The sequence below is a fragment of the Platalea leucorodia genome, assembly GCF_965183815.1.
Source record: "Platalea leucorodia genome assembly, chromosome: 3".
NCBI classification, from domain to species: Eukaryota; Metazoa; Chordata; class Aves; order Pelecaniformes; family Threskiornithidae; genus Platalea; species Platalea leucorodia.
In genome coordinates this window covers 26,602,478-26,719,745 of record NC_138825.1, presented here as the reverse complement: position 1 = coordinate 26,719,745, position 117,268 = coordinate 26,602,478, and the positions used below count along the sequence as shown (strand labels likewise).

Below are 117,268 nucleotides of genomic sequence, written 5' to 3'. Positions count from 1 at the left end.
CCTACAAACCATCCTGCGTGCAGGTATAAAGAAGTAACGTACTCGTAGCTCCTCAGGAAAAGACGTCTTCCCCCCCCAGTAAAAATAACAATAAGTTATCTCCTTTCCTGAAATACGTATGTCTATTGAACAGATACCGATAGGAAATTGGAAGGTCTTAACGGAGACTTTTTTAATATTGAGAAGTGTTTAAAAAACTCAAGCTAATTTAAAATAATAGAAACTTGTTCTGGAAGATTGTCCTTTAAAACCAATGAGGAAAATTCCTCTCGGTTCTTCAAGAAATTATTCATTAAAAACTCCGAAAGTCATGGCAGCTTTACTGTTACACCATGTATGAACACCTGTGTTATACCATACACTAACACTTTTTGAAAATAAACCAAATAATGTAATGTCTTAAAATGTAAATTTGAAAACAGGAATGTGTGGGCCCATATCCAAAAGTTGAAGCAGTATGTTACATTAAATGACACTAAGTAACACTACAATACACTAAATAACATTACAGAAAGTTTAAGAAGCATGTAGTGTATTTATTTTCTAGCATCATTTAGGATAATTCTGGAGTGATACCAGAGTGCAGTTCAATTTAATCTCTCTCCATGTGGAAGTGGCTATGACTGAAACAAGAACTCCTAGTTCTTCAGCAAAGAATTGTAACAGGCTTGTATAATGCCGGAATCAGGTGCAAAAGGGAACAGTTGTATTTGTTGACCTAGAAATTCAGCAATAGGATAGAGTAGTTTCTCATATTGCATCTCCACATGATCTCATTAATCATTTCCCCGTCTTGTTTCAGGCTTTGAAAAAGGTTTGAGGGGGATAGGTGTCATGCTACTACTGAATATTTATGAAATATTCTTATACTAGTCTTTAGAAAAATCTAAGCCTTTACTTTCATCATCAGGAGGCACAAAAGCTCCTGTTATCCATTATAAAAATCCTATAGCTTTCTATCTGTAGATAATGTCTATTCATTACAGGAAAAAAAGAGCAAATTAATTATACAGTGTAAAGACATTTTAGTTTTATTAATAAGTAACAGGGTGTTTTAAATGGTTCATTTTTATCACTGATTTTAATTACCTTGAAAGAAAATCCTCACATATACCATTAGCATGGTAAATAAATTATGGCATTATGCAATAAAAATGACAAAAAGTACAGTATGTATTATTCAGGCTGTAAGCTTCATTTCTGGTTTCAAAAATCTCCGTTTCAAACTTCTGTACTTTCAGATTAGCAAAAGGTCATCACGCATTCCCACTGTTATCAATGGGAACCTTTCTACTTGTATTTCAAAAGAAATAGAGTACGTTTTCAATACTGTGTTTTGTCTAGGGACTATCTTGAAAGTTTCTTTAGAAATGTTGGTTTGAATCCGAGAAATGTCAAAATGTCATGCTCCAAAAACCAGTAGCACAGTTATTTTACTTCTGATTATACTTATTTTTTAAGAGCTGGGTAATTTTGAGAAATATGCAGTTCTAAAAGTGGTCATTAAAATTTCAGTAGGCACTCCGTTTTCTTTCTTTCTGATTTTCACACTGGCCATGTAAGAGAACCCAGAGTCCAATGATTCCAAATATATATATCAGTTTTGAAATGGGGGCCCCTTTTGTCAGGTATTGTATTTTCAGCTCTGATTTCTAGTTCAGGAGCAACTCTTAGATTTCGTCTTGAAAGTACATGTGCTGACTTCAGGTCATTGAAAGCTACCAAATAGTTTTCAATAATCTATTTATAATGTTGCTTCTAATATTTTATTCTGCTTTTTTTACATCAAATTTCACTAATCGTTTCCCAAAACTTAACACACAAACACACACACACACACACACACACACACACACACACACAAATTATTCTGTAGTTCTCCGCCAAAGTTTGTCAATTTTTGTGACATCTGTCATTTGTGCTGTAACGAGTACCTTTTCCCTTCTTCCAGGGCCTAGTTATCTGACAAAATATTAATTGCTGAAGATAACTAATACGGTAGGTAATTTGATACTTCTCTTAGATATTTTCTTTTTTGCGCATGGCAATAAGTAAAAATAAATGGCTAACACTTTGCTGTGGGAATCCAACCCAGTATAATTATAAAATTAATAGCAAAAAAGTATTGCAAAGTACTGTAGCAAAGTAAATTGCGGTTCTGGCAACTTTTTTTGTTAGCCAATCAGAGAGAATTGCATGGAAGTACAGGTTCAGAAACAGAAAAGAAGCTCAATAGGAAAAGTACTGAAAATAAACACAGAAGGAGGATGTATAATGAAAAATAAATGCACTTTATAAAAATAATTAGAAAAATATCTGAGAAAAACCTTGTCTTTTCTCTTTGAAGAAGTGAAAGACATGTAAAATCATATTCCAGGATCTCAGAAATGTGCCACGGTCTTCCAGCAAAACAGGAGGAATTGAGTATCTAATATTAGCAAGGTAAGAGATCTTAGGAATGCTTTTAAATAACAACAAGAGGAATTATAAATATTGGAGTGACTGAGACATGAGTGTTTTTTTTTAGTTCATTTTCACCACATAAGTACTTTGGGTTTTTTAATATTCAGTTGCATTTGTCCTTACATGTCTTTATGCACAAAGTTTTTTTTTCTCACCTTCTCTCATTTGGTCCATGCACAGAAATTTTACATTTACCCAGGATTATTGTACCCAGATGACACCATTTTTTTCTAATTTTCTAGTTGCTGACTTTAATGTTAAAATTCATATCTAGGATTAACAAAAACATATAAAACGCTGGGATATAATACAGAAGCACTGTCTAAAAAAGTACCAGAGGGTAAAATTTCCTAGTATTTTTCCTCTGCTGGTTTGGGAGGGAAACAAAGAACATGTTCATTGAAGAAATTCTGCACAACACAGCTGTGGACAGGACAGCAAAGGAACAAAATTTAGAAGCATTAATTATAGTGCTTAAGACCATGCTACTTTTCATTTTTTGTAATGTTAGGATTCAAAGCCAAGTTAGACTCCAAAAGCAATGCGTGCAGCAGGCAAGCTTCAATAGGGGTTTGTTGCAGCAGCTGTACCTTTATGGTTTTGCCATCATTTTTAAAATGAGGAAAACATAAGCCCACATGAAATAAATTCAGCAGCAGGTTAAGTTTTTACATGAAGCACTGAAAAAACCAAAAAGCTGACAGCATGGGAATTAATGAGAAGGAGACTGAGCAGAGTAGAAAAGACATGGTTTTGCATTCAGAGAAGGGAGCATATTAATTCTGCTAACTCCAGATTTGCTTTATCCTTTCCTTATATTCCGTAAAGGAATATTTAAATACAACACATGGCTGGACATTTTGAAAGTATATAATTACTTAGCTCTGTTTCTTGAAATGAAACTAACAGCCCTATCTATTATATATGTCTTCATATATATGCTAATTTTCAAAATAGTATTCCTTTAACTTAAGAACAGAAAGTGCTTGAACTGATCTTTAAGACCACTATTTAAACTTATTAAGAGACTGATTTATTGAGGTGCATAGAACTTCAGAAGTGAAATTCCTGAGTAACCCTGAATCCTAAATTCATGAAAATCTGAAGAATTGGAATTGTCTCTAAGCAAGAACTCTAGTATGACAGTCTGTGATTTCTGCTCTGGGCTCGCTTACTAACTCATTCCTAGGAAAGCAGACTAGGATCTATGCCTCAATTTCTCCTCTTTTGAAAGGTAAGTAGTATGCTTACCTTCCAAATTAAAGTTTATAGCTGGTACCTCCCAAAATATTTGACAAAAAATGCTTTAAGTGATACAATAAGCAAATATTTTGCTGACTTGAGCTGCCTAATTTTTTAACAAGCAACAATTTTAGGGTTTCTTATTGTGGAACAGTCAGTCTCAAATGTTTTTCTGTGAATTTATTTGTACTTACAGTCCCTTCAGGTATATTGGGAGAAACGTTTTCAAGTACAACCATCACCAGATCTACATGCACCATTATTGTCACAGATATTTTTATTACCAGCCCAGTCATTATTTCTTTAATCCGCCATGCCTATAGACCCATATAAGAATAATATGTTTTCTTCTGCCTTGTTTCTCCTGTAGGAGAAAAATGCACAGAAATCACATTAAACATTAAAGTAAAATCACTAATAATGATTGCAAAATCTCTTCCACGTTCTCTCCCAGGTCATCACACCTGCAAAATGTCATGCAGCTCAGGCTTACTCTGAATCCAGTACCTTTCTGTACACTCAGAAGGTAGTAAGGCAGTAAGACAGCATGCAGTTGCTACCAAATACCTCCTGCCTTACAAGCCACCATGCCTGGAAAGACAGGCAGCAGAGCCTTCAAATGGAAGGCTTCAATATACTTTGGGGCACTCTTTAATGACACAACAGCTTCTGCAAAGTCTTGATAACTCAGCTGTTAAGCTTGGAGGACAGCCAAGCCCTCTCCAGCTTCATTCACACCACACTTCCTTTGGCTGAAGCATGCACTCACTGACCAAATTTTTGAAACCGTCTGCCGGCAGAGACACAGTGCCACCCCTGTTCCTATTTTATTTAGACAAAGACAGAGTTTAGTCCTCATCAGTCCTACATTTTGCTTATTTAGTAGCAAATGGAGAAGAGGAAACTTTAGTTATCTATTACAAGTAGAATACCTGCTTCAGGTATTTTTTTGTAGCAGGTACCGAAGGAATCAGTTTGCGTACCATACTGATCTCAGATTACAATGCCTAGTCTTATTTGGGTACCGCCCATAATACGCATTCAGATTTTGTAATGTTAAAGGTTACAAGTGCATTAGATAGATGGGTTAGAGGCAGTATTTTCCATGAAGTAAGATCCATAAACAGTTGTAGCAGCGTTTTAACAGGTGGCACCTGTCACTGTTGGGACTCTTGACAGTACAAGTACATGACATACTGTAGCCCCATGTAGAAACACGCAGAAACCTCATAACAATCCTTTGCTTTGAGGAGATGAATAAATTCCTGTGCCAAAAATATCAGTTATATCTGATGTAATTGACTGTTAAGGAAAAAAGGCCATGTGGTTGGAGCAGAGGATGGGGAGACAGAAATTTTTGGCAGAAGACAAATATTCTGGTACCATATGGTACAGAACTCCCTGGTGTCCCTAAGCTCAAATTACAAGAAACTGGCTGCCTGATTTTCAACAGGAAAGATCTGAATTTTGGAGCAACTGTAACACCCATTGCCTTAGTGGGGATCCTGCTATGTGGGTTTCCCAATGACAATACCATAAAAAGATTTAAAAAACAGGACAGTTCAGATGCAACCATCTGGAGTGGCATTTTCCCCTGCAAAGGTTTAAAAGCCAGTGTTTACTTTGCATAGAACTGATTTTTTGTCTGGTTCCCTATGGAAATGGAACTTAACCGATCCTATCACCTATGTATTTCTATCAGTCTCTGTATCCCTTCCCCTCTTACAAGTTCCAAGAACAGCAGAGAGGGAAGAAACATCCTGAAGTGCTCAACTACATTATTAGACCAGAGAATCCACATGGATGCTGATGCTGATGGATGGGTTCACTGCTGGGAAAACCTTTGACTAATGTGTGCTCTTGAGACACCAGAGAATCTAACTATGACATACAAATCCACAGGAAAACAAACTTCGTTAGCTCCCCTGCCTACTGAATGACATGTTTTTTTAATGTCATGTATTATTTTGAAACCAAACTGAAATCCGGTCCTACTTATATTACAGTAAGGTGATTATAGTGAATAAATGCTTTCATGTGGAGAAAATGCCTGGTACTTACAAGCTCCTTAGACTAATGGAGAAAGGCATAACATGAACTGATTTTCAGAAGATGAAGTCAGACAAATTAGAGGAAAAGGCACAGATTTTTAGCTGAGAGAGCAAGCAACCTTAGGAGCAGACAGCTAAGGTGAGTGGAGATTCTCTGATTTTTTATGTTTACAAATCAGTGTTTCTTTTTGAAAGATAAACTTTAACCATATACAGATTGTTAAGTTCTATCTGTAATAGCAAGGTGAAATCTTCTAGTCAGAGAGTTAGACCAGACGAGAGCATGTTTCCTTCTGGCTTAAACTTCATGAGCAAGCAAGAGGTGGGCAGTGAGGCTTGTAGAGGAGGCCCACTGTCATCAGTGGAAATAACAGAAGGGAAATAATGTGTCTGAATATAACTCTTTAAAGAACTCACTGCCTCAGCGTATCCTTTGGGTAAGGCAGGGCCCATCTATTTTAGATGCCCGTAGAACATTTGGCACCTGACACATACAGTTTAACAGATTTTGCTTTCATGCTCAAATATGTTTAAATATTTTCAGCTGTCCTCATTTGAAACAATCAACAAATATAGTGGTTAGACATAAGTCTTTAAAGAGCAAGGTGGCCACCTTACTTTTTTCCTCACAATTTTTAAGCCTTATTACTGTAGGAGGCTTCCAGGAAGAGGCTTAATGACATTAATATAGCGTCTTGCCTAGGGAGCACCAAGTTCTGAGTGGAACTCATTATGGAAAAGACAGACATAATACATTCAGGTTAATTGGAGAAAACAGGAAGCCAGCTATTGCAGGACTGATACAGCCAATATGGCTATGAAATCTTGTCCCATTCTTCAGATTTTATTCATATAGAAATATCTTGAGAAGGAGCACTTCAAAACAAAAGTATATATGTTTCTTGTGCAACCAAAAATTTAGTTGCCTTCAGTGGGAGTCAGTCGGGCTGTTTCTTAAAACCAACACAGTCCTTTAATGTGGGATTCTCCAACACTCACAGCGTAGTTGACTTTTCTGTACTTCACCCATGATCCTGAATGCCATCCTGTAGCAACAGCCTGATTTACCCTCTCAGAGCCCACACTGATGTGTTGCCTAGACACACATTAAGTTCACTGCAGAGAAGAGGCGTGAGGCTGGGGCTGGGAAATCAGGCTCAGAATGCTTCAGTGACCCAGCTAAGGACACCTATGGTCACAGATGGGAGCACTTTTGTGGTTTCTGTATAGCCATAGGCATCAAGCAGGCTCAGCACTAAGGTCACAGCACTGTGACTCATGCTCCCCACCACAACTTGCCAAACAGTGAGACTTAGCTGCTGGTAGCAGGCATCAGAAGTTCAAGGTTAATCTTCCAAGTGGAAGAGAAGAAACAGGTCATGGTTTTTCAGGTCAATGAGGCTGTTCCTGTCGTGTTCAGAGGAGAGTTATCTTGGCACTCAGCAAATCCAACAATAGAAAATGTCAAAAGCTACCTGGAAATATCTGGGACCAGAGGGAGAACCTGCTGCATGAAAGATCTCTACTCACTTTCTGGGGGATTACCTGTTCAGTAGGATTATTTGCCCTCAGCCCTGTGACAGACCACAGGGGAAAAAAAAAAGGCACTGCAGCACAGGGTAATTTTATAGCCAAATAAAAATATCTATTGTCAGGCTTTCCTGGAAAGGCTGGACTACACCATCAGAAATTAAGAGGCTCCTCAGAGTGCTTAAGTAAAACAGCTACTAGGGACATATTCAATACTGTTGGCAGATGGCTATGCTTCAATTGTCTGTGCATGGAGTGGGCCCTCAAACAGAGCAAGGGCACCTATAAAAAGAGCAGAACTGTCTAAAGAAGCTAAATGCATCAGGAATGACTGTGTGAAATTTGGAGCTAGGAGCAGCTCCTAAGACGGCATCCTAAACCAACTCCAGTCCTTGTCACTCATTGCTTAATGTTTGAAAGCACTATCTCAGAATCCAGTTGTCATATCCCACTGCTAAGGATGACTGGGAAACATGAAAAGTGGTTTGCTAGCACTCCACTCTCACTCTTGAGCCCATCACTCTTGAGCCCATCACTCGGTAAAGGCCTTAAGGTTGTCTTGGAGTTCAGAGATTGTTTTTGGGGAGGAACTGCTCCATCTCCTCCCAAGACAGATGAAAGTTGGCAGAATCACTTGCCTACCTGAAAGACCCCAAGGCCCGTCATGAAAGCCTTCAAGCTGGTGAAACATCTTCTGTGTAGAAGATGCTGGCTGCCTAGATATCTTCTAGTGGGTGGCACCCCCCAGGCTGCTGAAAGGCCCAATTGCCTTAAAAACCTCTGCGGGTAGAGCAACGGTGCGCCTTTCATTCTTTAAGGATGCCTTTGTGTTCAGAAACCTCTTGTCCTTCGAATCTGACGGTCACCTTGTCAACCTGCTGCTGGGCTTATGGGGAAGGCCATGGTCTTGGATATGTCAAGGTCCAAGAGAATGTCTCCCCGTCTGCTGCTAATCAAGCCTTGGGTTCTCGTGTTGAAGTTATACAAACTTCATTTTTTTGACACGTACCCAAGACTGAAACCATGCTCATCTTTCATGACAACTGTCTAATCATACAGCCAATAATTTGGGATAGTCTGGCTGGTTAGCGTGTCCAGGCAGTACATAGCCTGCCTCCTGCTGCTGTTGACATGCATCGCAGCAGTAAATGGGCGGGTTGTGTGGCTGAGCTTTTATACGTGGTAGCGTAGCAAAGAGGTGCAATCTGCAGGCTCAGACCTGTAACACTCTTCCCGGAGGACTTCGGGTAGCCACAGGCTCCTGAGCTCCTGCCGCGCACGTCACCACGCCTCGGGCACCATTCTCAGCTGCCGGGCACGCTGACGTCCTGCAGTCCCAGACTGACTGACCGGGCCTGGGCCCAGAGCACTCCAGCTCAGCTCAACAGAGTCACCAGCTGATGGATTTGGCCTCATGGTGCCTATCAAGGCTTTTCTTAAAGGACCCTGAAGATCTACCTGCTGTGTCAAACAGTCTCCACAGAAAGCCTCTTCTGCACTTTGGGGTGATATATGACTGGTACTCTGTCAAAAGTCAACTTGATAGGAACCGTGGTTATTGTTACAACCCGAGCTCTTTCCTACAAGACACTACGCATACCACGTTGTAACAGAAGGTAATTCTGTAATTGTTCAGGGCAGCACACAGCAAATAGCTTGTGCAAGACACTTAAGAGATTTCTATTCCCAGGGTCACATTTCCTGAAAGCTACTGCACAGCATGGTTTTAAATTGTCTTTAAAAAAAAAAAAAAAAAAAGGAGAAAGAGATGTCCCTGTCTTTGGGGGAATTTTTTCCCATTTAAGAAATCTCAGTGCTGGAAAAGTTTCTGAAGCATTGCTTTCATCAGGATTATTTTGTGGCCTGGCAGAGTCCCTTTAAATGCTGGCGGTAATTCTTTGCCCTTGCTGTCTGTCACCTCCAAAATACTCATTAAGAACTGCAGCTACCTATCAGCTGTTACAGAACCATCTGTGCAGCCTTTGATCATGTTTTTTTCTTCCAGATTGCTATCATCCTTCTGGAAACTGAGAATGGGACAAAATGTTGCAGTGATATTACACAGTAGGGCAATATATTGTTAGTGGATATATTGTTAGTGTTAGTATAAAAGAAACAGTTTAGAGTAGTGGCTGCTGACACCTCAGGCAGTCCACAGTCCCCAGGTCTGCAAAATTAAGAGGATAACAATTATTGTGGTATGCAACAAAGAAATACTTAAGGCCACTGAGACTTTCTCTGAATGTGAAATCTGATTTCTATGATACCTCATTCAGTTTTGGAGGGGCTGAAGCTCAGAATCGGAGACCTTTTTATTTGTTTCCATTTTGGTGATTTCAGTGTCATCTCAAGCTTAGTCTGAAGCCTGGAAAACTGTCATAAAAATCCAAATTGGAATGTAATTTTGTGGATCACATTGATCTGTAATTGTCCCCTCTTTTTCTACTTGAAAACAGAAAGAAAACTTTACTTGTACCTGTATTGTTGGTTACAACTTGTTTCAAAGAACGTGATTACTTCTGTCTGTCTTTCTGTTAGAAGCTTATCTCATCATTAAAACGGATGAAGAGACATGACAGGCTCTGAGGATCAAAATTCAAGAACAGCCACACAGGTTACCCATGATTTAAATCAGAAAAATAGGGGAATTTTGTAGAAAACAGATGCAGAGTTCAGTGAGAAAAAGAAGCAACCCTGACGTAGGTTTGCAATGTTAGCTAAAAATAACATAACATTTTTGTGGTCAAATGCGTGTTTAGTTAATTAGATCATTTGATTCACAGAATATTGGTTTGAATAAATACAGGGCTGCGGAGCGCTCCGGAGCACATTCCCTTCTTGTCCTCAGGGAAGTACCCACATGGTGTAATCCCAGAGAAGACAGCAGCTTTGCCTGGGTCCCCGGGGGCACGGAGCTCATCCCTTACCACACATGAGTGCATGAAGTCCCTGACTGGCTGCCATCCTGAGAATCTGTTAATTCAATTTCTCAGTGTCTTCCAACTTGTTCTCTCTGATATTCTAAGTCCTGAGAGTTCAGGCAGTTAATGTGTTCTCTGCTAGAGGTGATTATTATATTAATTAGTCATGCTCCAAAGCTTTATATGGAATAGACTGAAGCATTTAACAGCCAGAAGTTACAATGCCACCTCCTAGAATTATGTCAAAGTGACCCCACAAATAAAATCTTCACCGGAGTTGCTCACCACAGAAAAAGTGATTCTCCCTCTGGCCACAGGGAGCCACACAGCCACCATTATGAGCCCAGGGAAGAAAGCAAGGGAGAAGGCAAAATCTGTAGTCTCTAAACTCAGTGCCAGGAATTACAGGGGTTGCTCTCTCCTTGAGGTGACCCTACCAGTTGCACCTGGGCTCTCGTTAGCTGTCTTCTCACCAGCTCCTGCTGAGAGTCTTGCATTGTTTTTAGCCAGGCATATAGAATGCGTATGTAGCAAACTACTTGTACCTACTTGCACACAGAGTAATTAGCGCAGACTGTTGTCATAATTTCTAAGTTCCTTTTTGACTGCAATTTTAAGGTCACTTTGCAAGATGGAGGATGACCATTAATCTATGAAGCCTTAAGCAACTATAGCAATTGCTTGACCCCAGAGAATAATCCAAATTTTGTGTAATCACCCCAAGTATACGACTCCGTAACATGACTCTCTTAAACATTTAATTCTCTCACTACAGTAGAGCAGTAGCACCATAGACCAGAAGCCCTAATCATTATCTCACACACCATACGTCTAAGATAGTTCTGGTATTGACGTACAGGTCTGGTAGCACTCAGCTCCATAGTGCTTTCTAGACAAGACCATCACATTAAACTCATTCAGCGTCATTAACTTATTTCTCAAGACCTCTGACTGGCTCTTAAAGACAGAACTTGCGCTGCACTTTCCCATTTTCTCCTTCAATATGTTTCCACCAAATTTCAGTTTGGTCAGCTGGAGGATCCAAGAAGAGCTCATGTAGATCTTCAAGTGAGGGAAGAAAAAACTTGAATGAACCAGCAACTCGATAGAGAGGCATCTAGGGAAAAACTGATTAAGGTCTACAGAGGGATCACTTTCCCTTGTTTTCAGCATATGATCGTCTTTCCCTTTCTGTAGACATAATATGTACTCTACAAAGGTAGAAACAAACCTCTTTGGGGATTTTGATTCTAGCTAGGTGTCTAAATACATCTTCTTTCATTTACTGAGATACTTAACATTCATTGAAATGCAGTCTCATTTACCAGAGTGCCTAACCACATGCCTAGATTTTGTCTAAGATTTTAAATATTGAGATAGTTAGTTTGGACTAGAAGGTCTGCTGCACTGAGATTCTCACTTTGCTGGATTAGAGAAGGAGTGTTGATAGTGCCTAGTGGACTTGCCTAGTGTCACATGACAAGTTAATTACTGAAATTGAGCCTGCTAATACTGAATTTCAGTCTGTTGTCCCACCTACTGCTCATTTCTGCTCTCAAATCGAAGTATAGCTGCTTGAAAGTGCAGATTTTGTCTGTAAAACTCAAGTCTCAGTCCAAATGTAGCCTCAGCTCTCAGTGTCCCCAGCTGTGTCTGAAAGCTGATACTTCCTAAATAAAAAGCTCCTTCTGTTTCTCTGTTCTATGTATGTAGTGGAGATAAAGTGTGTAGAGCAAGGACTGTTCCTCAGAGGACTTCAAAAATACTCTTTGACCAAATGATATTTGACATTTCCTTTGCCACTCTGCAAGGCTCCTCAGAGGGCTGAACTACGCTCATTCCTGCCACGGAAGCAAAGCCACCACTTCACTTCCCTCAAGCTAAACAGTGTATGATGGGCAACAATTCAGAATTAATTTGACAGTAATGGAAATGACAACTATTACTGTGAGGTATTTCTGCTATGGACATTGTCATCCTGTCCTCATTTCACCCCCCCACCCACAATTTTTGGTGTTAGAAGGAATCTCTGAACAGCAGACAACCCCATAGACAGTGCACACTCATACACACTGCTGTCTAGGCAGCCAGAGCAGCAACTTTGGACTTGACAGCCTCTGTGGGTACCAGAGCCCTAAAGTCCCACAAAACTGCAGCTCTAGCATGGAGATAGAAAACACTCAGCATGTGGCTACAAAGTGCATAACACACACAGGTCCACGGGAAGTGGCAATTTCTTCTAAGCAGGAGACCGGTGTAGAATCATAGACTAGTTTTGGTTGGAAGGGATTTTTGGAGCTCCTGTGGCCCAACACCTTGCTCAAATCATAGGACATCTAAGGCTGTTCCTGTCAGGAAACAGGAAATTTTTTTATTTTCTTTCCAGCTAATTTTCCACTATGAATGCCCAAAACAAACTGGAGATGAAAAGATGCGTTCTGTGTACATAGCTAAGAAAAACAGTACGGGTTAAATTTAAAATATGCACAATTCCTTTCTTTGTAACACTGGTATCCATGCAGAATGAATAGTGTTGAGGCCAATGTAGTCATAAGACAAGACATCACCGGCTAAAATCCCTACACAGGATCAGTGGATCCTCTCCCTATCTACAATGATTTGATTTCTTAATGTATACACAGTAATTTAGGTCTTGCAACCCTGAGAATGAGGGCAAAGTCCTGAAATAATGAATGGCCTAAGGTGAAGAAAACCATTTTGCAATTCCTTTCTAAACATCCTCACTTCCCTTTGTCTTCTGTTCCCCTTTCTAAAAAGAAAAAATAAAGTAAAACAAAACAAAACAAAAAACCCAAACTGATTTCAACCTACCTTGTGTGAGCTTGGCTCCTGCCATGCCAGACACTCCTACCCAGCAGAGAGATGCATTCCACCCACTCTTCTACAAACACCCACAGAAAGCATAGCCCAGAGCTGCTCTAGGCTCACTGCCAGTCTCTCAGACATGGCTTCTCCTTGATCCCAGCCTGCCGTATGTAATGACTTTCTGACCTGCCGGTGGAGAGCCAAGCTAAAAGCTGACCACTGAAGAAACCCAAACATGGCAAGAATGCCCAGATGTGCGAGGACAGGCATTACAAGCACGGGAGAGGCAGGCAAGAGGGCTGGGGAGAACAGGGCTCAGTCCAGTTTGCTCCTAGCGCATTGCTTTGATAGCCTCCTGTTAGCTCAGCCAACATTTTAGGGCTATTAATATTTTTACACGCAGCATGGGCAAGTTCCTGTCCAGCTGATGAAAGACGTTTCCTTAACTTTTTACATCTTAACAGCTGAATTTGTAAAATCAGAACTTAATGCTGTACTAAGGTATTAACTTGAAGTCTCAGCTCTATTCAAGTCAACAGGTGCCTCATCTCTGACTTCACTCTGAATAGCTAGCGTAGGCTTATTTTAGTAACTAGCCCTGTATCACAGTAGCTATAATAAAAAGACATCATCTATAAAAATCAGTTTAAGTATGATACTTGAAAAGCTTCAGGAAACCAGATGATTTCAGGGGGCTTTTATAAGTGTAGCTTCTACAAGAATAACAGAATCACCTACTTGGTCTAACAAGCAACATACTTGCCACTTCCAGGTAGCAATTATTTCAGCAGGGTGCAACCAGAATGCACTCATCTAGCTCCAGTTTTGAATAAGTCCTTCCTTTCCTTTAAACAAGGACAACAGGAACATCAGTTATCCACACGCTGCTGTTAAAAATGGTGACGCTTGTTTTTACTGAAACCCTCCCTGTTGGTTTTCCTGCACAGCCATGAGCAAGTCAGACACAGTGGCTCTGCATCACTTCTGTTTTTCTAGAACGAAATGAGCACAGCTGCCAACTTCACAGGAGACAGGTAGTGATCAAGATTTTGATCTTTTGATGGGTTGCAGCATAGAAGAGCAAGATGCTTTCATTATTAATATTCTCATACATTTATCCTGTAGTAATTTATTGCACAAGCCAGGCATTATTCCTCAAAGAAATATAGAAGATAAATCCTCTCAAGCTGTTCTGTGAGGAACAGAGCCAACGAATGTTGGATCCCTACAGATTTGAGTTCTTTGTCTCCTAAATTCTCCTGCCCGCCCCGTAACAGTAGCTCTGCTGCATGTTCCCCTGAAACGCCCGCTGGGCATAGACAGCACACGCTGCAGTTCCTGTGCAGCCATCCACAGATTGGCCAGCTGACCAGGTTATATAAAATGCCTGTATTCTGCCTACTTTTTTCTCATGGGGGTCATTACGCTGGGGAGTCTGCCCTCCATGTAGCTATCAATTTTTCAGTAAAAAACCCTCTTAGGATCACATTTGAGACTTATTTCTACATGATTTAAATGCAGCTGAGTATGGCCAATAGGCCCGAAAGCTATGGGGCAGGGTAACAACAGATGGATCAACCACAAAAATCATCTCTCCTTAGGAAACTGGGGATGTTTTTCCCATCCCTAATGTGTGGGATGGAAATGCAACATCAAGGCTCCCAGACAACCTTCTGGTTTATGGCAATAAAATGCAATATAATACTCTAAATGCATTTTCATGTTTTAGAGATAATTTCCCTATGTTGTCGTGACAGGGCTGAATCCTTTTTCATGTCCTAGATAAGCATTTAATAATCTCATATCTTAATGTAATCATTCTAGATTTTAAAACCTTTTGGCTTTGAGATAATCCAACATTCCTACAGCATATTTTATTGCAAATTGCCAATATGATGGAGTGGATGGAGAACATAATTTTGTCTATAAATTTCATATTGAAAAATGTCATATATGGATAAACTACATTTCTAATGCCTTGAATATATAAAGTATTGAGCCTAATTTCAGAGCTGTCCTTTGTTACAACTGAATCTAGCCTTTCGGTCTTAAGATCAGGTTTCCATTAAGCCACAGGCTGATAAAAAAAGTGTAGGTAAAAGTACAAGAAGCAGCCTGTTCTTTGGCCTGGCTAACTGCAGACAGTCCAAATAGTTCTTTTAATACATTTTACTCTTTAGGAGAATTATAGTGTAGTGCATTTGTGCTTACAATGTTAGCATTTACAGGAAGGTCGTGGGTAAGTTCAGGTTTTTTTCTGAGTATGCTTTTACCTAAGCTAACAGGGAGACCCAGGAAGGCCTACAGCTCTATGTACGCCAAAAGGGAGCAGTGTTACTGTGAAAGTGCCATAGCAGTAAAGACTTTCGTTATCTCAATTAATGTCAGTCAATGTACAAATGTTGTTTATGGAGGTTGTGATATGTTAGTGTGTTCAGTTGGATGTCACCAGAGACACCTCAGAAACAAAGGAACAAGGGTACAATTTAAATGGATGTTAGACTTTTATCGTGAACTTTTGGGGGTACAAACCACTATAATTTCTTATATTCTTACATTAGTGTGTCTATTAGTAATTGCCTTTCAGTCACTTCCTTACATGTTCAGCTTAGACATACCCTGCAGCACACTTCCTGGAAGCTTCATGCTTGCTTTGCTGCTATATATTGTGTCAAAGAATCTAAAAACGGATTCTTAACTTTCTATAGATCGTTGCAACTACACGGATATGACTCAAGCAAGATTGTAGGAAGAGACAGTATCTTTTATTAGTTAGTCTAGTAAAATACATTTCCCAATAGGCCTTTCCTAATGTCTTTAATGGAAAAACATACCATATAGTTATTATGTGACTCCTAATTAATGAGAATTGGCTCCCAGTTCTTCTGCTTCAGATGTGCTGGCCTGCACTGCTCTAAACTGACAGCTTTAATTCAGTAACTTCAGTAACAGCATGACCATTTGCTCTGTGCTTCTCAGTGGTACAGATCACTAAATTCTGCACAGTCCCTGTGAAATCAATCAATCCTGTCGCCTGTTGGCTCACACAGACAGCTTAGTCAGCTCCATGAAAGGTTTCATTTTTTAAATGAAAAATTCAGATGAAGATTGCTGCTTTAGCTGTCTGTGATTCAACTACTTGTAAAAAATAGCAATGTCCTCTAATATTCATTGATTGAATAGTACTGGTGTACTGGAGTGATAATCAAAGTAAGATAACCCGTAATTTTGAGTGAAAATAAGGTATCAGTGTCTAGAAGATCTGAGGACACAGTTTGTGGTTGCATGGAACATGCAACAAGGAAAGAGGAAGCCTAGAAGACATACCACAAGGTGCAGGACCCCAGTTGAAACCTCACGTGAAATGGAGTTGTTAGTCCCGTGTTTCTGAGGTGAACGTCGTATTGGTCACATCCAATGGGAAACCCTGACCTGTTACCTGGCCTCTGTAGTTTCACTTTAGACAGAATCACAGAATCTGGTGTTTGTTTGATCCCTCCACAAGCTAATTCAGCATATCGTGCTGGCAGAAAACAGCTAGTTTTGGCCTGGGTGGGCATAAGGTTCTTGTCCGTGTTATTCAGTGCAGAACACAAAAGCACGGGGAGGCAGCGTCACTTGGTAGGCCAGAGGGGCATGGCTTCCAAGCCTCTCCCAATGCCAGTCCAGTGGACTGACCACAAGGCTTCATGTGTTGTTTAAAATATTGAAATGGCCTCCAACATTTCAGCATCAAAATTGATAGTATTCTGATGAATTGGGCCCTTCATTTTCTTCTCCCTCCCCCCTTCCCACATTTTTAATCTCTTTCTCTCTTCTGGTATACTAAATAAGTTTTGAGGTTTCAGACAGATTTGGAACATTTTCATTCTTAATTTTAATTAGTAGACATCAGAGGACCTGACCCCTTTTATAATAACCAGAAGGGTTGAATAATTGAGGACAAGGTCAAAATATGTTGCTTAATGTACATCTTACAATTACCTAATACTGACTTTATAACACCACAGATGTTAAACTACAAAATTTTCAGAACCCGAAGATCTGTTTTTTCTCTGTGAACATATTAAACAATATATGTTTTTTAAATTGAAAATTCTTAATGGCAGAGTGGCATAACATTGCATGTAGCAGCAGTGCATCTGCTCATGTTTAGGTCTGTTCACATCAGCAATAATACTTAGGATAAAGCTGCTTCTGTCTTTAATACAGGATCTGTTATGTCATGGGAGGTTCAACGTCTGCAACACAAGCACAATTACATAACGATGCTTCACCCACAGTTTCTATTAGTGTGCATTAGTCAACAAAGATGGGGGCATACGCTGAGAGGGATCAGTGTTCCTGTCAACACAGTGCATCAGAGATACGACCAGACACCCCCATGAAAACGGGTCCAAGGAGCAGGTGACCTGGTTTTCTTACGACACTGTTCTTGTTCCCCCGACAAGTAAGAACCAGATCATCTCTGTTTGGTTATGCTAATCTGTTTTCAAAGCTTGATACAATTTGCAAGAGCAGGCTATTTTACCGTTATAATAATTCTTAACTCAGGGTGTTACTTCTGCAGTAATACATGTAGGAGAGAAAAGGGAGAAATTGGCCTACATGCAGAGCTGCACAGCAGCACCAGTTCAAGGTACTGCTTACAACAACACAACCAGGGCATTTGGAGACTTACGAGAAACGGTGGAAGCTATGTCTGAGAGCAAAATAAGTGTGCTTGCACATGCTTGAGCCAGTTTAACTAAACCACTGTAAACTTGTACATCATTATTTCTACAAAGCTGCTTCCTATCTCTTACATTCAAATTAGCTGCTTCAGTCAAGTAATTATTTTTCTTCAGATTTTTGGAAAGAACAAGCTAGAAGTAAGGTGCTTATATCAGAAGAGAGTAAAAGGCAGGAAGAGACACATGGTAATACAAGTACTATGGGTCCCCTAGCAAGGAACAGTTCAAAAGAGGGCAGGGTAGAGCATTTCATTGCTGCTGAATGGGCAGCCAACCCCCATAAAGGTGAATACTAAGTACTTGTCCCATAACCTCATCTTCAGTGGTGAGCTCACCAGACCCTTGTCCTAAAGTCTGTTTTTTTTTTCTTCCTTCAACCTTTCTTTTCCTCCTCTAGCTCTGTGTTTGGTAACCTCTTGGACCAGTCCAGTGAGATCTGACAAGCATTATTAGTCAGCCCTCTGCTGCCTCAGTTCTTGGCCTGGCATGTTAATACAAACTGAAATGAGGGCCCATTCAAATCAATATGCCACACTCTGAATGTAACATCTGAAGGCATACTGCCCATCTACAACTTTTTCATGTCGCGGTCACCACTAGCAGGGAAACCGAGAGGTGCAGTAGTAAGCTCTTCATCTGCCACAGACGAATCAGGTAAGGACCATGAATCAAGACCTCAGTGCTCCCATCCATTGGGGAACCTGGGGGGAACCAGTACTGCAGGCAGGAGAGGCACTGCTATGAACAGGCAGCTTCAGAGGCTGCTTTTCACTGACTGCACTGATTGTGTTTTAAACATTACCCAGTGATGTAGACTTGACATGGTCTAAGAGACTGTGTTTGAGCAGTACTCTTCCACAGGGCATCTCACCCTAGGCAACCAGGTGTCCCAACTTCAGCCTCTGGCATTTACTTTGAAATTCATTCCCTCCCTGACACATCTTCTATTGAGAAAAAGCCATTACACAATATAAAACAGGAATTAAGCCTCAACGCATTTGCTAGCCCTAACATTTGCTCTATACATAACTGATGCTGGTCCTAGATTCCTAATGCCTTAAAATAAAAACATGTTTTATAAAGCTGGAAGAGACGACTTTCCAGTACAGTGCAAAAATGTAATGCATCCCTCACATCATGTTTAGTCATCACTTTAAGCAGCTGTAAATGCCACTCTTCTTTTTAATTTTGCCACACATGCACTTACTGCCTTTTGTTTCCACTTTTATGCAAACGTTAAAGCAAATTGCAGTCTCTAAATATCTTTCTAAGTCTTTCTTGTAGGTATGTGACATGGCTGAATAGAAGTACCTTCCCACCTCTTTACTTTCTGTGCAGTCCTGAGATAAGTGAGCTTTCTCCTCACATGAGGCTTAAGTACGAGCCATTACTTAGCTAAAAGTCCAGAGAGAACGTTGTCAGCAGGGTTCTTCCCCAGCCCTGGGATGGCACAGGGGCAAGGAGAAAGTAAGGCTAGCAAGAGAGCAGGAAGACAGCAGCTCCTCGTTGGCTGTTTAGCTGAAACGTTTACTGTAAAATCTCTCAGTTACTGCTTGAGCACAAGCTCAAGATCCCACAGCTATTGGTCTGAGAAATTCCTATTTGGGCCAGCACAGAATGCGGTACAGATGCTAAGCCAATGCCACGGAAGCCCGGGCCTCCCTAGTAAATCTAGTTGATAGTCAGTTTAGCAAATACTTGATATCTGCCACAGATCAGGTGGATGTAACATAATTAGTAACCTGCTACATCACCAGAGAAACCTAATGACAACAACGAGTTTGGAAGATCTTTTAAAATAACAAACATGTCCAGCCCAAAAATCTCAGCACAGATGTAATAATCCTCTTATTTATACATCTCCTTTTGGAGGGGATGAAGGACTCTGACATTTCAGTACTGGAAACTTCCACTGATGATGGAAGTTGGAAGACAGATATTCAGTGTCCTGAAGGACTGAGGTAGCAGAGCCTCTGCAGAACCGCAGCAGGCAAGGCAATACTGTCATTCTGCACTACTCAGATAGTAAGGCAATCCAGGTGCAGCTGCTGGCTACAAGCTGTTCTTTTAGAAACGTTCTCCAACCTTCAAATGAAAATAGCAGGTTTCTCTCTAGCTGCGACAGATAATTTCTGGAAGGATTTTACATTTGGGAAGCGTTTAGTGGAGACGATTACCATCTTAAAGGTAACTGTGGACTTCGCCGAAAGTCCAGACTCTCTTACAGGCTGGCCTGTGAAATTATGTTTGTGGCAACTCTTTGGACTACAAACAATAGCCAGCAAGCAGCCCACAGCCTTGTGCACAGCTGAAACCATCATTTTATCCTTCACACTAAACTTTAGTTTCTCCATGTGCTCTTAAGCTTCTAGTTTTCAACCTAAAACAGCACCCTGGGCATGAAATAGCAATCCAAATGTTACATCACCCAGTTTTTAGTACCATGGGGATTTGCTTGACTGAGGAAAAAGCAGCAGAATTCAAATCAGACCCAGTTTAACTTTTGCTGACATTAATGCCGCATTCTGATATAGGAAAAATCCTGGTCTACGTAATACCTAAAAAAGACTAAATTAACAACTGTTATTATAAATCCCTATAGGATACCAGGATTCACCCTACTTTCCCAAGTAAGATTAATCACCAGAAAATATTCTTTCCACACCCATCCTCGTATTGCAAGTGATTCAACCAGCTCATGTAGCATAGTGGGGATGCACTTCGTTATCTTTTCAAGCACCTGGAAAAATGTGCTGGAATACAAGGACCTACCTGAGTGCTCCAGTTTTCAGAATCTCAAGGAGATGGTGCCCTCGTGAGATCCAGTCATCCTAAAAACACGTGTAACTTTGGTCAGGTAGGGATAAAAGCAAATTAAGTGTGAAAAGTGAAAAGTTTTATAATGGTTTATAAGGACAGGAGAGTCACACTTTACTTTTCCGAACCCAATTCCGAATTCAATTCAAGGGCAGGTAGTAAGCTGACAGACTGTGGATGCTGGGCCTACCCGCTTAACCTAGCGTATATTTTCCAGGCTAGGTTGTGTTTGTAGGGAGACCTCAGGTGGAAGAAGCAAGCTAGCTTTCTATCCCCATCCTTTTCTGAATGAGACTTAATGAACCTTTAAAAGCTACGAGTCCCCTTTTCCATCTCCCAAGATGTAGAAAGTTGTTTCGACTTTCCCACCGATTTGAATTTGCCTGCCTCCAGCTTTTCAAAAATGCAAATGTCTTCCTAGCAAAAAGGAGATACCATCTTCGATGTTTGATTTAATTACTAGCAGTCAGCGCACAAGGCAGGAAAGAGAGTAAGCAAATCTCAGTGTGTAGCCTTTCCGCACAGAGAACATATATTTTGCATGAACATGTAAGTCGGCTCCTGCTCCTTATGGAAACACATACTCAAGGCACCTGCATGCACCTTACTGCTTGCTCATTAATTTCGTCTTAAGTAACAGCTACCATCACAGTAACAGGTCTGGAGTAACTGACACCCACCTGTCTTCGAGGCGTATATTGACAGCAGTGATCTAAGAGCATAGGCTCCCATTTCAAAGCAATGTGGGGTGGGGCTTTTTTCTTTTTTTTTTTTTTTCCCTTTCTTTTAATTGAAATACCACTGTCTTTCTAGGGAGAAAGTCTATGTACTAACTTGCATCCTGATTCTGGAATATATGGGTGTTAAATCATTTTGGATTAACAACATGTAGTCCCTTCACAAAAGCACGATGCTTTAAAATTATTTAATAATTTATTTTTCATTATTTTTATAAGAATCATAATTAAAAATCAATGCAACCCCAAGCATGATAGGACACATTACAAAGAGCCAGAAATGGATTCTCAGTTGTAGCTTATTCAGTTGTCAGGTTTAGGCACAGGAGCCTCGTTGTTTGAGTTTGCTCTGGTTTACTTTCAGCCTGTAGCCCATGAAACCGCTACGTGGTGCCTGACACCTTGGGGCATTTTCTAATTGAGTGCCCTATACAGTAATGACGACAGTCATGCCCAACAGACTGGGCATCTCCTGTTCCTCGCAACCATCCACTGTCTTTAAAGAATCCCTGGCGAAGTTAAAACATTAAGCTTGTACCCCTTTTGCCAGATTATGACATAGAGCACTGATCAGTTGAAAAGCCACAGCTTTCTACAGCTCCTTTTTTATTGTTGCTTTTTTTTTTCCTTTTAACAGTTTTAGCCTTCTTAACCTTCAATAGCAGATGATGCAGCAATTAGAAGAAGTATAATTAACTGTTAGCAAAATGTATTTTCTTTCCCTCCTGACTTGCGAACACCGACGTATTAAAAAAAAAAATATCTTGTCATACTAAATTTCCTAGGTGGGTGCCAGACTTGTACATTACCTTGTCGCTGTAGCACCTACTTTCAATATAAAGTAAGGGTTATTGCCATAACCTGGAGACTTCCATGCAGTGCTGCGAAGCAAGGAACTTCTTGTTCCTGCACTTCTGTTCATTTAGCCATGGCTCGGGCCTTTCTTACTATGCACCTTATTCCTGACTCATCTTCTGAGCTTACAAAATACGAGATAAAAATAGATTATTGTTCTACCTAAATTCCCATAATCCTTGTGCTCATTAAAAATAAAGTCATGTAACTGTTCTTACTCAGGATTGCACTAATTAGCGCAATTGGCACTTCTGACCTTGTGATACCTACCCTTCACGCACCCAGGTTTGCTGTGCTGCCTGCACTACCACGCACAGCACACATAATACCTCCTGACACAACAAAGTGCTGGAGAGATACACGCAAACCAGAAAATAAAGGTCAGGAGCTTTTTGCATGGTAATGTGTATTTTTTCCACATCCTCACCCTTTGGCTTAACTGAATCTTTTGGATTTATTTTCATATAATAAAGGGCCACAAATAAAAATCAGAGGCCAACTTTTCATAGATCCTTTAGGGAGACAGAGCTGTTCCCCGGAGAGCTCTCGACCAGCGGCTCTGGTTCAGGGTAGCAGCACGTTGGTTTCTATGAACAACTGCTTGGCTCTCAAAGATTTCAGGGAGACACCAACAGAAGTTTACTAAACTTAACCTCATTTGAGTGTTTTTCATTTTGTTTTTTAAAGAAAGACAGACTAGGATGAAGAAAGTAAATTCCCTGTTTGCTCTCTTTACCTTATGGAACAGCTTTATCTTTTTAGTCTTCTTCACTATGCAATAAAATTACATGTGTGTATTTTTGTGCAGAAAATTGAAAACTATTGGCAGTAGATTTTTTGCTGTAGCTGCTAACATATTTACTGTTTGATTTATATATGTTTCACTGGAGTCAGGAATCACTAATGGTAAATCCATTAATAAATCTAATCCTCTCACCATCACCTCTCACCAGTATTTAAATAAGTATTTAAATAAATTACACTGAGAGGAAAATCAGTTCTCTGAATGTTGTAATAAAAAGCAGAAGGAACTTAACTCTGCAGGTGATGGATCTACCAGAATGAGAACAGAAATTTAAATAATTCAGAGAAATCTTCAGTCACGGTAGACTGACAGAGGTATATAAAACTAAGAAAAGTAGAGAAAAAAAAGCTGCATCAGGGTTTTTTTTTGTTTAAACCTCTCATAACACGGGGGAAGGAACAACCAGTGCAAAGACAGATCATTTATAACGAACGAAGCTTTTTCTGAAACAAAGTGGACTTTTGAAAGAGCTTGTAAGTGGCCTGCGGGACTCATTAACCTCCCCAGGCTCAAAAACGTAGCAGGACAACAAAACAAAACCGACACTGAGGAGGCAAACTAAAAGGAAAACAAAACAGGGATATAAATTTCAGTAGGCCGGCCATTAAGCCAGCTTCTAATGGAAGGGTTAGGAAGAAAATCCCTATATATAGCAAGGTTATTCGATGCTTGTCCACTCCAGGGATCCTTACAACTTTCCCTGAGGCACTTGTCCTGGCTCTTCTGGGTGTGAGGATAACGGCTCAGACGTATCTGGGGCCTGATTCCCTGTGCAGCTCCTATCATCTCTGTTGGCATAATGAAGGCAGGCATTTTAATAGTTAACTCCAAACATGAAAGTTATTAGGTAGTCTGAAAAATTAGTATTTTATTTGTTGCTATTTATTGCAGAATCGGGGTCTTTGTAAGCCTGGAGCAGAAAACAGAAACATTGGGTTGAGAAGTTAAAAGCCTAAAAAAAGAATTGGCCATCTAGCTACTAATAAAATTATAAGTTTCCCAGGCTTTCAGGCCAAAACCCGTCATGACAATTGCCTAGTCTAGTTACCTGCATAATATAGGTCACAACCTCCCACTGTAATGAGGCTAAACAGTACCTACTTCTATTTCAGCTCTGTAATAAAATATTTAAGACAACAGTTTTGATTTCAAGACTTGAGGGATGGGGAACCGAACACATACCCAAGCTGGGGCTTTCCTTCCCCCTCCTCATCCTGAACGCGGCTACATTCTACGCTGAACTGCTGCATCTTAAACCTTTTCCTCCATACTGGACTCCGGGACTGGCAGTACCTGCCCAGTACTTGTACAGAATAGAATTGTATTTTCCTTACTCATGGATAAACTAAGCAGACTTGACTTTATTCTTTCACTAAAATAAGTTTTTCCGGATTACCTTGGTAGCTTTAATTGGCTCTGTCTGGGATCTTTTAGGGGTTGGACTGGTATAGCTTCATTTTGTGGGTGTGGGGGGGGAAGGTTTATTCAACGACTAATGCTGAAAATCGATCTTGATCTGGATCCTTCCGAGAGACTTGTGTAAGGGGCACACGGTGGTAGGTGTCACAGGCAGCCTTTGGAGACTGTCCTCCCATAAGCGTTCTTCTGTCTGCTTAGCCAACACTTAGCTGTCTGCAACACACACTACTGTTCTAAATGTTACATAAAAAATATAGTGCAAACATAAACCGCATACCGTATCTTATTAGTATTACCGTAGGGCAATGGCTGGAGTAACAGAACCCATCAGCTACAACTTTAAGTGACACAGGAATCAATACTCAATACTGGAATAAACAGAAGTGGGAGAAAATCTATTTGCCAGAAATTAACCCAGCACTGGTTAACTGACATTGTTTCAGCAAATATTACTGCAGGCTTGTGGGCAATTAACAAAGCTTAGTTTGAAGACTCTACTGGTCTATTAAAATAATATTTATACTTATTTTTGTCATCAGTTTTGGCTAAGAAACTTCCTGGAAAAACAATGCCACCCTAATTATAGCCTATGAGGTTCAGCTCTGAAGGCTCTTAAAATTGTGCTTGTCAAGCATAGGCCCCGTAAGTCATCGGCTGTGGCGTGGTGTAGCAGAGCAGAGCACTGCACATAAAATGCTCCGCTACTTCTACCAGCTGCGAGCAAGTATTTAGTCAAAGAAGTGGCAAAAAAAACCCAAACAAAAACCAAGCCATCAATTCTGTTCTACAGATTTTAAGTTTGGCATTTTCAATGCAGGAAAATTAATGTCTTGTCCAGTGGAGGAAGGCAGTCTTTTTCAGAAGGATGCATACCATCCTGGGCACTTGAAGCTGCAGGAGCAGAAGGACAGCCCCTATCTACTAGGTCCGGGTTTCTCCCCTTCAAATACTTGCTGATGAGGAAGACCCAGCGCGTCAGCCTAAGAGAAACACAGAAATAAGGGAACACAACAACAACAACAACAACAACAAAAGCATCTTCAGTGTTTTCAAAAGTGTGGAGGGAAAAGAAAACCCAGCAGCTTCACCGTGGAGGAAAGCACCGGCAGGCTGGCCCATCACCTCCCCTCAGGGAAGGAGACAAGCGCAAGGAGGAGGGCACAGGCGTGCTGACTGGACGCGCCGCTGGTAGGGGAGGCAGCGCTGCTGAACGTCGCTGCATCGGAACCTGAAGCTTCAGCTTTTCACCTCTTGTGTGACGGAGCCTGCTGCTTCCGAGGGGAGAGCCGGTGGATGAAGGGGAACGATTCTTCCCTAAAAAACAACTAAGACTGTGGGGCAAGGGAAAAAAAAAGAACGTCCAGGGTGTAACAAGCAGATGAGTTCGAGAGCCATAGCTCAGAGCTGGGAGGGTGCAGCTTCGCCAAAGACAAGTCAGCCAGAAGGAGCAGTGAGCAGCCAGCCACCCCTCCGCGGTGAAGAAAACCTCACCAAGGGACTGGGCAGCATTTATTTCAACTCAAAGTCGGCCAGCCAGCCATGCCTCACCTAGAAGCAAGGACACCGTCGGGAGGGAAAGCCTGGTTTAGAAATTTTATTTCTTCCATCTTGTCCAGCCATTTTGTGTCAATATTCAACATACGGTCTCACTAATGCTGCGGACAGAAATCCTTCTGTCCTCTGCTCCAACTTGGCATATCTGCTCAAAGGGTCAAACCCGCCATTTTATTTATACATATATATGTATTTATTTATGAGGGAAACTCATATGCAGCCATCAGTTGCCAGAGTCTCTCAATTCTTGTCTTCTGGGACAATTTCTCTTCCTGGACAGACTCTTCATCTAATCCTTGTGGCTTGATGACCTTCCTTTTCCCTCTGTTATGCTTAATGTCAAACGCTCTTTGCGAAGTGATGTGGACTACTCCGTGACTTGTCCTCATAAATAACAAAGTGGTAGAATAAAAAAAACTGTATTTTATTTCCTATCATTTATGAAAATATTGTATATCATTGAACAGATCTGCAGAGAATTATACTAGTTAACTGCGAATGGAAAATTTTCTCTTCAAAAGCAATTTACTATAAATTGACCTTTTATAGTTTTTCTCCTTCAGATTCTCCAGTGAGATTACAGAGCCTCACCTATATTCTGTCACACAATCATCAGCCACATTTGCCACCTCATCAAGTTTAGTGTTGTAGTTTTGTTTAGCAAAGCCATTGTTGCTTCTTCCCCAAGCCACGCTGACTGGCCTTACTGAGGTTAGCTTATTATTTACTCACTGCACGGACCTGGAGTTTGATCTTATTTATCACTGTCACAACATCCATTTTCCCAATTTTCCAAAAAATCCGTACATCACAATCCAGTGAGCTCCTTGACACCTTTAATACGCACGGATCAACCTAACCATTCTTGTCAGCCTTTAGTACTTGTAGAATTTGTTGTAAATGATACTATTGCACAAGTTTGTTTTTTTTTAAGTAGTAAAAATATAAGCACCTTTATTCAGCTGCACCAGATGCTAGCACTAGCTGCTCTGAGGTTCCTGGTGTATCACTTCTCCAACCTCACGGAGAAGTCTTAAACCAACAGGCTAACTCAGGACAAAACCAGACTGACACTGGAAAGGACAACCAACCGAAGAAAGCTCTTCCTTATTCCACAGAGAACCTAAGGACGTATGGGAAATTTAAGTCCTAGTGGATTCTATCTATATAAAGATACCAACAAGACAGACTTTTTGCAGAAGGAGATACTGTGACCTCAAAAGTAAAAGTAACGACAGCCCGTAACATGTCTGACCATCTCAGGCGCCCGTTTTCGCCCACGCTTCAGACTCCCTCTCCATTGCAAGCCCCCTTCTTACAGCTCTGCCCATTACTCTGCAACTGCTTTTGAGGGAAGCCGCCCATTCACAACCAGCTAGAAAGTCACGTACTCGCTCTGCGTGCCCTACGGGCTAAGCGCGCTGTTTTATAGTATTTTCACAGCTCCCAGCAGCTCTCAGAGGCAGGGAGGGACAGAGGGAGAGAAACACCCGGCACTGGAACCCAACTGCAGCAATTCCCCCGTGCCCTGAGCTAACCTGCAGCAAGCCTTTCAGTGCATTTCACAGGGCGCCTTTTTTTTTTTTTTAAAGCGCCAAGAAATGTTTTTTTGTAAACCAGAGTGTGCACCCATGACATTCACATACCTCATTGGCTGCCTCAGCTGAAATTGGTGATATTTAAAAACGCAGAGCATCCTTTCAGAAAACCTGTGACAGTTACCAGAAGAGTAAAAATACAAGATAAGAGTCCTGAGAGATAAAAATTTATTTATATCCCATCAGCATGTCATGATATGGTCACAACTCATACAGCTGACATTCTCATAGCCAAAAGAGGGATTTTTTTTCTTTTTAAAAATACATTTTTCTTTCCGTCAGGAAGGATTTTTTAAAACAAACATTTCATACTAGGCAGGAATTAAAAACAATGGCTTTTTCAATATGACAACACGGCTGGTAAGCACTGGATCCCCCACCAGTGTCTTATATTCAGATTTCAAGTTTTCCCTCCCACTGTCTCCCTCCCCGCTCCCCGATTCCCCCCACCCCCCCCCAGAAAAACACCACACAGAAAAACAAGACAAAACCCAGAAGGGAAACAAAGAGGTAGACGTAACTACAACCATGGCGCTGTTTTGGAAATTGTGCAAGATGTCTTACTATGCTCCAAGGAGTTCCTTTTTTCGTTGTTGTACGTTGCAGCAGTACGCACCAGCAGTTAACACGAAAGGCGACACGGAGCTAAGAGCTATCGTTAGCGAGAGACGCCAGGGCCGCAGAACGAACGGCGCTGTTCCACTCGACACTGCTTTGCCTAGCTGAAGTTGTTTAAGAACAGATCACTGTTAAAAACCATACGTATCTACAAAACGATTACAGCCTTGCTCGCAAAAAGGTTGGATTCGCACCCTTCTGGGGTGGTGGCGATCCAGGGTCGATGGAGGCCCAGGTTCTGCTCTTGGCGTGCCCTCAACTCTCAGCAACCTCAAGGGGAATCATTGCTGCGCAGCGACCCGCGGAGAAACTCTGCGGCCTCAGCGCCGGCGAAGCTTCCAGCGGGTACGGGAGTGAGCGAGGGCTGCAGAAGCTGCTTTCCCCCCTCCTCCCTACCGCTCCACTCCTCCTCCCCGCACCACGTCTGGCATAGAAACATTTGTCTCCGTGTCCTTCCCGATGAGAGCGCTAATAAGCAACGTTATCTATCACAAATTAATACTGCACCTGTATAGTGAACCAAAGTGTTATTTCGCTATTTGTTGTGTTTATGGTAAGCACAACAGACTGTGTATCTACCGAGTATAAGCACAATAAATACAACCAAAGAAAATCATCTCATCTAGTAAGGATTAGAAGCACATGAAATAATCTTGAAAAAAATCAACTTTATTTTTGCCACACACACAAAAAAAAAATGGGACACCTAATCATCTCTGTAGAGAAATGCTGCTTCTGGTATCTGTCTACATTTCTGAAAGACATCTTGGCTGCTGGAAAGATTTGATAAAAAATCCAATGAAATAAATTCAATAAAATAATTCCAAACACGACCAGCCCTTTGCAAAATCACTGAGAGTCACTACAGGCTTCTGCATCCATTTTACCACACAAAACAAAAATGCAGGTAACACAGGAGGGCACAAGAAAATTGGAGGTGAAAAGAACTGGTGTCAAGAAAACTGAGTTTTATCATACCAAATGAACACCATTGTAGAGTAATTTTAAGGAACTAACTCACTTTAATAGGACATTTGTTCACTGTATAATTACTTCGTTATCCAATGATAAAATGAAAGGTGTAAGGTTTAAAATGCATAGAATCCTTTTAAAGACTTCTTTTGTATCACAGCCAGGTAGTCTACAGTTTTTACAGAAAAAATAAAGCTGCTCGGAAGTGTTCATAATGCGTACAGACATTTTAAACCAGCGCGTGGTTTCAATTTTGCTCTTCCAATTGTTCTTTTTTTAAAAAAGTGTAAAAACTATCAAATATGCAATTTTGCAAAATAACTCTTTATTTCATATGGCTCCATTATTTCCAAACAATACAGTACCCCAGATGTATCATTAGTTTGTGTGATTGTATCAGATCACCACAAAATCTCCAGCTGACTATCAAGAGAACGCACCCAACCCCCGTCTCATGATTTGGAAATCCCAGTTTTAAGTACCTTTGGTCCCAAAATTTTATGTCAAGGCAAAGTGGAGCAGTTGAATCCTGTCACACACAGTGATCGGTATCTGTATTATCTTGTACAAACAGGTGAAAAAAGTTAACAGCACTTTATGGCAGTGTCAGACAGAAAAAAACCAGTTACATCATTTGCAAAACAAGTGACTAATGAACAGTACCACAGTGATCGCTGTATTTTTACTGCAATAAGATGCATCTTATTTTTGATGCTGGGGGTGGTGGAGGGAGAAGGAAGCTTTTAATTTTCCAGTGAGCACGGTAAATTGAAATCTTGCTTCTCGAAATCTGATGAGAGCAACTTAAAAAAAAAAAAAAAAAAAAAAGAAAAGAAAATCCCTCCCGCAAGAGACATCGTTGTTGAAAAGCTTGATAGAACCGTACATAAAATACTAGAGAACCTGTAAGGAAGGCGCACGCACCAAAGGGCACTGAAGAAAACACTGCTCGTGGTGAATGGGCAGATACTCCTCACGTAGTGGGATTCGAAGAGCAGTAATGCTAAACTGTTAGGATTTTAGGATCGTCTCAATTGTAACAACTTGTTTAGGAACAATTAAACATGGAAACGTACGGATGTTTTGTGTGCAACCCTTGCAGAGGACCATCTTTATTCGCAATACACTTGAATCGCTGTGTTCTCGCTTCTGTGCGCAACAGCTTTCACTTAGCGTTTTTTCTGTAATTTTTTCATTCTGTATCATTTTATACATTCTTCCATTATATCTCTCCGAATAGAAATTCAAAGTTATACTAATTAACCCTTCTGTGATCAACTGTACGGTTCATTAACATCATTTTCTATCAAAGGCATTTTGAACTCTTCAGAAGAGGAAGCCCACGGATGGCACAGCAAAACGCCCACTCCAACTGTAACGCCGGCCCACTGCCAGAAGGTAGAACCGAACTGCAACCGACAGGAATTTAGGTTTCACAAACTAGCCTGCTAAGCTCCAGTCTTGACCAGCATGGTATTTTTAGCACAGAATTTCCTATGTATTGTATACTTTTTATGTTTTTCCCTTCGTAGAAAAACTTCTTTTATCCAATTTATTCTCCTTCATGAAGCAGCATCCGAGTTCATGCTGGGAGGGTACTTCAGAGTTTCTTAACAACAGTTTCATTCCACTGTCATCTACAGCAACTCCGCCGTGTGGAGACACGGCCTCAGGCGCTCCTCACATTTTTCAGTGCAGGCAGGAAAGAAGCCTAAGACCTAATGCTATTTACTCACCCTACCAAAACAACAATCAGTGCTTGAAAACAAATGTCTCGCAATAGTAAGAACTACGAAGGAACACACTGAAAATGAACAGGACCAGATAAATCTAATGATTATCTGAAACATTATTGCGCATTACTAATTTCTTAGGCAGCATGTGAACACTCACTATTGACTGCAATCCACTGGAAAGAAAAAAAAAATACTGCACTTGAAAAAACAGGATGCTCTAAGATGGAGTTCACAGGGTCTATAAAGAACAACCTCCTGATGCGAGTTACTGCTGTGCAATCTGCTTATATAAACTTCCCTTTTTATATCGCTCCAGTCTGTCCTAGCTCAAAATAAAACCAGCTGTACTATGGGCATCTCTGTGGTTCTGATCAAACCACCTGGCGCAGGACAGAAACGAGTAGCTTGCCATCTGCATTTTGCAGTTTTGAGAGCCCGTTTACGCCCACGTGCAGCGGACAGAACCTCTTAGACGGTTAACGGCGCTGGGCTGCCCCAACGCCCTCCTGTAAAATGGCAGATTAAATACATTCATTCCATCAGCTGTACTTTAGCAAGAGCAACAGGAAAAAAAAAAATACTCCCAAGACTGCCTCCCTTTCAGGGCACACCTCTTTTCAAAATGGATTTTACGTTACACCAGAATTCAGGTGCGTGACTGGACGTAAAGAGATGGGATTTAGAAACAGTACCTCACCTAAACCATCAAGCCGTAGGCAACCACCGCCCCTTGTCTCCCAGCTGCAGTGCTTCTTTTAGGTCAATGCGGGGACTCCCGGTGCAGGGGAACTCGGTACGGTGTATCACTTGGCAGCCACCCCACCGAGCTACCTCAGGATACAAACCGCTGCTTTTGGGGGGACAGGGGTGGCACATGTGACGAGGTGTTTTTCCATTAAGTCAGGGAAATTGGCATTGCCTCATATTTTGGTATGCTCACAGCTCCCCCCACAAAGGAAAGGCTGGCCAGGTTTTGTATTCTGCACACCACCCAACTGTGATTCGTGTAGCAGGAGAGGGAGAGAGAAGGGGGATCGATATTGCTAACTCAGAGCCAAAACTACTGAGGGCTTACTTTGTGCTCGGTAAAATTACTCTGTAAAAGGCAGTATGCCAACATCTGAAGTTCTGGCTATCCTGCTTGTATTTAGAGAGATTAGTTTTATTTTAGGAACAGCTCTCTCAAATCTGCGTATAATCACATAAACGCGATGCCAACTAGACCTGCCAGAAGTAAGACTGTACGTCATAGACATCCTTTCAAAAGTATCCTGTGTTACACATCTAAAAGTGTCTTCTGTCCAGTTTGCCTTTAAATTCAACTCCTCCTTCCTCCAGTAAGATTTTAGCCCAGTGGTGAGCTACTTACTGCCCTCCAGGTAGCTATTCAGAGTATTTACCATACTTTTTTTGTTTGCAGCAGTATCTTCCTATAGATTTACGATAGCAATTATACGTATTTTTTCTTTTTAAGAAACTAGTTCTTCTTCTATTACTCCTTAGCAAAACATTAAGATGGTTGGCATTGAATTATTTAAACTCTCCCACAAGTATATTTAGCGCTGTTGCAACTAGCGGGGAGAAAAAGGCCTCTATAAACCACTCAAAGGTCACCTTGGTTGGACTGCAGCATACAAAATACAAAGGTGGCTAAAAATCACCAGCAGCACCAGCAGACCTTCAGAAATGGCTAGGATTGCTCTGGCTTCCAACGCGCAACAAATAAAGCTTTCCCCCATTCCCTAAGTTTTATGTCTTTCCTTCGCTGTATTTTCACCTTTAAAAGTACATTTTGAAGACTGATAACGATCGTTGAGGTGCATCCTGAACAAAAAGGGAAAATACAGCAAGTGACTTGACATTTTCCAAGCTTCCTCATAATACGGGATACTGGTAGCACACGGAATTTGGAGAGCTGATGGTAAGACCACAGCAGGGATGGGCTGACTGATCAAACGTGGATAGCTTGTCATCACACTACGATGCTGCAATGCTTTTTTGAGGACTGCTTCCTCACAAAACACACCTGACGCTGGATCTTATTTGGGTCTTGGTTTTAGATCAATGTGTCTAATACAACAACTGCTGACTGCGTAGCCGCAAAGATACCGCCACCAGCTCTGGCGAGCATCTTTGACTCCAGCACGATGAGTTGCAATAAAGTACAAGTTTGTGCAAATGAGGAATCGCTACCACACCAATGCTGCACAGACTACTGAAGAGACAAGTTGCTGAATTTTCTGAGCTCTAACTACAATGCCAAGAAATACTTGCGGTGACAGAGCTTTCTTGTCACAGACATTCTTCTACGGTGGTTGTACGATTGCACCTTTTGTCCAAATGCTGAATTTGCTTAAGTGTGGGTGAGAGTATACATTTTTAAAAATACAGACAATTCTTAAAATAATACATCATCAGGTCACTATGTTACTGATCTTCACTTTTAGTGGAGTTTAAAATTTCCCCAAAGAGAGGTAAAGAGTCCGTCCAGTATTTTCCTTTACTCTTCAATATTCACATTTGCACATACAACATGATATCCATTTGCAAGAGCCTGGATTGCCATTGTGTCCTCAGGTCCCATTCCACTTCTAAAATAGGCAATGATAAAAATACTGAAAGATGCAGTACCACATACCGCCTGACAAAAACGCAAGTGATTGTATGCCGACTAGCCACAGGTTACTGAGGGTCATCTCCCGAGAAATAGCTTTTGTTTGACCCTGCGGTGGAGGAAAAGCTCCTAAAAGAGAAAAGAAAACGTATTTAATGCTTCTGCAGCAGGAACGACAGCCTTAATGCACGATTCTTTACCGTCGCTGTTTGTCCCAGCAACAGTGCCCACAAACAATTAAATCGGTTACTTCTGTATTACGCTGTTAAACTTTCAAAAGATTCTCCGGCATTATCAGTTATCTTCAAGAAAATAAAAAACCAAAACCCCTTATCTTCATTATTAGAACGATTTTCATTTCATTTGGATATAAACTTTAAGCATAAACTTCAAAGCATTCCTTAAAAGCAGCCATCCCCATTGTATCCAACCTTCACAGGGAGATCCCGCTGTCAGCTAAGTTTTCTGTGTTATTTTTGAAGTTTTATTAACATCTGTATGATCAAATTGAACGGATTCCACATTAAACTTTACAGCTGCTTGGTAATGATTTTGTATACTGTGAAAAAGCAACACACATACATCCTCAAGGTTCCTCTTGAAAATATTAGTACACACACACTCTTTTTTAAACAACAGTTTCCACACGTTTGAACGTCCACTGGCCAGTCAATCGCATAGGCTCAGGAAGCACTGTCATTCGCCATGCAGTTTTCCAGAAAGATTTTACTGAAATGCCTGTTTAGATGAGGAAGACTGGCAGGAGATACAGCTGACACAATTAAAAAATTCATTTTTCCCTGTTTTGACTTTTTCTGACTTACAACACTAAATTAAATGTGTCTGAATACATCAGAGCTTTATGATCATAAGCAAATTGTTTGCACATGTTTACATCAGCATATTCAATAGCTTGCGTTACATTTTACTGAGATGCACAGAGCCTAGATGATACGAACCACTTTTGTTGTTGTTAATCCTGAACAGCGGATATAAAAACTCTAAATATACCAGAGAAGATGATGTACTGGCTGCAGCGTTATGGAGTCACAACTACCCGTAGAAGAACAAGAGATGAATGATTCAAAGAGTAAAGATATAGCAGGGTGCATTTTTAATCTGAGAAACCACGCAATTTGAGACAATTAGATACCATCAGCAGCTTATCTCTATGCTTCACATTTGCAATCACTGGAGGAATTGCAATCAAGCATTTAAGACAAAGCTTTTCTTCCTGTATGAACGCTCTCAAAATTAAAAAAAAAAAAAAACACAGAACACCCCCAATACGCCCAACCCACAAACCCCCTTGATGAGTCCCATCCTCCTCTCACTGAGATGTATTTTCACGCACGGGCAGATCTGCCACACCATTTATTCCCCAGTAATTCTCACCGCTAAGCTTCTATTTGTCCACTCTACGCGACATTTGTTCTTCCATGGCCCATTGGTTTTCCTGTACCAACACTGACCTTTGGATTAAATAACTTCCCTTTTTCCTCGGTACCGACAGCAACTGTCTCTTCCCCCTCCTCCTCTCCCAAGCCAACCTCCATCTCACCAAGAAAACGATCCTTCACTCTCCCGGCTGAGACAAGCCAAGCACTTTTAGTTGTCCTTCACAGAAATGACTCCTCCTTCCCCCTAATCATCTTAGCACCTATTATCCGTCCCTCTTCCCGGTTAAATTCCTACTTCTTGAACGGGGATGACGGACCCGTATGCAGAATTTCCAGATGAGGTTTCAGAACCGGTACAACGAGGAGTATTTCCGTAGCGCTGGTCAAAACCCTCTCCTCTTGCCCCGGAGGATGACATTGCTTACTTTTTTAGTTACATCAGACCAGTTGGCTTATGATCAGAGCGCATGAGGAGCACGATGACTTCAGTATACAATTACCCATTTCCAACTGATAAGCTCCTAGTTTATAGGTTTTTTTTAATTAGTCTCCAAGTGCTTTTGTCCTGCTAAACATAATCTCATTTGCGTTACTGCAGTGTTCAAGGTTATCTTGCTGAAGACTTCAGAGAAATCATGAACTTGCCAATACAAGCTTTCCACTAGCTGTTAAAATAGGAGTCATCATGCTGCTTAAACCTACAGATACTAACTGTAAACGGTTTTAATTTTATAAATGAAATGTGTAAAATGCACCTGTAAGAAAGGATGGGACAGCTTCATATTCAAATTTGAGGCAGATACTTTTTTTTTTGTTTAATTTTAAGAGGTCTAATATTACAGGTTTTCCCCAGATCCATTAAAGTTCTTAAAACTTAGGAATACAGCAAAAAGAAAAAAGGCGTTTCAGGTTTTGTTTCTTCCTCTTCCCAAATAAAAACATGCCAAAAGAATGTATTCCTACCGATGACATTGTCAATACAAACTTTTAAAGTTTCATGTAGCATTAAGTGTTACTCCTGCTTTATGAAGTAAGCTTTATGAACCGAGACAAGTTCCTAAGCAGTCTGTATTAAAAAAAAAAAAAAAAAAAAGAAAAATCAAAATGCTGAAACAGCCCTAAGTCTTAAAACCACACCAACTTGAGACGACGTACCGCGTCAATACCAAGCTAGCTCTTGAGCAGCCTCAGGGACTCCCCTCGCATTAGGCCTCAAGGCTTCTCCAGGGGGTTCCCAAAAACTGCAATAGCACTTTTGCAGTAAGCCACCAAAAGCAATGCAAGCAAGTTCTCAACTGGCACAAGTGGCAGTAACTTTAAATTATGCTAATTTATGCCTAATAAGGCCCTATGTCATAGCATTTAAATTTAAAACACATCTTATTAATTCATACTGATTACATTGGCAAATTGTAACCAATTATCCTATTTTAGAAGCACATTTCCATGAATAAATCTGATTATATTCATTATACTCTCGGAAATTCTGGTCTAGTTAGATTTTTTTTGAGTATGATTTATTTTAATGGTATTTGTGAAATAATGTCTCAGTAACAAGAATTCCTTACCTGCCACTGACTACGCTTGTAGTTTTAAACAGATTCACAAACTTATTTGCCTAATAAAGTCCAATATATGCATTTGGATGCAATTTATATAGCAGGGCCTGACTTTTGCCATCAATGATGGATGAGTGACAGCAGTATTTCATAAAGCAAAATACAGCTTTGGGTTGTTAAATAATTCAATTAATCTTTTTAAGCACTAGCATTGATAAATTAAACACTCAAAACCAAATTAAAGCAGTCTTTGCAATAAATCATCTAACAGAAGTAGCGTCTTTGTTTAACATAGTCACTCTGGAATATTGAACTCGGTTGATTCAAGAGACTGAACATTTCTCCCCCTCCCACCCCCCCCAACTGTGCTGCTTGCTAACGAAGAGATTATTTTTCTTCAGAGACAAGCTGCATTATTTCCTCTGGAGTCTTTCTACTCAGTCTATGTTTGATAAACTTCCTTTCCAGTATATCTAAATAAAACTCTTTTTCCTCTCTGGATTTTCTTTTTTTTATTTTGATGAATCCCTCTGTTTTGTATTCTGCGCGCGCACACACACATCTACCTGCTGGAGGGCAGACGGCACACTTCAGTATCAGCAGGATGGAAAAAAAAAAAAAAGAGCCTTGAGGAAACACTTCTCCAGCTACAGTTTCAAAGTATTTACCTGATATTTTAAATCACGTGTTTGCCAGTATCCCTTCAGTAATGTTATTACTGCCCTAAGTTTATTTATATTCCTCTGATCCATTAACATTGAAAGTGTATTATGAGAGAAGGGATCCTCGGGACCTCGCAGCAAGGAGGCCAGCACTCACAGCACAGGGCTGCAGATCAAGACTGCAGAGACTTCACGCTCTGTAACTCTTACAGATCCTTCCAGTCACAGCATCTTTCTGCTTAGCTTAACGGGAAAGAGGAGAGGACTACGGTTTTGGATTAGACCTGCAGACTACTTAGATCAGTTTGCTCTAACAGCACAGGTGCCAGAGGAACACGCTGAATAGCCGCACTAAGCAGATAAAATAACCTGCCTCACATAAGACTCTTATTTAATCCTTTGAGTCAAGAACTTGCTCATTTTAAACCCTGACGGTTTTTATATCCTCTCCGAACTTAACATATGCTCTGAATACTTCTACTATGCATGTAAAGGTTCACTACCTCTTTGTATCTTGCTAAATTATTCCAACTCAATGAAATCCCGTGGCAGCAAGTTTCACAGCTGAACTACATGTTATTGCAGAAGAAAGAGGATTTCCCTAGATCCATTTTGAACGTGCCAGCTTCCAAACACTACCCTATTCTAATGTTACCCAGGTATTTTACCTTTCCTAGATCATTTCTCATCCTACTTTTTTGCCACATAAAAAGTATTGATAATTATATCTGTTGTATTCGTGTCAAGAACGTATACGCTTTCTTAAACCATTTTGAGATCCTTGTAAGAAAAGACAAAGCACAATTAATTCTCTTTGCTAGACACCATCCTACCTGTTTCGTAGAAATGTGTCAAGAGATCCTCCTTTTCGATGAATCGTTGATATAGCCAGTGTGTCAGAGCTTCAGGCTCTGCAGGTACATCTTTAACTGGAAAAATCCTACCAAAGAAACAAACATAATTAAACCTAGGAGATGCATTCTGTACGTGAAGAACAAAACTCTTCCCTTCTGCCCCAGCCCACCCCAAGACAGAGAGAACAAGAGTTTGGTACACATCTAACTGCACGGTTCGTTTTCTCTCCGATTCACAGATCACATAGGTATTAAGGATACAAAACTGGAATACTCCAGGTTACCAGCCAGATGCACACAGAAGACACGGGCATTAGTAGCTTCTACCAAATGCTGTGCTACAACATTTGATAGAAGCTACTAAGTTGCTGGGTTTTTTTAAATAGAATGCCACCAGACTGTATTACTATCCTTAAAAAAATACAAACCAAGAAGCTATGAAGTTCATGCACTGAAAATGAAAGAAATAAAAGACTGAGAAGGTTCATCCACAGTTCTGAAGAAACAGTTCTTCGACAGGCAGAAGCTACGTAACAACATCACTAAGTACCGGTAGCTCTTCTGTATCCCAGAAAATGAGTCCTCTGTGCTTTTCAAAGGATGCCAGCATCTTTGTCTGCAGTTTCTAGGGCAGGTTGTAGACTGAAAACCGACCATCTAAGTAAGTGTAGTCAAATATTGCTGCTCTATTTTAAAAACCCCAGTGGAAGAATGACCAATGTTTTGGTACTTCTACGCTGAATACTACATCTACTTAGAAAATCAGATACCCAGGGCAGAATTCACCGAGGTACATACATACAGAGCCCCCCAAATAACCCACCGTGCTTCACTGGATTTTTTTCAAAACAGAATTTCAAGTCTTACAGTAACTGTGAAATCTCCTCAGCAGACCCTAAGCGCCTTTTGATATATACAAGAACTTATATATCTGCTGTGTTTCACTGGGAGGCCAACGCAGAACAGATCTGGCTATCAGGCTAGCCTGAAAAATTCATACTCTGAAATGTAAGACCTTTACTGTTGGTTTCTCTTTTCAGGTGAGCTCTCATTTACCCTGTCATCTATTTTCATTAGTGGATTTTTCATTTCTTTTTCAACACAGCCTTGGTCAATTAGACTGGAAAGAATTTGAAGTAACACCACAATCTTGTGGGAGGTGTCTGAACAGATATGGGAATGTCGGACTACAGAAATGAGACACTTCTGAAGAACGCTTTTGTTGCTGTTACTGTTTTCAACATCTTTGCTTGCTTTGTTGCCAAGTCATTTGTACCTCTTCCTTTTGGTTTGATGCATGGAAAAATAAGCTGTAAGTGAAGGAGAAAAGCGGCAAAGCAGTGCTCTAATGAGCGAATTAAAAATAACGGTGCTTTCAGTATACAGAGATAACTTCAATATAAGGAGATGAACGATTTTATTTTCCAACTATGGCATCAACATGAACTCAGATATTTCTGTAGCTTTTGTAGCCATTCTACTACGTCCTTCTCACACTGCGGAGTTCCCTGTGCCCTAGTAAAGCCAGCCTCAGTAACCAGAAATTAGCAACTGTTATCTCAGCTAAAATACAGTTTGAAGAAAAGTCTTTGGCCAAAGACAAATATTATGAAATAGTTGATGGTCCAGTAAATAGCTCAAGTCCTCAGTGTGCCTATTAAGAACAAAGACAGGTAATGAAGAACTACTTTATCTTGAAGCCCAGGCATTGTACAGCAGATTAAAATTAAACCACAGAGAGGCAAGTAAAAAACACCCACAGAGAAAGGACCATTTTTGTTGAGGGTGTAACACTAAGAAAGACTTACTCTCTGTCCCCAAACACAACCGAGTTGCCAAGCTCTATTTTTACTCTCTTCTGCCTGTCTGCTGTGAAGAGATAAAGGGACTCAGCAACGGAATATTGTGTTTCACAGTATATTTCCGAAGGACAGATGCTCGCTTACACAAGTTTGAAGACAGTTCAGAACTAACAGAACGCGTGTGTAGGCTCAGGACAGGAGTCTTGGATTACCTGGCTTCGTATGCAGCCTCCACCGTAAGCCGCAGATATTCCTCACCTCCACATTCGCTACTCCGTTACCTAAAGGGTAACAACTCTGCAGCTCAATAACCTAGTTAAGCCTGGTATTTTTCCAAGAATGTACTTACTAGTCTGAAAACATTATCACAAGAGCTTACAAGATACTCATTAGAAACGATTTATGAGCTGGCACTTTAATGGAGTAGCAAAGTAGCCTAAGTGATACCAATATTGTGAGACTAATGGAATGCAGCACGCCACTTTCCTGCTTGAATCCATCCCGGCTCCTGTATGAATCAATACAGCACCAGAATACTTGAATCTCTGGATATAAACTCCGCTTCTTAGAAGTTTAAGAAGCAATCACCGTTACACCCATTTTGAATGAATATTTGAATATTAATATAGAGTAGAAAACAACTGGTTTTCCAGTAACGCTACGCTGGCTGTCACAATGTAGCAATGGTAAGCGCTAGTGTATCTAGAAGCACTTTCAAACACATTCTTAGATTATCCAGAGTTATTTTTACAAGCAGAACATTCTTATTAATGACTGAGCTAAATTAGAGATGAAATGTTTAAAAGAATCCTTAAAACTCTGGAACAAGCCCTTCCTGTTCCTGATAAGGTGAAGCTGAACAGCTAAACCCCCCCGCCCCTCGTATTTATACTAAACATACTGCCCCTATCATCATTTTCTGCCCATCAGAGGGGTCCTTTAGCACCTGTGTTTTAAAAGAACACCCTCTTTAAGGAGGCTGGGTTCAGGAAAGGCAACTGAGAAAATCTGATGTTAAAACTCTCTACACAGACGATCCAAAACAACGTGGGAAAGCCACTGCTCTAACTGGAGCAGGGTCATCCCCAGCCATCGGCTGCGAAGTCTACCAGGGCTGCTGCTAAACGACGCGGGAAATAGTTTCTTCTTTTCGAAGAGAAGCTTAAACACTTGTCATTGTGGTCACAGCATAAGCATCATTTTGGCTCTGCCCCACCTTTGGGTATCCAGCATCAGGAATGCCACTAAAAGTGAACAGTTTGCTGACCTCACCAGGAAAATAAAATGTTATCACCACATAGAACTGTCCTGACAAGGAACAAGGTCAACATATAATATCCGAAGCTCCTAGATTCTCTTGGGCACTTGAATCTTTCTAGCTTTTGGACAAAACTAACCTCACATTACCTGAAAAGAAGAGGGTCTTTGTTCCTGGTGGGGCTAACAAGGAATTCAATAGCACTGGGTAAGACAACTTGACCAGAAAATTCAAGCAGAATGGAAATACCTCCTTCTTTCATTTCTCATCAAGGGAACAGCTCCTTTGCTATCATCACGGGGAGGTGAGAGGGGACTAAACTTCAATAAAAGCAGTGCCACCACAGGCTGCACCCTGAGAAGTTAAAGGTGGTGGTGGAAGGAAAGACGTGCTCTGATGGGAGCCTGCAAAGCTGCCTCGGCAATGAAGCGCTATCTTCTAGCTGCAGGTTACCCATCTGCAGCTGCAAGGTGACAACGGCCATGGGACACTCCACGTAGCTGAGGGATGGCAAATTTCTTAAACTGCTACACAAATGTGTTTCTGTCCCAAACCAGAATGTATTAGCATAAATGACAGTCCAGGCAAGAAGGAAGGATTTTAAAAAAAGGAGATGTAACTGCCAAAGACGTGTTGGCATACATAAGAACTTGTGGAGACTTACCTACTGATAAAGGCATTTCTCAAACGATCCCAATTTTCAGAAATACGGCATTTTCAGAAACATTTAAGCTCTTTTAAATGGTCCTTATTGGAGAAACAACCCCTAATTCTGTATTAACATCCTAAAGTTCATAGATACCACCTTTAAGTACTAATTGCCATTCAACATCTGTCCTACCCTGAATTAAAAGTTCTTTATTACCCCTACGCCTTCTAAATCATATTATTTACTGTTTCAGTCCCTCTTTAAATACACTCAGCATGATGAAGGTTGTTGGTAATCTCAGGCATGACCAAAAATAATACTTGCATTAAAAAAGCATATGAGAATATACTGCCAAACTGGGTGCCCTTCATAGACATTTCTGCAAAACTCATTCAGCAACCACAATGTATTCCACCTTATTTATAGCTAGGAGTCTAGTTTATTTCAATAAATCCCTATCAATGTAGACACCAAAAAAGAACTCCCTCAGTAGCTGAGAGCTTGTTTCAACAGCAGCACAGTACAAAAACTGGTACGAGGAAGAAAGGTGACAGAGTACTCATCCGCATTATGGCACAAAGACAGCCGAGTTAGCTGGAAATCGCGTGGTACTTTCACGCAGCGTAAATGCAGCCATCCGCTGCGGCGGAGGCAGCCACGGCCGGCTCCGACTCCGAGGCCTCTGCGCCACAAACACGCAGTGCGAAGGCGGGAGGTGGTCACACAAGGGCATGACCCAGAGGGAAGCTAACACAAAAACACCCAACCCCACGCCATACTTGACTGAGGGGAAGCTAAGCATCCAACAGACTTCGCAGCCAGGGTTTTTTCAATTTTTAACTCCTGGGTTTTGACAGCAGAACCGCAGCACACAGGAAATCTTACTATTAGAGAAACACCAAGTCAGACTAAAGAAGTGACTGGTGGAAGAAGAAAAGAAATAATCCCCAAACTCAACTCACTGTGGGGAAACAGTGGAAGCTGAGGATAGTAGCCAGTATGCGGTCTTGCTACACAGACACCAAACCACTCGGCTTATTTCTGCTGAGTGTAACTGCAGCGAATCTGGATTTGTGATCAATGCACATCACAAAATGACCCAAGCATAAAGCTAAACCATTCTGAGAAGAGAAAACAAACCTTTCCAACAGACTCATGAGAAGACAGGTCTCATGGTGATGCCTCTAGTTAGAGATGCCTTGCACCTTCCAACCCTTTTTTTTTTTTTGGTGCTTACTGCTTTAACAGATGGGTTGAAATTTCCCCCAAAAATCCCAGTGCCGTTTGACCTGGAAAAATTAGGTATTTTCCTTGAGTATTATGTTTCAGAGCACAAACTCAATTTTTCAGCAGTTTCCAATGAGTTTTGAGAGAAGCCTGTCAGGGTAAAAAAATTATTTGATAGTTAAAGGGATAAGTTCTGATACCTTTGTGTTTTGACGAATCTGAAATTTGGCAATTGTCCTTTTTTCTAGAGAAGTGTCTTTCGACACCCTGAGGAAAAGCAGGCCACAGCTTAGCCTAATTATGAACTTCCAAAAAACATGTCATTTGTACAGAAAATTGAAGTTTGAAAAGCAAGCTTCAACTCATTATCAAAACTGAGCTTTCAAACAAACAAACAAACAAGATTACTGGATTAAACTGAACCTTCTCTGCCATTTCCATCAGCTAGAAAAGCATCTAAAAATGAAAACATAAGACTGCTTGCTGTGCCCTCTACACTCCTCTATTGCTCCCTAAGTAGGATGAAAAAGAAATAACCCTGCAGTAAAAGGACAGGCTATGAGAAAAGGAAAACACGAGATGTGAAAGACCGTAAGGTTGTGACCAAGGGGAGCAGCAGAAAGGACTGACTGAGCGACCAGAACAAAAGGGGCTCTGCAGTCTCCTCTGCTCCGGTTTGAGTAGCACAGAAAATGTTGCTTTTTCCCCCACTGCTGTCATACATCAATTCCTCACTCTGGACTAATCTGAAAGGGGAAAAGCACGTTTCAATCCCGATTCTCCCTTCATACAGCAGAGATGGCATCTGGTCAAAACCATGCTTTACTTTTTCCAAAGGGGCTTTTTTTTTTTTGTAATTATTTTTTTTGCCGCAAGTCAGTTAAAAGAAATGATAGCTGAGAAACTAGTGAGCTAGAGCACACAGATTCATGGAGAACCTTCTCTCTTCCCAGTTATTTAAAAATTACCCTTAAAATTTATTTCAAATGTAATCTCCCAAGACATTCCAAATTACAAACAATGAGCAAAATCTTATTGCACTAAATGAAGGAAAAAGGGGGAATAACAATCCAGACATACCTGATATACATTTAATGAAAATTTCAGAGGACATCTATGTCAAACGCAGAAAAACAAATGCCTCTGACATCTTCCATCTTTGGAAGACATTTCCATCTTTTTAAAGACAAAGGCCACTTTACCTTGGATTTTCCTTTGCTAACTGAGTTTGTTTCAAGGAATTAAAGAAAAGCACCAACGTTATAAGGGACATCGCAGGGCTCAACACAGCACAGGCCTTTTCAAATCTCAGTCACTGATTTAATCCTTGCCTACACTGTTAAGGACAAGGAGTAGTTAATACTCAATTGTTTTCAAAATTAAGAATTAACGAGGAACCACCTCAATTTTGTGACCTGCAGAATAAGCACTGGCGTTCCTGGCTGACAGCCCCGGACACTCTAACGGCTCTGTTACGGCCATGTTTTGGTCTCCGCATGGAAGATGAACTTAAAGAAGCAGTTCAGGCTTCCTGGTCAAGCCGTACAGCTACACAGGCCTGGTGTATCATCCTCCACCCCACAGCTTGACCAGAGGAACACCGCACAGAAACCTCCCGGGACACTTTTCAGCACATTAAAAGGTAGCTCTGCCTTTCCAAACAGAAGCGCCAGGGCCGAGAGGAAGGAGGCTGACATGGCAGGGATCAGCTAGCTGGTCACAAAGTACAGCTGCTGCTAGCATGCGCTGTTTAACCAGCATAAACAGTTCTGGTGTTTTTCCAGAACTGCTCCTGATTAACATCTGACACAGAAACAGGCTCGAGACATCACTGTATTTTTCAGACAAGTGAGGACGCTACCAAGGAGGCACACACGCAAAGCTCCTGAGAGACAGTTTTCCACTGACCATACCTATAATTTCAAAAATAAGCTCTAAGAAATTGATGTCAGCCCACTGGGCTTCAATCATCCAGCTTCCCAATCCTGCAGAAAGTTCAATAAAGTGATAGCAGAGCTGTAAGGTTTTCTTTAACACCAGAAGCCCTCCGGGAGAGAAGTTGTTCCCTACTCTTCCCTGTCTGCCACCCCCAGTTTCCCAGGCGCACCCTCTGACTTCACAGGTTCTCAGTGGTACCAACAACTCTGTTCAAATCATCAATACATGATTTAAAGTTGTCAAAACCCTGAAGGTGCCCATCACGATACAGCATTCTGCTAAAAAAAAATAACTCGGAAAGTCAGGTGATCGGGGGGGAGGGGGGGGGAGTCAGTTGCTGTAATGCCCTGAAGGGAATCCAACAGGAAAATTTCTGTATAAGCAATAGAGAAGGATGATGTAACATGAGTAAATTCATGTACACACGCTGTTCAGTCGCTCTCTGCTAATCCTGCCATGGATAAATACATCCTTTACATCCAGTTATAGAAAAATATTTTTAAAGCCACACAAAAATATCTAAAAATAAATTTTGTCGTGAAAAACACTGAAGGTGGAAATTCACTGTATTCATTCCAAACAACAGCTCTAATTCCAGATACATTAAAAGGTCTTAGCATATCACAGGTAGACAATACGCTAAATCTGGAAAAAGGGATACAAAAGTGATATGACTTTTTTGATATAGAATTATTCTGGGTAGTCAAAGCGAAGAGCTGCAGAAGGACCTGACAATAGTTGCAGATGAAATCAAATACCAGTAAATGCAAGGCAATGAGCACTGGCGAAGGAAAAAGCACCAGCAGCTACGCATACGCTGCCACAGCCTCTAAGATTAGCTATTATTACTCTGGTAAGCGATCCTGAAATCGCTGTGGGGAATTCAGGATGTCAGTCACCTCACAACCTAGTTATAGCAGAAGCAGAAAAGGCGCAGACAAAAGTAACAAGATCATCAGGGAAAGGCTTTTGTGTAAGGAGACACCAAACAGATGAAGACTCACGGGGCTGGGAGAGGGACAGGGACAGCTAAGGCAGGATAGGAGAAAGCTCTGTAAAATCACGGGCTATGGAGAACGTCGCCGAGGAATGATTCATCCACTACTGGCAGGACACGGAAAGCAGGGTGCACCCACTGAAGGCCTCAGGCGGAGAACTTAACACAAGCAAAAAGGAAGTGGTCCTGGCTGCCACCCTCAAGAACGGTTCACACGTTGTGTCACGGGAAATTGCAGAAGTCTAAGCATAAGCAGGGTACAAATGGTATCGGACAAGTTCACGAAGGCCCGGTCCATCAGCACCTACCAAAAGAGCGATCCAGATGCGACGACCGCTCAGAACATGTTACAGCCACCGGGTGTTTACACGCGAAGGGATGGCGCGCAGGCTGCCTTCCCCCGCCCTTGCTGCTACCTCCTGCTGGCAGGGCCAGGGTACTTTTTCAAATGCATCTTTAAAGAATTGCTGCCCTGCATCCAACTAAAGCCCTTACGGTCCAGAGGACACGTGCCTCAACTTGACGTGCCAATTTAACAATTACCAGGACTGGAAAGTTAGCCAAAGCTCCAGTTAAAATCAAGACACTCTGTTCTCATTTCAGAGGTATTACATCCAGCGCGCAGCCTTCAGAGACATGCCACTGCGTTAGTTTGCCTTTGGGGCATACTTCAAAGGTTTTCACAAGGTCAGCCATAACACCTAGAGGTTATTAAAAAAATCAATCAATCAATCAGAGAGGCTTGCCCCTGTCTAAACTAGTGATTTAGACCCTCTGGAAGAAAACAACAAACCTACGCCCAATAACAAACAATTTCCAGTATCTTTTCTTAGCATTTTAGTACTACAAGAACTGTAACATTCAAGTTCAATGCAAGGGAGGTCACATCATCTTTATGGCTCGTGCTCAAAAATAGGTTTTGAATATACACATTTTGAAGCAGGAAGTTAATTCAACTTAAGATAACTTTCTCTCTTTTTTAAAGCAAGTATTTTTGGAAATAGTCTTTAGTAAAATTCTAAATATGTTCAAATTGCAATTATCCCAGAGATCTGAGAGAGTACTAAGGTGACCTGAATAAAGCACAATAGATACTATGATATCTTACAGAAATTAGGGTGAAGTATGTTCACCTTCAGAAAAACTTGAAGGCAGATTTCTATAAAAAGCAGGGACAGATTTAAACATGGCTGTGGAAAGGAGCTCCAGTGAGCAGCCTGTACTCTGCATCACACAACACTGACACAGCAGTGATGCTAAAGAAGGTCATTCCCAGTTAAACTGCCACCCAGGGGATCCACACAGAGATATCCGAAAGCTTACTGTGAAAGTCTAAAAGCTCCCCAAATCAGCAAAAGGGAATTAAGACAAAATAACGCAATTTTGGGATAAAATGTGATCAACTTATTTGGTGTAGGAAGAGTGTTAAAATATTTCTGGAGATTTCAGACTTGCAATTAACTGCAAACCAAGAGCAAAATGCAACTTCTCCCTCCATTAGTTTAGGCCTTGAGACAAAGAACTACTAAGGAGAAAAGTTTTAATAGTATCCCATCCCAGGTGTCCATGAGATTTGCTACTATTTCCAGAGTGTCTCTCTGCTCAACTATTAAGAGCATGCTTTGAGTGAAAAAGCTGATACTTCTTTGTCAGAAAGTTAAATACAATATAAAATAATCTCTCAGGAAGCCTGTTATTTAATAACACAGTGATTTTTAATTTGTTGTCATTATTTTAAAGAAAAAAAAAAAATCAAGTTGGGTTTACCAGCACCTTAACATTAAAGTGGAAAAGATGACCTAGCCATCAAATATATTCCCCATAACTATATTCAGCCACAGGACATCAGTCAAAAACTTAAATGTGCTAAGCTATGGAACGGTCACCAAACTTTTCAAAAGAAAACTGTGTTGTGTTTAGACAATGTGAGTTGCCCACCTGTGTCAGAGACACATAAAAATGACATTGCTACTGATTTCCCATATCCTGAAACATGATGTTACTAATTTGTGAATACCTGGCTTTTAATATTTTAGTTCAATGTAAGAGCAGAAAGTTTATTTCCTACCTGTAATGTACATGTGTAACTGTTGGTTGTCGGTAGCCAAGAATCCAAGTTTGGATGTCTATAGGTTCACCTTTGGGATACGCAATGGTTGTATCTATCACCCACTGGAGGCCTTTTGATTTGCTCTCTAGGAACAAAAAGAAATGTGATAGTAAAAGTAATCAGCAAGTGCATGTCACTCAGTTGACATTCCATTTTTATATTGCTTCATGAGGTACGAGGCACAAATACAGTAAGAAAAAAAATCAAATCCAGATTTCATTACAGAGCACAGAAATACTCTTACAAACTTCAGCTAGACCAAGATTTTACTTTCACAGTTATTTCTGTTGTTCTTACATATTGTAGTACACAGAATAGAACAAGTTCACTCACTAGGTATGAGTATAGTCACGTAACGTGTTGGCCCAAATGTTAGGTGCTTTCCCCCGTTCACCAAAAGGAAAACTTTAAAAATAAAAATCCAGCTTTCTTGGTCTGCACTTTAAGCACATTTACAACTGGGCCTTTGTAAGAGCTCACGGTTGCAGATCACTGGTGAAGCAACAGCCATGCAGATCCCTTTGGACAACTAGCCTCACTACTGGGTTAGGGCAGGAGGATAAAGGAGATTTATGTCAGACAATGTAGTTAGATTTTCAAAGACGTTTTTTAAAAAATCCCTCAAAGGTTCTTAAAAATCTGAGTTACGGGATAAAGAGGAAATACACTACTTTGTGCATTAAAGACAAGAAAGCAATGAACAGAAGATGGTCAGTTTTCACAGTGGAAAGGAGATTGCATCCACAAGGTCCCAGAAAGACTGGTACCAGTACATGTTCATATGCTGCTCAACTTATTTAGAAGCTGAAGAAAGGATCAAAGGAGGTGAAAATATGTGCTGTGAACATTATTTGGGAGAGTCAAATTTAAATCTGAACATAGGTTACTACCAGCAATAGTCAAGGTCAGATAGCAACCTAGCCATGACCTCTCTTGGCAGGTCTTCAATTCACAGGTTTGCAAAGAGGGAGAGCAGCAGATCTGGAAAGCAAACCAGGAAGGAGGAGCACATTGCCAAGAGGCACTTTGAGTTTAGCTTGTCAATTTTGTATCTGTTCTGTGGGAACTGGACCTGCCTTGTATCTGAGGTCATGTGCCGGCTAGTATAGCAATATGCTTACTTAATGCTTAATATACTAGTATATTAATATGCTTACATCATACCCAGCAATATCTTAAAGCATTTAAAAAGCTGACTATTAAAAACAGCCACCTGTTGGCAGAAGCATGTAAGAGGTGTTAGGTCTTAGTACAAAGTACAAGACTCTTCAAGCCTGCAGCTGAGATAGCTACGAAAGAAATATGATAGAGGTTGACAAAAACACTGTTGGCATGAAGAACGTGCACGGGGTAGACTGTTCACCATCTTTCGCAATACAAGAATAGACGTATCCAAAATGAAGCCAAGAGGAAAAGTTTTCAAAGCAAACAGAGAGAAATAATTCTTTGTGCAGAGGGGAATAAAACTGCGGGGAACTCCTTGCCAAAGGACGTCAAGGATGCAGCGAGTTGGGTTCAAGAGGAAACTGGACAAGTACGTGGAAGAAATCCGTTGGAGGGTTAACTAAAGAGGCAGAAATCCCCATTTGGCTTGGGAAACCGACCACACTGGAAACAGTCAGAAGCTAGGAGAGTATGTGGGAGAAGTATGATGCATGTTTGCTGTGTTCCCACTCTTCCTCTGATATCCACTTGTAGTCATGGACAAGATGCTGGGCTAGACAGATGGTTGGTCTTGCCCAGAACTGCAACTCAAATTTTACAAAAGAGCTACCACACACAAGAAGAAATCTACAACACACAGCCTGAGATGCACTCTAAAAAGCCACAGAGTTATTAACACCACCTAGAACATACGTGCAAGGACGGACTGGCGAGTTTCTACCTGCATTTCATTTAATTTAATTTGCATTTAAGTGTGAGAAGGCAGTTACAGCAATGCTATCGCATATATCTATCAATTATTTTAACAAGCAGCTAGTGTTTTCATGGTATCTACTCAACAATGGAGTTGTACTGCTTTGCTACAAATGCAAATACACCACTTGAATAAGGCTAGACAGTATTTCGTAATATTTAGCTCATGAATTATTAGTAGCATGCAATGTGCTATTCCAAAATTTGACCAAGTGCAAGCTACACAGGTCAAGCTGAAACATCCAGTGTCACCTTCTGGAAATACAGTATTTTAAAGCCCTGACAGACACTTGAAATGAGAACACGAAGTCCCATTAGAGGCTCCAGGCTTGCCAGCATCATGACAGAGTGCTTGTCAAGTCTCTCTTAAGAAAAGTACTAACTACAGAGTCCTTCATTTTAAAAGTAGCAATGTATCAGAGAAAAGCCAATATGAAATTAATAGTAAATCCACAGAAGTATTCATTTAGAAATGGATTTCGGAACAAAGCCATTCAATTTATTATTTTCCCAGATGTAAAGTAAGAATGGGTAAAGACAAGTAAATTGTCTAAGTGAGTAAGCAACAGAGGTCATTAATTGCAATTAAAAAGGGCACATTATCTTATTATTTACAGGAAAATGTTTTAAATTCATTTATTAAATATTTAGTTAGTATTTCAAACTGTTCTTTCAGTGGATAATGGTTCAAACTTCATTACAGAAAGACTCCTGCAGTCCTCTTCTGTGCTGATTTCCTACCTTCTGCTTTTGTGGAGCGCAGCTGCTGCATGGATTCCTCAGACCAGCTCCAAACTCACCTCCAGCCCCTTCCAGGGCAGGGTGGGGAGAAAAACCTGCCTCTGACAGCCCACCAGGAACCCCAGGTCAGGAGAAAAAAAAAAAAAAAAAAAAAAAATTCTGAAGGTAAAGTCAGCCTCCATAGACCATCCTTCAGAGCAAGCAGGTCTTAGCACAGCTACCTCCACGTGCAAGTACCAAGACGTGCTATCAAATCACAGTCACAGGTGTATTTCGGCATGCTCTGGTTTAAAACAAGCCTTACATAATCATCCAAGGTCTGATGCTGCCAAAAAAACTTAAGTCACCAAGGATTTCAGAAAACTAATTTTGAAATAAATCCTGCTGTCCTTTTTCAGGGGGTTATACTGTGTTGTGCCTTGCTCATGAGCGTATTTATTTTAAAGCCACAAAGCTCTAACAGATCCTGAAACTGAAAAAGAAACATGCAACTGCACACAGCACAAAGGGGCAGGACCTCAGCGTGCCCGAGGATGCTGCTTTCAAGCCTAAGCAGATCTCTGAACAAGAAGAAACCCTATTATTTTTTAAATGGGGCACACTAACAGGAACTCAGGACAGAAAGACTGCTGCATTAGTTATAATATGGTGTGAACCTCAGGTCTGGCATTTGTAGCTGAAAAAAAGGGAGTTGCGTATACCTGTTCAAAAACTCGACTTGCCACAGATGTTTCTGACAGCCAAACCCTTTTGAACTTTCTACCTGCCGTTAAGACACCCTCATCCTTCACGTCTGGTACCTGCTGAAAGATTGAGCAGCCTGGCTGCCAGAGACTTCAGCAAAAGAAACTGCTGCACATTTAAGCAGATCTCTCCAAGGACTAGGGTGTTTTTTTCTGTGGTGTCACATCTGCTCGCCACTTTCAGCACAGGTGGAGGATTTTGATTCCTCAAATCACCTCAAAATGGTAGCAGTCTGATTCTTTTTAAATAGTGCATAAATATTCAAAAGAGGCCTGCAGGCATTTGTCCTACACAGATGCATCCAAACCACATAGTAATAATGTACCTTAGTATGAATGGTACATACTTGCTTTATGAGTGCGAAGACAAGACTAAACAATCCCATGTAACAGTAGCTTTCTGGCCTAGACAAAAAAAAAAAAAAAAAAAAAAAAAAAAAAAAAAATTTAAAGAGTCTCCTAACTTGTTGGTTTTGGTTGTTTTTTGGTGGTTTGTTTTTTAAATCACCAGCAGAGGCAAATCTTCATAACTATTTTTTTTCCTTGTTTTTGCTCTAGCTGTGGATTCAGTGATAGCAAGTTGCTTCATATTTGGTTACAAAGCAACTTACCATCAGTGTTTTCAAGACATTCAGTGTTCTGTCATCCTTTATGGTCCTCTCACAGCAGATACGTGACCATCTACAATCACAAATTTAGTGGGGTTCAGAGCTTCTCTTCGTCCCCTCTATGCCCCCCCGAGTTACTCTCAACCAATGCTAAAAGCCAGATTTTACTATGTGCAGGACTCTTCAAACCCACCGGTCACTGAGAAAAAGAGCAAGTTATAAAGACAGGTTTCAGCAGGAAACCTCACCTCCAGCCAAGCTCTGGATGGTGCGATATCGCTGGACTGCGTCTGGAGTGGAAAAGAATGCACCAGCCAGGCGTGAACTTGAGGACCGCAGCTTCCACTTGAAAAACGGAATATTTACTAGCATTCACTACTATTCAGGCGTGGTTTCCTGAACACTTACATCACTCTAAACGCAGCCAAGAGAGGCTTTTGCCTCCCCCTGCACAGCAATGCATTCTTGTAACTCGCTGCTTGTCCTTTACTTGTCCTTGTGCGATCAACTGGATCACTGACCTTAAAATTAACTCTTTTCCCAAAGATTAGCTCTCAGACTAAACATCTTACTCATTACCCCAAGATCTCTCCATAACAGATCACCTGGAACAAAACAAGAAGCCCCTTTTCCAGGATTAAAAAAAAAAAAAAAAAAAAAAAAAAAAAAAAGAAGCCTTCCCACATGTTATTCAAGTCACATTCCTCATATAACAGTGAATCAAAAAGTTTGATTAAAAAAAAAAAAAAATCAATTACGAAGTCCAGTGTCCAGCTCTGCAGAAGGGAAAATTGAATTTCTCTGAGAAAAAGCATCAGAACTGAATGTACTGTGCTGCATTTGAAAACAGTAAGATAAGATTTCAATATGGCTCTAACCAAGCTCATAGCAACCTCTTATCAGACAAAAAATTGCTGCATGGTAAAATAAAGCAGAATTAAAAAAAAAACATACTAGAGCAAGGTTGATCAAAAATAAGCTCTGGAATGCATCTCTTCAGTGAACAATTGCTGCAAACTCCTTTGAATTGCCAGCTGTTTAGCACTTAGGACATTTTGCTAGTTCTAAAACTTACAAGATCAATTCTTACTAACTGAAGAAACACAGTCTCTGACATAGTTGCAAGTACGAAGTGTTCCATTAAAAAATTAAACAAACGAAAACAAAACCATAAAACATTCCTCCCCCCCCCCCCCGGTTAAGGTGATGAAGGCTATGCATCAGTATTTTTACGCTGCCCATATTTCCACTCCGCACTAAAAGCTTCTCCTGGAACACAGGCGCTGGCAGCAGCACTCCGTTTGGGGGGCACAGCACATCTGCCCAGAGGGATGCTTTCATCGGACACCAGAATTAACTTATACCATCTTTTCAGGGACAGACACCGCTTAACTACATCGTCTATACTTTCTAGCTTCAAGAGCACTCAAGCCATCAAGTGACAGGACTACCTTTCCTATATGTTTTTCCATCCTTCTATTTATTCAGGAATCAAATTGTACAATTTCATTAAAATTAAACAAGTGTTTCTAAAGGCAGCAAAAGCAACAACTGTTTTAGTCATTTAATTTAGTATTTACCAGAAATAAGTTAAATTTCACCGTGATGAAGGTTAGTACTTGGGACTTTAAGTATGAAAAAAGGCTTGGAAAACTGTTAGGAGGAGGAAATTAAGAAAATAGAGGCTGCTTGCCTTGAAAAAGCAACTGATAAAGAACTGAAGAGTTTAAGTACGAGAATAATCAAATAGTATTGATTGTCTAGCTCAGGAACACTTGTTCTTCCTGTCACTTTACACAGGAAGAATCAGGTAACAAACTGTGGGCAATTCATAACTAGCACAAAAATAAACTGAAAAGGGGACTGGAGATTAAAAATACTAATATCATAATTAAGGCTAATTAAATTTTGGGGAGACTACTGAACCTTGCACTTCACAACATAAACCCACCTCTACCAAAGGGATGACAGAAATCAGATTAGAGACCTTATAGAAGAAGGACAGATGATGTAGCATTTAGCTGTTGCACAGTTCTTGAACTATTTGAAGGCTGTAACTCCAGTGACGCTTGATGTACAAAAGCAAGCTAGTGAATGACGAAACAACTGCATGCAACTTGGTTTGTACCGAATCAGGGTGCAGCCTAGCAGTACATTAAGAATGAACCATCCTTTATTATAGCTGCTTTTGTCGTCTTTTCTTCTTTCACCCAGCATTATACACCATGCCAGTTGAGAAAGGAGAATGGTATAAAAGCTGCAAGGAGAAATCTAAATGAATTAAGTACTAATAAAAGGATGGCACTCAAGAACACTGCAACTGTGTATCATGACTCATTGTAACATAGCTACCCAGGAAACTCAACAGGAAGGGGACGTAATTTTTGAAAAGGAGGAGTTACTCTTAACCTATAAACCAATTTAACGAAAATCGGGTGGGGGAGGGAGGTGAGCCCCATCATTATCAGCAAAGCCTGGTGGTAACAAAAAGATTGAGAGAATGATAAATAATGGAGAAGCAAGCTTATTATAGTAAGCTGAATAATTTGGTAACCCAGGACACCAGGAACATCGTTAAATAAGACAGTATAGAGCACAAGAAGTGGTGCAGAGGAAAAATGTTTTCGGTGAACCATGAAGTTCAAGTGGGATGCTACTGACACACGAGCCACCTCCCAAGCAAAGGAGTACAGTTAATAATGTACAAGAAGTTTATACGCAATCTCTATGCAAGACACTGGCAAAACCTTCACTGTATATACTACCTCTAGTTCTAGCACCCACAACTCAACGATGGCAACCCAAAGAGGATACAGGCAAGTTTGATTTCACTGAGCCAGGTTTTTTCATGTGGTTAAAAGAAGGGAAAGATAAAAGAGAGAAAAAATAAAGATGATCACTTAACTTGTTTGGCTTCTAACTTTATAATATAACCATATCAATTTATACAATTATATTTCATTTAACTGAACAAATATTCTTCAAAAATTTAAGTGGCAAGACTACAGTAAAAGCATTTGGAAGGCAGAAGTTTAGAGGAAGAGTCTTTCACACACGATATAGATCAAGAATTAAGCTTTGTACATCTCTGAAAGGGAAGTTTTACCATGCTAGAAACATTTTCGTGAGCTTAAGAGAAGAGAGGACTTAAAATACCTCCGCTTCGTAAGTATCAAATATTACTCCTTCCTAGCATGTGAAATTTACTTTCACTTTTCTTTTTCATTCCTTTTATTATGTTTTCACGTCCATTACTCTGAAAAAGTATGGTGGAGAAAGAGAATGATAGCTAAAACCACACATTTCTGTCCTATTTTTGCCAACTTATCTTTCCTTCTGTCTTTTGAGTAGGATGGACAGATATGGTTCCATTGTATTTCTGAGACAATTCTTTTATTTTAGTACCCACTTAGGTCAACGGCTATCAAACACTCATTTCTCCAGAGTCTGAATCATGCTGCTCAAAAAAAAAAAAAAAGAAGCCAGGTTTGATCTTCAGCTACGTTGATAGCCATCTAAGAGTATGAAAATATAAAATTAATATTTGACGAGTGCTTTTGGTCCCCTTCCAGAACTAGAAGGCCTGAAATTCACATTTGGGGAACTTCTTGCTTTTCATACCCTTTTGCCTTTGAGATGGGAACAAATAGAACAGGAACAGGCCAAACTTTTCTCCGTAAAAAAATAACTTTAAGCAAGGATGAGGGTATTCTGTTTCTCTTTTAAACCTAAAATCTTCTAAGACAACAAGGGCTTTCTTCAGCCTTTCTTTTCTGAATGTAGCCTGAAAGGAAATATTCTGATGCACTCCACAGCTTGATTTTCAGTTCATTTAAAATCTTCCCTCCACTCCTGCAAGAACATCATCTCCATTCATTTCCTATGTTGACAAGATTAACTTCAAAACTAAAAATCTGGAAGCAATTTCTGTATCAGGCTTCCTGCTAACCCTGAAATGTGAACTTCAGCACAGGAAAAAAAAACCCAGTCATCTGCATATGTGGCTTCATTAGGATGGATCTTTGGTTCAAACTGCTAAACGATTATAATTTGGCTATGGAAATACCAGCACCACCCATCAATAAGAAAGCACCACAAACCACCCAATCCATTCTTTCTATAATAAGTAACAGAAATCCACAACTAGGTTAAGTAAGATCTAACCCGGCTCTCTGAACGTGCCAAGAAGTTAATTTTAAAAATTGAGAGACTAAAAGCACCGAGTCCCATAACCACAGGCATTATTTATACCCCAGCTATACTCTCCCCTACAACCCAGGCATCCCAGAATAATGCTGCAGGAATATTCTTATCCCCTCGTAACTCTTCTAACATAAGACAGCCAAAACAATCCTTCAAATCTAGTCATCAGTGACAGTTAACTCCAGCAACAAAGGGGACAGTCATAAAAATCTGTAGAGAATGGAAGAATTTGAACTCAATAGAGAACAGTTCAAGAAGAGAAACGAAGTATACAGTACTGGATGCAAAGAAACTTTTAAAGCCAGGAATAAAAATGTGAGCATAGTTTGCATATTCCAGAAATACTTTTACTATAGTTCCATACTACCATAAACCAACGCAAACCATCCATCGTGCTGGAAGGAGCAGCCCACCTTCTTGCCCACTCCGGGTGCTCATTCCAGTACCTGCTCTACCCATCGTGTGTACCAAGACAAACATTCATGCAGCCACACTGTAGACAAAATAAAATAAAAACTAACGTTTTCTTTTTTTTGTGTGTCTCAACATAAAAAATAAACTTAGTGAAACTAAAAGCAAATATGAAAACATTTATATAAATATGATGGTGAAAAATAGATTTGACATTTGAAGAGACCAAATCAACACAAAATGTTTTGCTTAACTCAAATCTTGGACATTCAATTTGCTTTTTATCCACAAAAGTGAAGTGGTCTTTACCTTTTATCACAGCATCTCCACCTGCTGGAGTTCCATTTTCTTGCGGTGCTACAAGCGTTTTCAGAATTACTTGTGTTGCCCCAAGTCTCGGCAGGGTGACATGTTTAAGAAATGGCAAATTGTTTTTCTTGGCAAATGCCTGGCTTGTTTCTCTCCTTTTCCTAAGAAAGCCACCCTCTGGAAATAAAACAATCCATTTCCGATTACGGCTCCTGTAGTATTTTTCTAGATGCTCCTTGAGTAACACAAGCTGCTGGTCACGGTGTGCTCTTCCCTATAAGGATAAAACATTACCAAAATAAAATGAATGCTTAAAAGAGATAACATTAAGACAGATAATTATTACATTTCTATGACTTCTCTCTCTTTTCAGAGATACAAATAAGCCTCTATGACAACACAAAACAATTTTCCCCGGAGTACCCACTGGGGGCTGAGTTAATGCCACTTTACAGAAAGGCTGAAAAAAAGCCCTTGAAATCGAGGATGAAGCTCCTGATCTGATGACTTCTCCGCAAGAGCGACATCCGGATTGTAAACGGGAACTCCACCTAACAGGAGGATGTATTTGCAGGATTCCCTAGTTGTTACTGGGTCCCAAGTTGAACTTGCTAAACCACTTATCATCAGTAATTTCTGAAAGCCAAACAGTATCTTTGCTTACATCCCTTCTATGCACCTCTCTCCGCATCCCATACTAGAATAGCAGAGGTACCAGAAGACACAGCTGGATCTCCGGACCAGGCTTCAGTTGGGTCACCACAGCAGAACCACAGATTTTTTTCCCAAACCTGTGCTGCTTGAATTCTTAGTCTCAGCTGAAATCAGCACACTGATGGAAACACTTATTGGGGGGCTGAGGGGGGAAGTAATGGGCTGTGATGTTTGCAGGTTTTGTTCCTCTAGAGGAAACTGTTGAGTAAGATGTGATTTTATTTGTGTGAACTTAAAGAAAGCCTACAACAATAAAAATGAGATACCCTAGCCAACAAGATATTGTATGACACCAGCTTCTAGCTTGATAATTAGCCATATATAGGATATAGCCAGGTGATAATTAAACCTGAGGGACCAAAGGGACAAGTAAAAAAAAAACCCAACCCTCATTCATTTCTCCTCTTTGATGTATTAGCACTTTTCACTTTTTCACTTAAGACAGTAAGATTTGTCCTTAATTACTGCAGAAATATCTTCAACAACAATCCTTTCTCTTCCCGCTTCCACACACAGCAAGAGCAAGCTACTCAAATTTTCACAGGAATTAATTTACATCAATTATCATTTTTGAGTAGTGACTTTGCCAAATCACTCAAAAGACACAGGAGTCCCAAATTTAAGCTTCCCTCAGCAGAGGTGATTTTAATTCTCTGAAATGTCAACAAAACTGCCACAAACTTTCCACTCTTTGGTGGTTGGCTTTTTTTTGGCAGGGAAGAGGGAAAGAGTAGGATTGAGAGGAAGACAACAAGAAACAACATTTTATTGAAGACAAGTTTTGTGAAAGTGTTTCTCCTAGATTTTGAAATCTCACAGTTGCAATTACTTCCGACTTACCTCATGAAAGGGAAGGAAAAAGCTCTGCCTGCTCATATTAACGCAATTAGAGAGCAATATAAAAGTTCCCCAGCTAAAACAGTCCTTTCCCACCAGACCACAGGACTCCAGGATAGCACAGTGGTTAAAAAGAAACAGCAGTGAACACTAAACTTTTCATGTTAGATACTAGAACTCTCCAAAACCTGAACAAACCTAACAAATATGACTGGTGGATAAATTGCTGTTTAGCAAATATCGTGAGGTTTAAGATGCTGCTGTGATACAGAAAAATCTATTGGACTAATGGGAAAGAGAGGTGTGTTTAAAAGCAACCATGACTAGTGGAATATTGAAGAGTCCTGGAAGATAAAACGCAATTAACATACTGTCCAGAAAGAAGAGAAAGTAAGTCATACAGAGGCAGCTCCTCAATACAGCCCATTCTTGAAGACCACGGCTAGCTGATCACCATCACAGGGAACGGGCTGAGCCTTCTTTCCTTTAGAGGAAAGAAAACAGGTAGCAGCGGACTGCTGGCAAATTCTTTAGGATGCCATGTACTTTGCACCACCAATATGGCAAGTTACTGACAGTCTCAGTTTCCAGAAAACTTTTCAATGGGAGAAAACACGAGTCAACTTCCAGTAGACCTCAGAAGCATTCCTAAAACTGCCACTGGTGCTGCTCATGAAAATGAGGCTACGTTTTTAACAAACAGGATGTATTGTACCACGATCAAATTGCATTATTTTACAGGGAAAAAAAATATGAAGTATTTGCTTATCCAAATATTACCAGGGCCTTTCTATAGTTAGGCAAAGGATCATTACTCACTCACCTTAAGTGTTTTTGCTACACCCAAAAGCTAATTAACAGCCAAGAAACATTTTATTTTCAATTGGTTTATATTTAGACTCATGATGACATCATTTTATTTGTGATGTTGCATATCTCAGCCACTTTACAAAAATGAGGAAAAGCGTTAGTTTTTGCAGCTCAGTAATGGTTTGGTTTTGTAACTGGAATTGCAACACCACATTCAGAAATTACAATTAACAAGCTGACAGCCATGTGTACCTGAAAAATGTGTATCTTGTGAATTTTAACTACCGAAATAGATTTGTATTTTATGAAGTGTCAAACCCTATTCCTTTCTGTACTCTCACAGTACACAGTTGTATATCTCTAGAGACCTTTATTTTATTACCTAATTTTGCCTGAGGTTTTCTAACCATGCCTCTCCTCTTAGTGAGAAATCTCACTTTAGCTGTGTATAGCTGTGATTAAGTATTTCTTTATTTCATTCTGAGTAAATTAGCTTCTCCTTCTCTGTAAAGTGAAAATTCATTAATTCTCTCTGGCTGCCTATATATTTTAAGTCCAGACAAATAAAAATCAAGAGAGGAAAGAAATGTGTATGCTGGATGTTGTAGTTCACATAACTGGCAGCAGGTTCAGGCTTATTGTTGTACTTCTAAGTTTCTACTCTTAGAGTGCAGTTTGATCAACAGCTACCGAGTAACAACAACAAAAAAAACCCACCCAAAATTGTAAGAAATAATCTGAGGTTTTCACTCCTTAACATTTGAGATGCTGGGCTCAATACACATTCTTTCCCAACGCTCAAATAATAATTAACCTTCAAGAATCAATTAATTACTATTTATGCAGACCCATCACCACCTTAAACTGGTCTACTACCATGTCAGCATCAAAAGGTATGGTCCTTGCCTTTCCTTATCTAAAACTTTGACAGTCAGAACAGTAACCTAACCAGACTCACTTCACAGCTTCAAGGTCACTAAGGAAAGGAGAGGCGCCAACAATGGGCAGCCAGAAGCGGAGAGACAAAAAGGACTGCCCGTGTACTTTGCTTGTACACCTCTCTCATAAAAGGCTCCCATCATAATTGGGTTCCATCAACATTCAGGTCTAGGCAAACAGTAAAATAAGCTTGGAAAAAAAGCAGTTTCAGAACAAAGCTCTACCCAAATACACACATTACAGCATAGTTATTTCATCCTGCAAACCATCCAGGAGGTAACAAGTGAGTCCCATAACAATGCAACATTCCAAATATAAGGATAAGTCAAAGCACTATTACATATTTCCATTTACCTGTCTTATAAAGAAGTCTCCATGGATTAGAGACACAATGCCAAAGTTTGTATACTTAAAAATATGATCCATCAGCCACATCATCTGACGGACAACCTGAAAAGTTAAAAAAAAAAAAAAGTTTAATAAATATCAAGTGCAGAGAATTATGTATATACTGGTCACAGTCTTGTCACCCTCGCAATAGCAATAAAACTAGCAAATATATGGAATAAAGTCCCCTATGTCCCAAAGTATAAAGCAGCACAGCTGCCATACTTCTCCCTCAAGAGCAGGATTAAATAGCTGCCTTTTTGTAATATAATATACAGTTCTACACTATTAGCCATATGCTAGAATAACTTCTACTCCGTCTTTTCACACAGGTAGTGTAATGCTTCTTATTGACATACCACCACAATTTTAAGCCAGTTGGAAACTAAAACCATTTTCAGTGTTTGTTAAAGTACACAGAACAATACAGATCCGTATTTGAAATCTCCAACTGTTTTATGTCTACCACAAACCCATGTTTCCTTATTTTTTTTGTACTTGGCGATTTTGGGGATGAGATCATGTTGTTCTTGTGCTTCTGATGTGCACATGCTCCATAAATGCTCACTCTATCTTTGAACAGCAGCATTCACTGAGACCTATGTACGACCCACATGCCATTACCGATTTCTCTCATGGTACAGCAGCTACATGCATCCCCGAGAACGTCATTAAGTCATGCTCCTTGTCCCGGCTAAGAAGCATGGTAAGAAGGCAAAAATAGAGGTTGAGCTATTAGATTCACTTTGACCATCATTTCTTACAGGACAGTGAAGGCAGATACTATACCCGTTCAGTCCTTTGAGATTTAAAATAGAAGAATTAGTCCAGAAGAGGTAAATAACAGACGGGAAATGCTGCTTCTCTCACAAGGTCTTTCCCTTCTATAGCTCCTACATGTAGATTTTGAGAAGGGTAGGAATTGGCTCTCCGAAACTGGAAAATCCAGCGTCTCTTACATGCTCTCAATCATACACAAGGCTAGCTGCCTTTACTCTTCCCTATGTCAGAAGGCCTCCCTATGTTGGAAGACGGCCATGCCAAGACTGATTCAAATTCAGTGAAACTTAAGGTCACGTAACACAGTGCTCTTCCATTTATCACTATCAAAAAAGCATATGGAGAACCATGACGTTTCTCTGGTAGTCAGAAGATCATTTTTTGAATCTTAAACCGGCACCTTCTGCTTGTCATCTTTCAGTTGTCCAAGATATGTAATTTGAGGCAAAGACACAAAGAAAGCAGTCTAAGAAATAAAGATTTCCTCTAGAAAATACAATGTAGTGTTCATGTATTAATTACATCTACTGCTAAAGTGTACTCTACGCTTCTCTCCAAACACCAGAGGCTTGCACAGTAACTGAAATACTCAGAATCGACATCCATGCCTACAACAATACTTCTAACAAAATAGTTTGATACAGTGAAAGATGGTGGCTTTCACCTGTTTTCCCATCTTGACGTGTCTGTGTGGAATTTGTAGAAAGAAGCAGATCATATTTCATGCAGGAATTCTGTTTTGTAAAAGCAGCTCGATAATTTGCAATTTGTATCTAGAATTGCATGTATCAGTAAGTCTTTCTTCCAAAGAAATCTAATTATCTCTTGGAGTGCTCTGATAACCTATTCTCCCTTTTGACCACAGAAGCTATAAATGAATCCCAGGTTATATATTTGGAGAAAGATAACTGCCACATACACTGTTTCTTTTACTTATCCTTAAAGAACTGCGGCCGGATGCTCAGCAAAGTGAAGTTTTTACAGACTTGCAAGAACATATCTGCCAAGGAACGCTTAAGATACTTTATTGCCTTAGACATAGAGCTGATCTCCCAGCGAAATCTGAATGTCGCATTTAGAAGCTAGCTATCCTTGCCTAAGAGCACATTAAGAACACCTCAACTTCTGCGGTTTTTTAATACTAGCAAACTTGCTATTTGAAGATCTTGGATAATGCAAGAGCACCAATTTCTGGATCCTCTAGCATCACTGGAAGTGGAAAAGGAAACCATGTCTGAGAGAAACAGACAGCTCTCAAAGATATGAAAGGTTTTGCTTTGGAAACAAGCATCCATTTCTTCTCTGTAACATGCTAGTATCCTTTTCTGTCCGCCAGTGGTATTTCTTACTAGATGCTACACATCCAAGGAAACAAAGACACACTATGTATTTTTGAGTGATAAAAGAAAAATTAGTTCCTAGATATAACTCCCCACTTGAGACTAATATTGGTGAAATGGTTTCTCATACAGCTATCTCCTGGCCTGTATTAAAAAAAAAAAAAAAAAAGAGAGGATCTTAAAGCAAAAATTCTTCTCTGCAGAGACTCACATTCTTTCTATTTCAGTAAACTAGAAAGCCTTAGGAAGGGGGAAAAAAAAGGAAAGAAAAGGCGTGCCCTAAGGACAAGAGTTAAAAAAAAAAGCATCACTGAGAGGCATTTTTGTTCTTTAAGGCACTCCAATATCATAAGTTCATGCCCATGCACCAGCCCAAAGACGACAGGCTGGTGTAGAGAAACACATCCTTTGATAAAAACACCAACAAAATTCCACTGATGATGCTTTAGCCTGCAGCAGTTACCCATATGACTGTCAGTGTTCATCTACTACTTTGGCATTTTGACAATTATTGTTCTACTATATCTAACAGAAGTTGAACCAACACAATCTATTTTACTGGAGGAGATAAGCAAGCTCAATAATCTGCTTCCCTGAAAAGAAAAGGTTTGTGTCTTTTGAGGAGTCAGCATTGGTCCCTAGATGTTCTACAGGAGGAGGAACTCTTGCCCAGCAATGCTAGTGCTTCTCTCCTCCCATACTATTTTTAATTGTCTTTTCATTTAGATGACGGTAGGTTTGTCCTGAAAGTTGGTCATTGCTCTTCAGAGTCTGAAGTCCATCTCGCCATGTTTTAGGTGACACAGGACTTCTACCTAGCCCTTGGTCTTTTTGAGAAGGAGTGATGTGACTGTGCCAAAGATCAGCGTGACATAGAAGTTACACCTAAGGCAAAACCTACAGGCAGTTTGCTGCAAGTGGGCTACAGAGGCAAACTCCAGAGCTCAGTGATTACAAATCTGCCTATAAGCCTAGGCAGTGGTACAAAGTACAGAGAGGAAATATTTTTATGTATGAATTAATTAATATCTACACACACACTAACACGTAAAATCAAAAAGGAGGAGTTCAAAGAATAGGACACAATTACCTTGTTTGCAATCAAAAGGCAAACTAGATGAATGGATATTCATTCTGTTCTGCTACCAAGGCAGAACAGAGGACGCTGCAAGATATTGCTGGGGGTTCTTCCATTTAGTATCCGCAGGAACGAAACAATGCTTATCACGAGTCTCTTATCACTTGCATTTCAAGGAGGTTTAAGCAAAGACATTCAGAAGTGTTTTGAGCACAGATTCATAGTTTTTATGAATTGAAAGAATTTTTTTATGCCATTTCAGGTCCTTTTTGCTTCATCCTTCCTGCCTAAATAAGTTCAGAATGTAGAAAACGCTTTTACCAATTTTATAAAAAAAATCTAGGTGCCTCCTATTCACAGGCCCACTTTCATTTCACTCTACATAGATTTCATAACAAAGCAACCTGAATAGACTGACTTTCATCTTTCAAGCAGCTCTAACTTAACAATGAAACCTGGGAATGTGTGTCTTGAAACCTGCACTCAAACAGCTGCAGGCTCTACTATTTTCTCTCCACTGCACCCTTCCTGGCACTGCTTTCTGCTCTAAATCAGAAAAAATAGCCACACTTGTCAGTCCTAATCCAGTCAGAAGGCAGTAATAGCAGCATTTTAACCTAATTCTCTTTGTTAAACACATAAGTTTTAATGTTTATGAGACATCAACTAACTTACTAAGTTTGTTTTAACACTTACTTTCACAAATTGGAACAATTTCTTGAACTGTATCAAAAGTGTAATTAGGTCACTTCTGATTCAGCTGAAACCTTGCTCTGTGTGGCTTGTCTTATGGTAACATGTATTAGTCAAACAATACCAGTCCAGTCCTTCCATTAAAATTATAACTTTTAGCCGAGTTCCACTTCCCTAATAAGAGATCATGTTTTCCTTATTCACATAAGTGAATCTGAAAGACAAGAAACATCTTAACACATGTATTTTAGCTTACTGCTTAGTGAGATTAAATTTGCTTAAAATAGATAGGCTACACGATCATTTGTATATAAGAATTTATAAAATACTAGAAAAAAATACTATCACAGTTCCTGACATGGCCCTTAGGAAACATTGTCAAGTTGCAAGAACGTTTCAGGATTCTACCTCACTACACAGAAAAACACAGAACTTTAATCGAACACTTCTGACGCCTTAAATTAACATTTTTTAAAAAGCAGCATTAGACAGTAAGTGCTTGCAGATTACATCTCGTTTCAGTCTGTATTGGTTGGCAAAAGCAAGCAAAAGAAATTTTGGACTGCCGCAGGAGGAAGGTCTTCTGAGTTCTGCCACTGCCCCATCACCACTGAGAGGCCGCCTTTGGTAAGCTGTTTTACTTCTCTGTACACCCTTCTGCGTGAAAGGGAAGCGAGCCTTTCACCTTCACAAAATACTTTGAGAGCTAAAAAGTGTTGTCTGTGTGGTAAAGTGTTTAGGAATTAGTGCAGCTTAACTGTCGTAAACAAAATAAAAACAATTATTGGAAGTTACTATCTTGCTACTAACAGATGAATATCAAGGTTGTGACGGACTCCATGTTAAGTTTAAACTGTATTTGAAGAAACCTGCCTAATTTAAATAGTTGCCTATTGTATAATGATTTATTTTGGACAGATAGGTTGGTTTGTTTTTTCCTCCAGTGGTTTCATAGTCACTCAAAGTAAAGACAATTCTCTTCTGTTCAGAAATAGGAAGCATGCTATTTTAAAAAAAACTGATTCAGCAAGTTCTATCAAGGATACACCACCCTGATCATTCTCATTATTTTTAGCCACTTGTACTACTCATGCTGTATTTTAAGCATGTGTTGATGCTCGTACTTATTTGGTTTCTTTATTAGCTAAAAAGATTAAAGCCATACTAGGCTCTGGACACATGTATTCCAAGAGCAATGACTGCAATTATTTAAGGGAAAAAAATAGCAACTTTAAGGCTTTTCTGAAAACCTGCAAACCTAATAGTTTCCATGGTGAAGACTATTTGCCTTCTCAATGCCTTCTTCCATTTTTAATATCTCCTACATTCACAGAAACTTACTCTGTCTTGACTGAAACTTTCTTGCTATGGAGTCAAAACAGGATAAATATGGCTTAGATTTATATATACACTAGTATACATACATGAGTCAATGAAGCTCTATGATACCTAAAACACCTGGGACATCAATACTCAAGATTATCTGCAATACATATCCACAGGACTATACCCTCACAGTCATACCTTTATCACAAGATTGTCCTATGCATAGTTTTGATGAAGGGAATTAAAGAGTGTTTACGCTGTCATTCTACTCATTGAGGTACAGTACAGAATACCATATATACCTAACTTCCTCCATTCCAAAAGAAATTAAAGCAATTAAAAGTACCTTTAAAACACAGTCTTCTCTAAGCTACAGGAGAAAGAAAGAAATTAGTCTCTGCTCAATCTCAAGTGGCATTTTCATACTTTCTTTTTTGAGTTTGGTTTGTTTGAGTTTGGTTTTTTTTTTGTTTGTTTGTTTGAATCAGCTCTGCTGTCATAAGTAAGATATGGGAAAATTTCTAAAAAAATGTGAAACCACTGGTAGAGATACAGAGTATACACAATCTATATTAATGTACGCTAAGAAAAACAGCACGAGTTACAAGTTGTGCAGATGCAACAAAAAGCAGTTGTTTTCCTTGTTTCTTCACCATATGGTCACAAGAAAGAAGACAACACTAAGACAGACACAGCTAATGCATTTTTTCAGCTTGCCAGGTATGACTCCCACCCTTTGTAGCGTAATCATACGTACCCCCTTCCTCCTGATTTGCACATAAATTTAATTTCCTGTTTAGATCCCATTCTCTAGTTTCCAGCACTACACTCCCTAGACGTGAATCTTCTGAACAGCAATGCGTGAAACAATTGACATTAGTTGCACTTCTCACCGACATACTCAAGAGTTTGTGAAATAAGAGCTCAAGCAATTTTGACCTTAGCTAGCTAGCTTAGCTTGGAAATGCCCTCATAGCGAAGTCACTTTCACTTTCTGAACTCCTACTAAAATCCCATACACAACTTGCTTCTAACTTTGAGAAAAATTCCATGCTGGAATAAAGTTATAACCAAGAAGCTAGACCTGTGTTGCTTTGAGCAAAGCTGGCCTGAGTTGCACGAGGGCATGAGGTGAGAGGAAAAAGTCAAATACATGATTACCTGCAAAGAGATCTGCTTCCCTCTATGTTAACCTAGACTGGATGCACACTTACTCAGCTTATATTTGACCTTCTCCAGAGGCAACGTTTATGATCTAAAACCTGCTCCAAGCTACTGGCTGTCACATTAAACCAAATCTAAACAAAAAGCCTCCTATTCTGGGCATGGAGGTTATTTGGTGGATTAACACACAACAGTCAGTCATCAGTACCGCACGCAGATGCGAGCACACCCAAGGTAACAGATCACATACCCAGTAGCTATCCCACTCCCCGGTTGTAGCCTACCGTGCCTTTATCCTGAAGGCACATCATCAGAGTGCAGACGTCACCCGTTGCTTGATGGTTCACCAGCACCATGGCTTCATCTTCTGATACTGCTTTAACATCATCACCCCATTCCACTACTATTAAAAAAAGAAATAAATAAAAAGGTAAATTTTACAACGACCACATGGAAATTTTACTGTCAACAAAACAAAAACCCCAAAGACCCCACACCCAGACAATTAAAATAAAGAAACCTACATGCTACATGTCAATCTAAATTGGCACATAGCATAAGATAGGAATATTAGCAAGACCATTTTTCCAAGCAGAGGGTATACAGCTTAGTTTTAAATTGCATGCACAGAATAAGAATAAAACAAAAAATACTCTACCAGAACATATGCACAGAGATTGATCATTTCGTGTCATTACAGCATTCTATATTTAGGGTCTCAAAATTACGTAAGCTTTTGACCCAGCTTTCAAATTCAACTGTCTCACCTCATTAGATTTAAAAAAAAAAAAAAAAAAAAAAAAAATCACGATGTCAAAAATGTTTTGTTGTTTTTTTTTTTTTAAACTTAGCAAGTTTGTTTCATTTCTACACTTACTATTATTAAACCACCCCGGTAAAAGCACAACAAAAAAAATCCATAGTTGGATCATTGGGTTTAAAATGCTACATTAAACAAACTCAGTAATTCAAATCTAAACAAGTTAGCTATAGGCAAGAAAGTGGGTTCAGAAAATGCTGCTCAGATGACAGAAACTATTAGTCACTATTTTGTAGGCCAGAGATAAGATACTCCAGTGGCAAGAATGATGTCAGGAGGAAGCTACAGCTGTTGATCATCCAACATTTATATTGACTAGCAAAAATATGCTGAGGTAAGGAAAAGTAGTTAAAATCACTAGTTCTATCATCACAAAGTAACGAAATAGAGAAAGAGAAGACTGCCTCCCAAGGAACACAGGATGGAAAACTAGAAAAAGTCTGTCGTAAATTAAAGCCCAGAATATTTCTAATGCTGTTATTGGGGCAAAGAGACAAGCGAGTCGAGTCTGGCCCTCTTCAATGAAAGGGATGGTTACTGCAATGCAGGGTAAAGGGAAAGAATGGGCAGGCAGGGCAGCTCTATGAAGTTCAAAAGGAAAAGTAAGATGCATTGCCCTTGCATGCAGGATATGATTATTTTTCTGTGTTCATTCAGTACCTTAAGTGGTTCTTACTGGCTCTTCTTTTCATTTCTGACATCAAAGGAAATATTTCACCTCCTCTACTGAATCTTTAGTACTGTTATTAACAGGTCTCCAGGCAGTGAACAACTCTCATCACAGGACAATTAATTACTTTACTACTATCTGTCTTTTAAGCAGTGATTCAACTGATGCAAAAGCAATAGGCTACACACTGAAGACAAGAAGCAATAATCCACGCATAGCTTCCCTGTCCTTGGAGAAATCCAATTACCATCCCACCTTTGAAAATTGCCACTTCTATTACTTTCTAACAGCTCCCAAATTAGTACTGAATTGAGACTTGAACACAAAGTAAAAAAAATAAAATGCTGCATTTGGTCACAAGTAGATAGAATCAGACTAGAGATACGAAGGTGGGGAGGACCATTCATTCCATAATGTTCAACCTCCTTTTTTTTTCCCCGGGCAAGCTAAGCACAGATCCTTTCTTATTTTTCTCAACACAAACTTGGAAGATCCCCTTTATCCCTCCTCCGCAATTACACGCAAATTCCCTCCGATGTCCTCTCTAACTCCATGAAGTTAGAAAATGCCTGGACGTGGCAGTCATAGCTGACCGTGCGCCCTCCTTATCAAGAATTTCACGTATCTACCTATGGCAGTACCCCACAAAGCAAGAAACTAAGATGAAACGATAATTGTTTTAAAGGGAAATTAATCAACCGTGTACCGATTTTGAAATTATTACTTCAGTGTCTTTTTTAGGCAGCCAATATACAATAGTCTTACTGAACTGTGGCTTTCCAAAAGTAATAAAAACTAAGTACTAAATACATTAAGCATCTGCAAAATAAGGTTTCTCACAAATAGCTAATTAATTCCAAATAAAATTACTTTATTGATAGATCACTCGGAAAAAAAATTGATTACTTTACTACAGATACTTCACTGGAACATATCAATTTCTACTACTAATCATTTCCACTGTAGAGCAGTTTAAAAAGAAACTTTTTAATCTTCAAAAATGTTTCACAGATCTAACTTTCTGAAGGATTAAAATAAAGTTCATGACTGAAAAAAGGTAAGCCATGAGAAGTAGCACACAACTGAAAACAACTAAAGAGGAGAACTTATGAAGCTTAATTTTCTAGGAAAAAAAGCACATTTTTAGCACACTAGGTGAAGACCAATGTCTGACTTTGAAACTTTCAGATAGGCCCCAGTCAAAGAAAAACAGGAAAAAAGCTTCTGCTGTTACCTCCTAGAGTATTTTACCTACTTTTGTTAAATACAATAGAGGGTAAATTAAGCACACAACTAGCTTACGATGCACTAACAAGTTTCAGCTGAGAAGTACTAAAAGGTGGGCTCTGATATCCCACTCCAAATGCAAGGTAAAAAAAAAAGTTTCATTTAATTCTTTAATTGATTTACTCAATTCATTTTATCTGTCAACTGGCCAGGCTAATAGCTCAACTTCTGCAGCTCAGCTGACAGGTAGTAAGTTATTAAATCACAGTGATTCAGCTGGACATCCTCTGGTTTCTTTTCCCTCTGTCATTTCTCCTCAGGCAATCAGGCTGTCTCTTGTGCTTAATAACGCTTTATGGTCAATTGATTGACCTGATTATCAAGGAGAAAAGAATCAAGTTTGTGCAAGTCCTTCACAGAGCATTTCTGGATCGGAAACAGAACAGCGAACCACAAAAGTGTGCAGAAAAACCACTGCCATTACCACAGCTTTTAAAAGAAGAAAAAAAGCCTCAAATATCTAGAAGTTTAAGTTCACAGTGTCCCTTTAAGCTCAGCGGGGGGAATAAATGCTTGTCTTCGATTTTCTCACCACACTGAAATTTTCAAAAGGAGCACCTTTTGCTTTAAGAAATAAATACTTGTGCTATTACATTCCTCCACTGCAGTTGGAAACATTCAAATCAAAACCTCAGCTGCATGGCAGCAGAACCAGGAACAGGCTTTGCTCCACCATAACAAGACAAAAAACAGTTCAAAGACAAATATTTGTCACTCAGGGGCCTGAAAACCAGCAAACATTCCTCCACAGCTTCCTACTATTGCCAGGGCACATTTTATAAGGATACTGGTTCTGTGTCTATAGCCTTGCAATAGTTAGATTTCTGCAAATGCAGGTTAACGTAGTGAAATAACATAAAGGAAGAAAAGAGCAGGATATCAGTTCAACATGGTAATTTGAAATCATGGTAAACTCAGCACCAAGAAAACCTGGTAATCCTGATTAGCAATGACATCTTTTATCCACAAGATTCAGACAGAAGTGGCTTAGCTGTCAGAGATACTTCATTTATGACTTAGTGTTGCAAGCAAAAATCTTCTCCAGGAAAGCATGAAGACAAGTTCACTTGCAATTGCATGCACCGCAAGACAAAGATTTATCCTTCTTTTACAACAAGAAGTCTAAGATGTACACAAGTCTCTAAAACATTAAGAAAGTATTTCATATAACAAGCTGCAAACTGAGCTTTTTATGAGCTAATCCTTGCAGAGCTTAAAGAGGAAAATAAAAGCAATAAAAGAGTTTTTTTTCCATGTTTTTACTGAACTATTACACATCTAAATGTAGCTATTGAGAGTTCTCTGAACACTTGGCTGCTTTGTAATCATGTCCTTAACATAACTGTGTGCATGTAAGCGATGCTATGAATAAATATTCAAGCACTTTAATTGCAGTATATCATTAGGCTGAGCAAATGACTCCTTGGCTAACTAACAATTCAGTAGATTTATTTTATACTTTTGAATATACCTGGCAAGAATGGCAGTCTAGTATTCTGTGCAATTGCCAAGCAATTAATATGAACTACTTCATTTTGCATACTGCATTTTAAAACTTCAAAAATGTTCTGAAATTTTTGACTGTCTCTTCCTTGTGAGTGAATAGTTTCACTACAGCGTGTGCATAAGAATCAGCATAAATTTTACAAGCATCTTAACAACTTAAGTTCTAATGAATACCTGGGGTTATTATTTCAAAATGTATTGACTTTTAACTTCTTATTTCTCCACTGAATTGGGAAAAAAAAAAAAAAAAAGCCCCCTGCCAGAAATTTCAACAGCCATTAGGAAATGGGCAGTGAAGGAACCAGAGGCAATTCTCATACTAGCAGCATCCCAATCTAAAAGCTATCATATTAGTCCCATAAATAAAAAACATGAAAAAGTGATGCTCTATGGCAAGGTCAGGGAAATTCTTTAAGTGTTCCGATCATCATTATTAAAAACCCCAAACCCATAAAATAGCTAGATAAATCACCTGCAAATTGTGACATATGTAAATGTATAATTGATTTGGATATCCACTTTATTTGCCATTTAGATTTGAGTCTACGCACAATATTCACAACTTTCTCTAGAAATTGAAGAAGGTAAGAACTTTTACTCCAGAACTTCCCACCCCTTAGTTTATTTTTCTTCTGATCACTTGTAATCACTTGCATCCACGAGGCAGGACTTCAAGAAAACCTGTTCCAAGAAGCTGCAGGCTGGCAACACGTAGAACTGAGCAGTACCACTTTTTGTCAATCACTTGGAAACCTTCAGTAACAAATAAACGGTATTATTAATGGACAGCCTCCTTTGCTTCCTCAAAAGCCACCCTGCTTTCTAAAAGAAGGAACGTTATTATTAGGTATTCAATAGTGACTGTAACTCATGACAACCAGGTTTCTATGTTTTAAACGTTCCTCCTCAAGCATTTGTGTCTGGCAAGTTGCAACCCCACTTTACTGCTATTCACAAAGGGCTCGTCAAAGCATGTTTCAGCTAGTGTAGCTATGTACAGTTGCTAAACTCATTTATCTCTTCTTTATAGATGGGATTCTTTGATAGCTGGCATTAAGAAATCCCAGAAGCGATGCCAGAGGTTAAATATGACTTAGCATGCCTAGAACATGTTAAAAAAAAAAAAAAAAAAAAAAGGATAAAGACATGCTAAAGGTGGTTTTTTCCCCCTGAACAAAAAGGTTAAAGGCATTTGTCTCTGCGAATCAGTTGCCTACGGGGGGGGGGGGGAACAAACAATGGACTAAGAAAAGCAGCATACAGTTAGTTTTTTGCATTTATTAAGGATGTATTTTAGGGTTAGAAGGTATTTAAAAACACCTGTATAAAATCAGACACATACTACTGGAAAGACAAAAATAGCTCCTCTTATCCCACCCATTCCTTCCAAAATTCATACTGCCAAAGAACCTTCATATATTGTCTCTAAGTACACACAAGACATACAGATGATCAATAAAAGTACACTCTAGAAAAGGAGGGAAAGAACCTGCATACAACATCATATCTCATTAAACACAGCTTCACTTAGTGTTATCTTTCTTTTCCTATTAAAGAATGTACCCTTACTAACACAAGTATTGTGAATTTCAATGCTATTACAATATACACATCTTAAGGTTGCAAAAAATACAGTTTCAAACAAGATTTTGATACCAAAAAAAGCATCTTTTACAGCTAACTTGATTCAGACTTTTATGATGATAATAAACTGACCTGCATTGACAAATTTTTTACTTTTATTTCCATCAAGGAAAATGTTTATCATAGAGAAGTCAGAGAAGAAGCAGCAGCTGGGGAAGACAAGCCTGCAAATAAAGGGAGACTGTTCCTACAGTACATGTTAATAAACCAAGACTGGGTTTAAGATGTCCCAGTCACCATCTTCATTTTTCTGTGACAAACCATTTTGCACACCTCTACACTTCATTGTAGGAAACACCACACATCTCCTTTTGCTTTTAATTCCATTCTTGTTAGCTTCCACCCTCTCTTTCTGCCGTTTACAGACAGATCTGCTTTGTGGAGAAGAGGACTTCAGCAGTCACAGTATTCATGCCCTAAGTCAACCCACACTCTTACTTCAATTAACTGACAGTAAGAGCTGTTAAAAACAGGAGACAATTACAGGAGATGCCCTGGCTCTTTCATCTTTCTAACCAACCCAAGAAACACATTTTTCCTAAAGCACAGCAGTTCGTTTTGGAAATAGGCCCTAGCGATGACTACTTTTGAAGACTGACTTAATTTTCCTGGAGTGCATGTTCAAGACCTCATGGGTACAGTTTGCTTGAGTTCTATAATTCACTGGCACAAGAGATGATGCTTGTGGCTGAAGAAAGGGCTCCTTTTACCCATATGTGACGGAGAATCAATAAACGTGAAACCTTAGCTCACCTTCAGTGAAACAAACTTCCACTGACTTCAATACAGGCAATATCATTTCAAGAGCTTCACCTCTTTCCAATTACGCTAGGCAAGCAGTTTATATGATAAGAAAACTTTTAAAGTTAACATTAATTCTGTCAGGATGCACAAGCTATGCTCACTACAGATATTTAAGGAATAGTTCCAATATATCTTAAGTCTTACAAGAACATATCTTTCACTAGACGTACCCTCCATATTTTTCCGGAGGTCTCCAACAGCTATTTTATGTCACTCCCACAACACTGCTTGAACTGCAAAGGCACCAAAGTTCCACAGCTCATAGTTCTGATCATCCAAACTGGAACCCCAGTTGTATACGGTGGTTACTGCTTCCAAGGAGCGGTACAAGAGACGCAGTGTTCATAGCCACACAGGCAAATATGGACTGTGAAATGTGAAGACTGCGACTGATGTCAGCTTTCATGACTATACTGGTAATGAACTGTAGCAGCCAAGAAGCAACTCCACTGCCTGTTTTGCTGTTTCTATAATTAGAAAAGCAACTGCAAGACTGAGGAATGGGATGGAGTGCTGAAATCCTTTTGAAGTACCTCGAGCTCGTGAGTCAGACTACTCGCAGAATAAGCAAGCTGTACAGCACATTCCTCCCCAGTGACGGATAAAATACATTAAGTATTAACTACCCAGAGGAACATCAATGCATTCATGAACTAATATCCTAATGCTCTAATACCTTACATACTGCAGATGTTATAATGGCCTGAAAAAAAAAAATCAGTTTGTTTGAAGCCTAGAAGAAGGAGAAGCAAAACAATGGGGCAGTCTCGCAATCTTTTCTCACCATGAAAGAATACTTTTTTACATTTTTAACACACTTAGGAAATAAAACATCAGAACAACAAGTTATTAAGGGATACTGGAAAACAAACAGTCAGGCTTGAAAGTTAAAAACAATCCTAAGAAATTTCAAAAGTATGCACAAAAAATTACCTAGTTAGAAGCACATTGTCACCAAGGTCCTAAAAAGACAGAAGAATCTGAACCAACGGTAAATATACTTCAGATTAACTGCTATCACTTCAGTTCATATTTAAAGCTGATACTCAGTACCATTTTGGTCATTCCTAGTTACATTGTGGAAAGAAACACCGTCAATCTATGTTCAAAAATTTTTATTTCCAACATCAAATAAAGACAAAGTTTACAGGACTGTCTTTAAGATGACCGTAAACCAAAAACAAGTACATAAGCTAAAGATGAACTTTTGCCTTTTGCTGGTGAAAAGCTTCTAAACACTCTGGGGATGACCAAAACGCTGTAACACTGTAAGTGACAGAAGCAAAGAAACACATTTCTTCAAAACAAGCATCGAAGAGACTCTGAATAGGAGGGTCTCAGCTAAGTTGTTACACAGAGCAAAGACAAGATTTGCAGCTTACTAAGACTGCACAATTTAACATGGCAAGAAACCTCCTTTGACAATCACAGGGCCAGAAGACCGCTTGTATGAAAAAATATCCCAAGAAATTTTGCTCCACAGATGTTCTATTGCTCCCTAGACAGATACTACAGATTTGATCATTTTAAGGAGAACCACCAAGACGTACAAGGTTTTTTACCAGTTTGCACTTTCTGTCATTCAACCTCTAGGTCAGAGACAATGATGGAAACACCACAGTCAATCCCTCAAGGCAAAGAGGTCCAACGCTTGCCTAAACAGATGCCTTTTGTCAGACAAGGCCGTGGGTCCTACATTTCAGTCTCTTTATCTACAAGGATAATTTTTACAAGAGAGAAAGGATTCTCACCACTCAAGCAAATTACTTTATATACTACATCCACAGAACACTTTTCCATTTTTTTTAAAATGCAAGAGTCAAACTATTGCAGATTCACCCATAACACTGATGTTTACTCTTAAGAAGGTAGTACAAAATCAAATTTGCCTAAGTTGATACCACAGTCTTAAAAGTCCTATTCAGTGTACTATATATTGAAACTACAGTATTTTAAGTATGGCTACAATGCAAAATACATCTTAAGCTCAAAGAAAGTTCTATCTAGAAGATAGTTTTATTAGAAACAGATGGGCTTTTCTAGAATTAAAAAGAAAAGTTACTTTGAAAACAGGGGAATTTCAGAATACACCACCATTACAATTCAAGCACGTTTCTCTTTGTAAAAGGTTAAGTACCATACAAGAGCAGTGAGAAGAGGAAAGAGTGTTTCTTTTCTCTGATCAAAAAGTGTACCAGTGCAGCTGGGTAACTAAAAAATGCTACAAATGCAGAGCTTGCTATTATTGTTACCCTTATCACCCTTTCAAGCAAAGAACAGTTGGCTGCAGCTCTGTATTTTTAATAACTTCAACGCAGCAGGTTACTACAGTACTTTACGCATACTCCTCTGCCCCATCACTACTGCTGAGCAACTAACCAAGCAGAAACAGAGCTGACAAACAGGGTCTTACACATCAAACACTGACAGACAGGAACAACTCAATAGAAGTGGCATGGCTTCCACCCACACCCTTTAAAAATTACAAGTATCTTCACAAAAATTCCCATCTGGAGCTGGAGAAGTGGTTCCTTCCCAGGTTCAAGTCAGAAAGAGTTAGAGACAGGCCTCCCCTCCACATACATCTGAAAAGACTGAGAAATAAAATGGGAGGAAAGAGGAAAAGTCATTTAGAGCACAAAAAAGGGATAAGGTACTCTGAAATTCAGTATGTCAAACCTGGGACTTGAGCTTTAAGCAGCAAAGCTGTGGGAGAGAAAATCATCACCTCCAGCAGCACAAAGGCCCCCTGGAGGCCAGTCACTAGGGGTGATACTAGGGACCAGTACTGTTTAACATCCTCATTAGCAGCCTGAACGACAGGTCAGAGTGCACCCTCTGCAAGTTTGCAGCAAGTCTGCAGACAACGCACAAGCAGGAGGAGAGGCTGACGTGCCATATGGTCGTGCTGCCATTCAGAGGGATGTGGACAGGCTGGAGAAATGAGCCAACAGGAACCTCAGGGAGTTCAACAAGGGGAAGTGCAGAGTCCTACACCTGGGGAGCGGCTTTGCAGAAAAGGCCCTGGGGTCCTGGTGGACAAGCTGACCACAAGCCAGAAATGCACGCTCATGGCAGGGCAAACGGTACCCTGGACTGCAATAGGAAAAGCATTGCCAGCAGGTGGAGGGAGGTGGTCCTTCCCCTCTGCTCAGCACTGGGGAGGCCACATCTGGAGCACTGGGTCCAGTTCTGGGCTCCTCAGTACAATATAAGATTGTACTTACCAGAGTGAGTCCAACAAACAGCCGCCAAGATGATTAAGGGACCAGAGAATCTTTCAGCCTGGAGAAGAAAAGGCTCCACGGGCAGAACCTTACTCATGTGTAACTAACTACCTGATGAGGGTGCAGGGAGAGGAGTAAAAACGACTTAGCCAGAGCCTTTCCTGCAGTATCCAGTGACAGGCTGAGAGATAATCGGCACAAATTGAAATACAGAATACCCCACTTCAACACAAGGAAAAAAAGAAAAAAAAAAAAAAAACCACAACAACAAAAAACCCCAAACATTTTTACTATAAGAGTGGTCAAACACTGGCACAGGTTGTACAGTGAGGTTGTGGAATGTCCATCCTTGGAGCTACTCAAGACCTGACTGGACATGGACCTGGGCAACCTGCTCTAACTGACCTTGCTTTGAACAGGGTGTTCAACTATATGATCCTCAGAGGTCCCTTCCAACCTAAAAACTTCTGTGATCTACAGCCTGACACCAGGAGGAAAAATGCAGTGTTAACAGAATTTTTTTCTTAGTGGATACCTTCAACTACAACAAAACCTACAATTTCATCCTGCGGCATGAAAAGAAGCAGCCTTTACAGTCACAAAGCACATGTTGCAAGTACAAACTGGCAAGGTTTTTCTGTCTTACTGCTGCAGAACTGCAGCAAAGACATAAATTTGAAGGCTAGTTCAAACCTTAATATGGAAAAAGCAGAATATAATTCACCTGGTATCATTTGACTCAGGCAAAAAAGTGGGACCAGTAACCAACACCAGAAACTTGAGGCAACGATGCCTTCCAGCCAGAATAAGCCATTGTGTTCACTGTTATAAAGTCTTGAGATCTTCATCCGAGGACAGAGGTATTCAGATCTTCATTTATATCTTTATCTGTACCTTTAGCTATATTATGAAATATTACGGCAAATTAAACTACTCTATTGAGACTGTTTTGTCTGCATGTCAAACCGAAGCATGAAAGCAGCTACATTGAAATTGAGCTACTTTTAGTTACTCAAACACCAAGACATTCAAATTACTACTTAACACACAGATATAGCTGCTGACACCTACTTAAACATAAAACTTAAAGCTTAGAGTAGTAACAAGTACACAAAAAACCCCCAACATGTAAAGCGGGAAGGCCTCAATTATTTCCCCTACTATCTTCATCTAAGATATTTCTTATTTTTCCTATTTTGGGCAAGTTGCTCTAATACTTGAGAAGCAAAAGAGAGCCACTACAACATCATGTGAGCATCTGTGCTGGTGGAAAAAAAAAAAAAAAAAAAGAAGGGGCAATCCAGCACAATCAGAGCTATCAGAAGATGGGATGATGGGGCAGCAAGCACCAGTTGCACCAGAATGAATCCTTATGGAACTGCGGTGTGCTACACTGGAAGACCTGCTGGGCAAGTCCGGTTGGCCCAACGTGCAAAGCATAACCAGCACGAGTCACCTAAGTTATCTTCAAAATTGCTATTAATTTCTTTTTAAAACAAACTTGTTAGGCATGTTGTGGTCTTTAGAGCATAGCAAGCATAGAGCTTTGTTCTTTTATAGAACATTAGAATATGTTAAAACACATGCAAACCCCTCCCCCAACTCTTCTCCTTTTCCCTGTAAGCTTAAGTACAAAAGAGAAAGATAAACTTCCTTGTTATAAAAATTTTGTAGCCATGTGCCACAGACACTACAGAATCACTATTTAGGCAGGGACAGGGTGACAGCTGTTTGATTTTTAGTGGGCTTTGGATTTGTTTGGGGAAAGCAAATTATGGAAAATATTTGCTCCCCAAGAGAGCACTCTGAAAGCACACCCTCTGTCAAGTACTGCATCGTAACAATAACCTGAGCTGTCTTTGCAGAGTCAACTGTCTGGGCAGCAGAATCTACCCAGGGGCAGTATCGCAAACTACAATACTATTACTACAGTTTCCTTTTGAGTCACTGGCAATGGTATGCATTACTAATTTGATCCTGTTGCTTGTCTTTCCAGATGTGAAATTCCCTGTGATGCCAAAGACTCATTCATAAGGTACTTCACTTCCCTCAACTGTTAAGGTGGCTCAAAAAGTACAGCTACCATATCAAACAGCCTTAAAAAGCTAATAGGTACAGGACAAAAGCAGATCTTTCCATGGGAGACAATGCCCAGAGAATACACCCACGTTCACAGCCCTAAGTAAAGGGATACTTTCCAGATTGTGTAATCGACACCAAAAAACAGTATATTCAAACCAACTGTGTGAAAAATCCCATTAGGGTAATGGTCTGTGCAAAGCAAATTGTGAAATAGCAGTCCTGTTTCCTCCAGAGAGAGGACTACCTCTTTCAAAGCAGGGGGAATGGTTGAAGCCTGCTTTGCAGCCTCAGCTGTTAACTCTGAGAATCTTGATGAAAACCAGTTGGCCTAGTGCAAGCTGACTAAAACAAACTAATAATCAACAAGCCACCGTTCAGGACCACAGCACTACCACAGTTTCCATTCAGCTGTTCGGCCACTTAGGCAGAGCTGCGTACTGCAACACCACACGACTTTCTGTGAGGAATCAAACTTTCTTCTTTGTAAGACAGAAATAGAATCTGCACTGCGTAGTCCAAAATACTATGAATACTGGGGAAACTGGACAAAGAGCCCACTGAAAAAAAATAAACCCACAAGACAGAAGCAAGCCTTCAAACAAATAATTGGGGGAAATCTGTCATTCTGTTTCAAGAAGAAAATAATACATGAGCAGAGTCTGATGGCTATAAAGAAATAAAGATAAGCATCATCTATTATCATAAATAGGTAAATAGGTGGATGTAGCCCACACTAGATTTTTTGCTTTTGCTTTCAAAGTAGACAGATTCGAGTCCTTACTACTTCTAGACAGCAATACATAAGACTTGAAGGAGCTTGTTACAAAAAGTTTAAGTATATTCTGTGATAACTGTTGAACTGCCCCAAACGAACTCCTGATAAAGTCTGCACAAAATTTTCACTGTTATGTAAGAGGGAGCAAGCTCTATTACAACAAAGTTCTGCAAAAACTGCTGTTTGGCTCTTTTTTTTTTTTTTTTTTTTAAAAAGAAAAAAAAAAGTGAGGTATTTAGAGAGCCACAGTTCTAGCCATACAGAAGATTTTGTGCCTACTTAATCTAGATTTCCAAGTCAGGCCAGTTGAAAGTATGGCTTTAAAGAGCAAGTAACTGGTGGCATATAGCAATGAATCTGCCCCGGAAGAGACGGCCATTTCCTCTCCTTTTAAGATTTGTAGATTGCAAGCTTCCTATGTAATTTCAAGGAAACCAGAGCATCTAGAAGCTTTTCAGATGTTTTTCCCAAAAAACACAGCTGCAGAAATAACATGAGATATTCAGCAATCTTACAACAAATATCCCAAGGCCATTGGAACATCATTTCTAGGGACAGCAGAACAACCCAACAGAATTTAGTTATTACCTACTGCATAAGGGACTGGAGAGGCTAGCTAGCAATGAGAAGACATGAGTTGGAAGTCTCATTTCCATTTTTAACTGCAAGTTTTAAGTTAGTGTATATTTTGGGACCATAAACTTTTCAGAGCACTATACAAGAGGCTCTTTCAGGTAAAAGACATGCAGAATGCAGAAAATTGGCACTGGATTGCACAAAGAGGGAGAGCCATTTCTCATAGGAAGCTGATAAAACACATTATTCTAGTGCACTTATATCATAGCTAGAGAGGTAACTAATCAAGGGTTTTCTGGTACCCAAGAAATTCTCTGAAGTGCCTTGAGGTTTATCAAATAGAGGAACCAGAAAACTCGCTGGAAGCGAGCAAACGTTACTTTTTCTTTAAACAAGATGTGGAACTTGCCTAAACTCCAAGTGAGAGTTTCCATTCATCTCTCCCTACATACCAAGCCTAATTAAATAGCACGGTGAAAAGGCTTGATCAGCTTCTGAGCATTCAACTGCTTAGCTCTAGAACTGTACCACCAGGACTGGGTGCAAGGGTTACAGCCAAAAGGGTACATATCAAGAAAAGCTGCCAGAGTGACTACAGGTAAGAACTAAGACTATGCTTTTCAGAAGATGTGCTAGGTTAAAAAACACCATAATTACACTACTGAGCAAGGAAACCATTTTCCCAGTGTTCAAATGCAACTGGGCTCAGAAAAACATGATTTTGCATATATCCTTTAAATAAGTCATATTGATTCCAAAAAAAACCCCAGATCTTCATCAATTTTTCCTCCTAATGGAAGCAAACTGCATGACTTTCATCACTGGCTGAAGGTTCAAGTCAAGTAAACCAACAACACTATCACTGCAAATCAAGGTTCTGAATGTAAGACCACTCCTGTATCCCAGCTCTGGTCATTATCTTCTGCTTATCTAAATCAAGTTCAGTTACCTTGCGGTTACCTCTTCATATTCTTCAGGTCTTGCCTAAGTTACTACAAAATGCTGTTGATGCTGTCTCGTTACACAGTTCATGTTTTTCTTTCAGCCCAGCTCACGATACAGTACAAATAATCACCACATAGAAGCAGTGATAACGTATTTGGAAAACCCTTTACTTTTACATTATGTTTGTTAAATGGCCTACATGGGAAAGGCAAAAGGCCGTTCTGTGCATTTATTTACTATCTCCCTACAGTGACCTCAGAACTGAGGAGCATGTCTCCACTTGAAGGACATTGGCCATCTAAACCTCTTCAACTCTGTCAACTTTGGACAGAAAAAACAGAGCTACTGAGCATCTGAATGATCATAAGAACAGAAATACATATTCAAACAGTGTATTTTGAGACTGCAGAGTAGCACAATCTAAAAATCAATATCCTCAAGCAATAAAACTGGCTACTAATCAAACAGCTACAGCATTATTCTCTCTTCCACCCATACACCTCTGCACGATCCTCCAGTTCCAGTGGGTTAGCATTGCCATATATCACAAAACAGAACCAAGTCATTGGACATTTTCAAGTTGCAGTGTGGAGGGGAAAACTTAGTAATGAAAGGCATGCAAAGAATCAAAAAATAACTGGATATAGATGCAAGGAAGCAGAAGGACAAACCTTTTAAAAGAAGCCTTGAATGTTTGCACCGTTAGGTTGTAAGAACTTTATTAAACTTCTCACCCACGCTACAAACAACAGTCTTTACGACAAAGAAGTTACAACATGAACAAGAATTGTAAAAACATTTCCCCTTGGACTTTTAGATACTATGTTCATTTTTTTCAAATAATGGATTTTATAAAGGCTAGGGGGAAAACTATGTTCAGTTACCACAAATTTAATCAAAATAATTTAATCATCAAACAGTAAACAGCTAATGACGCAGATTAACATAACAGCAAATTCCTATACTCAGTTTTATGCTTCTGTTTATGCAAGTCCCATTATTAAAACAAGAGGCCACAGTAAGTTTGAAAAGCATGCTGGGAAGCGTATGACAATAATTCTAGCCGGGAACTTAAGCTAGTACTTTTGCTGGTATGATGCAGCAAATGATTCAAGCCAACAAAGCATCTTACCATATTTAAATTTACCCCAGGTTATCCTATACCAGTTCAGCGACTCTTTAAGAATTAAGTGTGTGGCCACGTTTCAGGTTGCTAGTAAGCAGAAGTCCATCATCATAAAATCAGAAGTGATACCTTTAATGGTACTCTCAGGCTATCACAAATGAAGTAATTAGCAGGAAAACACAGCATCTCCCATTAGATTATTCTAGCTGATGTACCTCAGAGCAGCAGCAGAAAGTTTACTGTTCCTAATTTTAAAGAAAGTTTAGCTCTCTGGCATCTGTTACTATTACAAAACAAATAATCCTCTTACACCTGCTGACAACTGCAAAAAATACCTTGGATTTGTGGCTGACAGTCTTACTGGGAGTTTCAGTAGTACTTTTTACTGACATAAAATGGTAGAACTCGATACAAACAAATTTATTCAAACATTCTGAATGGCTGGCATCAATACCTGCCCTTCATCCCCAGCGCACAGACTAATATTCAATGCACCTTTCAGTGAAATACCCAGGTCCCAATTTTGAAATATGCTGCTGCAACCACAGTAATTGAGGCTTCTCTTCCTCTCTCTCTTCTTCCTCCTCAAATAAAAAAAAAATTCCACATCTTGAATCAAAAAGTTTTTCTATACATTGGGAACAAATCATAAAAATGACAGCAGACAAATGCTGGGGGAACATAAAAAGAACAGACTTCAGAGTACTTCAATTAAAAACAGTACTTCACTGCAGAGCAGTTTCTCTGGAGAGCACCCATAAAGGGGTTGAACAACAGAGCTGTGAAAGAGACTGTGGAAATGGACTTCTCTGTTTCAAACACAGCAAGTGTGCCACAAATGCAAAAAGATATTATGAATCTCAAAATTCCACTTTACAATTAAATGATTAATGTGAATACTCCGGAGTCTGTGGGTAGCAATAGGCACTGTAAGCACTTTACATGTAACTTGTCACGATCTGTGGCTACAAGTGCTTTGGCTTACTCATGAAGCACTTGCAAAAAGTGGTACAAATCACTCTTTCCTCAGACAAAAAGAAAACTAGGCATAAATAAATTTATTCAGGCTACAAAAGCCTAGCACTCCTACAGAGTAAGAGCTTTGGTCAATACACTTCAAACATCGAATTCTACCTGTCCAACTAAATCCTCTGTACTTTACTCAAAGAAACCTGCCCCAAAGCAAACCCAGTGAGTGATCAGACACTCAGATTTACCACATTGTTTTTGCAAAGTATCAGGAAAGGGTGGTAATAGGACTGGAAAAGGAAGGAGCAGGCTGCCTGCTACGGTTCTTTCTTCACCACAGCAACCACCCAAATAACCCTCAGCCTTCCTACAGTGACGCACGGTGACACCACTCGTGGTTACATGAATTCAGCTCTGCATTTTAGCTTTTAAAGTTTAGTAGGCAGTTAAAACATTCGCAAAGAATGTAAGCAATAAGGGAGGGGTGTGGCGTGTGCACGTTTCAGTATTTTCTCCCTCTGAAATAGATGAGGGACGAAAGTGCTTCTCCAGCCTGTAAAAATCTTGTCAAACTCCAGAAGCCCAAGGTAGGCGTCAAATGATCTTTAAACACATCCAAGACAATAGAATTACCTGGGCAAAGGCCTTGCTGTTGTCACATTCCCTTCCTACATTATTAGGTTAAAAGACTGAAGTATTAGGCTTGATGATACAAATAGAAGAGTTTCAAATAGAAAAAAAATATTAATCTGTTTGTTTCATGTAATCCACCATATGCAAGAGGCTTAACAGACATTTATACTAACCGTACCTGCATCCGAAAGCATTTTTACAAATGTAAACTGAACTTCATAGGTCCTTCATGTCCTATTAGTGTATACACAAGCTACGGTTATATTTATTTCCAAGTAAAGCTGTTGCTAGGAGGAACAACAGCTGAATTTTATGCCCGAGACAAGCACAGGAAATAGAAATTTCACGAACACACGAAAGAAGAATGCATTTGAAAATGAAACTGGCAGTTACCAGAGTTGGAGTTTTGCCAGGCCATCTATATATATTTATGCATATCAAAATAGAACGGGTTCAGGTACAAAACTCAGGAGGCCACATTTCTAATGTAAAGCCTTCACAGTGGTACAGAACCCTTCTTGACAGACTCTCATGCTGCTTACCACCCACACTGTTGCTCTCTCCCAGGTCTCCCCAAATACACTCAAATACACCTCAAGCCTCGTGTTTCTACATGTCCCTGGGTCAGATTCATAACCGACTTTTTCTTTGGCTCTGCCCTGCCTATAGTAATCTTAGTATCACTGCTCTTTCTTGAGAGTTTCAGTCAGGTTGATGCCCTTCCAATCCTCCTTTTTGGAGGCTACGCCAACTCCTGTTTTATATACAGAGTAGAAAGTCTTAAAAACACAATACTTTAAGTTCTTTCACCACCTTATCCTTTTTCTTAATATTAAGACTAAACAATTATCTGCATATGCCTTTTGGATCTGAAAGGCTATGATAAGCAAGGTGGACTAAACATCTAAAGGAGGATGCTGCTTCATACACTGTCTGCCACTGCCAGATTAACACACTGCTCCAGAAGCAGCAGAAGTAACAAAGCCTGGTTTCCCAAAAACTTGTTGTCTAACCTTCTTCTCCTCAACGGGCTGGACAAGATATGCCAGCATTGTGGCAAACCCAAAACCATTGATACACTGGTTGGACATGCAGCAGATGTCAAACAAGACATACGATGGCCAAATCTGCCTGCGCTACCTTCAGCTGAGGCACTAACCTGGGTCTGTCTCTCCTCTGCTCAGCTGCCAATTTTGACAAAAACTCATGAGAACACCATTATGTACGAAATCTGAACCATCTGGTCAATTACAGACAGATTTGCAAGGAGACAAATCAGAAGTGTGGGAGGAGTGGAAGAATAGCTGTTAAACAAGTAGCTTAATCCCATCAGGAAACTATGCTTAGAAGAGTCACATTTACCTACGTAGATAATAAAACACCCAAGTCACCAAAACAGCATTCAATGGCCCACCCTAAACACAACATTCAAACATAACTGATGCTTAAATTAACCAAAACCACATATTCTTAATATTAATGGGTTTTTTTCCCCAGATCTGGCAAGCAGAGACACTACAGACTTTCACGGAAACTGTACATGCTTTTAACTTTCGGATGCTAGAAAACAAATGAAAGTAAATTTAAAAACCTCAGACAAAATCCTCCTTTTTGCCACCAAAAAAACACACCCACAAGCACTCATGCCATTATCCTTGTGAATCAACTTTCCAGAACCCACGTCCTCCCAAACAGCAGCAATGCTGGCCCTTGCTCTTAGAACACCATTTCTATTCTTAGTTCTACCTAAATGAGAAGCAGTAATAAAGCTATTAATCTTTCCTCTCCACCTTCCTTCAAATTACAAAACTGAGATGAATCTCTAAGCTAGTTTAAACTATTAGACTCCTTAAATAGGGACAATTCCTTACCTTTTAGAACTATAACATTTAAACAAGAAGTTTTCAGATTGTGTTGTATGACTCAAAAGAAGTAACAGCATTGACACTATCCTGCAAAGCCAGTATTTGTGAAAAGACATAATGAAAGTATTTACGAAAAAAACAAAGAAACAAAAATCCCAGGCACTGCTGTCTTATTAAATGTTAAAAACTAATTTTGTACCTTCCAATGACAAGACCCTTCTTCTTTACACAGAAGCAGAGAGATTGCATCTCTCCTACTCTATTCTGCCCAAGAAACAGAATCACTGAGTTGTTCAATTCAGTTCTGATTCAAGTTCAGCTGTGAATGAAATTGTTCTGATTTGATTTCAGCTTGCACTAATGAAGCTGTTGACCCTCTTAGAGCCCCTTCTTAACTCTTCAATATCTTTAAAACAGCTGAGACAAAACCAGCAAAGTGTGAAGCTGAACCACTGATATTTTTAAGATTATTCTCCATCTTGTTCTTTACATATTTTATAACAGAATGTATAGTTGTGCACTGAGCCAAAACTTCCCCTAAGGTCTCCACCATGATACTAATCTCCTTCTTAAACTGCTGCTTTACTTAAATGTTTATTACTTTGGACTGTTCAACCCTGAACAACTTCTGCATTTTGTTGGCTATTCATACAGCCTAAGTACTTCTGAAGTTCTTTAGAATTGTCTCTGTAGCTGACGAACAGTACACATACAAAACTTCAGAGGGACCCCACTGCTAAGCTTTCACCAAAGTGAACACTGGTCTTTTTATTCCTTTATCAATCAGTTTTCAGTTTATGATAACCCATTGTTCTCGCCCTACGCTTAGTTTTCTTCTCTAAAGGAACTTTGCAGAAGGCACTTTTCCAGTCTAAACAACATTAACCGGTTAACAAAATAGTAAGAAAAGGTGAAGAAGTCTACTTCAGGGACATTTTATTCACATACTAGAGGCCCTATCCTACACAGGACTGCTCTCTTGAATTGGGGCCATAAGCAGTAGTTCAACAAATACATTAAGGCTGGTACTGTCACCAAAAGATGCAGTTCCTTCCTCTTGCCCTTTGCTATTTGTACCCACCCTCTTCTTTCACCACACCCGCAAAATGAACTGGGTTAGGGACTGTGTTTTCTAAGTCACCCAGCAAAAAAGGGGGTGGGTAGTTTTAGTGGGGATCAGGGCCATCATCCAGATCACCGCACAACCATTAAAATATTTGGCCAATAAAACTGAAGCAGCATTGGTACAATGAGTCTGAAAGGCTGGGACTGGCTTTCTCCAGTGGCACTCCCTGCTTGAAATGCTTGTGGGGGGAGAGAAAAAAAATAAAAAAAATACAGCCTCATATGCAGAATCCCTCAGTGGTGTCATGGAACATTTTTAGGAATGCAAACATGTTAGCCTTATTTATTTCAGTAACTGCATATACAAATGGCTGGACTATTATCTCAACTGTGGTGACTGCAATAGCAGTGCAATTACATGCCTACGCAATCCCACATTTGACATGTCATCTTAAGCATTAGAGTTTATATTCCACTGTAATAAACGCGAGCAGATTACATATCTTGGAGCTGTATTTTGGCTCAGATCACGCTGGAAAGTTACACCACTAAGCTTATATTCCATAAAGGATCTACTAACTACCCTGTCTAATTAAGGTTGCACAACTCTTCCATTTTTAAGATCCTGTTTTCAGCGGCTTAAAACCTTGCCAAACTAACCTTTGGCAAGACTTCTCTGTCCCTCACACCACCCGACAGAGAAAGGGAAAGTGATATATTCTGTTAATCTGTTAGAGTTTCATTCTAAAAAAGTAATTTTCCAGAACAAAATGACAGAGAAAATAGGTTTTATCCACATTAAACATCCAATTTTTTCTCCAGTTTTCTTGAAAAGCTCTAAAATTTCTATGCTTTAGAACAGTTACACTAAATGAGAATGAGAAATTGCATCTCTGACAAAAAGGCATCATCTCTGACATGTTCCAATACACATGCAATCATACTGTCAAAGTGGAAAAAAAATTCCTCGCTCCATACACTCTGCAAAGAATTTGTGCACAAAGGATTTAACTCCCTAAGATTTTGCTTCTCCAAATCAGAGCTGGACAGAAGTTTTCCCGTAACGATTTCACATGGTTCCTAAAATCCTACCTGATGGTAGAACAAAGAACAAGAACAAGAAAAAGCACAGAGAACAGACACACATCTCTCAGGTATTCTTAGTCATATCCTTTCAGGCACTCAACCAGCAACGAAGGGAGAAGATGACTAGCGTGAATAGATATGCTAAAAACAAAGGCCCAGAAGAACTAGGAGGGATGAAAACACCTCCTAAAAACAGCAAACTCGGCCATAAGCAGGAATAGAACCCAGAATTCCCAAAACTTTGTCTTCCTTCAGCTGTTAGCACATAAGCTAATTCAGAAGCATGCCACAGCCATTCCTGGACTTAAAAGTAAATGACACCTTTCTGTATAGGTATTCCTCAATAATTCCATCTTTACTGTCCTTAGGCAGATGTGACAGATTTGGTATGCTTGCAATAGTTTTTGTATTATCCAGAGTAGGTGAAACAGGAGCAGAGACTAACCCACTCTAAAAAAAAAAAAAAAAAAAAAAAAAAAAAAAAGACGTAAATAGCAACAAACAACAAAAATATCACTAGCAAAAAAACCAACAGTGTGTGCTTTTACTCTAAGTTTTGTGCCATAAGGCAGTAGCTTTCTAAAAATAAAATTCAGAGAGCATTTCAATACCTAATCTTTTGGAATGATCCTTTATAGTTAAATGATACAATAGGAAAATGAAAGATAAGCTTTACTGCTTTTGACACGTTGCTGACACTAGATGAACTACAAAGAAGTATGGTGAAGGCTGTAACTGATGTTCCAAAAAGGAGAGATGGGAATTTCCTGGTGTGATTTTTGCATATTATTAAAATAGGACAAGGGTCACTGTATAGCACTCTTTACAGACACATCATTTGCACAGAGTTGACAGTAAGTTCACTGTACTCCTTACCTCCTCTTACAAAGGCACAACGAGCCTTTGCTCTGAGGCCACAGTAGAAACAGCTCCAATGTCCCCAACTCATTCAACTCTGACCTTTTCTTATCAAGACAGCTCACAAATTACACACAAACTTCCTCTTACAAACAGCAAAAGAAACTCAAAGATCCCTGCCTGATCTCAGTGTAACCTACACATAAAACATACACATCAGAGAAAGCTGCATTTAAGCCAGAGATTACCTAGCAACGCAACACACAGCCATAGCATAAACTAAAAGTTTCTGTATGGTATGTTGCTATCCAGATCCACTGAGTCACATCAAGTATTTTTGCACATTCAAAGAAAACACAAAAGAACAATTTTGTTTCTCCATTTCACACACTGCCAGACCTCAAAATCACAAGCTGTTTCCCCCACGCCCCTCCCTACCCAGTCCTCAGAGCAGCGACCAGTCCCGAAAACAAAATATTTCCAGTTAAAAATCACACTGCAGGAACACAGGAGGGTAGAAAACAATGGCAGGGTTAGAGGCATAGATAGGTCTCCTGAAGTAACACCTCCTGCCTTATGTGGGGCAAAAATATTACTTTCTCTCATCTGCTGTTCTTCAGCTTCTGCTGCACTTCCTGCCCGAGGAGAGGGGCTGACTTGTCATGAGAAGCAGCACAGACAGCGCACGCTATCTGCAAGGAGGAAGTGTTGTCACAGCAACTCCACCTGTATCTTTTACAGTTCTGGAAGACAAAAATATTTGCATTCTTAGAAGATTAGAGGAGTTGAGGGTGTTGACTGATGAAATGGAAACAAAGAAGATTTTGAATAAGAGAAAAAAAAGTATGACTGCTGAAAAAATTATAGTGTGGTCACTACTTAATCATACATACAAATCAGCCAATAGATTTTAAATCATTTGAGGGGAGAGGACGGGGGGGGGACAACTGAAAATCCAAATCTCGATTTTACTCTACTTGGCTGAATAATGAAGAAGTAGGAAAGGGAAATTCTCCTCACTTGACAAAACCTGACAATTCTTACAGATGCTCTTTAAATGTCACCTTCCCAGCTGGCACAGAACAGTAACAGGCAATACCATAGGATTAGTTCACTTTTTATTAAGCACTGCATCATTATACCAGTAAGCACACTCACAAAGACTTTTCTGTGTGTGGTAACAGAGGTGTATTACTCTTGCTTTCATCAGCCCACAGCCCACCAACCCGTCCAATATTATTGCAAGACTGTGTGTGTTGGCAAGAGGCTGAAACAGAAGGTTTTGTCGAGTTGTCCTTCACTGCTGGAGTATGAAATACTCCAGGCACAACTCTTCATGGAAACCCCCTCCCAAGACACACACAACCCTGCTGACCACACGCAACGCTTCTCTGGTGCTCTGACAGGCAGAAGAGCGCTGAGGGTTGCTGCAGACAGAGGACACTCACCCTCCGCCAGCTTCTCCCCGTCCCCAGCCAGAGGTACAGGCTGGGCACACATCACCGCTCCCTACAGTGGGACAGAGCTGTGCGGAGCAGAGTGAAGCACAAGATTAGCATCAGGAGTATCAGGACTGCATTGCTAACCGATTGCTCTGCTGTCCTAGAGACTTCTAATTGCAATACCGCAATAACACTATCACAGGCTAATGCTAACTTCTGCATTTAGACAGCAGGAGAAGACAACAAAACAGTTTGTCTAAGTGTATTTAAGCAAAGCAAGCTTTTCTCTAGCAGTCCTATTTTTAGCAATTTGATTAGATACAGGGATATTAAACTTTAGCCTTCAACACTTACTTGCCCAAAGAAGTTCAAATCTAGAAGATGGTCGCTTTAAAACTAGTTTTGTATGTGAACAGGAGGTCATCAGAAATTCACCACCACAGATATGCTCCATCTCCCTCCCATTACATCTACAGCACTATTTAGTGGTTTCTGGTTTACTTGTATATTAAATGACAAATTATAGTATAGAGGAAAAAAGGTACTTGCCAACAAAGGATCAAGCACTCTCAAGTTTGCTTTTTTTAGAATGCATCTTCCAACAAATGCAGGAAAATATTTAGGAGTGTTATTCAAAGGTGCCTTTCAAATCACACTAATATGCAGATTCCGAGTGTCCTAACTGAACAGCTCCTACAACGAGAGCAATACATTTATATAAAAAGCCTTAAAAAAAGAAAAAGGGTTAGAAGAGTTATAAGAAAGCCTTTCTGAAAGCATATAAAAATAAAATAACATTGCTAGACTATCTGAATGTTCTTCATAAAAAACTCAGTTTTCATAAGAAACACTACAGAGTTCAAGAGAACAACATAGATATTTTATCATACTCTGCCCTCTAAAAATCAAAGGCAACCAATTATACCCAAGTTCTCTCTCATACTTGCATCTTAAGAAGAAAAAGATTACGGAAAGGAGAGCGACCTTTACAATTTCTCTTCCCGTTCCTTTCTTAATTTTGCTTGTCCAGTTATACACTACCTCTTTACATAACATCAAGTGCATTTGCAAACAGAAACACCCACGTTTATCAAAAAAGCACAGATTAGAGCTGCCCATATAGACACAGATCATGTAATTTCTGTAACAAATCCTCTAGGATCCTAGCACGAAAACACAGGTTTATGTGGGGGTGGGGAGGAGAAGGGCAGACCTAGTTCATGGGTTTTCCTCAGCTCTTCCCGCTTTATTCGATAAAATATACCAACAATTACGCAACAGCAGCAAAGCCCAGAAGGAAAACCTAGCACTCACCATATTTTCTTCATTTGGTGTTGAGCTCTCTTCTACACATTACATACAAACTTACAAGGGGGAAAAAAAGAGTCTGCCTTGATTCTACTTTGCAGGCTGAGTTTAAGTCCCTAATTACAAATGGTTTCTGTCACTTCTCACCCAACTGATGACCCAAGCTCAGAAGGGGAAAAAGTAAATAAATTAAACAACTGAAACACACCTTCAATGCAACTGAAGGAGAACGCTACCTCCAATTAAAAGACAAGTAAACTTATTTAGCTGGTTCCCCCTCAATCAAGAAGAAAAACAACAGAAAACCAACTCACCAACTGCTCTGCTACTCAAAAGAAAAGAAAAATCCTTAATCTTCTCAATGAACCCATACATACCTACTATCTTGTATTTACTTTTACAAAGATAGAACATATTGAGACCTATGCTTGACTTAGGTTTTGGAACTGAAAACAGAAGAATTCTGGAGCAATGTCTCTTTCAGATGCACCACGGCAAGTCTTAGACACCAACTCTAATAAAGTAGTATTTCGGTTCTGAATTAGTTATATAAAAAGAGGGGAACTAGCAGCAGTCTTTTATTAATCTATCGGTCAGACACATAAATTACTCTGTCCACGTATGTTGAAGCCAGAAAGATACGCTTTCCAGGTTTGTTCTGCATGTGGTGGTGAGCACGGATGAGGGTAAAGAAAGAACGGACAAAGAAATAAGGTATTCTTGCTATTTTGTAGTTTTCAGTATAAAACATGTTACCGTCTTCAAACAAAATATATTTAAACTGAGACTTCATACAAGCGTTTGCTTAAAATCCTCCCCAAAACAAAAGCCATGCTTTATAGTGAAAAGCTAAAAGAAGGGCCTCCTTACCCATACACCATCCCAGAGAACACTTCTGTGTAGCTGTTTGTAAATGATACTTCAAACACACATACTAAGACATTTCAAGACTGCAAAACAAATTATTTCAAATTGTCAAGATACATCAGCAACACCAATCAACAGATGCTTCAGGGAGACTCTAGGATATGCAGATCATGCTAAGACCACTTTCCAAGCAATAGGCAAAAGAAACCACACAGTTCTGCAGTCAGCAGTAAAACTATCCCAAGGAAACTGCTTTCAAAAATTGACAACCATATCGTCCTGGGACAATGGCTTGAATTTTAACTAACACGTTCAATATACACAGCGAATCCCCGTGGTCATATGCTGTATGACTTTAACATTACCATTATGCTCATAAACTTTTCCCATTTCCAATTAATAATACACACGACACCTTTAAAGTCAATCCTTCCTTCTGGAAGGCCTGTGTGCTTTAAGGCATAAAGCAGGCTTTTAAAAATGCACCTGCCACTGCAAATACTATGTGGACTTCTTTTAATGAGCAAATACAAACATATGAACAGATTTTTAAAACAGCGTATCTGGAAAAGCTTTAGCTGTACCAGGCAAGGCAATTGAAGCAGTGCAACGTTGCGACAGTTGTAGCCCGATAGACCAGAATCTAGCTTGCTGCTGCCACCATCTCCTTAAGAAGAACTAGAAGCTCACCTAGAGTATCCACAGAAACTCTGTGCATCTCGGAAAGGCACACGACAGGGTACCAAAAAGCACATTGTCACAGAGGCTTCAGCTCTTGTAGCCTAACAAAAAGAGCGCTCCATCTGGGTCAACACTGACTTTCTGACTAATCGGGAGTCTGACCAGACTCCAGAGCTGTGTGCTGCCATTCCTTTTTTTCCTTGTTTACATGGACAAGACCTGCAGATGCAGCCTGGGCAGAAGAGAGGGAAAGAATTTTAGGAGGGCTGTTCATATTTTGCACTCAGTAGATTCATTTCCTCCCCTTTCCAAGGTCCAAGGACATACAAAGAATTGATGGCTGCTTTCTTGCACAAAGTGCAGTAGCCAGAATGAAAATCAGTGCATTCGAGGACAAGACTAGAGCCTTCCTTAATATTTCAGTTCAGTCCATCACCTTGATGAGCCTATGAATACTAACAAGGAAAAATAAGTTAATTAATAACTGCAAAGCAAGCATGCAGAGGGGAAAAACCCTACGGATTCTGTAATTAGCTCTGCTAACAGTAAATGAAGAGCCACACAGTCGAGAAACATCGCGTATCACTATTTGTATGAAAGAGGTTCCCTCTGTTTCCTTCCATTCTGAAGCAGCAGAAAAGACAGTCACTGTTACAAGGAATAGAAGACCTACTCTTCTGATGTGAGCTTTGTGTCAAACTTCTTAGCCTTGTGTCCTGACAGTTTTAAGCGGAGATGATTTAGAGACGCACAGACTTAATAAAGAAAAGTTTGGCTCTATCAGCTACGTGCACAGTACAAATCAACTTTCTTTTGAGGAGATGTACCTTTTGCACGTAACACTAAAACAAAGTGATGAAGATACTTAGGAAAAATCATATTTCCGATTATACTAAGAAAAAATACTGATTAAGAAAGTCTTACTTAACACATAAGTTTGTACCTATAATTTAAAAAAGTGTTTCAGTACACTCGGCATCTCAAACCAGGAATACAAAGCATCCGTATAAGACACCTGAAAGAAAAACATCCCACATATCCACTATATGTACATATTCCCCTACATGTCCCCATACTAAAACGTCTGTGGTTTAACACTTATTTACACCTTTATTTTTGTACATTTCAAATTAATAAGATGTTCTTACCTGTATATCCTGCCCACCAGCCCCAGGAAGCCACCATAGCTAAAAGCCACTTGAACAGTACTCCTTCGATATACCAGAAGCTTTTGCTATCCAACATTCGGAGAGGCTGCAGCATAATTAAATACAAGACGTAGGACGGAATAGCAACCAGGTTATTGGCGACCATAAAAGCGAACCTGAGGAGTGCTTTCAGGCAGGTATAGCCCACCCGCTGGGCCTGCTCTAGAGTCACGGCCATTCTCCTCACAGCCGAGGGCGCGGGACCGTCCTACGGGGAGAGGAGAAACAAGGCACAGGTAGCGCTTTCCCGGCGGGGCGAGGCGGGGTGCCTGCCCGCCGGCCCCGGACCCAGCCCGCTCCTGCCTCCGCCGCCCGTCAGCGGGGGAGCAAGCCACCCCCGCTCCGGGGGGGCGGGAAGGAAGCGGCGCGACCCTCCAGCCGGCGCCGCAGCGGCGGCGGCCGCCTCCCCTCACCGCTCCTCAGCGGACTCCGGGGGACCCCAGCCCGCCGCTCCCCGGAGGGGAACACACGCGCAGTCCCAGCCGGCCTCCGCCTTCCCCCCCCGAAAAAGGTCGCGGGCGCTAACGCGGCTGCCGGCGCCCTCTCCCCCCCGCCCCGGAGCGGCTGACAGGAGCCGGGGCCCGCGGGCGGCGCTGAGGGGAGCGGGCGGCGGCGGGCCCGGCCGCGGGACTCACCTCCGGCAGAGCGGCGGAGCGGCGGCGGAAACGGCGGCGGGGCTGGGGGAGCTGGGCCCGGCGGTGGCGGCGGCAGTCCCGGCTGGCGGCTGGCGGCGGCTCATGGACCCAGAGGCGGCTGGCCCGGCCGCGGCAGCGCTACGCGCCCTGCGGCTCCCTGCGGAGAGAGGAGGGCGGGCGGCGTGAGCGCGGGGGCCGGCGGGCGGGGAGGCGGGAGCGCCGGGCCGGGCGGGCGGGCGGGCAGGCGCAGACCACGGGTTCACCTCGGTTCTCCCGCGCCGGCGGCCGGGCCGGGCCGGGCCGGGCCTGCCACCCCTTCCCCTCCCTTCCCCTTCCCCTCCCCTTCCCGCTCGGCTCAGCACGGCGCGCCGCGGGCGGGACCGCGCCGAGCCCCGGCCCCGCAAGGACAGGCGGCTGCCGCGGGCGGGGGGAAGACCCTGCACCTGTTGGGGGCGGGGGCCGGCCCGTACCTCGGCGCCGCCGCCGCCTCCGTCCCCGCCGCGGGCAGCGCGGGCCGCCGGGGGTTCATGCCGGCCGCTGGGGCCGCGCTCCCCGCCCCCGCCGGCTGCGTGCCCGCCGTGACCGCCCGCTGGCTCCCCGGCTGCCGAGCAGCGGGGCTGGCGCCGCAGCGAGCGCCGCCCCCCGCCGAAGAGCGCGGGCGGCGGCGCCCCCCGCCCCCTCGCCCACACGCACGCTCGGCAGCGCGGAGCGGGCCCCGCCGCCCGCGGGAGCGCCCCCCCAGCCCGCCCGCGGGGTAACCCCGCTCGGCGGAGGGGGCAGAAGCAGGGGCTGCCCCTGCGGCGGCCCCCCGGGGCTTCTGCTCCCGGCCCCGAGCCCGGCGGGGCCGGACCGGGACGGCCGGGGAGGAGCACGGCCCGGCCCCGCGCTCCCCCTTGGCGACCTACTGCTTCAGTCGCCCTTGGCAGCTGTTTTCGGGGAAAACGCGAAAACGGGTTCTGCTTTTCCACGGGGAAAGTGGAAGAGGGGACACTGTCACAGGTCCCCTCAGCACCGCCAGAAAGAGGCTTCGGGCCCGGACAGCAACAACACGTGTTGTTGCCTTGCTGTAATCCTACGTCCCTTTCGCATGCTTTTTATAGGCCAACTTTGCCAGCTTTTTCCTTCTCTCTTACCCCTCGCCTGCAGCCACAAACACCATCTTCTACTTCTAGCCAACCCCTGCGGAGGTCTGTGACCTACAGGGACACCTGACCCTGGCCCAGAGACTTCACAGCCCCCTCCAGGCAACCTGCACCCCCACAAAACCCCTGCAAGGTGAGGAATTTTTGCCTTCTGTGCAACTGCATCATCCCTTGTGGCGACACAGGACTGTTGCCTCTCATCTCAGACGCACACAAGGCTGCTCCTGTCTTCTCTGTAACCCCTGTACAGGCCTTGGAAGAGCACTGTCAGACCTCCTTCAGCGCTCTCTGGACTGACCGGGCCGGTTTCCTCAGCTTAGTTCAACTATTGTAATACCTACACTGAGCAGAATGGCTTGTGCAAGTGATTTTAACTCTGGGTTCTTAAGGAATAAAAGCAGATTAAAAAAAACAACTACACCTTAAGAAGGAGACATGCTAGAACGTCTTTTGTGCTGAAAAAAAAAAAAGTCATTTCAAATGGTAATACTTAGACTGAAAAACATATTGCTTTCACATACAAACCACGCCATGTGTAAAGCTAGTCCACTGTTTCCTAGACAATGAGTCTTCAGAGATGACTGTACCATCAACAAAATTAAATCCCAACCTCCATTCCAGGAAGAAAACAAAGTTGTTATTGCAGATAAATCTCATTTGAGAATTTAAAAACGCAAACCACCAAATAATGCCATCATGTTCTATTTGAGCAAAACAAAACAAAACTGATGACCTTCTTGACAAAAAGGACACATCTTGCATAAGTGTTTCCAAGTCTGGGTGTTTTTCTGTCTATGTTATTTTTATTACTAGGTTAAATCTGACAGTTGCACTCAGTAATCATTATGGAGTCAGCTTGAGCTGTTCTGAAGTGTTACCAGCTTCAATAAGACTTTTTTTTTTTTTTCTTTTCTATCTCATGCAAACAACTCTGGGCATACACTTGAACTTACTCTTAGCAAAAATTTTGCTCCAAAATCCTCAGGTAGAAAAAGGACAATTTTTAGGCCATAATTGAAGTTACATTTTAATTTTTACATCCCAACAGCATAATGAAGCCTTGTTTATATATTATTCCAAGATGAAAAACTTGAATTACGATTCATTTTTATAAAATTCAGTATCTCTCTAATAATTTTATTCACACTGTACCATTTCGAATAATATTCTCAAATCTGATGCATCAAAATGAGGGACTGCAGAAATTATGTTAGACAACTAATGAATTAGGCAATTTATATTGCAGAAAGGAATTGCACATGGGGAAGCAGGCATACAAAGCATTCTTTGTCAGAGTGACTGCCTTAAAGCTTAGGAAGCTGTGGTTTAGCATTTTGCTGAATGAGCTTGTAGCAAAGACCCACCCCTGTTCCTCATTTCCTGGCCTTCACGTGGACAACCCAAGTCCTAGGAAGCATGCACAATGAAATATCCCTCACGGATCTTGAGAAGCCTGCTGTCTGTCATCCAGTCTGAAGAATCCTTTCTAGTATAAAGTAACACGTGTGTGTATACATGTGCCATTACTGCAAACACAAAGAAACAAACAACTAAGCAGTAGAATTTTTTTTTCATTTGGTCAATAACTGTTAACGCTGAAGCTCAGAAGTTTCACAGCTGGTTTTTGGTTTTGGTGTTGTGTTTTTTTTGTTTTGATTTTGTGTTTGGTTTTTTTATTTGTTTGTTTGGTTTTGTTTTTTTTTAAATTCTGATTTCTGGAAGCAATTCCTCATAATCTCCAAGCTTTGTGAGCTTTCATTATATATTGTTTGTCGTTTGACTATTATAAATGCAAAAAAGGCAAAAGATTAACATAAGCAACTCTCAATTTGTGGCCTTTTTAACCATTTCTCTAAAGTTTACATATTTTTTGACTGAATACCACCCTGTAACTATGTCTTTTCAGCCTCGTAGAAACACTGACAGGGATGTAACTACTGATCATTGCAAAAATACATTTTAATGTGCTTATTAACTGGTAGATACAGATACTAACATTGGTAATATTAGGTGATTAACTGATGTCAAGGATTGCTGGAGCAGATAATTAAATATCGGAGTTGTCTCCCACTCACCTCCAGAAAAAAAAAAACCCTACAGACCAAAAACACAGAAAAAGGTTAGACTTATTCCCACCTATAAGAAGGAAAAACTTGTTATTACTGAGGTGGGGACGTTACACAGTAATAAACAAACACATCTGTTACATTCGGTTACTTTAAAAAGCTATCCTAAACAGCATCTAGGTTACTGCAAGGGAGCTGCGCGGTCTGGAAGATTCTTAATACACACAGGCTGGATTTGATCACTGTATCTGGCTGCAAGATTCAAGTCAGGTTTTAGTCATAAAATCCTTGAGAGACTTTTGAAGAAGATAACATTTTTCGTCTCTGGGTACACTTCAAGAAGCGATTAGCCGCTGTCGTTCTCATACGCTGCCGTTCAATGGCACATATTTGCATTCCAACTTTGCCGCAGCATTAGAGCTGCCTGCAAGTGTAGCTGCGAGGAGGGAATGCATTGCAGACATTCAAGTAGTCCACGAGTCACAGAAGCATGGATAACCATAATGAAATCCAGGTTCAAAGCTGTAAACACCAAACCAACTAAAAGATTTGTTTCTGGAGTTCAGAAACAGCAAGTTTTGGAATGCTTTTGAACCTCTGTCTGGGTCAAAGATTGAGAAGTAAAAAGCTGCTCATTTGTCCTGACCAGATTCAATCAGTTCTCCCTGCTTGCTTTCCTTGTAGCAAACTGAAGTCACAGATGCCATATGGTTGGAGAAAAAAGGGTTATGAGGATGCACTCACGTGCTGATGACACTAAAACCAAAATTGCCTTTAAAAATCATAAAGGCCTGTCATACAGAGAGCAAAGACAAGAAAATAGCCTGAGAAATCTCAAATTGTACAGAGCAGAAAACAACTACTGTTTTTTTGACCTCTCAGAAAGAGCAACTTACTACTGTGGAAATCGTATAAAATTTTATAAAAAAAAAAAATAGCATTACAGAAAAGATGAAAGTAGACAAAACTGCCATGAGGAACTACAAAGATGGGAGCATGTGCAGAGCACAGACTGCTGGAGGATGCATAACATGAAATAGGGCACATACTCAAGGGAGCATAAATCCAGAAAGCATCTCAAGTGAGTTAAGTAGTTAGCACTGGATTTGGAAAAATAACAGTTTAAAGAAGCACCAAGAAGAACTTAACAACTATGTTTTCTATAGGCTGCAATAAAGAAAGAAGAGAGAAGAACTGGTAAGGAGAAAAAAAACAAAACACAAAACCAAACAAAAGGGAGGAAGTTGTGGGCCCTTTAAAAAAAAAAGATATAATTAAATTTAAACCTCCAATTCTGAGCTGCTTTACAGAGTGTCAAATACCCTGGTGTGGAAAATTTTTGCATTGCTGTCTTCAGAACATTAAACATTTCATTCATTTTCATAACAAGAGTTAAACCTTCCAAAATACTCTGTAACAGTAGCGTCCATTACGTCCTCTGTATGAGAGGCAAAATCACCTCCACTCTCCAAGTAACTTCTTAAATTTAAAGGACAGTATCAGCCACTCCATCTCTACCAGCTGTACCTCTGGAGAAACAGAGGAAACATGCTTGTTAAAGTCCCTTCATCTTCAGTGGCAAGCTATGCTTACATCCTTTCTCTTACTCATCCAACAGTAGACCACGCTTTTTGAAAGCTCTGCTTTCAGTAATCTTTTAGATACATGAGTTCCTTTTTGAAGACTCACATCCATTTATCACACACAAAATGCAAAACCCAGGCCATTTTCCTTTTCTGATTTTTCTCCAGAAAGTAAATATTATCAGACTATTTGACCTTTCAGTCAAAGATGCTTTTATTTGCATCTTAATTCTTTTAAGGACACTTCAGGGTAACATGAAGGAGCCGTTAAAATGGAAGTAAATTGTGGCATTGACTTTAACACTTGTTACATTCCTGTATTTATCTAAAAAGGCTTTAACTGACCTGACACAGGGCTCAGCCCCCTAACAAGCTCCCTTTCCCTTGCCTCCCCCTCCAGATCCCACATGCAGTATCCCTCACCAAGATCAGCTGGCTGCAGATAAGTCAGCCTTGCCAGTTCCTACCGTTCTAGCATACAGAGTTGTCATTTTTTATCATTTTCTCTAATATTTTAAGCTCTTGGATGAGAGCCTAACTTTTTTCACATTTAAAAAATTATAGGCCTTAGAAAGTGTCACAAGTGTGACCAAAAATTTCAGGCTCATGATAAATGCACTCCTTCCCCCCCCGCCCCCCCAGCTTGAGTTGACATCAGACCTCAGCCAGTGTTAGTTCTAATGAGACTGCAGGAGGCCAAGTTAAGGCCTGGAGTTGTTTTGGGAACATTTTTTTCCTGGGAGAAGGTGGCAAAGAAGATTTCCTGGTTTTAAACAAACAATCTGTATAAACATACAACCAAATAAACCAAAGAAACCAGAAAGTTATTGCTAGGGTAACAGAGACTAAACAAACAGTAGGTATTTCTTCTGAGTAAATAAAAATAGTATTGAAGTAGCAGTGTCATGTTGTTTGACCCCAAATCTGTTTTTGTTTTTTTAATCAGGAATTATTAAATATTATTATAAATTGGATTGTTACATAGTTCTTTGAGTTAGTATTTAATTCCAAAATTTTTGTAAGCCTAAATGAGACCAAGTAAACATTTTGTAACCAGGTACTATTGCATTTCTAATTTTGCTCTAAGGAATTTTATATAGTTAGACATGGACAGAAGAACAAATCCTGGCTCCAGTGAGGAAACAGCCCCTCACATTCCACTCCAGTGCAATCCTTGAAATTCTGTCCAACATAAAGTAAAAATTAAAATTCAACACACAGCTTCTGAGAAGAGCAAGGTAGAGCCATAGCCAAGGAAGCCATATGACATGGAAGACACAGCTACACTAAATCAGTACAAGTACACATTATCAAGTGTGTTACTGGGGAAGAGAGACCACTCACATCTAATGATAGGTCTGGCTATGGTCCCATCACTCTGTCTAGCAAGTCCTGCAGCAAAATGGATCTTTATACAGCGAGAAATCTCGGGAACATGTGTACTGCACTCTCCCTGCTCTGCACTTCAGATTGAGCTCATCTGTTGGATTACTGCTGCCCAATTTAATTGGCCAATATAGTTGCACACTCTCTATGGGAATGTATTTTTGTCCCATTTGATAGCTAATTCTTATTTATCATGTGTTTTCCAATGGTTTCCTGAGGCCAAGGCAGTGTCAAAATAGATTTGCTGGGTATGAACACATATAAAATGATAATTTGTGAACTTTTTCAGGTGGAGACTATGTTCTAAAATTTAGAAGTACTCTGTTATTTATGATTTGTCAAGGGTTTGTTTTTAACTATTTTTGGACACACTTATTTCCTTTGTAGCACAAAAGTCATGTGATAACCAGTATCTGTACTACTTTCACCACAAAGAAAGAATCTAAAGAAACTCTATAAGCTACAGAGGGGGACCAAGCCATATGATGCTTCAGGCAAGGCTATCCTAATCTCCCAAAATAATTTGGGTATATTCATGTCTAAATGTACTTATTCTTTCTACAGCATAGCAAGACCAAATCAAGGAAGTTTGGAGCTGGCTAAGAACAGCACACTCATCTTTGTTCATGACCTTCACCGTTTGTAAGAAAGGTGAAAACCAGAGTACATCCCATTTGAACAATTTGCCAGTTAGTCAAGACGAGCAGAAGATGAGGCAGATGTAAACATCTCTCCCTTTCTTCTACCAGCTATATGCAATTTCATAATTTTCCACTAAGGCAGAGCTTGTTAGCCTTTACAGCAATGCCACTCTTGGATTTTCCATCTCAATCTGTTTTATATAAAATGCATACATCATCTGTATAATTTTTTTGGTTGCTTTTGGTCTAGCATATCGGGAATATAAGCCCTCTTGTTGCAGCTACATGTTCTGTAACTCATATGCAGATCCGGTAAGATTACTTGTAATGTCTTTCACAGTTGTCCAAATCAATGTCACCTTCAAAAATGGAGAGGTTAGCTCTCAAAAAAAAGTTAGGTTTTAAACAGCTAAATCCCTCAAAAGAGATTTCAATCTCCTTAAAGTTGCAGAAGTTAACTTGAAGTTCCCTTTTCTGGCTACAGTTTTCATGAGGGTATCAGATAAGCAAGAACTTGGTATTAACCATAGACAGATAATGCCTTGAGTCTCAGATTTGTGACTTTTTGTTTGTTTCAACAAAATACAGATTTTGATGTGACTCTCAACATTACAGTAACCTAATATACACATCTCCCAACAGGAGAAAAAAAAAAAAAGTTGTTCCTGCTATTACAATACCATTTCATACCATACTAAATTTTCCCATAGCAACGCCTGTAACTGTGAGCTGAATAATTCAGATGTTTTTAGGTGTTTAATTTCTCATTAAAACTAAACTGAAGACTTCAACAGAGACCACTTATTAAAGATGGATAACAGATACACCGCAATGCAACCAGATGGTCAGCGAGCAGCACTGTCATTTGTTACTACTGCATGTAACGTGTTTCTGCCATACTGTGTGTGTCAATCAACGGGCGGCTTAAGTAGAGCACAAAAAAGCTGGCCTCTCATCTCAGTTATACAGGTATTTTTCACCCACTGACACTACTATCACCAAGGTAAGTTTGAGCTGAGGGTTTGCTTTTGGTTTGTCTGGGGCTTGGGTTTTTTTTGTTTTTGTTTTTTTGGGTTTTTGTTTGTTTGGTTGTTTTTTTTTTTTTTTTTAAAGAAGGAGGTCTAGGTTACTCCAACTACTTATTGAATCTTTAACCTCTGTGTCAGCTTGGTTATGAAATCTTTTATGCGTGACAAATTGATTTAGTTCAATCATACATAGAGAATCATATTACTTCAGGCAACAATGATATGCTGATTATATATAAGCTTGCACTTTGCAAGATTTTTATAAGCCCATAAAGTTTGCATATGAAAGCATGGTACAAGCACAAAGATGAAGCCAACCTGTCTTCAGGCAGATGGGACTCTTAACATTTTCTAGCTATCACACTGTTTTGTGATTAGCCATTTTAAAAAAAAGAATGTAGTAAAAACAGGGGACTTAACTGCACTGAATTAATCTCTAATATTTTTCTCCATCTGTAGTGGCAAATTAAGCACTAAACTTCACGGTCCTGATCATAAAGATCACATGCGGTGAGGTCAGTCATCAGACGAAGCTCCTATCTTCTTCAAACTCATTCAAGTTCATTTCAAGTCAACATTTACCAGACTGACTGACTTGGGGTTTGGTAAACTCTTATCAACATCCAGTCAATGTTTGTAGATCAAACCGCAAATACAAGAGAACTAAATAAATACTTATCACTGTTATTAAGATGATTCTCACACTTAAATCCCTAGTGAGTAGCTTGTTATAAAATTAAAGAGGTATTCAGACTACTTTATCCTTCTTATGTTTGTTAGAGCTTGTGTCATTACAAGCTAAAATTAATATTGACGTTTCAGAAAAATGGTGTTTTTTCTAGTTGAAAAAGAAAGTAGAGAGTCCAATGTAACAACAACAGCTGCCTTTGCGGGGGAGTCTATTTGTCCATGTGCTGAATTCCAGCGACTTCAAACAGCACTTTGGAAAGTGCAAAGATCCATCCCATTTGAGCTGACCGAAGAACTGGGGACAAACTAATCAGGTCTGATCCAAGGTCCACCGAGCATTTCTAGGAAGTAGGTATTGTACAATAAATACCATCACTGACATGTGATCAGGACCAAGGTCTATTAAAAAAAATGCTTCATCTTCCCTCCCCCAGTTTAGCACAGCATGCAACCTCCTTGTCTTATGATGCCATACGCAGCTTTGCAACTCTCTTGCTTAGCTTTCTCAAGACTATGTTTAACTTGGTTACCAAAAGAAGGTAATGATGAATATGTCCATGCTGCAAGCTAGTTATGCAGTTTTTGCACATGCTGAAGCTGACTGAAGAAACAGCACAACACTGGGAAATCCAAAAGGAGAAGTCACATCATAATTTGCATTTAAGCTACATTCACCCACATCCCCTGCAGTCTCACTACCTGCTTGTTTCATGGCTGAAAAACAATACTGACTCTCTGCTGAATGTAGTAGATTGCTGTTGTCTGTTGTTAACAGCAATTAATCATTTCCTTGGGAAAAGTTCAGTTAAAGCTACTGTTGGCATTGGTTAATCAGTAATCATTAAGTTAGATAATGCTATTAGTTAGACATTAAAAGGTAGCCTGCTTTTTTTTTTTTTTTCCTCCCCAGAGTTAAAGATGTAGGAAGGAGGTCGAATTCCTATACATCTTAGTTGTAGTTTCACATTAAGCTTATCATCCTAAGCCAGGGACAGTCCCAACGTGTATCAGAGGAAGAGGAAGGGAGGAGGCTGCACTACAACTGCCACGCCATATGACTGGCATCAACAAGAAGGCCCCTTTCCATCCTCCCCACAGCAAATCCAAGCTAGGCCACTTTATCCCAACTTACACTGGCCAGCAGCAGACTTAAGCAACAACCATCATCAGTTGAAGAGGAATTTTAATCTAGACAGATGAAAGTAATGCTTTTATATACTTCTTACCACAGACATCCAAGACCAGTTTCCTTAAGTCTGTGCCACAGCACAAACATGTTTGTAAGGGACAAATATTCCATATTTTCATGCCACAGAGTCAAGTGCTGCCCAAAAGCTCCGCAGGCTGGCATGTGCAGTAAGTGCTGGAAATTGTTGTTCCTAAAATACCACAATTGTTTATCATTAGTGCTATTGATGCATTTCAACTTAATAAAATGTTGTAAAAGCCATTACACCATTGTTAACTGTGGCTAAGAAAAGCAATCCTAATGGCGTGGATGAATCCAGCCAGACCACGAGGGATTACATAGCTTGATTCGTTCAGCCTAAGTCTCATAACAAAAAGGCAGAGGGAAACAAAACTAAGGTTTCAAAATGATCAAGACATAACTGTAATGCTACTTTTGCTTAGATTTATTAATCTGCTGTGTCTTTAGGAAAAAAAAATGATTAAAGAACATAAAAACACAACAGAAACCCCCGTTGCTACACAGAAGTGATGCAAAGAGAAAAGAAAAAACCCTTTCAAACATCTGCTAAACTATTATCCCTTTTTCCCTGTATACAAATACTCTGCCCTCAATAGTCCCAGTTTCACTGAGCTCCTTTGGACACATATACACCCTTGTCGATCCCACCTGGCCCAGGCTGTGCCTGATCCAGCCTACTAGTGCTTTATGCCTAGTGCCTCATGCTGTCTCAAATGCAACAGTTTCACTAAGGTCCCAGCTTTCATCTCTTAGCACTCTGTAACCTCAAGGGTTCCAATGGAAGCTGGGGCCAAAAGATCCCAGAGCAGGAGGAGGCAGAACAGCACGACCTGCTCTGACGGCATATTTGAGTAGGACATAGTACCTGCAGCAGACTTAGCCCAGGACGCTCACCACGTTGTTCAGATGGGGATGCATCCCCAGCTTTGAGGGTTAAAAAATAGTAGTTAAATGAAGTTGTGAGATTGATAAATGAAATCTGGTTATTGGTATAGCTCAGGTCTTTCCACTTGCTTCCACTAATAATTGTCAAGACTGACAGACAGCAGTGAAAGCCACTATAATTAGATTTTGAGGGCAGGGAGGAGAAGAGGAAACGGGCAGATGTGTTGAGGTCCTGAAAAATTATCAAACAAGATGTGCCTTGTGTTAATGCTGAGTAGTAAAAATGATACATCACAGCAAATTCAGTATCATAGAACCATAACTGCTTATCACACTAAGCTGTGAGAACTTTGTACTGACTTAATTGAGGTCAAGATTTAATTGCATGTCTTTTAGATAACATTTCTAAATGGCAGCATCTGTCTAAAGAGAAGACATTAATTCAAACCTTTTAGGCCAAAAATTTACAGAGAAGCAGACAGTTCCAGTCAGAGCAAGAATATGAAAGAAGTAAGTAAAAAGTTATCTTGTCATAAAATGTGTCTTGATTGGCAAACTGTAAGTAAGGATCAAACCAGCAATATGCTGGAGAAATAGCTAGATACAGCAAAGCGTAGGCTTAGGTATTTAACCTACTATTCAATGTTCTTTTCTCTGTACTTGTGTATTCCAGGGGATTCTTGCCTCCTGAAGCCAGCCTAGCATCCTCTTTTCCCTTGTTAATACTCAGTGATGACTGGAGTTAGACCCTTATTAAAGCAAAGCTACTAAAGATAAACACAAAAATAAAATCCAGCAGTTAAAGAACAAATTCTATTGGATTTGTTACAGCTTGTTAGTAAGGATTCTCAAACTTGAGTGGTGAAGAAACAGGACATACTATGGGCTGGTACTTTAATTCCAGACTATCTTAGTGCCTGAGATTACCAGCTGACAGCCTAGTAGAGAGCAACCCTAGCTAGAGCAATGTCTTGGGCATGGGAATCTGCAGGAGGATCTACCATGCCCAGCTATAAACTGTTTCTTTTCCTGAAGGCAGGGAGGAGTAGAAGCAGAGGTCTGACACCTTCTAGTCCCCTATCAGCTACTGCAGTCTGAAGCTGGGGTGGAGGCTGGTAATTTGGAGTATTGCAAGTTGTATTGCACATTCCACTCCCTACAACACCCACACTTACTATGGCAACTTCTGGGTCCAATTGGAGGTAGTATAGGAGTTGTTACATACCTCAGATATTGATCATGTCTCCATTAAGGATGGGGCACACATTAAAAACAAACAAACAAAAAAACCAAACCAAAACAAACCCAAACAAACCCCAAAACCAAAACAACAGCAGTCATTAAATGAGGCCACAAAAATATTCCCTGGGATCCTCTCTGATAGATAGCAGAGGCAGAAGCTAGGACTGCAAGCAAGCCTAAGGTATGTGTGTCCCAATCTATATGAGAAAGGCTCACGTTCCAGGTGAGGAAATGCACTTGCATCTCTGCTATTCGTTATACTGCCAGCCCCCTTAACGCTTGCTCCTGGCCATTACATTTTCCTGGTGAAGTGTGAACATGGAAGAGAGCAGCCCTAACACAGCCTGGTCAGGCAGAGGCTGTTGCTCACTGTAAAGCAGCAAGGGTGACCCCGCCACACATGCACATTTTTTCCTAGCTCCCTCTGCTCTTCCTTCTCTGACATAAATCCCTAAGTATCACAACTCTTGCAAAGGTAGCTTAAGGGAATGACAAAAAGAATCACTAGGTAGATTTGGAAGGACTGGGTGCAAACACTGTTGTACAGGATGAGCTGTTAGAAGCTATAGATTATGTCGTGAGGAGATGGATGAAAAGGTGCAAGGTAGCAGCAGATAAAGACACAATTGAGTAGAAATCCACTTGTGAATTTGAATGAAGGCAATAGATTGTAGGGAAAAAAGTTAATCAAGTGTTTACATAAGATTGCTCAAATATACTACATAATACACTTTGGAGAAGCCTAAACCAGTGCAGGAAGTCAGGTAGATTTGCAAATCACCACTCTAACCAACATACCCAGAAGCAGTCATTCTTCACCAGTATTTACCAGAGGCCTTAGAAAACACCACTACTTGACTTTATGATCAAAAAAAGATAAAAACATTGACTTGCAACTGGAGTCTTGCAGTCCCGTAGTCCAGAAATCAGCAGCTGCCAAAACCTCACAGTGTCTCTGGTCACCATCTTTAAAAACAGATGACAAATGAAATATCCTTACAAAATACAATGGATTAACATTCTGTTCCAATAGGAAAAAGTGTTGAATGCTACAGAAAACCCTATATATTTGCTATTTTAGTTGAAAGCCTGTATTCTTCAAATATTGCCACTGCTTTTCAGTAGAATCTCTACTTCATTAACCGTTTCTTTCTAAGTCTCTGTGCCCTTGTTCACAGCTCTTCATCCTGTCAGCTATGTTGCTGGGATCCTACCAAGCCTGTAACGGGTGATCTAGTTCACACTGAATTTCAGTTGAACTGTTATAAATATCCTGCAGGGTTTCTACAAAGGTCGTCACAATGTACACAAAGGTACATTCATTTATATCCTTTCATCACGCAAGATAAACAATATGAATTACTGATTAAAAACAGCTCATGTGAACCTAGGTATTATATATATGCCAAAGATAACTTTTATATAATCTGATCGTACTAGTCAGTGACTTCATTATGCAGGGAAACACAAGCTGGAATACTCAGATTTTTCAGTCCAGTCTACAGTTTCACATATAGAGCCATTTGCATGCATTCAGTTCCAGGCTAAGTCCACTGCTAAGCACATCTGTTGTCTGCAAACAGAGTTCAACAGAGCTGCCTACATAAATGGGGAAAAAAAAAAAAAAAAATAAAATTTCTGAATTTGTGATACAATGCTATTGGATTGGCCATTTAAAAAAACCCAACTAAACAACACACAAACAAGCACAGGAGCATGTCAATTCCAGCTATGGCTACCAGCTAGATTAAAAAGGATGCTTATGAACAAGATTCTAGTTTTAGCAATTCAGAAGTACTAATTCTGTTACATTAGGCTTGATCAAGTACACTTAAATTAGTCTTTAATCAGTAGAGTTTCATTACTTAACACATGCTATTTAAGTGTATTTATTAAATGCACTGTTAACATCTCTCCCCCCACTCCAGAAACTCAAATAGATCCCTTGCAAATTCTGTTTTAGAATTCACCTTTAATCTTTGCTATTACAAAAGTATAAATTTGTCAGGTTTCTCTTATCTTCCACCCACCTTCAGAGTAGCCATTGCTTACACATGCACAAATACTTTAAAGACTTAAATTCTTGAAGAAAAGGTACAAAGCTTTCATGCATCTCCAACATACTTCAGTAAGTGGAATGCCCACTCAACTGGAGCTCCTTCTACTCCTAGGTAGTCAAAATAATTAAAGAAACAATTTAAATAATTACATCATTAATCACAAGTAGCATTCTTTGCAATGACTGGATTCTTTGCCATTGCCTGGATAACACAGGTAAATACTTCACTGTATCAGGTTGTATGTCCTGCCAGGCTTGTAACTGAAGTGGCCTGGAAGTTTTAATATTTTAGAGTGGCACAAATGAGTCATGGTCTCAACTGCCTCTGCTGAGCATGAATCATGTACCTCATTTTAACCAAAGTCCAATACAGAACTATAGCAGAGACCCTGTGCCCTGGGTCAACCCTACTACAGCACTGACAGGACTTGGCCTACACTGAAGGAAACGTTTGTCTACATTCTGTTTAGAGATTTGATTCCTGTGAATGGCTTGTGAATCCATCCAGACTGTCGAGTAACCAAATCACTGGCGAACAAGTTATGTCTCAGGCAGCACAGCTGTAGATTGCTGCTCTCTTGCTGGACAAAGCCCTTTCCATCTCTGTTCTGTGATTTCAACCATCAATTTTTCATTACCAACACCACAACTAGTACTAAGACCGGGTACAAACGAATCAGTGCTCAAACAGCTAAACTGCTATGACTAACCCAGGCTCCATCGCTTCTTTAGAAAACTGGTCAGAGTCTTTCCTTGAAAGTAAAGGACAAAATGAGTTACGTTTTTATTCCCAGCGATCTCAATATTTCAAAACTCTAGTTTACTGAATATGTAACTTTATTAGTTGTAATCATTTTTTCGAGCACCATCAGAGGATGTTGAGTTTCTTCCTCTTCCAAAGGTGGAGATGAGGAAATAAACCAGGTGATAATTAGTGACTCATTTTTAAATTGCTAACTTGCAATTAACTTTCGTAAACTTGGAAGTCTCACTTACACAAGTGCTCCCCACCTCCTTTTCTACAGGTTTGAGTGGAAGACACTTGGCTTGTAAAACGTCTGTTAATTTCCTAATCTGCTGTTCCTTTACTCCTTGAATGGCCAAATGCGTCAGGCACAGCCCAGTAAAACTGGGCATTTGAAGGCCAAATCAAAGCTAACTGAATTGTCTAACAATATTGTCACAAGGCCAGATTTTACTGAACATTTGATTCTTGGTATTTTTAAATTTTTTTTTTAAAGCCACACTTCCTGGAGTCAAGTACTAAAAATAAAAATGAGGAATGAAATTATGCAAAACATGATTTATGGCTATCGTGATTGTGGAGCTGCAGCTGTAATTAAAAGCTCGAGAGATTAAAAGTGGCATTTTTAAAATTTATTCAGATTGCATAGCAGAACATTTGAGGTGGCCAATGCCAGCTTCTCCCTGGGCTGCCTTGGAGCCGCTGGAAGCAATCTAAGATTTACAGCAGGAAGAGGGCCTCAAGCTCCCAGCAGCTTTTCATATCAGAGAATATGCTCATCTCTGCCAGCACGAGATAAGTGGTCAGACATAGGTAAGAACTCATGTATCAGAAAAATTACATTACATGACACGTAGACAGCGTCTATCTACTATCTACTTGGCAGTAGATTACTAGCCTGTAAATGCTGTTATGAGCCACGACAGTAAGGGCAGTGCCCAGAAAGCACAAAGCCCAAGAGAAGCAGAAAGGCGCATTTCAGGTGATGAGGCAGGCATCGCAGAGGGCTCTCCCATCTGTCTTGTCACAGCAAGAGCTCACTATGTTTATTCTACAGAATGGGCTTCACTGAAAACAAATTTTAAGTTACCATATCCCTCTTCGTAAGCTGTTTTCTGGTGAGGTAATGTTGACATATATACATAAATATATTCAGTGAATCATCAACATTCCCATCTGCCATTTAGTACACTCATATCCTTAAAGAACAGACCTGGACATGAGTACCTGGTCTGCACCCCTGTTTTTTGTTGAGAAAAGTTTTCACTAAAAAAAAAAAAAAAAAAAAAAAAAAAAAGGAGGGAAAAAGATTGATTCATCAGCATGGCATTTTAAAATAGTTTTTCTCAAAAGCAGTACTGCCATGTAAGTTCTGCACTGGTTTTGTTATCTTGCCAAGTCGAACTACTGTAGGTATTGGAACACGCTTAATAGTCACGGGTTTGGACCTCCTTCTTCCTATACAAAAAGAAAAAATATCCCTTCAAAAAACGACAGCACAGTATTTTGTACTTCCATAGCACCAATGAACTTCTAAAACTCTGAACAGCACAGCATAAGGAATTACGGTTTTGTTTTTTGATTAAATGGGAAAGCCAACACACAATAACTAGGTGCTTTTCTTAGGGTCAGGCCAAAATATCAGGAAGACAACTAAACCTACAGCCTTCAAGCTATCTTTATGTTTCACCTATATCAGCCCACCCCCCCCCCCCCCCCAATAAAAATCAGAGTATATTTTTGTTCTTAACCTAGTGTATACATGCTAACAGAAATACAAATCTCTCTAAGGGATCCATCGTGTGGGCTGTACTACCCAGATGCACTCAGAATTAATCCTCTCAGAAATTACTACCCAACTCACAAAGACTTTGTCCACACTAACACGCAAACTCTTAAAACAGGTGAACAAGGAAAGGTTCTGCATCTCTCTCACAGGACACAGAAGACCGTCAGGTAAATCTTTTCCTCTGCAAGGATGAAAAATGCACATCAACTCTTTACTGGCGACATATAGAGGGACACAGAAGAAACAAAACTATCAGTGTTTGTACATTGCAGACAGGATCAATTCACACTGCTTAGGAAAAAAATGTGTCAGAGTGACACCTTCACTAAATGAGTTACAGCTATTAGCATAATTAATTACAATAGCTTTTGTTCCTCCCTCTTTAAGTGAGGGAAAGAGACCTTCTGAAGAGGTCAGACAACATTTTTTGTGAATTAGGACAACTCCTGGAATTTCCTATCTGTCTGAGGTGGGTGACTAGCTCCAAGAGGTCTCCATCCATGTTGCTTTTCCACTTTACTCAGTGGACAATGATCTAGTTTAATCATTGTCATTTGCACAGATCAATTTCCACAAATACGCACCCATGAAACTAGTGCCAGTGGATTTAAGATTTACTAAGCCTGGCTTTAGCCAAAATTTCAAAGTGTTCAAGTAAGAATAACACCAGTATTACTAAAAAATAACGTGAAATCAGAACCTTGACATCCGTATACTTTAGGATTTTGTTAAACAAGGCAAGTCAGACAGTTGGCATTGCTCACAACTGTTAGCTACTACCCATATGCATTGCTGGCAGATCAGGACATATTCAAGCACACCTCACCCACTCCAGAGCAAAGACTGACAACTCACTGCAGGCTTGGCCTCATCCACCGCTCCACGAGGGCGTTTCTTCTGTCTGCTGTGTCACTTGTGGGTGGCGACTCACAGCAGATGGGAAGGCCAGACAGCTGGCTGGTAACTACAGCAGTGATCTCTGCCCTCTCGAACTGGATATGCAGAAATGCCACGGTTCAGATGTGAACAGATTGTTCCCTCCAGACTTGTGTTAAATACAGAAATATACCACAGATGCATGGTCAGTCAGTCCAATCATTACTTCTAGGATACAACATACATCTTCGCCAGCACCTTCCTTGTACTGGCCCTGTTGATCAAGTTGCTGCACCGTCAGCCAAGACAAACCTGCTGATTCAGCCAAAAAAACACCCTAGCAAAATGAAACTGTTAACTGGATAAACTCGTGATCTGATGAAAAGAGCAAAGATGGAGGCAGGAATAAGCAGCAGAGAGCCCCTTTCAGCAACACCACACATCTAGACTGTGTTAAGTGAAGCATGAAACTGTACCCATCATCTTTGGCAGAGTCCACCCATCCACATACCATTCAGTTTATATTTATCACAGTCTCTTCTAGTTCAAGTGCTACTCATTGTTTTTGCCCTGTAGTTAGAAGCTGTGTGTTAAGCATGGACAGCTATTAATTTCAAATTAACTGCATTCCTAAATTTAGTACTTCTAGTAAGCAGGGAAGGCATCTATAAGATGGACTGGCAGCAAGTCACATATTTAAACTGTTGAGCAAAAGTATTTTAAATCAGCCAACCCACACAAGTCTTTATTTTATCTTCTTTGGAGCTTTGTAGTCACCACTGATACCCATAAAAACCTCCAAACAATTGCTTTTATTAATCAGAGTTTTAAAAGACGTCTTGAAAACCCCATCGAACTCAAATCTGAAGGAATGTCAATGTAAGACTCCCTATCCATTAAAAAAAAAAAGGGGGGGGGGGGATGATTTTTAAGACAGTGAAGTGGCTATGGCCTAAGTTTTATTTCTACACAACAGAAGAGCTGCAGTATCTCCTTGGCTGCTCTACTGGCTCACTGGTTCAGCACTGACAAAAAGAAAAAACAGCTTTTTACTATAGTTAGGTGTCCAGTAGACTAAAGAGTTTAAGACATTGCCACAGGCTCTTTCTAGCCTGAGAAAGATTTTTCTCTCAAAATTCATTGAACACTCTTCTTACTTTGTCCAAGATCCTTGGACGAGGAGGCTGAGGCTAATTGGAAACTCCATTAACATACAGCCAAGCTGTCCTTAATTTTGATAGCATTACTTTGAGGCAGGCAAGCAAGAGGTAGATAAATGCTTTATCCTAAAAGCAAATGAGAACACCAAGAACATACTTTGTATTTCTCAGCACTATGCTGACAATCAGCAGAGTAGAGCAGCTTTCTGAAGTGTGCAGAACAACTGGGTGACTGCTCACCAAAATACACGTAATCTGTGATTTCAATAGTGAGTTTGAGCAGCTGCTGTTTGTCAGAGAGATGTCCCTTGGAGTACAAAGAACTCAGGAGCTATCTAGGGTCACCACTAAGATAGTCTTGTTTCCCAGTAACACAAAACAGCACCTAGCTTAAAAATTCACATGGGTAGAAGGGAACCGCAACACTGCATAATATATCTTCCAAGAAAAGCAATGTAACACTTGTTTTTCCCTTGCTTTCAAGAAGTGCTTTTGTCTCTATCACTCTCGCTGCTTTAGAGGTTAACAGGCCAAGGTTCTGGATAAGTCTCCTTTTGCTTAGCGTTTAAGGTTGTGTCCTTAGAGGCAGCTACGTGGGTGAAGCAAGAGCAGCTCCCATAGTGCTGGACGCTGGGTTGCAGCAGTCGAGCAGAGAGAACTCCCGGTTCTTGGGCCCTACTCCGCTCAGAACTGCTGTGTGAGCTGGCAGGGCTCCCAAGTCCCCTCCTCTACCCTCCTTTATTCCCCCCCCCCCCCCCCCCTGCTTTGGACAACGCAGATATCCGAGTACACCTGCGCTGCCGCAAAAGGAGCGGATTGTTTTGAGAACATGCTGCTAAGAATTAAAAAGGCACACGTGTAAATATGCTGACCAAGGAGACAGCAAAGCACTGTAGGCCAGCAGAAAGAAGACAGAAAAGAAATATAGCGACTTTGAAAGCAAGATGCTTCCATACTGTGTTGTATGAAATCTCTCTTTCTCTATATACATACACACACACGCTCAACATAATTCAAAAGAGATTTTAGGAATGCAATATAATTCATTCAAATCCTGTCAATTCTTTCAACAAGCGTTTTTTGGTTTTGTGTTTGTTTTTTTTTAACTAAAGTTGCAACATTACTAAAGAAAATAATTTTAAAAGTTTATGCATATGTTTAAGGGACCATTGAACTTGCTTCTCGACCTGTCCAATTCCGGTACAATTTCACAGGATTTAAGTCCAAGACATACATATATCCACTATAAAATACAAAAACCTTAGCTAAATTAAGGCATTTCAGTCCTCAGGTAAAATGAGTGCACATCCAAGGAAACAAAAATGGGAACAAAGGGAAGTCTAAGATGCCACGAATACCCACAATGAGTGCAACTTCAGGGAATCACTTATGAAACACACTTAAATGACCTTAGCAGGAGATTAAACTCCAGAGGAAGGCAGAATTGGACAGGGGAAATTCCTTCCCTACCCCTTGCTGAGTTCCACATTGCCTTGAGCAAGAGATCAGCCAGGAATCTAGAAGTGACACCTCCTGGTATGTCTGAGCACAGGTTCACAAGAATGGGAGCAGCAAGTCCTTCCGAGAGTCACTGGCTACATCATCCACAGAGAAGCCAGGTCAAATTCTAGAGCCTAAGCACCAATTACTATCAGCTTAATGCAGAACTGCACGTATTACAAATACCCCCAGTCATCTTAATTTGATCACCTCCACCCTCTCCTAGCCCAAGACTTTATCAAAGCTAGATGAAAGCATATCTTAATCATTAAGACTAGATAATGATGTAGCTGCCTGCATAAGCCTTTTTGTTGTCTGAATTCTTCACACCAGTCTGCAGACCAATGTCTAGCCACTGAATATTTTCTTTCTTTTGCCAGTAAGTGAAAAAGATCTGAATTGTCTTCCATTATCGGTGCGCAGTTATGCATAGTGATCAAGTCACTGCTTTGTTTATTGAGAAACACTAAGGAGGTTTAACTTGGGTCCATATCATAGAAGTACCTTCCAGCTTCTTTGTTGCACGTTTTCAAGTATGGGCACCAGAAACAGAATGCAGGATTCAAGCAAGATAACCTCCCTGCTTCTATTAATAGTCAAGGATCACATTCACTGCTGATAGCTCCAACAGCAGCTTTCTGTACATTGCTCTAACTGTAACACCCTTCCTCACTTCTCTTTGGGTATTTTGAGTCATTGATTTCTATGAAAATCTTGGTTCCTGTTTGCCAAGTGTATTTCACAGTGTACTAGGAATAAAAATACACAATGTTTGAAAACAAACAAAACAAACACCCAAGGAATAACCTCACTGCAAACCCCACATAACATAAAACACTCTGCTTATGTAAAATGACAATTCAGTAACAGGTCTGGGGTCTTTCCTGATCACCACACATATATAACTAACCTGCAAATGAGCCAGCATGAGAAATCCTTCACAATTTGTTAGAAATTCAGATACTTGCACAGCAAGCCACCTTCCTAAACAAGCTAATTTCCAATAAATACTACTTGCCATTTTCCAGAAGACATTTATCCTCATCCTGCAATCTCCCATACCTAGCATCCAGATTTTCGGACTTCAGTTATTATTTGCCTGGTTCCAAAACTGATACAAGTTTCTGGAGTTGTAGAGGCCCCTCAGATCAGGGGAACAAACTTGTCTGGAGAAAGAACAATTTTTTCAACTGCAGCAGGGTTAATCTTACTGGCTCACAGACAGTTAAGCCTCAGGCCAGGTCAGGGCTTTCCCTGGGTAAGTTTTTTTCTACTAGGTTTCTCATAAGTTTAGCCATGCACTGTGAACATCGTATGACTTATGAGAAAAGTCTGCTCTCCAATGAGGCAATTTAATTTCATTTCTGAGTTGTTTTGGAATGCTGCCACCACAGGTTTCCAGCAACATATTGGTCAATAACAGACCAAGAAACACGCATTCATTATGCAGGATAAAAAAAACTGTTTGACCTCTTTTTTTTTTTTTTTTTCATTACAATAAGGAGGGTTTTGTGGTTAAGACACTGATCTATGACTTTAATGAAAAAAAAACCCAACCAACCACAAACAGTTCAGATCTTCAATCTGACAGACTGCGTGCACAACACTAGGTGAATCGTCTCTTTCTGGACCATGTAACTATACGCAGCTATAGGTAAATGTACGCATGGGTACATACATAGCTGTATGTACATACACACACACAAAACTAAGTATATAACCATAAAAGTGGGGACAGAAACCACAACTTTATCAGCCAGCTTGAAGGGCAGTGGTAGCTTCTGTCTCCTGCACGAAATAAAAATCAGATTTAAGAAGGATGCTGGTGAATTTTTCACCAATTTTGTGAGTCTTCTATTTCTACCTTGTATCCCAATTATCTCTTCTGTTTAGGATTATAGTCTGATCAAGATATTGTGAAATCTACCATGATTACTTCCTTCTTTTTTTTTTGTTAGTCTCAAGCCAAGAAGAAGAAAGTTGATTTCTTAAGCAACTATTACGGGAAAACAACAAAAACAATTCTTCAGCCAGCTATGCCAAAGAAACCTAGGCTTATAATAATTCGTTATCATATTCTCTGCATATACATATTCAAGCAGAATCTGCAAGCTCTAGCCAGCTTCTACAGTTAAATCAACTGGAAGAAATAACAGTATCTTAGGAATTTGCTGAGAAAATAACAGTGAAGATTTCTGCTCCAATGAGAGGGATTAAACCATTTACAAACTGAAGTCTGT

General features: G+C 40.3%; 1 protein-coding gene across 1 annotated transcript; it reads right to left on the bottom strand.

Moving 5' to 3' along the window:
* Positions 1 to 28,024: 28,024 nt before the first annotated feature.
* On the bottom strand, positions 28,025 to 95,190 carry LPGAT1 (lysophosphatidylglycerol acyltransferase 1). Its single transcript, XM_082307508.1, has 8 exons — positions 95,027 to 95,190; positions 94,332 to 94,599; positions 67,232 to 67,350; positions 60,534 to 60,629; positions 56,880 to 57,153; positions 47,906 to 48,032; positions 37,946 to 38,052; positions 28,025 to 33,620 (listed from the first exon to the last, which is right to left on the bottom strand). Exons 2-8 carry the CDS (start codon positions 94,567 to 94,569, stop codon positions 33,469 to 33,471), a joined length of 1,113 nt encoding a protein of 370 aa, XP_082163634.1. The 5' UTR covers positions 94,570 to 94,599; positions 95,027 to 95,190; the 3' UTR covers positions 28,025 to 33,468.
* Positions 95,191 to 117,268: the final 22,078 nt, after the last annotated feature.

Coding starts and splice junctions, on each gene's coding strand:
- LPGAT1 (XM_082307508.1), bottom strand. CDS start 94,569: ATGGCCGTGACTCTAGAGCAGGCCCAGCGGGTGGGCTATACCTGCCTG. Junction 38,053..47,905: donor GTTACACATGTACATTACAG/GTAGGAAATAAA, acceptor TTTCTTTGGTAG/GATTTTTCCAGTTAAAGATG. Junction 33,621..37,945: donor GACACATTTCTACGAAACAG/GTAGGATGGTGT, acceptor TTTCTCTTTTAG/GAGCTTTTCCTCCACCGCAG.